Consider the following 144,179-nt stretch of genomic DNA (forward strand, 5'->3'; position numbering starts at 1 on the left):
ACTCTCTCCTGTTTTTATGAACCTATTGAAGCATTTGTTTAACTGGTCCTCAAGACATTTTTCTCCCTGCCCCTCTTCCAATATCTTATGTTTGGCCTTAAGAAAGTTCATGGTAAATCATCCTACCCTCAAGTCTGGGCATGCAAACACTGTAAACTAGATAGGGTATACAGGAATGACCTGTGAATAAAAATATTATCTAGACGAACTTCCTACACTCTGGACTTTTCTGTTCTTATGGTTCCTGGAAGACAGTGGGTTTATATCGTTCATTTCTTTATTCCAAAATCCAAGTGTTTGATGCGCATATTTGTTTTCCAGAAAAGCCATGACCTTTATACTTTGTTAAGAAGAAAAGGTCTTAAGGAAGAAGGGAAAAACAAGTATTGTGTGCTTAGCTCCAATAAACTCCATGCTTTGGATATCTATAGTGCAGTTTGTGTCTGACACTGATATTTGGGAGAGAGAAGTGCTTCTAGATGAGACTTCATCATCTCAGTCTTTCCACTAGTATTACTCAGACTACCACTTCATATTTCCTGGACAATATGTGTGATTACTTGGCATCTTTCTTTTCTTTTACGTCATTCATATTTTTTAGAAAATTTTATTGCTTTTTTTAACTGGCTGTTTTCTATACTTACATTTAAAATATTATTTCCTTTCCCAGTTTCTTCCCTAAAGAATCCTTCCTGTTCCATTTTCTAACTTCTATAACCAGTCTTTCTGTTCATTAACATTCCCTTGAACTGGGAGACAAATTAGGGAGGACCAAGGGCATCGTGATGGTGATCATTTTTGCCCAAAAAGGCCATCCTCTGCCACATATGGATTTGGAGTCATAGATCAGTCCATGCATGTTCTTTGTTTATTGGTCTGGTATGTGAAGGCTCTGGTTTATTGGCATTGTTGTTCTTATGGGGTTGAAAGCCCCCTCAGCTCTTCTAATCCTTTTTCAAAATTTACCAACCAGAGGTCCGTTTTCAGTGCACTGGCTTGCTACCAGCATTCACTTCAGTATTTGACATGCTGTATCTGTGTCTCTCAGTACATATCTATATCCAGTTCCTGGAAGAATGCACTTATTAGCTTTATAAATCTTATCTAGATTTGGTAGCTGATGTAAATAATTTTGGTGGCTTATATACTTATGTTGTTAAGTGGAATGTTAAAATGGATTCTCCCCACTAGGTCTAGAATGTAGAATTCACAAATGAAAATGCAAATAGACTCCCTCCTGCTTTTATGAACCTAAGGAAGTAGACATTTAACTGGTCCTCAAGCCATTCTTCTCCCCTCCCCATCATCTTGTAGATTACATTTGGATTAAGAAAGAATCATGGTAAAACATCCTAAAAACTCAAGTCGGGCCATGGGAACACTGGAAAATAGATAGAGTAGTACTGATATCAAATGGGAGTAGAGAAACAAATTCAATAGTCCATGTTGTCCTTTGCTTTCCTGATGTCTGGTAATTTTTTGATAAAAAAATGATTTGGGAATTCATCATTTGAAATAGGTACACAGTATTTACACTGTTGTACTCACTCTATAGCTGGGACCCCTTTGTGACCAAAATCATTTCAGAAAATTTAATTGGAAAACAGAATTTTTGATTTGACATTGAGGAACATTTACAAAGTCCCTTATCAAGGAATTTACATTAAGAAATTAAAATAAAATATTCATTAAATTAAAGGTCTGTAGAGAAAATACTGGCCTTTGGGAAAGAGAGAAAACCCAGAAAATTGAACTGTACGTCACAGGAATGAACCTGAAAATAAAAATATTATCTAGAAGTATCTCCTACACTCCATGTTCCTAAATCGTTTCTATCCCTGCCAAGACCCTGTCTAACTTTCTCCATTCAGAGCATGTAACCACTAGAGAAGCAGAGAGAAGTCTCTACTTTAGAGTGATGTACTGTGTACAGGTTTCCACTGTGTTACAGGAGCCATACCTGGTAAGGGCACCCTCGATTCTGTTCAATGTACAGAAAGGTATTCAGCATGTAGACCATGGTAATTTTCAGTGACATCATCATTAGGCCCTCCCTGAAAATTCTCTTATAACCTGGTGAGCCCTATCTCCTTCTGTTGCCATGACTGCAACTGACTCTCTGATTTTCCTTCAGTTCCTCTAGGGTTTAAATTTGGCATCTAATTCAGAGCCAATTTGAAAGTGAGAACAAAGAGGATGAAGAGATATGAAATGGGGAGAAGGAAGCTGGCCTTCTGTCTTGGTATACAAATACAAGGAAGAAATATGTGGTCCCTGGGAAAGCTTAGTGTGTCCTTGTTAGGTGTTGAGTTGTATCACTGAAGAGATAACCTTTATCTGCGCCTTCCACATAAGGGAATCAGGACCCGGGAACCTCTCTGAAGCATCTGGACTTCCTGTTCTTTTGCTTCCTGGAAGTCAGAGAGTTGATATCATTCATTTCTTTATTCCAAAAGTCAAGTGTTGTGAAGGGCACAGTTGTATCCCTGACAGGTCATGGACTTTATACTTTTTGTCAAAAAGAGATAGTTACTAAGGAAGATGGGATGGACAAGCATTGTGTCCTCAGCTCAGAGTAAACTCTTCAATGTTTTGGATATCTATAGTGCAGTTTCTGTTTGACACTTCTATCTGGGAGAGAGAAGTGCTCTAGTTCAGATTTCATCATTTCAGTCTTTCCACTAGTATTACTCTGACTATCATCTTAGATTTCCAAGTCAATGGGTATGATTAGTTGGCAGTTTTCTTTTCTATTATATCTTTCATTTTTTAGCAAATTTTATTTCTTTTCTTAACTGGATGTTTTTATATTTATATTTAAAATGTTATTTCCTTTCCCAGTTTCCTGCCCAAAAGATCCCTAACTGGTCCCTCTCCCCTTCTTCTATAACCTTCTTTACTACCCCTTGACATTACCTTGCACTTGGAGTCAAACCTAGGCTGGACCAAGGACATCTCCTTCCCTTGGTAATCACCAAGTCCATCCTCTTCCACATATGCTGTTGGACCCATAGCTCTGTCCATGTACATTCTTTGAATATTGGTCTAGTGTCAGAAAGCTCTGGTTCAATGGCATTGTTGTTCTTTTGGTGTTAAAGCCCCTTCAGCTCTCGTAATCTTTCCTGATAATCTACAAACAAGAAATCCATTTTCAGTTCACTGGTTTGCCACTAGCATTCACTTCTGTATTTGGCATAATCTAGCTGTGTCTCTCAGGAATTATCTATATCTGATTCCTGGCAGAATGCACTTCTTACCTTCATCAATCTTGTCTAGTTTTGGTGGCTGATGTATATATATGTACTTTTGGTCATTCCTACAGCTATGAGTTTAGCTGGAATTTTAACATGGATTCTACACATTTAGGTCAAATTGTAGAATCCACAAATGACAATGCCAAATAGACTCCATTCTCTTCTATTGAAACTACTGAAATTGAGGTTTCACTCCTCTCCCTGCCCAGGCTACTATATGTTATGTTTGCCCTTAATAACAAATCATGGTAAAATATCCAAAACCCTCAACTATGGCAATGAAACACAGGAAGGTAGATATTGCAAAACCGATATCAAATGAGACTAGAGAACTGAATTCTACAGTCCATGTGGTCCTTTCCTTTATTGATGACTGGTAATTTTTGGATAAAATATAGATATGGGAGAGTGTCATTTGAAGTACATACACAGTGTTTACACTGTTATACTTACTCTATAGTTGGGCCCTCTTTTTTGCCAAAATCATTGCCGGAAATGGAATTGGAAAACAGAATTTCTGAGTACACATTCAGGATTATTATAAAGTCCCCTATCGTGGAATGTACAATCAGAAAATATAATATAATATGCATTCTATTAAAGGACTATAGGGACAATCCTAGTGTTTGGGATACAGAGATATCTGAGAAAATTGAAATATAGGCCATAGGAATGGTCCTGGGAATAAAATTATTATCCGGAAGAATCTCCTCCACTCCAGGTTCCTAAATCTTTTCTACCAATGCCAAGCCCCTAACTATCTTTCTCCATTCAGACCATGTAACCAATAATGAAGCCAAGAGAATTATTTAGCTTTAGAGAGATATAGTATGTAAAGTTTTCCACTGTGTCACAGGAAACACTCCTGTAAAGTGCACCCTTGAATCTAGTCAATGTTAGTAAAGCAGTTCAGCAGGTAGTCCATGGCTTTTCTCAACGATATCATCATTAGGCCCTCCCTGAAAAAAATGTCCTGTATCCTGCAGAGCCCTAGCGTCCTCTGTGATATCACAAGTGTTGTTGTGACAGCAATTTAATCTCAGATTTTCCTTCAGTAACTCTAGGGTTAAGTAATTGGCCTCTTGTTCAGAATAAACAGCCATTTGTGGGGGTGGGGAAGAGCATGAATTGATCTGATAGGAGGAAAAGGAAGCTGCCCTTCTGTCTTGGTAATAAAAAAGGAAGAAATGTGTAGTCTATTGGAAAGCTCAGTGAGTCGTGGTTAGGGATTGAGTGGGTAGGCTGAAGAGATAGCCTTGTCCTGAGCCTTCCATATATGGGAATATGGAGCTGGGAGCCTCTGAGAATCATCTGGACTTCCCTGCTTGTTATGATTCCTGGATATCAGAGAGTTTATATCATTAATTTGTTTATCCTTAAGCCAAGTGTTAGGGAGTGAATAGTAGTTTACCTGTGAGCTCATGGCTCTTATTCTGTTTTTCACAAAAGAAAAAGGTCCTAAGTAAGAAAGGAAAGACAGGTATTAAGTCCTCAGCTCAGAGTAACCACCTCCATGATTTGGATTCCTTTAGTGCAGTTTGTGTCTGACACTGACCTAAGGATGAGGGAAGGACAATTATTGTGTCCCTGCTCACAGTAAATTCCATCATGTTCTGGATATCTGTAGTGCAGTTTGTGTTTGACACTGATATCTTGGAGATAGAAATGCTTCTAGTTGAGTCTTCATCATCTCAGTCTTTTCACTAGTATACTCTGACTATCATTCCTTGTCAGTGACTTTTCAGATTTCTCAGACAATAGGTATGCTTAGCTGGTCATGCTCCTTTCTATAGTTACTTTCTTTCTTTCTTTCTTTCTTTCTTTCTTTCTTTCTTTCTTTCTATTTTTACCAAATTTTATTCCTTATTATTAATTGGATATTTCTATATCTATATATTTCAAATGTTATTTCTTTTCCCAATTTCCTGCCCATAAGATCCCTATCCCCCTCATCCACTTGTTCTATTACTCCCCTTACTGCCCCTTTACATTCCATTGAACTGGGAGTCAAACCCAGGCAGAACAAATGGATTCTCATTTCATTGATGCTCAAGAAGGACATACTCTGCCACATATGCCATTTGAGCCATAGTTCTGTCCATGAACCATCTTTGAATATTGGTTTAGTACCAGAAAGCACTGGTTCATTGGCATTGTTGTTCTTATGTGTTTGAAAGCCCCTTCACCTATTGTAATACTTTCTGAAAATCTACCAACAAGAGGTCCATTTTCAGTTCACTTGATTGCCATTAGCACTCGCTTATGTATTTCACATGCTCTACTGTGTCCCTAAGTAAAGATCTATATCTGGTTCCTTTGAGAATGCATTTCTTAGCTTCATCAATGTTATCTAGGTGTGGTGGCTGATAAATTATATATATATATATATATAGGCTCCTACACTTATGACGTAAGGTTGAATTTTAACATGGATTCTGTGCAACTAGGTCAAGAATGTAAAATGCACAAGTGACAATGCCAAATAGGCTCCCTCCTGTTCTTATGAACTTATTGAAGTTGAGGATTCACTGGTCCTCAGCCATTCATTTCCCTGCCTATCCTCCTGCATCTTTTGTTTGGCCTTAAGAAAGAATCATGGTAAAAATCCTAAACCCTCAAATCTCTCTGGCAACACTTGAAGGTAGATACTGTAATTCTGATATTAAAAGGGACTAGAGAAATGAATTCTATACACCATGTGGTCCATTGCTTTACTGATGTCTGAAAGTTTTTGAATAAAATAAGGATTTGGGAGTTTATCATTTGAAGTAGGTACACAATATTTACACTGCTATACTCACTCTATAACTGGGCCCCTTTGTTGCCAAAATCATGGCAGAAAATGCAATTGGAAAGCAAAATTTTTGAGTACACTTTCACGAATATTTATAAAGTCCCCTAACAAGGACAGTACAATAAGAAAGTGAAATACAATATTTATTCACTTAAGGTCTGTAGAGAAAATACTGGTCTTTGGGAAACAGAGAAATCCAAGAGAATTTAACTGTATGTCACAGGAACGAACCTGGGAATAAAAATATTATCTAGAAGAATCTCCTCCTTTCCATGTTCCTAAATCGTTTCTATCCATGCCAAGCCCCTGAATAACTTTCTCCATTTAGAGCAGGTAACCACTAATGAAGCAAAAAGTCTTTAGCTTTAGAGAGATGTAGTACATAATTGTTTCCACTGTGTCACAGGAGAAACTCCTGGAAAGGGCACCTTTTAATCTGGTCAGTGGAAGGAAGTGCAGGTAGGCCATGACAGTTCTCAGTGACATCATCATTAGGCCCTCCCTTAAAAAATCTATTGTATCCTGGAAAGCCCTAGCTTCTTCCATGATATCACAAGTGTTGTGCTGAAAGCAACTGCTTCTTAGATATTCCTTTAATAACTTTAGTGTTTACTATTTGGCTTCTTTTGCAGAGGAAACAGCCATTTGGGAGTGAGAACAAGGAGGATGAAGAGACCAGAGATGGAGAGAAGGAAGCTCGCTTTGTCTTGGTATAAACAATGCTAGAAATATGTCGTCCATGGGAAAGTTCAGTGTTTCATGCGTAGGTGTTGATGGAGTTCACTGAAGAGATATCCTTGATCTGAGTCTTCCACATCTGAGAATCAGGAGGTGAGAGCCTCTCATCTGGTCTTCCCTGCTTGTTAAGGTTCCGGGAAATCAGAGAGTTTATATCATTTATTTCTTTTTCCAACGGCAGGTGTTGGGAAAGGGAGAGTTGTTTTCCTGAGAGCTCATCACTTTTATTCATTTTGCCCAGAAGAAATATGTCCTAAGGAAGAAGGTAAAGTCAAGTATTTTTTCCTCAGCTCAGAGTAAACTTCTCCATGCTTTGGATACCTATAGTGCAGTTTCTGTCTGACACTGATATCCGGGAGAGAGCAGAGCTTCTATTTGAGATATCACCATCTCAGTCTTTCCACTAGTATTACTCTGACTACCATTCCCTGAGAGTGACCATTTAGATTTCTGAGTGAATAGGTGTGATTAGCTGGCAATTCACTTTTCTTTTATTTCTTTATTTTTTTTTATTTTTATAACAAATTATATTGCTTTTTTTAATGGGATATTTCTATATTTACATTTCACATACTGTTTCCAATGCCAGTTTTCTGTCGGTTAGGTCCCTAACCTGCCTCCCTCCAATTATTCTATAATTCCTCTTACTGCCCCTTGACATTCTCTTGAAATGGCCCTCAAACCTAGGGAGGACAAAGGGCTTCTGCATCCATTGGTGTCCAAAAAGGCCATCCTCTGCTACCTGTGTATTTCGAACCATAGGTCTCTCCATGTACAGTCTTTTAATATTGGTTTAGTACCAGAAAGCTCTGGTTCATTGGCATTGTTGTTCTTGTGGGGCTAAAAGCCCCTTTGGCTTTTGTAATCCTTTCTCAAAATCTACCAACAAGAGGTCCGTTTTCAGGTCACTGGTTTGCCACTAATATTCACTCCTGTATTTACCATGTTTTATCTGTGTTTCTCAGGAAATATATATATATATATATATATATATATATATATATATATATATATATCCGGTTGCTGGCAGCATGTACTTCTTAGCTCAACAATCTTTTCTAGTTTTGGTGGCTGATATGTTTATCTATCTTTATCTATGTCTGTATCTGTGTCTGTATCTGTGTCTGTATCTCTATCTATCTATATCTCTCTCTCTCTCTCTAAATATATATATATATATATATATATATATATATATATATATATATGTGGCTCCTTCAGCTATGAAGTTAGACATGGATTCTGCACAACTAGGTCAAGAATGTAGGATTCACAAATGCCAAATAGATTTCCTCCTGTTCTTATGAACCTATTGAAGTTGAGGTTTCCCTGGACCTCAAGCCGTTCCTCTCCTGCCCATCCTCCTGAATCTTATATTTTCCTTGAAGAAAGAATAATGGTAAAATATCCAAAACCTGTAAGTCTAGCCCTGGGAAAACAGAAAGGTAGATATTACAGAACGGAAATCTAATGGAACTGCAGAACCCCATTCTATACTCCATGTTGTCCTTTGCTATACTGATGTCTGGTAATTTTTTGATAAAATAAGGATTTTTGTATTTATCATTTGTAGTGTGTACACAATATATACACTGTTTTATTCACTCTATATTTGGGCCCCATTCGTTTCCAAAATCATTGCAAAAAAAAATGAATTCGTAAACAGAATTTTTGAGTATACATTCAGGAATATATACATAAATTCCCCTATCAAGGAATGTACAATAAGAAAATGTAATACAGGTTTGGGGATGTAGGTCAGTGGTAGAGCCCTTGCCTAGCAAGCTCAAGGCCCTGGGTTAAGTCCCCATCTCCAAAAAAAAAAAAAAAAAAAAAAAAAAAAAAGAAAAAAAAGAAAAAAAGAAAAAAAAGAAAATGTAATACAATATTCACTCAATTCAATATCTCTAGGGAAAATACTGGCCATTGGGAAACAGAAGAAACCTAAGAAATTGAACTGTATGTCACAGGAATGGACCTGTCAATACAAATATTATCCAGAAGAATCTCCTCCACGCCATGTTCTTAGATCTTTTCTACCAATTGCAAGCCCCTGACTAAATTTGTCCATTTAGAGAAGGCAACTACTAATGAAGCTCAACGAAGTCTCTAATTTTAGAGTGACGTAGTAAGTAAATGTTTCCACAGTGTCACAGGAGACACTCCTGGAAAGAGCACCACCAAATCTGGTCAATGTAAAGACAGCTCTTCCGCAGTTAAGTCATGGCAGTTCTCAGTGACATCATCATTTGTCCCTCCCTGAAAAAATCTCTTGTAACCTGGAGAGCCCTCGTTTCTTCTGTGATGTCACAAGTGTTGTCGTGTCTGCATCTGCCTCTCAGATATTTCTTCAGTTCCTGTAGGGTTTACTAATTGGCCTATAATTCAGAATAATCAGCCTTTGGGAAGAAGAACAAAGAGGATGAAGAAATCAGAGATGGGGATAAGGAAGCTGGCCTTCTGTCTTGTTATAAAAAAAAAAAAGGGAAGAAATACCTGGTCCATGTGAAATCTACATGAGTCCCGGTAAGGACTGTGTGGGATAGCTGAAGAGATAGCCTGGACATGAGCCTTCCACATATGCAAATCTGGAGATCTGGAGCTGGGGTTCTCCCAGAATTATCTGGACTTCCCTGCCTGTTATGGTTCCTGGAATCAGAGAGTTCATATCAATAATTTCTTTATCCCAAAAGCCAAATGTTGGGAAGGGCGCTGTTTTCCTTAGAGCTCATCAATTTTATTCTTTTTGCCTAGTAGAAAAACATCCTAAGGAAGAAGGGAAAGGTAATTATTGTATCCTCAGCTCAGTGTAAACTCCTCCATGCTTTGGATTTCTACAGTGTGCATATTGTTTCTGACACTGATATATGGGAGAGAGAAATGCCTCTAGTTGAGAATTCATCATCTCAGTCTTTCAACTAGTATTACTCTGACTACCATACATTGACAGTGACTCTATATTTCTGAGTCTATAGGGGTGCTTAGCTGGCAGTTCTCTTTTCTATAATTTCTTTCATTTTAACATTTTTTTGCTTCTTAATTGGATACTTCTATATTTTCTTTAGAAATATTCAGTCCTTTTCCAGTTTCCTGTCCATAAGATCCCTAAGCAGTCAGCATTCTATTCTTCTATAACCACGCTTACTGCCCCTTGACATTCCCATAAACTGGGAGTTAAACATAGTGATGAAATCAAAGGTCTCCTCCTTCCTTTGGTGCCCAAAAAGGCTGTCCTCTACTACATATACAGTTAGAGACTTAGGTCTTTCCATATGCATTCTTTAAATATTAGTTTAGTACCTGAGATCTCTGGTTCCTTGGCATTGTTGTCCTTATGGTGTTGAACACCTATTCAGCTTTTGTAATCCTTTCTCAAAATCTACCAGCAAGAGGTCCGTTTTCAGTTCACTGGTTTGCCACTGGCTTTCATTTCTGTATTAGACCTCCTCTAGCTGTATCTCTCAGGGAAGATCTATATCCTGTTCCTGGATCCATGCACTTCTTAGCTTCAACAATATTATCTATTTTTGGTGGCTGATATATATATATATATATATATATATATATATATTCATTCCAATATAATATATACTACAATATAATATATAATATACAATATAGTATAATACATTATATATATATATATATATATATATATATATATATATATATATATATATATATACACACACACACACACATATATTTTGGTGGCTCATAAGGCCATGAGATTAGGGGGAATTTTAACATAGATTTTTTGGAACTACCTCAATTACTTAGAATCAAAAAATGACAATGTCAAATAGACTTCCTCCTGTTCTTATGAAACTAGTAATGTTGTGGTGTCCCTAGACCTCAAGCCATTGCTCTTCCTGCCCAACATCCTGAATCCTATGTTTTATCTGAAGAAAGAACCATGGTAAAACATCCAAAATCCTCAAGTCTGACCCTGGGATCAGCGGAAGGTAGATAATAGAGAACTGACATCTAATGGTATTACAGAACCACATTCTCTTGTCCATGTTGTCCTTTGCTTTACTGATGTCTGGTAATTTTTGGATAAAATTAAGATTTGAGTGTTTACCATTTGAAGTAGGTACAGAATATTTTCACTGCTATATTCACTCTACAGCTTGGCCTCCTTTGTTACCTCAATCACTCCTAACCCACAAGCATTCACTTCTGTATTTGACATGCTATAGCTGTGTATCTCAGGAAAGACCTATATTGGTTCCTAGCAGCATGCCCTTCTTAGGTTCATCAATATTATCTAATTTTGGTGGATGATATATCAATCTCTCTCTCTCTCTCTCTCTCTCTCTCTCTCTCTCTATCTATCTATCTATCTATCTCTATCTATCTATATCATCTATATCTTTCTATATCTGTATTTATTTCTATGTCTATCTATCATATGTTTCTCTCTCTCTGTCTCTCTCTCTCTCTGTCTCTCTCTCTCTCTCTCTCTCTCTCTCTCTCTCTCTATATATATATATATATATATATATATATATATATATATATTTATATATATATATTGCCCCTACCACTATGAGGGTAGGTGGAATTTTAATATGGATTCTGTGCAAGTAGGTCAAAAATGAGGAATCCACAAATTATAATGCCAAATAGACACACCACTGTTCTTATGAACCTATTGAAGCTGAGGTTTCACGGGACATCAAGCTATTTCTCTCACTGCCAATCCTCCTGAACCTTACGTTTGTCCTGAAGAAAGAATCATGGTAAACATCCAAATCCCTGTAGTCTGTGCCTGGAAACACAGGAAGGTATATATTAGAGAATTGATATCTAATGGGACCACAGAGCCACATTCTATAGCCCATGTTGTACTTTGCTTTACTGATCTCTGGTAATTTTTGGATTAATAAAAAGGATTTGGTAGTTTATCATTTGAAGTAGGTACTTAGTATTTACACTGTTATATTCACTCTTTACCTTAGCCTCTATTGTTTTCAAAATCATTTACAAATATTGAATTGGAAAACAGAATTTTTGAATACACATTCAAGAATATATATATATATATATATATATATATATATATATATATATATATATATATATTGCCCTATCAAGGAATGTACTGTAAGAAAATTCAGTACAGTACAGTAAGAAATACAATATTCGCTTAATAATCAGACTGTAGGGAAAATCCTGGACTTTGGGAAACAGTGAAAACCTAGGAAATTGAACTGAATGTCACAGGATTTGACTTTGGATTAGAATTATTATCCAAAAATCTCCTCCCTTCCATGATCCTAGATATTTTCTACCCATGACAAGACCCTAAGTTTCTCCATTCAAAGCATGTAAACACTAATGAAGCTAAGAGAAGTCTCTAGTTTTAGAGAGATGAATACATAAACGTTTCCACTGTTTCACAGGAGACACTCCTTGAAGGGGCACCCTCAAATCTGGCCATTAAAGAAAGAAGTTCAGCAGGTAGGCCATGGCAGTTCTCAGTGTCATCATCATTAGGCCCTCCCTGAAAAATCTTTTGTATCCTGGAAAGCACTAGTTTCTTCTGTGATGTCACAATTGTTGTCATCACAGCAACGGCCTAAGGGTTATTCCTTCTGTAACTCTAGGTTTACTAATTAGCCTCTCATTTAGTGTAAACAGCCATTTGGGAGGGAGAACAATAAGGATGAAGAGATCAGAGATGGGCAGAAGGAAGCTGGCCTTCTGTTTTGGTAAAAAAAAATGAAGAAATATCCGTCTGTGTGAAAGTTCAGAGAGTCCTTGGTAGGGCCTGAGTGGGTTCACTGAAGAGAAACCTTGGACTTAGCCTTTCACCTATCGGAATCAGGAGCTCGGAGCCTCTGAGAAGAATCTGGACTTCCCTGTTGTTATGGTACCTGGAAGTCAGACCATTTATAGCATTCGTTTATTTAATTCAAAAGGCAGGTGTTGGGAAGCATACAGTTGTTTTCCTGAGAGCTCATGCCTTTATTCTTTTTCCCCAGAAGAGAAAGGTGCTAAGGAAGAAGAGAGAGACAAGTATTGTGTCCTCAGCTCAGAGGAAATTCCTCCGTGCTTTGGATACCTATAGTGCAGTTTATGTCTCACACTGATATTGTGCTTCTAATTAAGACTTCATGATCTCAGTCTTTCCACTAGTATTACTCTGACTCCCATTCCCTGACGTTGACCCTTTAGAATTATGAGACAATTGGTGACATTACCTTGCAGTTTTCCTTTCTTTTATTTCTTTCATTGTTTTTTTTTAATTTTTTAGTAAATTTTATTGCTTTTTTAAAAACTGGATGTTTCTATATTTACATTTCAAAGGTTTTTTTTCGTTTCCCAGTGTCCATACAGTAAGACCCCTAACCTGTCCCCCTACCTTACTTGTATATCCTCCCTTACTGCACATTGACATTCCCTTGAACGGGGAGTCAAACCTAGTTGGGACCAAGGGCTTCTCCTTTAAGTGGTGCCCAACAAGGCCATCTTCTGCTACATGTGCAGTTGGACTCATAGGTCTATCCAAGTACAGTCTTTGATTATTTGTTTAGTACCAGAAAGCTCTGGTTTATTGACATAGTTGTTCTTATTGGATTGAAAGCACCTTCATCTTTTATTACCTTTCACAAAATCTACCAACATATGGTCAGTTTACAGTTAACTGGTTTGCCACTAAGATTCACTTCTGTATTTGACATGATCTAGCTGTGACTCTCAGGAAATTTCTATATCCGGTTCCCGGCAGCGTGTGATTCTTAGCTTCATCAATCTTATCTAGTTTTGGTTTCTGATTATACACACACACACACACACACACACACACACACACACACACACACACAAACACATTTGGTGGCTCCAAGAGGTATGATGTTAGGTGGAATTTTAACATGGATTCTGGGAAACTAGGTCAAGAATGTAGAATCCACAAATGACAGTGCCAAATAGACTCTCTCCTGTTCTTATGAAACTATTGAAGTTGAGTTTTCACTAGACCTCAAGCCATTCCTCTCCCTGCCCATCCTCCTGAATCTTATGTTTGGCCTGAAGAAAGAATCAGGGAAATATATCCAAAAACCTCAAGTGGGTCCCTGGGAACACAGGAATTTAGATATTAGATTACTGATATCTGATGGAACTACAGAACCACAGTCTATAGTCCATGCTGTCCTTTACTCTACTGATATTTGGAATTTTTGGAAAATATAAGGATTTGGGAGTTTATCATTTGAAGTAGGTAAACATATTTAAACTGTTGTATTCACTATAGCTGGGCCCACTGTGTTGCCAAAATCATTGCAAAAGATTTAATTGGAAAATAAAATTTTTGAGTACACATACCGGAATATATACAGATCCCCTATCATAGAATGTACAATAAGAAAATGTAATAAAATATTCAGTCAATTAAAGTTATGTAGTGCAAATACTGGCCTTTGGGAAATAGAGAAAACTAGGAAATAGCATGGTATGTCACAGGAATGGTACTGGGAATAAAATTATTATCCTTAAGAATCTCCTCCACTATTTGTGCCTAGATCATTTTTATCTCTGCCAGGTCCCCGCCTAACTTGCTCCATTCAGAGCATGTAACCAATAATGAACAAAGAGAAGTCTCTAGCTTTAGAGAGATGTAGTACTTAAAGGTTTCCACTGTGTCACATGAGACACTCCTGGAAAGGGCACCCTCAATTCTGGTCAATGTAAGGAAAGCTGTTTAGCAGGTAGGCTATGGAGTTCTCAGTGACACCATCATTAGGCCCTCCCTGAAAAATCTCTTCTATCCTGGAGAGTCCTAAGTTCTTCTGTGATGCCACAAGTTTTGGCATGACAGCAACTCTCGCGGATATACCTTCAGTACCTCTAGGGTTTACTATTTGGCCAATTATTCAGAATGAACAACAATTTATGAGGGAGAACATGGATGATGAAGAGATTAGAGATGGGGAGATGGAAGTTGGCCTTCTGCTTGGTATAAAAAAAATTTGTCATCCATGGGAAATCTCAGTGAGTCCTGGGTATTAGTTGAGTGGGTTCTGAAAGAGATAGCCTTGATCTGAGCTTTCCACATATGGGAATCAGGAGCAGGGAGCCTCTCAGAAGCATCTGGTCTTCCCTCTTTATAATTGTTCCTGAAGTCAGAGAGTTTATATCATTAACATCTTTATCCCAAAAGTCAGGTTATTTGAAGGGCACAGTTCTTCCTTAGAGCTCATGGCTTTTATTTGTTTTGCCCAGAAGTAAAAGGTCCCGATGAAGAAGGGAAAGACAAACATTTTTTCCTCAGCTCAGAGGAAACTCCTCGATGATTTGGATTCCTATATTTCAGTTTGTGTCTGACACTGATATTTGGGAGAGAGAAGTATGTCCGTGTACAGTCTTTGAAAGTTGGTTTAGAAACAGAAATCTCTGCTTCATTCACATTGTTGTTCTTATGGTATTGAAAGTCCTTTCAACTCTTGTAATCCTTTCTTAAAATCTACCATAAAGAGGGCCATTTACAGTTCACTTGTCTACCAGTACCATTCACTTCTGTATTTACAAGCTCTAGCTGTGTCTCTCAGGAAAGAATTATATCTTGTTCCTCTCCGTGGCACTTCTTTGCATTATCTAGATTTGGTGGCTGATCATTATATATATATATATATATATATATATATATATATATATATATATATATATACACAAACACACACACACACACACTTTTGCTGGCTCCTACAGCTATGAGGTTAGGTGGAATTTAACATGGATTCTGGGAATCTAGATCAAAGATGTTGGATCCACAAAGAACAATGCCAAATATACATGCTTATGGCATCAGGAAACCAATGAGGAGGAGGATTAAATGGACCTCACCCATTCCCCTCCATGCCCATCCTCCTGAATCTTATGTTTGGCCTGAAGAAATAATCATGTTTAAATATCCAAAATCTTCAAGTCTGTCCTTGGGAACACAGGAAGGTAGATATTAAAGAACTGATATCTAATATGGCTACAGATCCACATTCTATAATCCAGGTTTTCCTTTTCTTTACTGATGTCTAGTAATTTTTAGATAAAATAAGGATTTGGGAATTTATCATTTCAAGTAGTACACAGTATATACACTGGTATATTCATGCTATAACTGGGCCCCCTTGGTTGCCTAAATCATTGCAAAAATTGAATTAGAAAACAGAATACACATTGAGTACACATTCAAGAATATATATAAAGTTCCCTCGCAAGGAATATACAATGAAAAAATGTAATAATATATTCACCCAATTAATGGTCTGTAAGGAAAATACTAGCCTTTTGGAAACAGAGATAATGTAGAAAATGGGACTCTATGTCACAGGAATCAACCTGGGAAAAATTATTATCCAGAAGAATCTCCTCCACTCCATGATCCTAGATATTTCCTACCCATGTCAAGCCCCTTACTAACTTTCTCCATTCAGAACATGTAACCAATAATGAACCAAAGAGAAGTCTCTAGCTTTAGAGACATGTAGTATGTAAAGGTTTCCACTGTGTTACAGGAGACATCCTGGAAAGGTCGCCCTCAATTCTCTTCAATGTAAGGAAAGCTGTTTAGCAGGTAGGCCATTGCAGTTCTCAGTGACATCATCATTAGGCAATCCCTGAAAAATCTCTTGCACCCTGGAGAGCCCTAGCTTCTTCTGTGATGTCAAAAGTGTTGTTGTGTCTGCAAGTGCCTCTCAGATATTCCTTCAGTACCAATAATGTTTACTATTTGGCCACTAATTCAGAGTAAACAGACATTTGGATTGGAGAACACAGAGGATGACAAAGTCATAGATGGGGAGAAGGAAGCTTGAATTCTGTCTTGGTATAAAAAGAGGAAGAAAAACATGGTTTATGGGAAACTCAGTGGATCCTGGGTACTTATTGAGTGGTTTCACTAAAGAGATAGAATTGATCTGAGCATTCCACATATTTGAATTAGGAGCCAAGTGCCTCTCAGAAGCATCTGGACTTCCCTGCTTGTTATGGTTGCTGGAAGTCAGAGAGTTTATATCATTCATTTTTTTTTATTCCAAAAGCCAGTTGTTGGGAAGGGGTAAATTGTTTTTCTTAGAGCTCATAACTTTTATTTTGTTGCCCCGTAGTAAAACATCCTAAGGAAGAAGGGAAGGAAAAGTTTTGTATCCTCAGCTCAGTGTAAGCTCCTCCATGCTTTGGATTCCTAGAGTGCAGTTTGTGTCTGACATTGATATCTATGAGAAAGGATTGCTTCTAGTCGACGTTTCATCATCTTACTCTTTCCACTAGTATTATTCTGAGTCCCATTCCCTGACAGTGACTTTTTAGATTTCAATAGGTGTGATTAGCAGGTAGTTCTCATTGTATTATTTCTTTCATTTTTTTTAATTTTTTAACAAATTTTTTGCGTGTTTAATTGGATATTTCTTTTTTTTCTTTTCTTTTTTTCAGAGATGGTGACCAAATCAAGGGCTTTGAACTTGCTAGTCAAGTACTCTACCACTGAGCAAATCCCCAACCCCTCATGGATAATTATATATTTTCATTTCAAATGTAATGTCTTTATTCATTTTCATTTCCATATGATCCCTAAGCAGTCCCCATCCAATGCCTCTATAACCACATTTTTTGCCCCTTGACATTCTCATTAACTGGAAGTCAAACCTATGGATGACCAAGGGCTTCTCCTTCCTTTGGTGACCTACATGTCCATGCTCTGATACATATGCAGTTGGAGCCATAAATCTGTCCATGTACAATCTTTGAACATTGGTTTAGTACCAGAAAGCCCTGGTTTGTTGGCATCTTTGTTCTTATTGTTTTGAAAGCCCCTTCAGCCTTTATAATCCTTTCTCAAAATCTCCAACAAGAGTACCTTTTTCAGGTCACTGGTTTGTCACTGGCATTCACTTTTGTATTTGACATGCTCTAGCTGTGTCTCTCAGGAAAGATTTATATCCGGTCCCTGGAAGAATGCTCTTATTAGGTTCATCTATCTTTCTAGATTTCTCTCTCTCTCTCTCTCTCTCTCTCTCTCTCTCTCTCTCTCTCTCTCTTCTCTCTCTCTCTCTCCATATATATATAAATATATATATATATATATATATATATATATATATATATATTTACAGACTTTGGTGTCTTCTATAATTATGAGGTTACATGGAATTTTAATCTGGATTCTCTCAATTAGCTGAAGAATGCAGAATAAACAAATGACAGTGCAAAATAGACTCCCTCCAGTTCTTATGAACCTACTAAATTTGAGGTTTTCCTGGACCTCACTCATTCCTCCTCTCCTATCCCATCCTCCTGAAACTTTTGTTTGGCCTGAAGAAAAAATCGTGGTAAAACATCCAAAACCCTCAAGTCTGGCCGTAGGAACACAGGAAGCTAGATATTAGAAACTCATATCTAATGGGACGACAGAACCACATTCTATAGTCTATGTTGTCCTTTTCTTTACAGATGTCTGGTAATTTTTGGGAAAAATAAGGATTTAGGAATTTATCATTATAAGACAGTACACAATATTTACAGTGTTATATTCACTCTAAGGCTGGCCCCCCTTCGTTGCCAAAATCATTACAAAAATTGAATTGAAAAGCAGAATTTTAAGTTCACTTTCAGGAAATATATAAACTCCTATACCAAGGAATGTACAGTAAGAAAATGTAATAACAATTTTCATTTAATTAAAGGTCTGCACAGAAAATCCTGGCCTTTGGCAAATAGAGAGAACCTAGCAAATTGAACTGTGTGTCACAAGAATATACCTAGGAATAGAATTATTATCCAGAAGAATCTCCTCCTCTCCATGTTCCTAGAACATTTCTACATATGCCAAGCCCCTGACTAACTTTCTCCATTCAGAGCATCTAACCACTAATGAAGCAAAGAGAAGTTTCTACCTTTAGAGTGATGGAGTACGTAAAGGTTTTCACTGTGTCACAGGAGACACACATGTAAATGACACCCTCGAATCTGGTCAAAGTAAGGAAAGCTGTTCCCCAGGTAGGGTATGGCAGTTCTCAGTGACATCATCATTAGGCCCTCCCAGAAAAATGTGTTGTATCCTGGAGAGCCCTAACTTCTTCTGTGATGTCAAAAGTGTTGTTGAGTCTGCAACTGCCTTATCGATATTCTTTCAGTACCTCTAGGGGTTACTAATTTGCCTCCAATTCCGAGTAAACAGCCATTTGGGAAGGAGAACAAAGATGATGAAGAGATCAGACATGGGGAGAAGGAAGCTGGCCTTCTGTCTTGGTATAAAAAGAGGAAGAAATATGTCAACAATGGGAAACCTCAGTGAGTCCTGTGTAGGGGTTGAGTGGGTTTGCTGAAGAGATAGCCTTGTCCGAGCTTTCCCCATAAGGGAATGAGGAGATTGGAGCCTCTCAGAAGCATCTGTACTTCCCTGCTTGTTATGGTTCCTGGAAGTCAGAGACTTTATATCATTATTTTCTTACTTCCAAAAATCAGGTTTTGGGAAAAGCACAGTTGTTTTCCTGAAAGCTCATGGCTTTTATTCCTTTTGGCTCATGTTTGTAAAGATTTTACTCCTTAATAACTTGAACCCTTCAGGTCTGTAGGAAGGAAAATCACTTTTGTCACAGTGTTAGCGTCAGTTGCTCACAGATACTACTAGTAACACTACTCGCTGGGGACAGCACACATGATACTTGATCTTTGACCAACACTTAGTTTCCAAACATCATCCTTCATATTTTATCATTTACACATACTAGAAATCTTATTACTGTGTCTTCATATTCTTTGAGTTTTATCACTCTTCACTCCATCTATTATTACTATCTTTGTCTCAAGTGTTGTTTCTTGTTTACCGGGCAACAGTGTGCATCTACCGTGAGCTTCTTCTAACCACAAGTCCCTGCAAGGTGGTTTCCTTCTGTTCTCTTTTCTTCATCCCCTCCCCATCAATAGTAAAGAGTATGTTCAAGGATATTGCACCTTAGTTGTTGGTTACTTCCTATCTTGTCTTTCTTCCCGTGTTCACTCAGTTGAATTCATTAGTCTTTGAACACATCTGTTGCTTAGGGTGCTCTTTCCCAAGGGGTCTCTTTGCCTTATTCTTTTCCTTCATTTAGATCTCTGTTTAATGCTGTATTTTTAGTGAGGCATTCTGTGATCACACTTCACTAAAATGGTCTCTAACCTATTTTTCTATCCCTTTAGTCCATATTACTTTTCTTCAGATGCTTGTGACATGACAGTGCATCACATACTCCTGTCTCCTTTGCCACTAATATGTAAGAAATAGTTGGACTTGATTCCAAACACCTATATGCTGGACTGTTGTCTCTAAACACTAGAATACTACATGGAGCATAATAGGATTTTAACAATATTTGGAGAAGTATGAATGGATCGAAGAGAAAACCAATTGAAATTAAGTGATGTACAGAACTTTATTATTACTTGGATGCTTTTTCCTCAGAATTGCCTATTTTATATCCTAAAGTTATAAGCCTAGTTGCAAGTGCTTTTACATGAACTTTCCTATTAACTGTTTGTTTTCATTGTATTATTAAAGTTCTGTAGCTAGAAAGACAGTTCAGTCATTACAACCAAAACTTCAAGGTTCTCCTTCCCACTAGTTGCTAAAAAGTATTATGCACCCAATTCATACAATTTAATATTGCTGAGAGTTATGATAATTTTGTAACCTGTTTCTGTGCATATAGGGTAATTATAGTTTACCTGTCTAGGATACATGAAAGGTCTACAGTACACACGACCAGCCAGATTACCAAGCTGCCATGGAAAGAGCATAACTCTGCCTGACTTTCAGTTTTAACTCCACCATCGGTGGGTTTTTGTTTTGATGGTATGGACAACATTCTTTCTATAGCAGTTTCCTCATCTATTCAATGAACTCAATACCTTAAATTTACAAGATTACTATAAATTTATCTGTATTTGTTCATCTATAAGTAACTTAAAACCTGATGTGTTTGTATTTTCCATAAATGTAAATGTGAGCCCCTGCACAGGTAGAATATCAGCGGACCACAGCAGGCATTGTTCCATCTTGTTTTGATGCAGGGATTCTCTATTGTTTACCTCGGCTCTGCCAGACAAGCTGGCCTATAGGTGTCTAAGATTCTCCTATCTCACCCTGTCATCCAGTTGCTGGAGCACAGGGATTATAGATTAATGTTATAAAATCTTGCTTTTTGGTGGGTTCCTTGCACTCAAAATCAGATACTCACACTTGCACCTTAACCTCTCTGCTCACTGTGCTATCTCCCCAGTAAACCCACAAATAACCTTTATGTGTCTAGTAACTGCCCTTGACCCCCATGAGTCTTCAGACAAAAAAAGTGTTTGGGGGTACAGAGGAAAGAGAGGGTTGTGTAGCTCAGTATCAGAATACTTGCCTGTCTCAAATGAACTCCTGAGTTCAGTCCCCAATACTGAAAAACCAGGAGAAGTCAATCCTTAAGAGTTTAAGTAAGTCAGGATAGAAGTAAGTCAAGGAAAGATTTCTTTCTTTTCATGTGAACTTAAGGGAAAGGGGGTTTTGTTTGTTTTTTTATTTTTTAACATAGTTGACAAGCTGAGTTTTTAGTAAACATAGACTGTATTACTCTGAGGTTACTATTAATGCGTGCAATTTATATATCTAATATTGTGCATTACACTCTAACCTCAGAACCACTTTTTGTTTAATTTTTGTTTGATTAGGGAGGGGGAGTGTAAACAGATAAGGCCAGCTGTCTGTCTTTATTTATCTCCCCTCACGTACTGAGAAAATAGCAGTATTGAGAGTCAGAGGGAAAAACAGCAGCCATAATGCATGTACAAGCACAATTCTTTTCTTTGAGCATTCACATAAAAAAAATCTCCTTAACTGAAATCATTTATTTTGCTTTTAAGTTGTGTTAGAATTTTAGTCAACCACTTGCCAATACATTTACAACTTACTTTTAAAGAATTCTGCAGTTATTTCTCAACGTTCATATGTGTTGGTATCTGCATCACAACTGTGAGAGTGCCAGCAACTTGTCCTCATAGAAATGCTCAGGATGCCATTGTATGTGCCAGTGGTCCAAGTACTGATTGCTTAGAGTCAGGTCAGATGCCTTGAGAAAGAACATCCTGTTCAATTCAGAAGTCGTGACCTTCTTCTGGCTCTTTAGCCATGCTTAGGTGATGCCAAGTTCATTTACTTAGGAAGTTTGCATTAATAATTAAGATCTAATGGAGACAGATATAGTATGTACTCACAAAAGATAATGGTAAATTGGGTATGGCCGGCCACCACTCCCCTGCAATCCCAGCACTGAGGAGGCTGAAGCCATAGGTTGGTCGGTCATTCTGGGATGCATAAATGAAATCCTGTCCCGAAAACAAAAACTACTGCAGAGCAGCAATAAAAAACAATATTGAGCCATAAGCTTTCTACAATTATGAGGAGGCCATAGAGCGCGTGCTCTGGGTGTATTTTTATAGTAACTTGCCACTTACAAAGCTGTCTCAGTACCTGTGATATTTCTATGTTTTCGTATGTTTAAAGTCATAGAACAAAGAATGTGTTTTTCTTCCTTTTATTCATATACTCTTTTCCTATAGTTTTGTTACACTTGAAAAAAGAACAAAATTGTTTGAACTGGTTCTAGGATATTCACCAATCTCAAAAACCATTGCCCAGTAGTCACCTCAGCTTCTCCCGGTTTCTCAGCCACTAAAGAGGTTGAGCAAGTATTGTCTGCATAGCAGAAAGTGACTGTGAACCCACTGGTTAAGGTTTTATGAATATGCTGATGTGTAGTTGTACTGTGTGACAAAATGGTATGAACAGTTAACTTATTTGAATTGTGATATTGTTTTCCTTCATCTTTGAAATCTTCACAGAACCAGAATTTTGAAACAGATATACGTATGGAGTGCGAGCCACTGTTCAGTGCATTCCTGCATGACTTTGCTTCATCCAGTGCCTGTGCTGATACCGGGACACAAGAAGAGCCTTTCCTCTTCCAGTAAATGCTGCCTGGCAAATACTCTACGACTTTCTTCACAGTGACATTTCCAGCCCTTTACAGCACCCACAAAGGTAGGCTGAGGTCTCCCATCTGAGCCCTTACTACTGCAATCTGTTGTCCTGGACTCTGCCATCCCTGCTGCAGGTTCTGCTGAGGCTCCAGAACCTGGTCATCTCAGTTTAGCCTTGAATACAGTTTTAATCTCATTTCACTTAACAGTTATTATCAGTAAGACTTGCAGTCACTTTGTAAGAATTGTGATTCTGTTTCAATCCTGTCTGTTGCTCAATGGCTTTAACCTATGGGTGCCTTGGGTTTTTATTTAGTGGATTAGAATGTTTTTTTGTCGTTTTTGAGGTTTTTTTGTTGTTTTTTCTTGGGGGGATTGGGGAGGTTGAAATTTTCTTGTTTATTAATGAGGTTAAGAAATTGTTAGGTGCACAAGAATCCCTCTCGCAACCAAGTATATTTTTAATCATTTTCTTTGATGAACTTATAAGGATTGTTTACAGCCCATTTAACTGCAAATTGATTTCTCTGATCCCCCCAGTTTCTCATCTCCATGGCATCCTGCTATGACTTGCTACTGCTCTTATTTTGGGAATAGGAAAAAAAAAGCTCTTAAGTTTGGAACCACATGCAGACACTCCTTATGATTTTTCTACCTTTTCCAAGAACTGTCAAACAGTGATTTCCCATCCTTGCACTAAAATGCATTCGCTCTTTGTCTGCTGAGTAGAGAGCATCAGTCCACACCTTACACAGTGCAAACCGTTGTGACTAATGCAGATTAGTAAAGTGCTTTTTAAATACTCACATAAATTTTTCTCATTAACCTTTTCTATGTGGCTCTATTGGGAGATATATTCAGAAGTGCAAAACCACTGTTGGTCTAACATATATCTGATGCCATGTCAGATGAAGGCACTGTTAGTACCGTGATATTGGTGTCCCTGAACATTCACAGTATGACATAGGGTCTGTGCTAGGTTAGTATTGATAAATGTAGCCATTCCTGTTATGTGATAGAATTTAATTGAGTACCTCAGTGAAGGAAACACATCCCCACAACTTCCATAATTTTAGTTCTTGCTAAGGAATGCCAGCTGTCAGTACCTGTATGTACCATGATTTATAGAATTGACAGTTGATTTGGTAAAAGATGCTATATGGCTTCTTTCACTAAATTATCAAAACATCTGCCTCCCGTCATAGATATAAATGAGTGCTGGGATAGATTATACTACTAATATATTCATTAAGAAGTTGAAGTTGCTGGTAGGTGCTATTGACACAAAATACAGCACTCACCTCAGGAAATAAGAGATAGTTAATTCTTGAGGCAAACCTAAGTGCTAGTAGCCTGGGAGCACAGACTCAGGTTATAACCACTGGAGGTGATCACATAATATTTTACTTGATACAGAACACAGAAAAACATAAATCAGTGCATTTATCACATTTTTGATCAATCCAAGTAAGCAGACTACAGCAGAACAAGGGGAACTCTGTATAGATCTGGGATGTCTGATAACATGTTTACCTTTCAGATTGGTAAGGGCTGGTGCCCTGCTAAGCATACATTTTAGGGCTGTAGTGAATTTGGTGCCCAACCCCCATGTAAAGGCTGGGGAAGGCAGCAAACATCTATAACTCCAGCTATGGAGAGATAGACACTGTGACTTTCTTGCCAGTCATAATATGGTGTCATTGAGCTGCAGGTTAAATCAGAGACCTTGTCTCAAAAAGTAAAGTAGAGAATGCCTGGGAAGACACTGATGCCAATCTCTCCACACGCAGAGAACACATTTGACATATTTGGATAGTCACAGACGCGTTCAAACACATGAGTGAACAGTGAGTGACTTTCAAAGGGACAGTCTAAGGTAATGTGGTTAGGGTCTTCACACCATCTACATTCACCAATCTCAGCATTGAGACTCAGCCTTGAGGAACTTATGTTTACATAAAGACCTTTAACAACACAAAAGGATTACAAGTCCAAGGCCTGTCTTATTTACAGAGTGAGTTCAGGCCAACCTGGCAACCTATTAAGATCCTGTCTCAAAATAAGTAATATATATCTTACCTGTCATTCATGGAGCTCTGTGGTCAGTCCTTAGCACAATGTAAGAAGTTCAAAGAAGGTTGGAATGGACCAGCAAAATGGCTTCACGAGTAAAGGCGCCTGAAGCAAAACTTGACATCCTGAGTTCAGTACCTGAGCACCCATGGTAGAGAAAAAGAATTGACTGCATCAGGTTGTTTTCTGACCTCTGTGTTTGAACAGTTGGCTTATGAGGAAATGGATGCTTTGTCCCAAGTATCACTGGGGGCTGGGGAATGTGAACAGAAGTTTGAGCCAGCATAATTTATCTATAAATGAAGCAGTTCTGTACTAGTCAATATATATATATATATATATATATATATATATATATATATATATATATGTGTGTGTATATATATATATATATATATATTTCCTATTTAACTATAGTTTAATGTGGTACAGTTTTACATTGATATATTTGATGCATTGATGACTTATCTGCTACATATATATGTAAACTGATAGTAAATTATATTCTTTTCTCAAAAACAAAAATATCAGATTACATTATTCTTTCTTTACAGGGTACTAAGAGAAGTTTCCATATAACAGATTAAAAATTATAGAGCTTTGTTTAACTGTATATACTAAGAAATGGTTAAAGTAGTAAATTTCTGGAGGTGTAAATCCACATATTTTGGGGCTGGGGATTTAGCTCAGTGGTAGAGCGCTTACCTAGGAAGCACAAGGCCCTGGATTCGGTCCCCAGCTCCGAAAAAAAGAACAGAAAAAAAAATAAAACACATATTTTGAAAGGATTCTGTTATACTAGTTTGTGTAAGCAGTGACCAGTAAAACCCTAAGCACAAATCTCTCACACAGCCTGCTAGGCCACAATAAAAGATGACATTCAGACGACAGGCAGCTGAGAATGACCATGAAGGTCTGTTCCTCCTGCCATAACCACTCAAATTCTGGGATCACAGAAGTGAGTGACCCTGTCTGGCCCCTTATTTTTATTTTGTGATACCAGGCTTGTGCTCAGGGTTCTGAGTGTGGTGTGCCATGTGGTCACTGTGCCACGGGGCTCTTCCAGCCTCACCTTGCAGTGTAAGGGGAAGAAATTCTGCTTCCTTCCTCTTTTTCCCTTGACCCTATTTGTCTTGGCTATTTTTGACTTACACATAGGTATATCTTTTAAGTGGAGATAATAATACCTATATCTATTGACTTCATAGAATCATTGTAAGAAATGTCCTGAAATCATGGTATAGATTTTATAGGAGTGCTTTCTGCATGAATGCCCTGGAGAAAAAATGGAGTTCCCATTTATAAATTTTTTGGTCATATCCCTGAAGTTTTTAAAATATTTTAATATTTCTGCATATTGGATACATAAATAATTTTTGTACCAAAAAGTCTAGAACTTGGCAAGGCAAAATTTGACATTGAATTGTGATCAGGTTTCATGTCTTTTCTTCTTTTCTTCCTTCCTTCCTTCCTTCCTTCCTTCCTTCCTCCCTTTTTTTCTTTGTTTAAGATTGGGTCTCATGTTAGGCGGTATCAGTGCATCCCTTTAATCCCAGCAGAGGCAGTTAGATCTTTAAGTGTAAGTCCACCCTTGCCTATAGAGTGAATTCCGGAATAGCCAGAGTTACGCAGAAAAGCCCTGTCTTGAAGGAGAAAACAAAAAGCAGAACAGAAAAAACATAACAAAAAGTACAAGTCTCACATGTAAATTAAAAAAAGACAGGGCTAGGCCGCACATAATTCTGACTAGCTTAAAATTCATTATGTAGCAAGCTTGACTTTGAACTTCTGACTCCCGTCTTTCTGTTTCTCTCTTAAGTGCTGGGATTAGAGGAATGTGCAACAAAAACAACCAGTTTTATGTGGTGATGGACATCAAACTCAGGGCTTCAATTTGCTAGGCAGACGTCCTACCAGTTGAGCCATCGCCCCAGACCTAGTTAGGTTATTTTATTGGACAGTGTCCTAAAAAACAAAGTCTTCAGAAAAAATTACTGAGAAAAAAGGATCTAGTCAAAATTACTAATTATGTAGATATTGTTCTTTTGAGGCTGTTGCAAAAGAAACATTTGTGAGGAAAGAAGAGTAAAAGACCATGACATGACATTGTTTGACTCTGATGTGATTCTTTGAAAGAACTAGTCTGCCTGGGTTACCATAGTAACAGCACTGTACTAAGTGCACTTTCTAAACTGTTACAGTGGTTGTTTTTATTTTATGCTGCATGATTTGTTAAGATGGAGGTGTATGCATTAACTCTGCACTTAGAATCATTGCAGGTGAAGATTTAGGCAGCCTATTTAGGAAAATTAATCATGATAATATTTATTTGGCCTCTTTTGTTATATTAAAAAAGAAACATATTTGAAATAAGTTATTTGCTGTCATTGATTTTTGGAGACAAAAGAATTCAGCTGGCAGCCAAACTCTGTGTTCATAGATTCATATTTCATTCATGAACTCATTTGAAACAACTCCTACAAGTGTTTTTTTTTTTTTTTTTGAATTTTGAATTGGATAATGTGGGAATTATTTTAATTGGGTTCTGGTTTCCTTAAGCTTTCTTTGCTTTGCAAAGAAAGGTATTTGGGAAGTTTAGGATTAGAAAGATGTGACGTTATTGCTTCTAGCAAACTGTAAGGAGAGAGTATTTCATTAGATTGTATGGCATTTATAGCTTCTGAATTTTTTTTTTCAGAGCTGCGGACTGAAACCAGGACCTTGCGCTTGCTAGGCAAGCGCTCTACCACTGAGTTAAATCCCCAACCCCAACTTCTGACGTGTTGTAATATATATAAAATCCTAGTGGAATTAGAACATTACTCTTCACAGAAATAATAGGGATTGGTGGTGGGTGAGGGTGGGAGACTTACAGGTCTTGTTTCCTGAGACTTCTTAGGTCAAGGTAGGATTAGCTATTACATTTTTGAGGGAGACCCACTGTAGAGCTCACTCACATCCATGTTATTGGTGCCCAGTTCTTGACTGGGCCTCTTTGTGCACTCTGTAGGCTGATCCTCTCAGGGAGCTTTTTCTCGGCTCCAGTCTGGACCTCTGCAGAAGTAGCTGCTTCATTATTGTGAGTGAGCACATGTAGTCCTGAAGTGTTGCTTCTCTGGGGTTCAGCCAGTTGATCCTCTTTTGCTGTCCTGAAAAAGAGGGTTCTGGTCCACATTTTAATCTGCTTATATTATAATAGAAATGATAATTGTGGTTCTTCATTCTCTAAGGAATTTTATTTCTAATAACATTAAAAGATATATGTTCTATTAGCAAAAAAATTCAAAAGACATTGGGATAAATGTTCTCACTTTTGCCTTACTATTGAAAGTAGCTCAAAACATTAACTCTTTTGGAAGTTATTACATTCTGTTGTAATGACCTAACATGGGAACAAATTGATTTACAATCACTTTCAAAAAAATTGGCTAAAGACCTGTTGATACCAGGAAACCAAACTATAAATATACTGGGTATTTCCTAATTAGTAATTGCCATTTTCTGCTGTTATTATGCTGATTTTTTAAACATGTATAATTGTTTTTACATATAAATCATGTATACATAAATTATTTTTTATAATATTAATTATAGCTTTGAAAAATTTTAAACCTTTACATTCTTATTCACTGAAGACTTGTAAAAATTAACAACTGTGTTGACACCTAAATTCTGTTTTGATTCTTTTCTCACTTTGATTTTCTTAATTGTTTTTATAATAATAACAGCATTTCAACTGGATAGTTGTGGCACATACCTTTAATCCCCACACTTGGGAGGTAGAAGTATGCTGATCTTTGTGAGTTCAAGGCCTGGTCAGGATAATCAAGGCTATACAGAGAAAAACTATCTCAAAAAACAAACAAAACAAAACAAAACAACAGCAACAAAAAACCAGCATTTTAAATATAAGTTATATAGCTTTTGTAATACTCATACAAAATAGTTTAAAGATTGTAAAGTATCTACAATATTTTATTGTTCAGAAGTTGTAAGATTTTTGAGGCTTGAAGGAAGCAAAAGAGATTATTATTTGAATTTAACTTATACAACAATGTCTGATTGGAGAGAAAGTTGAGACTTGGAAGAATCCTAAATTTTCATTTTAATCTATACATATGACTTCATATTGATGCTATCAGTGAAAACCAATGAATTTATTACATTGACATATTTTAGCTGGAAAAGAAAAGGGAGAAGAAATGAGCAGGCAAATAGACAATAAGGCCTCATTTCTGCTATGTCGTACTTTGGGAGCAGACAAGACTATACATGAGTCTCTTCAAAGTGTTTTATACTTCCAAAGTAAGAATACTCATCAGCTGTTGTTGCCACATATAAATGCACCCAAAATTCTGTAACTTAAATAATTTACCTTGTTCTTGCTGGAAACTCTTTGGGTCAGCTGGAAACTCTCTGGAGTAGGTTGAACTCATCTAGTATATCTGTTTCTGCTCTGTTTTATCTGTGCTTACCTCTTTCCTGTCAATTGGGAGTGGGGCTGTTCTATGATTGTTAATTCTAGAGCCCCACCCCATGTCGCAAGCCTTGTCAAGGGAAGATCCTCGTGTGGTGCTGAGGAAAGCAAGTCCTATTGCACAAATGCTGTTAAAGCCTCTTTTCTTGCTGTCTAAGAAATCCCACAGAAGGTCCAAAGGAAGTCTGCCCTGTCTTACCCAAAAGCAATCACCAAACCCAGCATCACTGAGGCAAAGAACACTCTTGCCTTGGGAACGGGAAGCTGAAAGGAATATTTCAGCTGCAGCCTGATCTCTACATGGTAAACAATCCAAATTGACTCCTTAATTGGCAAAGGTCTTAACCATAATTTTGCAAAATAAACAGATTAGCAGTGTTTCAGTTCACTATTAGCAGAATATTGCAAGTTAAGTTAATGTCTGCTGGGTGATGTTGTCACTGCCAGTAAAGTTATAGGGTGATGAGCAGTTATTTTCAGGCAGTTGTTATTTTGAAAAATACATCTTCTATGTAGGTGTGGTAGTTCTTGCCTTTAATCCCAGCACTTAAGAGGCAGAGGCAGATACATCTATGAGATGGAGGCCATCAAGGTCTACAGAGTGAGTTTGACACAGAGAAACCCTGTCTCAAAAAACCAAAATATATATCTTTCGATCTAGTAAATCCCTTTCCATAACTAGAATAGGATGAGAACTTGGGTAAAGTTAAGACATGCTTATGGCATTCTACAGTAAGAAAATGAAAGCATGTAACATGTTTACCATAGATTTAGCAGCTCCAGGACATGAAACATCACATGGTAGCCTGACAAAGATAATGCCATCACCTGGAAGGAGTAGGCCAACCAGTCCTATTTGGCAAGTTTAAGAGAAAGAGAGGCCCTATCTCAGTGGGTAAATGAAGATGGATGTCCCTGAGGAAACACCGCTAACATTGTCTTCTGGCCTCTATGCCCACAGAAAAAGCACAAAAAAATACTGATGTGAAATGTGACATTTATGGACTGTGTCCATGGCTAGACACTATTGGAAGTATTTAACATGTTCTAATTAACTTTGCTCATAACAGCCATGAATAAGGAGAGCAGAGCTAGGCAGGGCTAATGGTGGCATTTTATTGACAAACATTGCAATTGCGGAAAAGTGATCATTATTCTTTCTGTGTTTGTAACTCCACTTACATCAGTAACAAAGAAATGAGGGTTTATGGCCAAGAAGTTAAGGAAAGGGAATTCCTAAAAGGAAACATTGGACTAGAGACCCTGGCTAGGCCAACCTGACAGATTCTTATTGAAGACAGATGTAGGTGCTCCAATGTATGTTGGGTTTGCACAGTCTAGACTTACTTAGCAAGATGCTTGTTAGGGCTAGGTGATATAGACCCCATGTACAAAGTACAAGAGCTATAACTGAGGCCTGGAGAGGTTAAAGAAACTTAGCTAAGCAAATCAAGGAGAGAGTCTTTGAGAGAGACATACACTTGACTTTTATTTTATAGGGAAGGGAACTAAAGCAGTGGTTAAGATATTTGCCCAAGCCCCCCAGTTAGGAAGAAGAAGAACCAAGGGTATGAATATGCATAAAAGATTGAACTTCAAAATCCACACTACCAAATGGATAACAGTGCTAGAATTCACTTCAAGGCCTTGTGATCATTTCTGTTGTACTAGTCTTCTTTCTAAGCTTGCCGAATGCCCTGAAAACTACCCAATGTCACAGTGTTAAAATTTAGGTAAACAAAACAGAAACAATCAGATAGGGTGTTGTGCTGTCATTCCATGTTACTGAGCTGTGTTTGAGAAAGCACAGAAGTACAGTGAGCAAGAACAATGCAAGCTGTGTTTATCAGAATATTCACCCATTTCCTGCTTCCTTGTCCTAATCACCACATCCACTGAAAACCAAGCCAGGAAATTTCCCATCCTACTAATGGCCACAGCATTGGTTCAGGCAGTGTGGAGTCAGCTCCAATATAAAAGTAAGTCCTTCCTCTGCCAGGGAATAAGTTATCTCTGAATTATAGGAAACAAAGACATTAATGCTATTTCAAGTGGGAAATGATTTAGCTAGTATGTTTAATTTGCCTAGCATTATGTTCTTTGTACATTTTTATTTATTTATTAATGTATATGTAATGGTGCTCTGTGTGTGCCGTTATGTGCATGTGATATGAGACGACAACTTTGTGCATTCTGTGTTCACCACCCTTTTATGTGGGGATAGAGATACATACATATGTGTGTGTATCTATATCTATCTCTATCTCTATCTCTCTTTCTATATCTATATCTATCTCTATCTCTATCTCTCTATATCTATCTATCTCTATCTCTATCTCTATCTATAAATATATACATATATATACATATATATACATATTATATATATATATATATATATATATATATATATTCTTCTGGAAGTGGATTTGCAGACAGTTGTGAGGTGCCATGTGAGTCCTAGAAATTAAACCCGGATCCTCAGGAGGAAAAGCAGATGCTCTTAATATCGAGCCATCTGTCCAGCACCAATAAAATACATTTTAAAGAATGTATTGAAAAAAATTAGGAAGTTGGCTATTATGCTACTAAATAAGACATGTCATCTATATATATCTTAGAATGTAGTGGACAAAAATGTGAACACATTGCACATACACATGTTGGGGATTTACAACAAAGCCTTGAGCATGCTAAGCATACCCTTATACTCAGCTACACCTTGGACTCTTCAGTAATACTCTGTATAGTATGCAGTATATGGTTTTCATTGAAACATTGAAAGAAAATTTGTTTCGTATAGTAAAATAGTGCTTCTGTTCTGTTTAGTGGAAAAGAAAAGAAAAATCTCGTCATCACCTAATATTTCATTGACACATAGCATTTGCATTTGTGTCAGGCAGCCTTCTCAGTTTTTGGTACATATTTTTTAGTGGTTTTGAAGGAGATCCTAGAGCATATCTTTTTAAAGGCATTTTTTTTTACCTGTTTACAAAAGAGGAATCAACACTTAACAAACAAAGTGAAATATTATAACTTACTCAACATATTTCATCTCTGGTACAGAAAGACTAAAGCAAAGAAAACTGATACAAAGTGTAGAAACTGCTGGGTGGAACTTCTTGTCCCTGACACTTATGCACACACTATTCTGTTTCCTATATCAACATCTTCACAGCTGGGGGTGGGGGCATAGCCCAGTAATCCCAGCACTTGAGAGCCTGAGTCAGGGAGATTTTGAGTTTGAGTACAGCAAAAGCTATACACTAAGACCCTGTCTCAAACACCTCCCCACCCAAGTCTTCCTCCTCAAACAAGCACTACTTAAAATATTCTAATTGTTTTTTTAATCTCCCGCCAAATTTTGCATTGACTAAAGAAAGGTTTCATTACCTCCCTCTTTCAATTTAACCAAGTCCTCTGCCAGAAAGAATTTTAAAGAAGCATTTGAGTCAAAAGCCTTCATGTGTCAAGAGTTGGAACATGGCCTTGGAAATATAGACAGATTGGGACTTGCTTACTTTGCTGCCTTATGAACTGTACTAACCTGAAAGAGGCACTCATTTAAATTATAGGTGTATAAATGTGAAATACCCTTCCTTTGCTACCGGTAAGATTTACCTTCTGTTTAAGACTCCTGTGTCTGAGTTTGGTTGGTTGAGCTCCGTTGTGTGACAGAAGCATGTAGAAAGCACAAGTGAAGTACTAGAGAATGTCTCTCTCTTCCTTTTAATATTTTTATGAATGTGAACATTGAGCTTGCATGTATGTCTGCACCATGTGTGAGCCTGATGTCCTTAGAGGTCAGAGGATGGTATGGAACCTTCTGGAACTGGAGTTTTAGGTAGTTGTGAACAACCATATGGATGCTGTGAATTAAACCTGAGTCCTCTGGAAGAACAGCCAGGCATCTCAAACCCTGATCCTGTCCCAAAAAGTAGATTTGTCTTGTTTTTAGCACCCTTCTGGAAAACTTCAGTAGATCAAAGGGTGCTTCAGTTCTCATCTGTCACTCTGCAGAGAAATTTGCAAGCACAGTTGCTAGATGATTAATTTGGAATTTTATTGTTTCCTTTGGAATTTCTTATTTCTTGATGAATTATCAGTTTATATTTTTAATCCACCCTTGGTTGAATTTCCTATTAGTTTTTTTAATTTGTTGAGTTCTTTACATATTAGGTAGAATTCATCTGGTAGTCATTAAAATCTGGTAGTTTTTATAAAAAAATATTACCCCAGACATGCAGCAGTGGCCCATGCCTTTAATCCCAGCACTAGGGAAGAAGGAGGTGTATCCCTGAGTTTCAGGTCAATCTGGTCTACAGAGAGTTCCAGGTTGGCCAGGGCTACACAAATAAGCTTCTGCTGCAACGTTTCCTCCTAACATGCTAACGTGGCCTAAGAGGGGCAAAGTTTAGTTTATCAATATTCCCTTGAATGAATGACACTTTACCAAGGCCTTGGTCTGAAGTTTTCTTTTCTTTTCTTTTCCTTACTCATCTTTTCTTTCCTTTTTTTTAAATCTCAGTCTTAACATTTTTATTGGTGTCCTTTTTTTTTTGTTTTATAGGTAAGTCCATGATCTATTTTGATTGAATTTCTATGTATGTTTTGAAATAGTCAAGGTTTCTGTTAGATCTATGACGGTAAGTTTTGAGTAACACTAGTGTTATTGCAAAGAGCTGTCTCTGCTCTATTGAATGTCTGCTTTGAAGATCAATTAGGCATTTTGAGGGCTGTGGGGCCCATTCTCAGACTCTTCCTTTGTGTTTCTTGTTTGCCAATACTGGAACTGCATATTAAATCACAATTTAGTAAACTGATTCCCTTGCCTTACTATTTGTTTCCAGGTTGTTTTGCCTCTCTTAATTTCTTTACATTCTTTTACTAATTTTAAAATTATATTGAACCCACTTATCACTTATATACTGCCTGCTTCTGCCTCGTAAGTGCTGGGATTAAAGACATGTGACACCACCTCTCATGGTTTTTTTCCCCTTAATTATTATTTTTTTAACTTAATTCACTTTACATCCTGCCCACTGCCCCCTCCTGGTCACTGACTCCCACATTCCTTCTCTGCATTCACCAATCCCTTCTCCTCTGACTAGATAGGGTTCCTCCTGGATATCCCCCGACCCTTACACATCAAGTCTCTAAAAGGCTAGGCATATCCACTGCCACTGAAACCAGACATGGCAGCCCAGTTAGAACATCTCCCACATGCAGGCAACAGCTTTTGGGAAACATCTACACAAAGTTGTTCATGACCCACATGAAGTCCAGGCTGCATTTGTTCAGGGAGGTCTAGGTCTAACCTGTGTATGTTCTTTCATTGGTGGTTCAGTCTCTGAGAGCCTCAAAGATCCAGGTGAGTTGCTTCTGTTGGTCTTTGAATGGTGTTCCAGTCCCCTCCTGGTCCCGAAATCCTTCCTTCAAATTCTTACTTAAGAGTCTTCAAGTTGTGCCTCCTGTTTGGCTGTGGGTACCTATATCTGTCTGTGTCAGCTGCTCGGAGGAGCCTCTCAGGGGACAGCCATGCTAGACTCCTTCTGCAAGCATAACAGAGCATCATTATTGGTGTTAGGGATTAGTGTTTGCCCATGGAATGCATCTCTAGTTGGGGCAGTTATTGGTTGGCCATTCTCTAAGTCTTTGATCCATCGCCTTTCCCTGCATTTCTTGAAGACAGGATAGATTTTGGGTCAAGTTTCATGAATGGGATGGTTTCTCTGTTGTTCCACCGAGGTTCCTGCCTTGGCTATAGGAGGTGTCCTTTTTGGGTACCATATCCCCAGTTCTGTGAGTTACAGCTAAGCATGCTCCCATTGATTATGTTCACCTCCCTTATCCCAGGTCTGTCTCATCTTGGAGTTGCCCTACCCTACCCCTCTCACTTGCAGACTTCCACTCATTCTCATGGCCATTTGGCCATCCCTTCTTTTCCTCCCCACACCTGGTCCTGAATTCCCCCCAATTCCCCTTCTCATCCCCTCTTCCACACAGTTCCTTCCCTCCATCTGACTCTAATGACATTTTTATTCCCCTTCTATGTGAGTTTCAAGCATTCTCAATTGTGTCTTCCTTCTTTTTTACCTTCCTTGGGTCTGTGGAATGTAGCATGAGCATCCTGTGTTTTATGGCTAATATCATTTATGAGTTAATACATACCAGGCATGTCTTTTTGGGATTGGGTTACATCACTCAAAATGATATTCTCCACCCATTTGCCTGCAAAATTCATGATGTCTTTTTTAAAATACTTGAATAGTATTCCATTCTGTAGATGTACCACGTCTTCTGTATCCATTCCTCAGCGGGAGGGTCATCTAGGTTCTTTTCAGCTTCTGAGTATCATGAATAAAATTGACCAAGTGTTTGTGGGATGGTGGAGCATCTTTAGAGCCTATGCTCAGGAGTGGTATAGCGATGTCTTGAGTTAATACTATTCCCAGTTTTCTGAGAAACCTCCAAATGGCACTCCCACCAGAAATGGTGGAATGTTCCCATTGCTCACATCCCCACCAGCTGAGTTTTTATTGATGTGAAGTTCAAGTCCAGATCTCACACAGGCTGAGTGTTGCTCTACCACAGAGCTGCTCCCTTAGCCTCTATGTATGGTTTAAAATTATTTCCCTCCATTATCGTAGAAATATTTTTAATGGTACTCCATACTTCTAGGACTCCCTTTTCACTTTAAATGAGAGAGGGGATCAGGGAAGCATCCTATGAGGTACAAAAGTGTCTAAATAGAATTGCTATTTCCCTTTTCCTCTTTTATTCTTAGGACTAGTTAGCCCTGTTCTATTTCCAATTGTGTAAGAGTACAAGTCTCCTGTAACCATAAGGTTGGGAAGTGAGAGAGTCTGGATTCCAACTCAGATCAAAACCAGTTATTGTTTTAACCTCCTGTCCCTAGGATTGTAGTATCTTTAACTGTGACTGAAAATGAGAATGGCTGCTTTACAAACTCCAAGATGAAGATGGTCATCACCTAAGGAGTACCATGCAGATTCATATGTGCACTAAAACTCACTGATGACCAGTGACTGAGTACCCATACTTCTGACAGATGAGAAAATTGTGTCCCGTAACTCATGAACACTGAGAATATGGTCAATCCAAGTGGATTTCATGAACTTAGCCGACCACACATCATAGATTTTGCACTGGGGCGTAGAAGCTGCTGGAAGTCATGAACTCATGACTGCTGGAGCTGTGCCCATTGCTCCTGCGTGTCATTGTGAGAATGTCATGCAGCATATAACTAGTCAGAATACAGGGTATATTTTCTTATGAGGTCATACACCTTTTACATTATTATATGTTGCAGATTTTCTATCAATTCATTTCTCAGAGAATAGTACTAATCTCATTTGGGAGTTTATCATTTGAAGTAGGTACACAATATTTACAGTTAAATTCACTCTATTGCTGGACCCACTTTTTGCCAAAATCAGTGCAAAATATAGAATTGGAAAACAGATTTTTTAATATCAAATTCAGGAATATATATAAAATCCCCTCTCAAGGAATGTTCAATTAGAAAATTAAATACACTACTCACTCAATTAAAGGTCTGTAGGGTAAATACAGGTCTTTGGGAAAAAAAGAAAACCTAGGAAATTGAACTGTATGTCACAGGAATGAACTTTGTAATAGAATTTTGATCCAAAAGAATCTCCTCCATTCTATGTTCATAGATGTTTTCTACCCATGCCAAGCCCCTATAAAACTTTCTCCATTCAGACATTGTAAACACTAATGCAGGAAAGAGAAGTCTCTAGGCTTAGAGAGATGTAGTATGTAAAGTTTTCCACTGTGTCACAGGAGACACTCCTGGAAAGGTGACTCTTGAATCTGGTCAATTTAAGGAAATCTGTTCAGCAGGTAGGCAATGGCAGATCTCAGTGACATCATCATTAGGCCCTCCTTGAAAAATCTCTTGTATCCTTGGAGAGCCCTAGCTTCTTCTGTGATGTCACAAGTGTTGTCTTGACACCAACTGCCTCTCAGATATTCCTTCCATACATCTATGGTTTAGTATTTGGCCTCTAATTCAAAGTAAAGAGCTATTTGGGAGGGACAACAAATAGTATGAAGAGATCAGAGATGTGGAGAAGGAAGCTGGCCTTCTGTCTTGGTATAAAAGAAAAGAAATATGTGTTTCTTGGGAAAACACCCTGGGCAGATGGCTTTAGTTCTTTTGTTCTATGGGTTAACCGAGCTCATGGAGAAGTTCCTGAACGTCTTAAAGAACTCAGGGCATATGGTAAAGTTTCTAGATGATCCTTTTTAGATTTTGATGGTCCTGCGGATTGAATGCCTGATGGTAAATATTTCCCAGAATGAGTGCTAGAGCCAGATTGATTTTTACATACTTTAGAAGACATGGAATTTTTCTGATATACTTGGGCTAATGGCACAAAGTCTACATGATTTGTTGTTGTTGTTGTTGTTGTTGTTGTTGTTGTTGTTGTTGTTGTGGACTTTCCCTCAGACCTTTGGAAGTAAAAAAAAAAAGATTTTCCATTTGTGAGGTCTAATTTGCAAAATGAGAAATCAGTTTGAGCATGGAGAACACTTTCTGGAGCCCTAGAGAGGTGTGAATAAATTCCCTGAAACCCTAGGGCAGATGGTGAAAATGCCTTTTTGATAGAAAGATGAGTTCTTGAGCATCTTGGGCCAATATTGAATATTCAGCATGTCCTTGTAAGGATTGGCAAATTTCCACAATTCCTTCATCATTTTCGGAAAATTCCAAGGCCCTTTGGACAGATGGAGAAGGTGTGGGACTCACGTGAGGAGTAGTTGTAGCTTTTTGTGTCTCTTTGGCAGCAGAAGATGACACAAGATCCCTTTTGCCAGAATGGGGATGGTTGAAACTCTCTTCCTTAGAGGAGAAACTTCTCAAGACTCCATCAGAAGGATCAAATCTTAACCCTTTGTTTCTAGAAACTGGATGCCTGTGGTCCACTTTGGTAAAGGGCTAATGTCGACTATTTCTCCCCAGAGTGGACATGTGAAATAAATCTACTTGGGTAGATGGGGATACTTTTAAAGCATGTTGTTCAGATGCAGTAAATCCTAAGACATCCTTCTCAGATGAGGAAGATCTTAATTTACCGTGTATATTTGAAGAAATACTGACTGTGATATCAGAATGGGGGGAAGGTATTAGAGCTACCTCTGAAGATGTGACCTCTCCTAGAGCATCCTGGACATTTTTGAGAGGTCTGAGAGCCTCATGCGCAGATAAGGATGTTCCTAGATATTGTTGTGTAATTGTGGATGTTCCAAGAACAATTTCTTCTGCTGGAGAAGTGAAAACAGACTTTCAAAAGAAGTGTCAGTTTCCCTAGCCTGCTTGATAGGCAAAACAGGTTCCAAGGCCCCTTCAGAAGATTATGTTAAATACAGAGCCTTTGAGATATTTGGCAGATGTTATGAGTCTGCTAGTGGGTATAAATAAGGAGTGGAAACCCTTTGTGCATATTTGGAAGAGTGGTTAGCATCTTCTGAAGTTGGGGAAAATGGTGATCTTGAGGAGCTAAGGAAGTTCCTATAGCCTCCTGTGAAGTTTCTGGAGGTCCTATGCATTCTTATACACAGAAGGAATCAAAGGAATCCCTTTCCTCCGATATTGAGGATGCTACAGATACTGGTGTTTGCAAATCATGTTCCCCTACTCCTCGTTCACATATGGTTGGATCCATAAATTTCTCTACAAATGGAATATATCCTAGAACATCTGTTGTACCTGTGTCACATCCACAAGCCATTTCTAAAGATGAGGATGTGGGTAGAACTCCTTTTGTAGATGTTTCTTGTCCCACAGTCGCTTTATGAGATAGAGTACTACTCAGAGAATCCTGCTCAGTTTTGGGAAATTCTAGCATCTCTGATGTATGTGTGGAAAATTTTGGAGCCTCCCCTTTCAGGACAGAATGGCCTAGAGTCCTGTGAGGAGGTAGGGGAGGTTTTATCTTCTCCACACATTGTATAAATATGGAGTCTGCATGTCTCATTGACTGTGTGTTGTGTTAAACTTGGCTCTTTTGGGCCTGATATGTCAGGAGGGTACTTTTTGGATGGTAGAGGATATTTGAATTATTCTCTGTTGTATAGGGACATTGGAAGTACTAGGGGAGATGGTGAGGGTGCTAGATCACATTTTTTATGTGCAGAAGGCACAAGAGTACCTTTGGTGGACTCAGAATTTTCTACCACATCTTGCGTGGGTGTGGAACTCTCAAGAGCCCCTTCTGAAACTGGCAATGGTCCTTGATCTAATGTTGTACATGCAGAATGGTTTGTCTCTGCTTGGGCTGGAATGTGTGTTATGAGGTTCACTTGGGGATTTGTGACTGTATTTTGTCCCCCTTCGACAATAAGTGATGATTTAAGCCCATTTATAATAGTGGAGGACTTTGAAGTTCCTCTTGGTTTAATAGGGAAGCTCTGAAATCCCCTTTGTCAGCAGAATCAGGTTTAAAACTCACTTTACCCGAAGCAGATTGCATAAGTCACTTTGGTGGATGTGGGGGACATCTTTGACTGTCTTTCTGTTTGGACATAGCTCTCTGGCTTGCTTTGGCAGCTCTCGACGGTATTAAAGTCTCCTGTGGAGAGGGTGCAGGTCTTAATCCATTTGTGGAATATGAAAATCACTCAGACTACCTTTAAGAGAAGAAGTTTTGCAACCGTCTTTGTCTGAAGGGGCCTGTTGGACCTCCCCTTGACCAGATTGGTCTTGTCCAACACACTTTCGAGGAGAATTGAAAAGATTGGAGACCTGCAGGATAGGGAATGAACATTCGAAAGTCCTTTGGAAACTCTGTGGGATAGAGAGCTGACCACCCAGAAGAGTGGGCAACATTGAGACCTCAGTGAAGGAGAGACTGCCCCTTCTGCCCACCTGGGCCCACATCCCTATTCCAAGAGGAAACTGCAGAATGTGTCTGGACACATGAATATAGGAGCAGTCAAGATGCAGGACCCTGCAGTCCAAACTGCATCTGGATCTGAATTGGTCCAAACAGCATCCTACAACCAAATTTCGTGTGGGGTGGGGAAGACTTAGACAATCACAGGGGTGGAAACCCCTGAGAACTCTGCCCATATTCCTGAGTCAAGAAAAAACCACCTAGCTCCATCTGGGCCTCCTGTGCATAGGGACCTAGTGAGGTAACCCAATCAGAGAAAAACACACATCGTATGCACTCATTAATAAGTGGCTATTAGCCCAAGTTCTCGAATTACCCTAGATGCACAGAACACATGAAACTCAAGAAGGATGACCAAAATGCAAATGCTTCACCCTTTTTTTAAAAGGGGAACAAGAATACTCTTGGCAGGGAATTGGGAGGAAAAGATTAAAACAGAGGCAGAAGGAACACCCATTCAGAGTCTGCCCCACATGTGGCCCATACATATACAGCCACCCAATTAGACAAGATGGATGAAGCAAAGAAGTGCAGGCCGACAGGAGTCAGATGTAGATCTCTCCTGAGAGACACAGCCAGAATACTGCAATTACAGAGGCGAATGCCAGTAGCAAACCACTGAACTGAGAATAGGAACCCCGTTGAAGAAATCAGAGAAAGACCTGGAAGAGCTTGAAGGGGATTGAGACACCATATAAACAACAATGTCAAGCAACCAGAGCTTCCAGGGACTAAGCCACTACCTAAAGACTATACATGAACTGACCCTGGACTCTGACCTCATAGGTAGCAATGAATATACTTGTAAGAGCACCAGTGGAAGGGTAAGCACTTTTTCCTGCTAAGACTGAACCCCGAGTTAATGTGATTGTTCGGGCGAGGCTGGCAATGGGGGAAGGGTGGAGAGGGGGACACCCTTAAAGAAGGGGAGAGGGAGGGATTAGTTGAATGTTGGCCCGGAAACCGGGAAAGAAAATAACACTCGAAATGTAAATATGAAATACTTAAGTTAATAAAAAAAAGTTATAAAAAATATATTGGTAGCAGAAGCAAAAGTTTCATACATCTTATATTTTTCCAAAGGAAATCTAGCTACACAGACTATGACAAACAATGTTTGTGCATCTTGAGTCTCTGCTGATCTTCAATTGCTGAGAGAACCACAGCATAGAACTTCTTTCTCCAGGCTACTGACAAAAGTCTAGCTGTTCTATTAGGTTATGACATTGCTGCTGTTTCCTGTTGTTATGACAACTCTACAGAATTGAACTAGAAGTGTATTCATGAAATGTTTGCTAATGGAACAGGCTGCCTATTCCAACTTGAGAACTGAAATTTTGCTTTCCAGACAACACAGATTGGAGTTGCTCGAATGAACATTCCTAACAGGGCCATCACCCCCACCCCCCAATGCCCCCCATCCTTTCTTTTATGTCTGGTGCCTGGAGGGCTACAGGGAGGTTAAAGCTTTTAAGAGTCATCATCAAATATTGATATTTGAAAAGAATAAAGTTTTAGTTTGAATAGTTATTAGGTGTGGGCTCTCCTTGGTATGTAATATCACTCAGGCATTTGACGTCTGCTGCATGGAAGGAGCCTGATGATCCCAAGTTAACAGCATAAAGACAGGTATTATCTGGTCCTGCATATATCAGTGTATATAAATTTTATCAAAGGGGTAATAAGCAGGAGGTTTGGGGTCTGGGAGGAGAGAGAAGGAAGATGGTTACTATGTGTATAGTGCATGGCATCTCAGCTCCATAAATTCAAAGAGATCTGGGTGAGAGAGGGATTGACAGGCATACACCAGAGATGCTGAGCACTATACCAAAAATGGTAAAGTGCCAAGTTTTGTGCTGTATATATTTTGATACCAAACCAAAACAAAGAAAACAAAAAACAAATAAAGAACTGTGAGTGTGCATAAAGATCTGCAGGAAGAACTTTGTCTGAGACTCTCAATATGCAACACTAAATAAATAATGTCAAATAAATGATGACCCACTCACTCATGGAGCTGGCCACCAAGTAATATGGGCAACAGTATTTTGAAACAGCATTGAATCCCACGGCAATGTTCATTGCACAATATTTGAAAAATATCTGCATGCTTTTTTTTTTCAGTGGGAACCAAGCTCTGGTTACATGTGTTCCTGCATTTGTGTGAACATTCAGCTTCATGAGGTCCAGGCTTACTGACCATTGTTTTCCTGTTGCAAGGACAGCACTGACAGCAGTGAATCAAATAAGCTGTTGTCCAGTCAATGAAGAAGGAAGTGAGGGACTAAATACCAATCAAAGAGTACACATGGAGCTATCCATGGCTTCAGCCTCATATATAGAAGAGGATGGCATTGTCCGGAATCTATAGGAGGAAAGGCCTTGGTCCTGTGAAGTCTGGTTTCCCTAGTGTAGGGAATGCCAGAGTGTTTAGGTGTGATGGGCAGGCAGGATTGGTATCAAACACACAGAAGATGGAGAGGGTCAACGGAAGAGAGAGGAACTAGGAAAGGGTATAACATTGGAAATGTAAATACCTAAAAAATCCAATTAAAAAGAAGGGAAAGCGGGAGAAAGGAAGAGGAGGCTAACCTCAAAGGAATGAGAGAGCTTCTAGATGCTGGTTTAAGTTAAAGATTCAAGAATCTTTGTTATGTATGAAAGGCAAGGTCAGTAGAGTATAGTGATTCATGTTTTTTTTTAAAAAGTTATTGAAATAATAATTTCATTTTCTTATATGAACACACAGAATCATTGGAAAGAAAAATAGACAGCTGGTTTTATTGGTTAAAGAATCATTGGCATATCTTCCAACATAGCTTAAACCGCTCTCAGAAATATTTTTATGGGATAAGACAGCAATAGACTGTATTGTGTCAGTGTTGGGATACAGGTATCTTCCATGTATTTTCAGTCACATACAAACATCCTTTTAAACTGTGAAAATATAAAATTATTAATTGATTGAATGATATCTAAGAATATAATTCCTTACACAAAGCAGTACTGTCTGTGTTTATGACTTACACAGTTAGAATAATATTAGGAGATGAATTGATTTAAAAATTGTTAAAAGTGCTATGGTATTGAGGTGCAATACAACATCTACAGTCTTACTGTCTGCGTGGAATACTGGCTCTCCATTATCTAATCTTAATGCAAATAAGAATGTAAACATACAAGTGCCTCTGAGAAAACACTCACTATAAAATATAAAATGCCCTTATACATTAATAAGAATATTATAAATATTTTAGATCTTCTAATAGGATATAAGGATGATCATTTTAGACTGGGTTCATATTGCCATACAATATATTTTATTTAAACTTATAGTTCACACGTGTGAAGTTTTGTTTGGTCAGAACTGTTTTCCCGCTAGCATGCTTTAATTTTCTACCTGACTTACTGCTTTAATTCTAATTGATAGATTTTTATTGCAACCTTCTAAGTTGCCAATTTTTGTCTGCTCTGTGGTAGCAAAAACTATTTGTGTGCGGGTGTATTTTCAAACATGTAGAGCCAAAATAAATCTGAATTGCAACAATAGCTGAAGTTTATAAGTTATATTTTGATATTAAACAGGCATAAAGAAACTATGTAGTTCATATATTTTTCCAAAATTTATTTGTAAATATTTTGAGATAAAAATGTAAAAGCATGTTATTTGAGAAAATGAGAATACCCAGTTGCTAAAATGCCAGAAAATATAAGATACTTATTCTGAATTACAAGGGAATGCAAAATCAAAATTAACAAGAGTAATTTGATGGGATGGCTATTGTGTATGCAATATTTCTATGCCACAGAATTATACCCTTACATTAGTAATCCTTGATACATTAAATAGGAAAATGACCAAACTGCATTTATTTCTTGTAGGACAGTTCAAAGCAACAAATGATATACTTTTAAATTCATTAAAACTTATTTTGCATTAGATAAATATCTCCTTTAATAAGAGTAGAATGACTTTTTTTAAAGTACTTTGGCTAGCTTGAGACATTCAAAAATGTATTTTGCTTTCTTTTTCTAAAAGCCAATACCAATGTACATGAAGAAAGTTCATCAGTAGTGAAAAAGATAATTGCTGCAGTTCTTCAATAATCATTTCCTTTGGTAAGTGGAATTTTATCCAGTTCTTTCAGTATTAATCTAAATATTGTCATTTCCACCAGTAGATGTAGAAGAAACCATGATATACCCAAATGAAATTCACTGCTAGAGTTAAATCTCATTAAAGTAAAACCATATCTGCAAGCTATAGGAACTTTTCCAAGCAATTCCAATTGACATTCTTACACAAATTATTTTTATAATAAGTATAGTAAACAAAATACACCCATATAAACAGTGATATCTTTGGAGTTAAGTTCAGATTAAATTCAAACTTTCTCTCTAGATATAGAGTCTTATTAATTAATCTATTATTACTTTGGAAAGAATAATAGAGAATATGGATTGTGTTAGGTAGCAGGCAGCAATCAAGCATCAACCTCTAATAGATAATCTAATAGGTAATAATCTAATAGATAATCTAATTGGTAATCTAATAGATATGAATTTCTTTTCTTCCATGAATGTTTAAACAAGAATCTTACCTTTTAATATTCCCAGTCTCTTGATTTGTTTCCAGATATCACAGATCCCATAATGATTGGATTAAAAAGTGTTCACTATGTCATGATAATACTTAGTCATGAAATTCCCTATTTGTTGCTACCTCTGAATAAGGAAGTTTGTATCAGATCATGCAAATTGACTCTACAGATATGTCATCCTTCTCTAATTAGGATTTGACACTTTTCTCCATATTACCATGTCTTAGCCAGAGTTTCTATTGCTGTTATGAAATATCATGACCAAAAGAAAAAAGAAAGTAGGGGAAGAAAATGTTTATTTTAGTTTACATTTTCTTTTCTTAAGTTTTATTTAATAGAATTTTACAAACCAGATTTCATCCCTCTCCCAGCCCGTACTCAGACTTTTCTACATCCCTTACCTACTACCCTCATCCCCATCTGAATGAAGCTGTCTCCCACTCCACCCCCAGTCTACCAGACCTCTCCACTCCCTGGGGACTCAAGTCTCTTGAAAGTTAAGTGCATCTTCTCTTGTTGTGTCCAGAACAGGCACTCCAGTCTTAAAGGCCTCATATTAGCTGGTGCATGATGCTGTATTGATGGCTCAGTGTCTGAAAAAAACACTGGGGTCCAGGTTAGTTAACACTGCTTGTCCTCCTACAGGGTTGCTCCCCTCCTCATCTTCCTCCAGCTTTTCCCTAGTTTGACCACAGGACTTAGCAGATTCTCTTCATTGGATGAGTGTAATTGTCTACATCTGACTCTTTCAGCTGCTTGTTGGGTCTTTCAGAAGGCAGTCATGTCAGGTCCGTTTTGTGAGCATGACAAAGCATTATTAATAGTGTCAGGCCTTGGGGGCCTCTACTTAATCTGGTTCCCAGATATGGTGTGTCACTGGAATTCCTTTTACTCAGGCTCTTCTCTGGTTTTGTCCCTGAAGTTCTTTCAGACAGGAACAAATATTTGTCAGAGTTTTGATTTGTGGATGGGAACCTTATCCCTCACTTGATACTCTCTCTTCCTCATGGAAGTAGCCTCTACAAGTTCCCTCTACCCACTCCTGGACATTTCACTGAGTCCTGATAGTCTCTTATCTCTCAGAACTCTGGAATATTCTAGAGTCACCCCTCACCTCCAACCTTTTAGCTCCTGAGTTTGCCTGTTCCCATACATTCTGCTGGACTCAGGGTTACAGTCCTACTCCCCACCAATAGCTGAGCATGTTCTCCTCTTTTCCTTACTGTCTCCTATCTCACCCAGGTCCCTCACTCTTCCCTCCTGTAGTTCATTTCTTCTCCCTCTCATGTGGAATAGAGATTCCTCACTTTGGCTGTTCAGCTTCTTAAACTTTTATTTTTCCTTTTATAAAATTGGATATTTTTTGTTTAATTTCAAATATTATTCAGTTTCCCAGTTATCCAGTCATAAGACTCCTATCCCTTCCACTACCAGTTCTTTTATAAAGGTGTTCCCTCTCACCAACCACTCCCTTTCCCATCACCCCCTGACATTCACCTACACTGGGGGTTCCAGCTTTGGTAGGCCTAAGAGCTTCTCCTCCCATTGTTGTCCAAGACCATTCTCTGCTACATATACATTCAGAGCCATAGTTTTGTCCATGTATAGTCTTTGAATATTGGTTAAGTAGCAGAAAGCTATGGGTCATTGGCATTGTTGTACTTATGGTCTTGAAAGCCCATTCAGTCCTGATAATCCTTTCTCCAAATTTACTAACAAGTGATTCATTTGCATTCCACTGGTTTGTCAATAACCTTCACTTCTGTAATTAGCATGCTCTACCTGGGTCTTTCAAGAAAGATCTATATCCGTTTTCTGGTAGCATGTACTTGTTAGCGTCATCAATCTTATGTAGTTTTGTGGCACATCTATGTATGTATGTATGTATGTATGTATGTATGTATGTATGTATGTATGTATGTATCTATCTATCTATCTATCTATCTATCTATCTATCTATCTCTACCTCTACCTCTACATCTATCTATCTATCTATCTATCTATCTATCTATCTATCTATCTATCTACCTACCTACCTATCTACCTATCTATCTATCTATCTATCTATCTATCTATCTATCTATCTATCTATCTATTATCTATCTATGTATGTATGTATCTATCTATCTATCTATCTATCTATCTATCGGTCTCTCTATCTATATATGTATATTTGGTGGCTTTTACAGATATGTTGTTAGGTGGAATTTTAGGATGATTTCTGTGCAACTGGGTCAAAATTGTAGAATCAGCAAAGGGTAATGCCATACAGACTCCCTCCTGTTATTATGAACCTACTGAAGTTGATGTTTCTCTGGACATCAAGCCATTCCTTTCCTGCCCATGCTCCTGAGTCTTGTGTTGGGCCTGAAGAAAAATCATGGTAAAACCTCCAAAACCCTAAGTCTGGCCCTGGGAACACAGGAAGGTAGATATTATAGAACTGATTTCTAATGGGACTAGAGATCCACATTCTATAGTCCATGATGTCCTTTGCTTTACTGACGTCTCATAATTCTTGGATAAAATAAGTATTTGGGACATTATCATTTCAAGTAGGTACACAATATTTACACTGTTACATTCACTCTATAGCCGGGCTTGCTTTTTTGCTAATTAATTGCAAGAAATGGAATTGCAAAACAGAATTTTTGAGTACACATTCAGGAATATATATATATATATATATATATATATATATATATATATATATGACTCCTATAAAGGAAAGTACAATAGGAAAATGAAATTCAATATTCAATCAATTAAAGGTCTGTTGGGAAAATACTGGCCTCTGAGAAACAGAGAAAACCTAGGAAATTGAAGTGTATGCCACAGGAATGGAATTGGGAATAGAATTATTATCCAGCATGAACTCCTCCACGCTATATTCCTAGATCTTATCTACCCAGGCCAAGTGCCTGATTAACTTTCTCCATTCAGAGCATGAAACCACTAATTAAGGAAAAAGAAGTCTCTAGCTTTAGAGAGATGGAGTACATAAGGGTTTCCCCTGTGTCACAGGAGACATACCTGGAAAAGGCAATCTGAAAACTGGTCAATGTAAGGAAAGCTATTTAGAGGTAGGCCATGCAGTTCTCAGTGATATCATCATTAGGCCCTCCCTGAAAAATCTCTTGTGTCCTTGATAACCATAGCTTCTTCTGTGATGTCACAATTGTTGTCGTGGCAGCAACGGCCTCTCAGATATTCCTTCAGTACCTCTTTGGTTTACTAATTGGCCTCTAGTTCAGAGTAAACAGCCATTTGGGAAGAACAAAGAGGATGAAAAGATCAGATATGGGGAGAACTAAGGAAGCTGGCCTTCTGTCTTGGTATAAAAAAAGGAATAAATATGTGGTCCTTGGTTCAGCTCAGTGAGTACTTGGTAAGTATTTAGTGGGATTGCTAAAAAGAGAGCTTTGATATGAACCTCCCAACTACAGGAATCAGGAGCTGGGAGCCTCTCAGAAGTATCTGGACTTCGCTGTGCTTATGGTTCCTGGAAATCGGACAGTTTATATCATTATGTTTTTTTATTCCAAAAGCCAAGAATTTGGAAGGGCACAGTTGTTTTCCTAAGAGCTCATGTTTTTTTACTCTCTTTGAAAAGAAAAAAGGATCCTAAGGAAAAAGGTAGAGACAGGTATGGTGTCCCTATCTCAGAGTATACTCCTCCATGTTTGGATATTTATGGTGCAGTCTGGGAAGCAGTAGTGTTATTACTAGAGACTTCATTATCTCAGTTCTTCCACTTTACTTTTCTGAGTCAATAGGTATGATAAGTTGTCAGCTTTCTCTTCTTTTGTTTCTTTAATTTTTCTTATGTCTAGCAATTTCTATTGCTTTTTTAACTTGATGTTTCTATATTTACATTTAATGTTATTTTGCTCCCCATTTTTCTGCCCATAAGATTTCTACCCGTATTCTTCCCCTACTTCTCTAACCCCCCTGACTGCGCCTTCACATTCCCTTGTACAGGGAGACAAACCTAGAGAGGACCAATAGGTTCTGCTTCCATTCGTGATGAACAATGCCATCCTCTGCCACATGTAGTTTGAGCCATAGATCTGTCTGTGTACATTCATTGAATATTGGTTTAGTACAGAAAGCTCTGGTTCATTGACATTGTTGTTCTTATGGGTTTGAAACCTCCTTCAGCCCTTGTAATCCTTTCTCAAAATCTGCCCATAAGAGGTCTCTTTCAGTACACTGGTTTGTCACTAGCATTCACTTCTGTAGTAGACATTATTTACCTGTGTCTTCAGGAAAGTCCATATCCGGTTGCTGGCAGAATGCACTTTTTAGCCACATCAATCTTATCTACTTTTGGTGGCTGATGTATGTATGTATATATTAAATAAGAATGTAATATATATGTGTATATATGTATATATAAGATCATTTTAATAGATAGCTAAGTTACAGCCTTGTCTTGTTATCAGGCATAAACATTATCTTGCAAACATGTGATCAAATACCCACGTGTTACCCCCTTTGATTTTGCTTTCCTAAAATTGCTTTCAACATTAAGGAACATAAGATTTTAAAATAATATTTGATACTCAAATTGTTCTTAGATTTTTCAGTAGACTCCTGGAGGAATGAAGGTATTGTTATTCTTCTTATAAACAGTTCAACAGGACAAGAACTCCTTACACAAAACTGAATGAGTAATAAAGGGAAACTCACTGGACATGGGAACACAGTAAGTTAGATAATGCGGAACTGATAGTCCATGTTGTCCTTTCCTTTACTGATGTCTGGTAACTTTAGGATAAAATAAGGATTTGATAGTATGTCATTTCAAGTAGGAACACAATATTTACAGTGCTATACTCATTCTATGACTAGGCAACATTTGTTGCAAAAATAATTGCAGAAAATGGAATTGGAAAACAATTTTTGAGTACAGATTCAGCAATATTTATACAGTCCTATATCGAGGAATGTACAATAAGAAAGTGAAATAAAATATTCATTCAGTTGAAGGCCTGAAGGGAAAATCCTGACCTTTGGGAAACAGAGAAAACTTACAAAATTGAACTGTATTTCACGAAATGTACCTGAGAATAAAATTATTATCCAGAAGAATCTCCTACACTCCATGTTACAAGATCTTTTCTACCCATTCTAAGCCCTTGACTAACTTTTTCCATTCAGAGCTTGTAACCACTAATAAAGCAATGACAAGTCTCTAGATTTAGAAATATGGAGTACATAAAGGTTTCCAATGAATCACAAGAGACATACCAGGAGAGGGCACCCTCAAATCTGGTCAATGTAAGGAAAGCTGTTTAGCAGGTAGGCCATGACAATTCCCAGTGACATAATCATTAGGTCCTGCCTAAAAAAATCTCTTGTAACCTGGAGAGCTTTATCTTCTTCTGTGATGTCACAAGTGTTGTCATGACTGCATCTAGCTTTCAGGTATTCCTTCAGTACCTCTAAGGTTCAGTAATTGGCACCTAATTCAGAGTAAACAGCCATTTGAGAGTGAAAACAAAGAGGATGAAGAGATCAGAAATTGGGAGAAGGAAGCTGCCTTTCTGTCTTGGTCTATAAGAAGAGGAAGAAATATGTGTGCTTGGGAAAGCTCAGTGACACCTTGGTAGGGGTTGAGTGGTATTGCTGAACAGATAGCATTGATGTGAGCCTTCCTCATATGGGAATCAGCAGCTGGGGTCCTCTCAGAAGCATCTGGACTTCTCTGTTCTTATGGTTCCTTGAAGTCAAAGAGTTTATATCATTCATTTCTATATTCCAAAAGCCAAGTGATGGGAAGGGCACAGTTGTTTTCCTGATGGCACATGGCCTTTATTCCTTTTGACAGGAAGTAAAAGGACCTAAGGAAGAAAGGAGGGACAAGTCTTGTGGCCCTAGCTCAGAGTAAACTCCTCCATGCTGCAGTTATCTATTCTGCAGGCTTTGTCTGGCACTGATATCTGCGAGAGAGAAGTGCTTGTAGTTGAAACTTCACCATCTCCGTCTTCCCATTATTATATCTCTGACTACCATTCCCTGACAATGACCCATTAGATTTCTGAGTAAACAGCTGTGCTTAGCTGGCAGTTTTATTTTCATTTAATTCTTATATTATTTTTTTTATTTTTTCAAATTTCATTTGTTTTTTAAACAAATAAATTTCTATATTTACATTTAAAATATTATTTACTCTAGGAGTTTCCTCCCATAAGATCCCTAACTTGTCCCTCTCCACTTATTCTATAAACCACCTTACTGTCCCTTCACATTTCCTTTAACTGCCAGTCAAACCCAGGGAGGACCAAGGCCTTCTACTTCCATAGGTGCCCAGCAAGGACATCATCTCTGCTACTTATGCATTTGGATGCATATGTCTGTCCAAGTACAGTCTTTGAATATTGGTTACCAGAAAGCTCTGGTTCATTGGCATTGTTGTTCTTATGGGGTTGAAATCTCCTTCAGCTCTTGTTATCCTGTCTCAGATTCTACCAACAAGAGGTCCATTTCAGTTCACTGGTTTTCCACTAGCATTCACTTCTTTATTTGACATGCTCTAGCTGTGTTCTCAGGACATATGTATATCTTTTTCCTGGAAGAATGAACTTCTTAGCTTCACCACACTTATCAAGTTTTGGTGTCTGATGTGTATATATATATATATATATATATATATATATATATATATATATATTCATATATAGATTGGTGCCTCACAGCTATTTGGTTAGGTCGTTAGTTGAAATGTTATCATGGATTCTGTGCATCTAGGTCAAGAATGTAAAATTTACAAATGACAATGTCAAATTGACTACCTCCTGTACTTATGAAGGTATTGAGGTTGAGGTTTCACTGTTACAGCCTGTCATCTCCCTGCCCATCCTCCTGTCATCTCCCTGCCCATCCTCCTGTTTCTTACATTTGTCCTTAAGAAAGAATCATGGCAACACATCTAAAACCTTCAAGTCTTGCCATGGGAACACAGGAAAATAGATAGTATAGTACAGATATCAAATGTGACTAGAGAAATGAAATGAATAGTCCATGTGGTCATCTGCTTTATTGAGGTCTGGTAATCTTTGGATAAAATAAGGATTTTGGAGTTTATCATTTGAAGTAGGTACACAGTATTTATACTTTTATACTCACTCTACTGGTAGGCCACCTTTGTTGCCAAAATCATAGCTGGAAGTGGAATTGGAAAACAGAATTTTTGAGTATACATTCAGAAATGAATATATATATATATTCCCCTCTCAAAGAATGTAGACAAAAAATTTATACAATATTCATTCAATTGAAGGTCTGTAGGGAAAATACTTGCCTTTGAGAAACAGAGAAAACCTAGGAAATTGAAGGGTATGTCACAGGAATGGACCTGGGAATACAATTTTTATCCAGAAGAATCCCCTCCACTCCATGTTCCTAGACCTTTTCCACCCATGCCAAGCCCCTAATTAACTTTCTCCATTCAGAGCACGTAACCACTAATGAAACAAATAGAAGTACTTAACTTTAGAGAGATATAGTATGTAAAGGTTTCCACTGTGTCACAGGAGACACTCATGGAAAGGACACACTCGAAATTGGTCAATGTAAGGAAAGCTGTTCAGCAGGTAGGCCATGGCATTTCTCAGTGACATCATCATTCGGACCTGCCTGAAAAATTCTTGTATCCTGGAGAGACCTAGCTTCTTCTGTGAAGTTTCTAGTGTTGTCCTGACAGCAACGGCCTCACGGTATTCCTTCAGTACCTCTAGGATTTTCTAATTGGCCCCTAATTCGGAGTAAAAAGCCATTTGAGAGGGAAAAGAAAGAGGGTAAAGAGAACAGAGAGGAGGAGAATGAGCTCGCCTTCTGTATTTGTATAAAAAAGGAAGAAATACTTGTTCCATTGGAAAGCTCAGTGAGTCCTGGTTAGGGGTTGACGTGGTTTGCTGAAGAGATAGCCTTTATCTGAGCCTTCAACATATGGGAATCTGTAGCTGAGAGCCTTCCAGAAGAATCTGGACATCCCTGCTTGTTATAGTTCCTGGAAGTCTGAGAGTTTATATCATTAATTTTGTTATTCCAAAGCCAAGTGTTGGAAAGGGCCCAGTTGTCTTTCTGAGAGCTCATGGCTTAGATTCTTTTTCACAGAAGAGAAAGGTGCTAAGGAAGAAGGGAAAGACAAGTATTTTTTTCCTCAGTTCAGTGTAAACTCCTCCATGATTTGGATTACCATAGAGCAGTTTGTGTCTGAGACTGTTATCTGGGAAAGAGAATTGCTTCAAACTTGGACTTCATCATCTCAGTCTTTTCACCAGTATTATTCTGACTACAATTCCCTGACAGGGACTCTTTAGATTTCTAAGTCAATAGGTCTGGTGAGCTGCCAATTTTTTTCTTTATTTCCCTTTTTTTTAATTTTTTTGCAAGTTTTATACCTTTTTTTTAATTTGATATTTCTATATTTAAATTAAAATGTTATTTCCTTTCCCAGGTTTCTGTCCATAAGATTCCTAACAGGCCCCCTTACCCATCTTCTATAATCCCCCTTATTGTGCCTGGGCATTCCCTTGAACTAGCAGTAAAAACTAGGGAGAACCAAGGGCTTCTCCTTCCACTGATGCCCAAGATCACCATCCTCTGCCACATATGCACTTGGAGCCATAGGTCGATCCAATCACAGTCTTCGAATATTGGTTTATTACCAGAAAGCTCTGGTTAGTTGGAATTGTAGTTCTAAGGGGCTGAAAGCCCATTCAGTGCTTGTAATTTTTTTTCAACATCTACAAACAAGAGGTCCATTTTCGGTTCTCTAGTTTGCCACTAGCATTCACTTCTGTATTTGTCATGCTCTAGCTGTGTCTCTCATTAAAGATATATATCCAGTTACTGGCAGCATGCTCTTCTTAGCTTCAACAATCTTATCTTGTTTTTGTGCCTGATATATCAATATATATCAATATCTATCTATCTATCTATCTATATCTATCTATCTATCTATCTATATATATATATATATATATCAATATATATATATATCAATATGGCTCCTACAACTATGAATTTTGATGGAATATTTACATGGATTCTGGATAAGTAGGTCAAAAATATGGATCCACATATGACAATGCCAAATAGACTCCATCGTGTTCTTATAACCTATTGAAGATAAGGTTTCACTGGATCTCAAGCCATTCCTCTCGATGCCCATCACCCAGAAATTGATGCTTGGCCTGAAGAAAGAATCATGGTAAAACATCCAAAACCCTCAAGTCTTTCCCTGGGAACACTTGGAGGTAGATATTAGAGAACTGATATCTAATAGAACTTCAGAACCACATTCTATACTCTATGTTCTCCTTTGCTTTACTGATGTCTGGTAATTTAAGGAGAAAATAAGGAATTGCGAGTTGATCATTTGAAGTAGGAACACAATTTTTCCACTCTTATATTCACTCTATAGCTGGGCCCCGTTTGTTGCCAAATTCATTGCAAATATATGGAATTGGAAAAATGTAATGCTTGAGTACACATGTAGAACATATATAATGTCCCCTATCAAAGTATGTACATTCAGTAAATATAGCAAAATATTTGCTCAATTAAAGGTCTGTAGAGAAAATACTGGCACCTGGGAAAATGAGAACACCTAGGAAATTGAACTTTATGTCACAGGATTGGACCTGGGAATAAAATTAATCTCCAGAAGAATATCCTTCTCTCTGTGTTCCTATATCTTTTCTACCCATCACAAGACCCTGACTAACTTTCTTCATTCAGAGCATGTAACCACTAGTGAAGCAGAGAGAAGTCTCCAGCTTTAAAGAGATGTAGCATATAAAGGTTTCCATTGTGTCACAGGAGACACTCCCAGAAAGGCCACCCTTGAATCTGGTCAATGTAAGAAAAGCTGTTCAGCAGGTAGACCATGGCAGTTCTCAATGACATCATCACTAGGCCCTCCCTGAAAAATCTCTTGTATCCTGGAGAGCCCTAGCTTCTTCTCTGATGTCAAAAGTGTCGTCTTGACAGCAACTGCCTCTTAGATATTCCTTCCATATATCTGTGGTTTACAAATCGGCCTCTAATTCAGAGTAAAGAGCCATTCGGTAGGGAGAACAAATAGGATGAAGAGATCAGATGGGGAGAAGGAAGCTGCCCTTTTTTCTTGGTACAAAAGAAAAGAAGAAATATGTGGTTCTTGGGAAAACACCATAAACATATGGCTTTAGTTCTTTTGTTCTCTGGGTTAATCGAGCTCTTGGAGAAGTTGCTGAAGATCCTGAATACCTTTTGGCAGATGGTAAAGTTTCTAGATAACACTTTTAAGATTTTGATGGTCCTGGGGATTGTATTGCTGATGGTAAATGTTTCCTAGGAATAGTGCTAGAGCCAGATTGATTTTTTGATGCTTTAGAAGACATGGAATTTTTCTGATATACTTGGGCTAATGGCAAAAGGTCTAAATGATTTTGTTTGATGTGGACTTTCCTTCAGAGCTTTGGAAATATAAAAAAAAAGTTTTTGTATATTTGAAGTCTAATTTTCACAATTACAAGTCACTTTGAGCATGGAGAACACTTATGGGAGCACTAGAGAGGGGTGAAGAAATTCCCTGAAACTCTAGGGCAGATGGTGAACATGCCTTTTTGGTAGAAGGAGGAGTTACTTGGGCATCTTGGGAAAATATGGAATGTCCAGCATGCCCTTTTAAGGATTGGCAACTTTCCAAACTTCCTTCATCATTTTTGGAAAATTCCATTGCTTTTTGGACAAATGTAGAAGGTGTGTGAATCACCTGAGGAGTGGTTGTAGCTTTTGTTGTCTCTTTGGCAGCAGAAGATGGGATGAAATCCCTTTTAGCAGAAGGGGGAAGGTTGAAACTGTCTTCCTTAGAGGAGCAATTTCTCAAGACTCCATCAGAAGGATCAAATCTTAACACTTTGTTTCTAGAAACTGGATGCCTGTGGTCCATTTTGGTAGAGGGAGAATGTCGACTATTTCTCCCCAGAGTGGACATGTCAAATAAATCTACTTGGGTAGATGGGGATAGTTGTAAAGCATTCTGTTCAGATGCAGTAGATCCTAAGACATCCTTCTAAGATGAGGAAGGTCTTAGCGTACCGTGTATATGTGTAGAAATCCTGACTGTGACATCAGAATGGGGTTAGGTATTAGAGCTACCTCTGAAGATGTGACTTCTCCTAGAGCATCATGGACAGATATGAGAGGACTGAGAGCCTCATGAGAAGATAAGGATGTTTCTAGATATTGTTATGTAATTGTGGGTATTCCAAGAAAAATGTCTTCTGCTGGAGAAGAGGAAACAGACTTTCATATAGAAGTGTCATGTTCCCGAGCCTGCTTGATAGGCAAAAGAGTTTCCAAGGCCCCTTTATGAAGATAAGGTAAAATCCAGAGCCTTTGAGGTATTTGGCAGACATTCTGGTTCTACTTATGGGGAAAAAGGACTGGCAACCCTTTGTGCATATTTGGAAGAGTGTGTAGCATCTTCTGTAGTTAGGGATGATGGCTGATATTGAGGAGAAAAGGAAGTTCCTATGGTTTCCTATGAAGATTGCGGAGGTCGTATGGATTCTTTTGCACAAATGGAATCCAAGCAATCTCTTTACTCAGATGTCGAGGATGCTTCAGACACTGGTGTTTGCATATCATGTGACCCCACTCCTCGTTCACATATGGTTGGATACTTAACCTTCTCTACTGATGGAATATGTCCTAGAACATCTTTTGAATATGTGTCACATCCACAAGGCCTTTCTAAAGATGTGGCTGTGGGTAGAACTCCTTTTGTAGATGTTTCTAGTCCCACAGTCTCTTTATGAGATAAAGTACCACTCAGAGAATCATGCTCAGTTTTGGGAAATTCTAGAATCTCTGATGTACATGTGGAAAATTTTGGAGCCTCTCCTTTCAGGACAGAATGACCTAGAGTGCCCTGAGGAGGTAGGGGATGTTTTATCTTCTCTGAACATTATATCAATATGGAGTCTGCATGGCTCATTGACTGTGTGTGGATAAACTTGGCTCTTTTGGGCCTGATGACAAGTCAGGAGGGACCTTTTCGGGGGTAGAGGATATTTGAATAATTCTCTGTTGTATAGGGACATAGGAAGTACTGGGGGAGATGGTGAGGGTGCTAGTTCACATTTTTTATGTGCAGAAGGCTCAAGAGTTCCTTGGGTGGTCTCAGAATTTTCTACCACACCCTGCATGGGTATGGAACTCTGAAGAGTCCCTTCTGAAAATGTCAATGGTCCTTGACCTAATGGTGTACGTGCAGAAAGTTTTTTCTCTACTTTGGATGGTATGTGAGTTATAAGGCTCACTTGGGGATTTGTGATTGCATTTTTCCCCCTTGGACCATAAGTAATGATTTAAGCTCATTTTTTTAATAGTGGAGGAATTTGAAGTTCCTCTTGATTTAATAGGGAAGATCTGAAATCCCCTTTGTCCGAAGAATCAGGTTTAAAACTCCCTTTACCCAAAGCAGATTGCATAAGTCACTTTGGTGGTGATCGGGGACATCTTTGACTGTATTTCTGATTGGACATAGCTCTCTGTCCTGCTTTGGTAGCTGTCGACGGTATTAAGGTTTCGTGTGGAGAGGGGGCAGGACTTAATCCATTTGTGGAACATGAGAAATCACTGAGATTACTTTTAAGAGAAGAAGTTTTGCAGCCCTCTTTGTCTGATGGGGTCTTCTCGAACACACTTTGGAGGTGAATTGGAAAGATTGGAGACCTGTATGATAGGGAATGAACATTTGAAACTCCTTTCAAAACGCTGTGGGACAGAGCGCTGATCACCCAGAAGGGTGGGCAATACTGAGACCTCAGGGAAGGAGAGACAGCCACTTCTGCCCAACTGTGCCCACATCCCTAGCCCAAAAGGAAACTGCATAGTGCATCTGGACACATGAATATAGGAGCAGTCAAGTTGCAGGAACCCTGCAGTCCAAACTGCACATAGATCTGAACTGGTCCAAACAGCATCCTACAACCAAATGGGAAGAATTAAACCATCAGAGGGGCGGAAACCCCTAAGAAATCTGATCATATTCCTGACTCATGAAAAAAATATCTAGCTCCATCTGGACCGCCTGTGCATAGGGACCTATGAGCAATAGGGGTAGGACATTTCTTGTTGTGGCTCTAATAGAGAGCTGAAAGTCAGTTCGTGGAACAACTTTAGGCCTGAAACCAGATGTGAATCCAACTTTTCTGTTCTACATGACCTGACTGGTGGACTCAGGACACGCAAAGGCAGAACTCCTCCTGGAACAGTCACTTCCAGTTTATAGCTGGCTCCTGAACCTCGTTGATCCCAGCCTAGAGCTCCCTACTCCTAGACACTGTAGGAGAGTGGGCAATAATGAGCCCAAAAGGCACAGAGACTGTCACTTCTGCCCACCATTACCCACATCTCTGGCACAAGACAAAACTGCATAGTGCCTCTGGACCCAGGAATATAGGAGGGGTACAATTGTAGGAGCACCATGTTCCAGACTGTGCCTGGATCTGAAGAGAATTGATCAAACAGCTCCCTCCACACAAATCCTGAGGGTGGGAAACTAGACCTTCAGAGGACCAGACACTCTTGGGAAAGCAGATGAGACTACTCTCTGCAGAGATTCCTAACTCAAGAGGAAAACACCTTGTGCCATCTTTGGCCCTCTCCCCACAGAGGGACCTAGGAGAAGTATGGGAAGTTCCTTCTGGTTCCTGCCAAAACGGAGAGATGAAAGCCAGTGGACAGGAGAAACTTCACGCATGAGAACAGAATAATCTGTTCCCATAACTTGTAAAACTAAAGAAAAAAAAAAGAAAAAAAACAGCTCTACAGCAGTCCTGACACCTGAGTCTATTGGACGGTCTAGCCACTGTCAGAAAGAGCGAGAAAAGCTAACTCCAGAGACAACCTGATGGCTAGAGGGAAGCACAGGAACACAAACAACAGAAATCAAGACTACCTGGGCTCATCAGAGCTGACATCTCCCACCAAAGCAAACACTGGATATCCAAACACACCAGAAAAGCAAGATCTAGATTAAACTTCATATTTTATCCAGACGATGGAGCATGTTAAGAAGGTCATAAATATCTCCCTTTAGAAAATACAGGACCACAGAAAATACAGAAGTAAACTTGTAGAATCCCAGAAAGAGGGAACAAAAAAACTACCTTAAAGAAGTACTGGAAAAATAGCAAAAAAAGGAGAAGGAAATGAACAAAACCATCCCGGAGTTAAAAAGGGAAATAGAAACAATAGAGAAAGCACAAAGAAAGACAACCATGGAAGTGGAAAACCTAGGAAAGAGACCAGGAGTCATAGATGTGAGAATCACCAACAGGATAAAAGAGACAGAAGACATAATCTAAGGAACAGAAGATCCAAAGAAATCGCTGACACAACTGTCAAAGATAATGTAAAATGAAAAAGAACCTAGCCCAAAATATACAGGACAAAATGAGAATATCAAACCTAAGGATAACAGGTATAGAAGAGAGTGAAGACTGCCAACATCAAGGGACAGTAATATCTTCAACAAAATTGTAGAATAAAACCTCCCTAATCTAAAGAAAGAGATGACCATGAACATACACAAAGCTGACAGAACTCCAAATAGATTGGACCAGAAAAGGAAATCCTCCCATCACATCATAGACAAAAAACCAAATGCAAAAAAAAAAACAAATAAAAATATTAAAAGCAATATGGGAAAAGATTAAGTAACATATAAAGGCAAACCTATCAGAATTACACCAGAATTCTCACCAGAGACTATGAAAGCCAGAAGATCCTGCACAGATGTCATACAGACACTAAGAGAACAAATAGGCCAGCCCAGGCTACTATACCCAGCAAAACTCTCAATTAACATAGGTGGAGAAACCAATATATTCTGTGACAAAACCAAATTTACACAATATCTTTCTATATATCCAGTCCTATAAAGGACACTATCTGGCAAACCCCAACACAAGGAGGCAAGTAAAATCATAGATACAGCAGGAAATTAATCTTTTCACAACAAAGAGAAGAAAGGCACACAAACATAAACTAACCTCCAATTATGAAAATAACAGAAAGTGACCTTTACTATTCTTTAATATCTCTCAACTTTACTGGACTCAATTCCCCACTAAAAATACTCAGATTGACAATATGGATATGTAATGAGGACCCTGCATTCTGCTGCCTACAGGAAACAAATTTCAGAGAAAAAGACAGACAGTTCCTCAGAGTAAAAGTCTGGAAAACAGCTTTCCAAGCAAATGGTCTGATGAAGCAATCTGGAATAGCCATTCTAATATCATATAAAATCGACTTTCTACAAAAAGTCATCAAAAAGCATAAGGAAGGTCACTTCATATTCATCAAAGGAAAGATCCACCAAGATGTACTCGAAATCATAAATATCTAAGCTCCAAATAAATGGCACCTCCATACATAAAAGAAACCTTACTAAAGATCAAAGAACATATTGCACGGCAAACAATAATAGCAAGAGATTTCAACACCCATTCTCATCACTGGACAGATCATGGAAACAGAAATTAAACAGACGTAGACAGACTAACAGAAGGTATAAACCAAATGGATTTAACAGATATTTAGAGAACATTCTATCCTAAAACAAAAGGATATACCTCCTTATCACCACCTCATGGCACTTTCTCCAACATTGATAATATAATTAGTCAAAAATCAGGCCTCAAAGGATACAGAAATATAAAAATAACCCACTGCATCCTATCTGACCAACATGGGCTAAGGCTGTTCTTCAATAACAATTAGGAAAGAACACCCATATAAATGGAAATTGAACAATGCTCTATTCAATGATAACTTGGTCAAGGAAGAATTAAATGAAGAAATTCAAGACTTCTTAGAATTCAATGAAAATGAAGGTACAATATACACTAACTCTTGGAACACAATGAAAGATGTGCCATGAGGAAAACTCATAGCTCTGAGTGCCTGCAGAAAGAAATAGGAGAGAGCATACATCAGCAGCTTGACAGCAAACCTAAAACTTCTAGAACAAAAGAAGCAAATACATGCAGGAGTAGTAGAAGGCAGGAAATTAATCAAACTCAGGGCTGAAATCAACCAAGTAGAAAAAAATGGACCATACATAGAATCAAAAGAACCAAAGCTGGTTATCTGAGAAAATCAACAGGATACAGTAACCCATAGCCAGACTAACCAGAGGATACAGAGAGTGTGTCCAAAATAACAAAATCAAATATTAAAAAGGGAGACATAACAGCAGAATCGGAGGAAATTAAAAAAAAATCATTGTACTACAAAAGCCTATGTTCAACAATACTTGAAAATCTGGAGAAAAAGGACAGTTTTCCAGACAAATACAAGGTACCAAAGCTAAAACAGGAAAAGATAAACCATTTAAACAACCCATAACTCTGAAAGGATTAAAAACAATCATCAAAATTCTCAAAACCAAAAAGAGTCCAGGATCAGATGGGTTTAGTGCAGAAATCCATCCAAAATTCACTGAAAATTTCATACCAATACTGTCAAAACTATTCCATAAAATTGAAACCGATGGAGTACTCCCAAAATGCTTTCATTAAAGCCACAATTACTCTTATAACTAAAACACAGAAAGACCAAACAAAGAAAGAAAACTTCAGACCAATTTCTCTTATCAATATCGACACAAAAATACTCAACAAAAATCTTGCAAACCTAGTCCTACAACACATTAAACAATCATCCGCTCTGATTAAGTAGGATTCATCCCAGGCTTGCAGGGATGTTTTAATACACAGAAAACCAACAATGTAATTCACTGCATAATCAAACTCAAAGATGAAAACCACATATACTTTCATTAGATGCTGAGAAAGATTTTGACAAAATTCAACATCCCTTCATAATAAAAGTCCTGGACAGTACAGGAATTTAAGGCCTATATGTAAACATATACAGCAAATCCATAGCTAACATTAAACTAAGAGGAGAGAAACTTAAAGCAATCACACTGAAATCATGGACTACACAAGGCTGCCCAATGTCTCACAACTTATTCAAAATAGTTCTAGATGACTTAGCCAGAGCAAGCAGACACTGAGGAGGTCAAAGGGTTATAGATTGGAAAGGAAAAGTCAAAATAATACTGTTTGTAGATGATATGATAGTATATTAGTTACCTAAAAAGTTCAAGAGAATTACTAAGCCTGATAAACAATTGCAGCAAAGTGGCGGAGTATAAATATAACTCTGAACGAAAGCTAAACAAGCAGAGAAAGAAACTAGGGATATGACACCCTTCACAATAGCCCCAAATAATATAAAATATCTCAGGGTAAATTTATCCAAGCAAGTAAAATATCTGTGTGGGAAGAACCTTAAATCTCTGAAGAAACTGAATAAGATTCTAGAAGATGGAAAGATCTCCCATGCTCATGGGCTGGTCGGATTAATACAGTAAAAATGGGTATTAAACCAAAGGCGATCTACAGATTCTTTCCAACTTACAATAAGATCCCAATCCAATTCTTCATAGATTTAGACAAAACAATTCACTAATTCATCTGGAATAACAAAAACACAGAATACCTAAAACTGTCCTCAACAATAAAAGGACTTCCTTGGGAATCACCATCCCTGAACTCAAGCAGTATTACAGAGCAACAGTGATAAAAACTGAATGGCATTGAGTCAGAATAAGAGAAATAAACCAGTGGAATAGAATTGAAGACCCAGATACGAACCCATACACCCATGATCATTTAATTTTTGAGAAACGAGCCAAAACCATTCAATGGAAAAAAGATAGCATTTCAGCAAGTGGTGCTGGTTCAACTTGGAGTCAGTATGTAGAAGGATGCAGATTGATCCATTTTTACTACCCTGTAGAAAGCTTAAGTCCAACTGGATCAAGAACCTCCACTTCAAACCAGATACACTCAAACCGATAGAAGAAAAAGTGGGGAAACATCTCGAACACATAGGCACTGGAGAAAATTTCATGAACAAAATACCAAAGGCTCATGTTCTTAGATGAAGAATCGACAAATGTGATCTTATAAAACTGCAAAGCTTCTGTAAGGGAGAGGACACTGTTGTTAGGACAAATGGCTACCAACAGATTGGAAAAAGATCTTTACCACTCCTATAACTGATAGAGGGATTTTATCCAAGATACACAAAGAACACATGAAGTAAGACTGCAGGAGACAAATAACCCTATTGAAAAATGGGGTTCAGGACAAAACAGAGAATTCACACCTGAAGAATATCGAATGACAGAGTAATACCTAAAGAAATATTCAATATATACAGTCATAAGGGAAATGCAAATCAAAACAACCCTGAGATTTTGCCTCACACCAGTGAGAATGGCTAAGATCAAAAACTCAGGTGACAGCAGATGCTGGCGAGGATGTGGAGAAAGAGGAACACTCCTCCATTATTGGTGGGATTGGAGACTGGTACAACCATTCTGGAAATCAGTCTGGAGGTTCCTCAGAAAGTTTGACATTGAACTACCTGAGAAACCAGCTGCACCTCTCTTGGGCATAAAAGATGCCCCAACATATAACAAAGACATGTGCTACACTATGTTCATAGCAGCCTTATTTATAATAGCCAGAAGCTGGAAAGAACCCAGATGCTCTTCAACAGAGGAATGGATACAGGATATATGGTACATCTACACAATGGAGTGTCATTAAGAGATACCATGTTAATAACAACAGGGAAAAGAAAAATTTACTGGCTCTTTATCTGATGTATGGATCATATCTGTGAGACACAAAATACCTTATTCTTTAGAAATAAAGTAATGCAATTATATATGCTATATATTTAAATTAATGCTTAAAATAATGGCACAGTAATTATCAAAAATTACTTGAAAAATACTAAACCCTCAAATCGTTGATGAAATAAAAATACAAATGACAGTGTTTGTATAGTGGTGCTGGAACAAAGAACCCTGGTATATGTTTGTTGGGTCAAAAATTTAATATAACTACTAAAGAAATTAATATAAAACTGAAAACTGAAATTATTTGTGATTCAATAGTACCACTGAAGGAATATATAACTGAAGGAATCTGTCTATTGCAGGTATAACTGCATGAATGTCTTTAACTTCTCGGTGGTCACAATATCCATGAATTGGAAAAATAAATTATATAGGCACTAGTCCTTTATTTAACCATCAATATAGCAAAATTATATCATTGGCATGGATATTGATGTAACTAGATATCATTGTGCCAGGTGAAAATTCAGAAGAATGAAGACAATTATCTAAATCTTATGAAAGTGGGAAACTGCTGTTTGTTTGACTCTGAAGCCTCTTCTATAGAAGGAAAGTCAGATGTCATGTTATAAACATGGTCACAGTTTTCTCATAGTTCACATGGTCATAGAGAGGATCCTAGTATTCCTGTTTTTCTAAATGGCCATGTTGTCAAACTGCCTTCCAATTCTTACTGTTTTTGTCCATACATTAATGCTTTTATGAGCTGTGATCAAAGAAATATATAGGTGTACTGTGCAGCAATTACTCTAGATCTGTGTAACTGTTATAAGTGCTAAGACCGTGAGAAGAAGAAAGCTGAGCATAAGGCTGGGGAAACATTGCAGAAAAGGAGAAGGCAGAACTTGAGGAGTGAGAGGATGCAATCGTGACATCTAGACATGACACGGTTATTGGATTTTTGGTCTCACTTCAGCTACAGTCATATGAACAAGTCTTGTAGACAATTAAGACAATTAGGAAAGATCCCAGCAGGCAGTACTCAGTGGACCAATGGAGTATAAAGAAAATAAAACAGGAAAATATAAAGAAAATGAAGCTGGAAAGGGAATGTATCCAGAGAGAGTAGAACCAAGTTAAGGATCGGTGTGATCAAGGTACATTGTATACATGTGTGAAGAATAAATAAAAATTCCAAAATAAGAAAACAGTTCTGAAAATGTATTAAGCATATTTATATTCTATGGAAGTCATTTTTTCCCTAAAAGTAGAATAGAGTATCCTAACTATTGTTAAGTTGCAGAAAATTAAGTGAAAAAACGTAGTTACATTGGTTCAGTGCATGCTGTCTGCATTATGGAAATAGCAAACTGAGGCTCATTAATCTGTACAGTTAACTTATATCACCTGTTCAAATTAAATAAAATGAAACACTGTGTAATGATCCTCCTAAACCAAACTGAACAATAGAAATTTAAATGCAAACCGAAAAATGCCCTGTTCTTAACCTCAACCATTTTACTCTTTGAAACTCTGAATACATATGAATATAAAAGTTCTAACCTGGTACACAGCATATATTATGGTGTCTTTGTGACTTACATGGAAAGACTTTTAGGGTTGCACATAGCCATTAATTATTGTCATTCATTTTTATTTTTTTTTTGGTTCTTTTTTTCGGAGCTGGGGACCGAACCCAGGGCCTTGCGCTTCCTAGGTAAGCGCTCTACCACTGAGCTAAATCCCCAGCCCTGTCATTCATTTTTAAAATCATAGGACAACAAGATCTAAAATCCAGGGGCTTTGGTCCTGACAGCCAGGGTTTGCCCTCTGTACATGATCACTTTATATTAATTAACTAAACTCTGTAAGGCAATTTGCTGACTCAAAAATTAAAGTGATTCATTGCTATGGTTATGGTAATGGTTTCATGAGAGAGTATATATAAATTTCTCATGACAAAATTTGCTTCCGGTTGTTTTTGGGCTATTGATGAGCTTAAACCTCTTCCTTCCCAACATAGCACTTATAAAAGATTATATTTCACAGCCGTTCCTATACACACTAAAGATAGGAAAAACTCTGAAAATAGTATGGTCTTTGTTTTATATCAAAAGAGTTCTTTTTTGATTTCATCATCTTCATAATCACCATCACCACCACCACCATCATCATCAACATCATCACCTTCATCATCTAATGTACATGAAATTGAATTTGGAATTTTGTTACACCAAAGAATGAAATGAGAAGTATTGTGCTTGAAGAAGAGATATTAATGAACACTAAGTCCTGTACAGTCATTTTAATTTTATAAAGATATTGCCAAAGTTGCTTCAGATGATTGATTGAAATGCTAGTGCCCTATACAACAGGGTTTGGGAATCCCTTAGTGAGAGAATGGTTTTTTTACAGCAAGGCCTTCATTATTAGACTTTGATTTAACCCATCTACCAAAGAAGTGAAATTGTCCCAGAAATAGAATAGTGCCTCTCCAGAAACAGCTTTTATCCACTAATACGCATCTACTTCAATTTCTTAATTGTCATGTTGATATGGGCTTAGGATACAATATGTTCTGATTCATAATGATATTTTAGCATTATTTGGATTAATTTTGAAAATTTCAAAGGAACATACCTATGCCATGATTGTATCCCATACAAGTTTTAATTTGATATTGAAGTGTTTCATGAAAACTGAAGTGTCGAAAATGTATATCTTCCAATTCAAAATTTGTAACATCCATCATGTGAAACTCCCACTGAACTTCACTGTATTGATGTCTCCGAAAGCATTTAAAGACTCTCCTAGTGCATTATTGCAACTCTACAGAAGCTTCACTCCCATTGTGGCAGTTCCAGATTGGCTGTAAACAAATCACTTTCTGTTCCTTGGAAAGGGTTTAAAATATTTTCATTAACTTTTGATATGAAACTAGTAAGGACTTTGAGAAAAGGGGGCAGACAGTCCCTAAAAGTATGTTTTTAAAGTTATTTTCTTAAAATTAGACTTTTTTGTGCAATATATTGAATTATGATTTCCCTACCCTCTATTCCCCCCTTCTTCTATCCTCTCCTTTCATCTGTATCTACATTCTTCTGACTCTCACTAGAAAAAAAAACAGTCATCTAAGGGATAAAAATAAAATGAAAGTTAATGAACTGGAGTCGAACAAAACAAGCAAACAGAAAAGAGCCAATGCAGGCTTCAAGAATCAGATACAGACACAGAGACACAGACTTCCATTCACACATCAGGAATTCCATGGAAACATAAAACCAGGAAAAATATATACACAAAACATACAGAGTAAAAATTAATAGATAAATAAACAAATAACAAAAGGAAAAAGACATTCTGAAATAAAAGTCCTAACAAGCATCTTCCAAAGATAATATTGAATTCCCTTAGTGCTTTATATGCAGTCTATCCTTGAAATTAGTTTGGTTACCCAGTGAGATTCCCTTGGAGAAAATAACTTTTCTTTTTCAAATGATAACCCATTGGAGATAAATTCCAGTTTAGAGATAAGCTGAGATGCAGGGCTTGGCTTCTTTCAAGCGCTTATTAATAGGCAAGGAGATCTGTGAGGTGCTGTCCTCTGAGCATGATACAGTTGTGGCACTCAGGGACTCACAATAGTTACATCTATCTGAACAGACCCTATACAATATTGACCCTGCCTATTCAAAGAAACTATGCACAGTGCTGGAGAATAGAAAATGATGAAGCCACGGGTGTCTTACCAGTTGTTAAGTGTATAGCTTCATGCCAATGTTCACAGAAGAGGCTCAGATTAAATCCAGGGGATCATGAAGCAAAAAAGATAAAAGACATGCATGTGCTATGGGGATTTGATTAAAGATGGTATGTTGGTTGGGGCAGATAGGAGATTGTGAGTGTAGAGGGCTTCCATACATGTGTTGTGCATGTATGGCATGTACCCACTAAGAACGGTTTGCCAGACATTCTTTCAAACCTGATGTATTTCTTTTTAAAATTGGGTCTCATTGTGTAGCTCAAATTGACCTAGAAATCCCAGTGTTCTTTCTACTGCTTCCCATGCTCTTGTAGCAGGTTTACTCTACATTGACAAAATTATAGAATATGTGTTAATCTTCTGTTTATGAAGTTTGATTAAATAATGCAATATTCTGTCATGTGTTTTTCATTTAACAATATATCTTGAATACATGTGAAGGGGGAATTTCTTCATGGAAAATCATGCATTTAATAAATGGTAGCATACTCATTTGTTTAAATAATAACCTAAAGTGGCATTCAGATTATTTTAATTTTCATTAACTAAAGTTTGCTACAGAAAATCAGCATAGACACTGATTCAGTTACTGTACTCAGTGGTGATTATTTACATTTTATTTTGTACAAATTACAAAACACGTTGTTGGAATGATGTCAAGGCTGTTAAGTAATGTAATACTTGTATAAATACTTCCAAATTGCCATCTCAGAAGACAATAATTAATACATATTACCATCAATTTTATATGAAAGAACCCATAGTATACCATTCAAATTTAAATGATACATACATTTTAAAACGGTATCAGTCTCTGACTTCTGTTAGTTGTTGAATTAGGGGAAGGATTGAAGAAGTTGAAGTAGAGGGCAACCTCTATAGGAAGACCAGCAATCTCAACTACTTCAGACCACTGATATCTCTGAGACACTGAGCCACCAACCAGGCAGCAAACACAAGCAGGTCTGATCCCCTGACACATGTATAGCTGAGGACAGCCTGGTCTGGCCTAATCCTTGAGAGACTTGAGGCCACAGGGATTATGGTGCCTGGCAGGATCTGGGGAACATCCTCTTGGAGTTAGGGAAGGAAGAGATGGAATGGGATGAGGGATTGTTTGAGGGGACATGACACAATGGCAGGAATGTTAATAAATAAAATAATTTTTATAATAGTTTTAGTCATAAATTCATATGCTCATTTCTTTTTAACATCTACATTGCAATTCAATCGTGAAGTTTAGAGTTTATGCTTACTGAACTGTTAAGTGTTAATCCTTAATTGACTCTTTATGCTATTTCCGAATTTTCACCATTCTTATTGCTTTGCATTGTGTTTGCATATGTAGAATGCTAACTATTCATTATTTGTGCAGAAAATACATTCATGATTTTTTTTTATTTTAATGATCTGTTATGTGTGAACGTCTATGTATAGACTTGTGCACATGAACACAGGCACCTGGGGAGACCAGAAGATGTCAGATCCCTTGGAGCTGCTTTTACAGCTGTTTGCAAGTGGCTTCATGGATGTCAGAAACTGAACATGTTTGCTCTAAAGAGTAGTAAGTGCTCTTAACTACTAAGCTAATACTACAATACTTATTCCATAATATACTCAGCCTATTTATAATTTTCTCATGTATTTCAGGGTATCTCTGAACTTGAGACATCTTGCCACATTCTAGGTGCTGAGACTACATTCAGGCATTAATTTTTCCAGCTTTCTTTCCTTTATCATACTAAGATGTGTTGGATTAAATATGTTAATATTATGCAGTAAATCCTCCAAATGTTTACTTATAGAACCTTGGCTTAGTGTCTGTTTCTTTCCTCTTCAATGACTATATTAATTTTATAGTTTGCAGTTCTCTTTTTCTTTACACAATTGATCTGATGTGTTTTTCTTTCATATAGAATGAAGTAAAATCCTTTTAGTTTTTCTTTGAATAGTTAATGTACTAAGAAAATGTGTTGAATTTCCCAGTTTGAGGCCAATACAATACATTGTTTCTTTAAAATGTTCCTAGAGTTTTGTTTTTTTTCTCTTTCTTATTATTATTTTTCTCATTAGTCTCACTATTAATAGTCTGTGTAAGCTTTTATGTATTCTGGTCATGTAATGAATATGGAACTCTTCCAAACATATATGTGTAGGTATCAAATTTAGGTTCTTGGTTTTTCATGGCATAAAATTTTATCTGCTCAGCCACCTCATTGGAACACACTATAAAACATTAAGGTGACATATAGCTCCAGGCTGCTTTTATATATACAATGTTTTCATCATATTGGTTTTAAGAAATATTTTGATTATTCTAATATATTTTTCCATATCCAGGTGGTAAATCTAGTATGCTTATTTTAATATTTAGGTAATAATTTAATCATAATTATTATGCATTTGATACCTAGCTAATATGAAATTATCTTAGATACAATTGAATAAATGAAATTAGTTACCTACAGCATGATGCTTGGTACATAATGTTGTTCATTATTACTATTCAATTGCAGAAAACAGAAAATATTTCATTGTCCCAATCCTGATGCCAGTTTTATACAGTATGACACCTACAAATTACATGTGACTTTTAATCATTTAAAAGGAGTTAGGATTATATTGTTAAATGATATTTTCACAACATCAAGTCAATAGATATTTTGCTTCAATTAATTAAATGTGCTGTAGCAGGAAAAAGTTTAATTTCCTTTTGTTACATTAAGACCAAATTTAACTTTTCCATTCTTCTGCCTATCAGAAAGTCACCATTCATATACAGGAAGATATGCCAAGCACAATCATATTTTTAGTATAACATGTAATTACAATCATCATTCTTGTCAGTTTCAAGTGATTGTTCACATCATGCCTGTAAAACACAATGATCAACATGGCAGGATAACCATAAGGGCAGTGCAGTGGCAAAAATAGCTTGGTGATAGACAACAGCTCTCTAATATTGCTTAAGTTCTGTTCAATGAACATGAATGGTACTGGTAATTTAGCCAGAAATATAAGGGTATTGAAGCTGTGATTATGGGGGAGAATGTACAGACCCTTATTTACTTAAGCCAGTATCATACCTAACAACAATGAAAGCCATGTGTCCTTATATACAGGATTAATTACAGTCTTTGCAACAAAGATCCTAGTAAAAATCCCAGCCATTCAAAATGCAGGATAGAAATTTCAAGTGAAGTCTCAGTGTCTCTATCTACAAAATGTCACTTGATTCAAGGCTGAGGAACATTACAGAAAAGGTGACGAAAAGTTTGTAATAGAATAAAGTTTACTATGAGATGGTGTCTCAAAGTACCATCAGAAATTTAACATAACTTCTCACTAAAATGACTGCGTAAACAACAGCTAAGGAAGAGAGGGCATGGGGAAGAATTAAAGTTTAGTTTTCTTTCTGTTTCATCTTCTTCTTCCTCCTCCTCCTCTTCTTCTCCTTCTCCCTCCTCTCCTCTCCTCTCTGTCCTTGTCTCTTTCTGTCTCTCTCTGTCTCTCTCTCTGTCTCTCTCTCTGTCTCTCTCTGTCTCTGTCTCTCTCTCTGTCTCTCTGTCTCTCTTTCTCTCTCTCTCTCTCTCTCTCTCCCCCCTTGTTGGCTATTTCCTGTTTACATTTCAAATGTTATTCCCTGTCCAAATTTTCAGTCCACAAGCCCCTTAACCCTCCCCCTACTCTTCTGTAAGGGAGTTCACATTCCCACCCATGGCTTCCCCACACCTCCCCACATCCCCCTACACTGGGGTTCCAACCTTGGCAGTAACAAGATTTTCTCATACATTTTTCCCAGCAAGGCCATACTCTGATATATATGCAGTTGGAAACATGGGTCAGTCCATGTATAGTCTTTCTCTTGTGGTTTGGTCCCTGGAAGTTCTGGTTGGTGGGCATTATTATTATTATGGGGTTGCAAATCGCTTCAGTTCTTTAAATCCTTTCTCTAATTCCTCCAACATGGTTCTGGTTCTTGTTTCAGTGGTTTACTGTATGCATTTGCCTCTGTATTTGACATATTCTTGTTGTGTCTCTCAGGAGGGATCAATATCCAGTCATTGTCAGTCTGCACTTCTTAACTTCATCCATCTTATCTAGTTTTTGTGTCTTCACATATATGGGCTACATGTGGGCCAGGCTCTGAATGGCAGGTACTTCAGTCTCTGTTATAAACTTTGCCTCCTTATCCCCTCCTATTAGTATTTTGTTTCCCCTTTTAAAGAAAGAGTGAAGCATCTGCATTTTACTCATTCTTCTTGAGTTTCATGTGGTCCAGACATTGCAGGATGGTTATTTCAAGCTTTTTGGCTAATATCTGCTTATCAATGAATGCATATCAAGTGTGTTTTTCTGTGATTGAGTAACATCACACATGATGATATTTTCTGGTTCATTTTATTTGACTATGAATTTCATAAAGTCATTGTTTTGATAGCTGAGTAATATTCCATTGTGTAGATGTGCCAGATTTCTGTATCCATTCCTCTGTTGAAGGGCATCTGGGTTCTTTCCAGCTTCTGGTATTATAAGTAAGGATGCTATGATCAGAGTCGAATATATTTCTCTGTTGTATTTTGGACCATCTTTTGCATATATGCCCAAGAGAGGTATAGTTGGGTCGTCAGGTCATGGAATGTCCAATTTTCTGAAGGTCATTCATACTGATTTTTAGAAGGGATGTTCAAGTCTGCAATCCCACCAACAATGGAGGAGTGTTCCTCTTTCCCAACATATTCAACAGCATCAGAAGAGATTTATATCTTAGCCATTCGGACAGGTGTGAGGTGGAATCTCAGATTTGTTTTGACTTGAATTTCCCTGATGACTAAGGATGTTGAATACTTATTTAGGTTTTTTTTTTTTTTTTTTTTTTTTTTTTTTTTTTTTTTTTGCCGTATGATAACCTTCAGCTGAGAATGTTTTGTAACTCACTGTGCCCCATTTTTAATAGGGTACTTTTGCTTTCTAGATTTCAACTTCTTAATTTCTTTGTATATTTTGGATACTACCCATTATCAGACATAGGATTGGTAAAAATATTTTCCCAATCTGTTGGTTGCAGTTTTGTCCGAATGACAGTGTCTTTTGCCTTACAGAAGCTTTGCTGTTTCATGAAGTCCTATTTGTCAATTCTTAATCTTAGAGCATAAGTCATTGGTATTTTGTTCAGGAAATTTTCTCCAGAGCCCATGTGTTCAAGATTCTTCACAACTTTTTCACCTTTCATTTGAGTGTATCTGGTTTGATGTGTAGGTCTTTGATTCACTTGGACTTAACCTTTGTACATGGTCATAAGAATGGGATAATTTGCCTTCTTCTACATTCTGGCTTCCAGTTGAACCATCACTATTTTTGGAAAATGCGATGTTTCTTTTCTTGGATGGTTTTGTCTCCTTTGCCAAAGATCAACTTATAGGTGTGTGGGTTGATTTCTGGGTCTTCAATTATATTCCACTTGTCCATCTGTCTGTCTCTGTACCAACACCATGCAGTTTTTAATAACTGATGCTCTGTAATACTGCTTGAGTTCTGGGATGTTGATTTCCCCAGAAGTTCTTTTAATGTTGAGGATAGTTTTCACTATCATGGATTTTTCTTAATCCATATGAATTTGCACATTGCTCTTTCTATCTCTATTAATGTATTGAGTTGGAATTTTGATGGACATGGCATTGAATGTGTACATTGCTTTTGGACAAATGGTCATCTTTACTATATTAATACTGTCAATCCATGAGCATATAATCTCTTTCTATCTTCTGAGACCTTCTTCAATTTCTTTCTGCAGATACTAGAACTTCTTGTCATATAGATCATTCAATTGCTTGGTTAAACTCACACCAAGATATTTTATATTATTTGGGACTATTGTGAAGTGTGTGATTTAATTATTTTCTTTCTTAGCCTGTATATGGATACATTGAGGAGAGGAAGGCTCCTGGTATGTTTGAGTTAATTTTATACCCTGACACTTTTCAGAAGTTGTTTATCATGTTGATATCTTCCCTTCCAATTTTTATCTCTTTGAACCCCTTTTGCTGTCTGGTTGGTCTGGCTATGACATGGAGAACTGTATTGAATAATTAGGGAGAGAGTGGGCAGCCTTGTCTAGTCCCTGATTTTAGTGAGATTGCTTCAAGTTTCTCTCCATTTTGTTTGATCTTTGTTAGAGGTTTGCTGTATATTTCTTTCACTATGTTGACATTTGGGCCTTCATTCCTGATCTCTCCACGACTTTTATCCTGAATTGTTGTTGAATTTTGTCAAATGCTTTCTCCGCTTCTAATGAAATGATCATGTGTCCTTATCTTTGAGTTTGTTTACATGTTGGGTCACATTAATGGTTTTCTGTATATTAAAATATCCCTGCATCCCTGATCATGACGGATGAATGTTTTGATGCTAATTAGATTTGGTTTGCAAGAATTTTATTGAGTATTTTTGCATCAATATTCATAAGGGAAATTGGTCTCAATTTCTCTTTCTTTAGTCTTTGTGTGGTTTAGGTATAAGAGTAATTGTGGCTTCACAGAAGCAATTTGAAAGTGTTCTGTTTCAATTTTGTGGACTAGTTCGGACAGTATTTTTATGAGGTCTTCTATGAAGGTTTAATAAAATGCTGCACTGAACCCATCTGGAACTGGGATCTTTTTGTTTGGGAGACCTTTAATAACTGCTTTTATTTATTTAGTATTTATGGGGTTGTTTAGATGGTTTATTTGTTCCTGATTTAACGTTGGTACCTGGTATCTGTCTAGAAAATTGTCCATTGGCTCCATATTTTCCAGTTTTATTGAATATAGGCTTTTATAGTGGAATATCTTGATTTTTGCAATTTCTTCAAATTCTGTTGTTATGTCTCCCTTTTCATTTCTGATTTTGTTAATTTGGACACACTGTGAGCTCTGGTTAGTCTGGCTAAGGGCTTATATATTTTGTTGTTTTATCTCAAAGAAACAGCTTCTGGTGTTGTTGATTCTTTGTAAGTCCATTTTGTTTCTACTTGGTTGATTCTAGCCCTGAGTTTGATTATTTCCTGCTTTCTACCCCTCTTGGGTTTACTTATTTCTTTTTGTTCTAGAGCTTTTAGGTGTGCTGACAAGCGACTGATATATGCTCTCTTCTGCTTCTTCTACCAAGCACTCAGAAATATGTTTTCCTCTTAGCACTGCTTTCATTGTGTCACATATATTTGGAAATGTTGTATCTTCATTTTTGTTAAGTTCTCTTTAATTTCTTTATTTCTTCCTTGACCAAGTTGTCATAGAGTAGAGGATTATTAAACTTCCATGTATACATGAGCTTTCTGACATTATTGTCATTGTTGAGACCAGTCTTAGTGTGTGGTGATCTTATAGAATGCATGGGATTATTTCTACCTTCCTGTATATATTGAGGCCTGTTTAGTGACCGATTATATGGTTAATTTTGGAGAAGGATCCATGAGGTTCTGAGAAGAATGGATATCCTTTATTTGTAGGATGGAATGTTCTATAAATATCTGTTAAACCCATTTGGTCTATAACTTCTGTTAGTTTCTCTACATCTCTGTTGAAATTCTGTTTCCATGATCTCTCCAGTGATGAGATGAGGTGTTGAAATCTCCTACTATTATCATTTGCAGTGCAATGAATGCTGTGAGCTTTAGTAAGGTTTCTTTTATGAATGCAGCTGCCCTTTCATTTAGAGCATAGATACATACGATAAGAGTTCATCTTGATAGGTTTTTCCTCTGATGAATGTGAAGTCATCATCCTGTTTATTCTCCTTAGGATGCCATGTCATTCCTTATATTTTTTAAACACTTTTGGTTGAAAGTCAATTTTATTTGACATTAGAATCCAACTTCAACTTGTGTCTTCAGGCAATTTCCTTGGAAATGTGGTTTCCAGCCATGTACTTTGAGGTAGCTTCCTTCTTTGTCTCTGTGGTGTGTTTCCTGCCTACAGCAAAATGCTCGATATTGTTTATGTATCCATTCTGTGAGTCTGTGCCTTTTCATTGGGGAATTGAGCCCATTGATGTGTAGAGAAATTTATTTTTCTAGTTAGAGGTAGAATTATCTTTGTATGTCCCTCTTTTCATTTTCTTGCAAGGAAACTATATTCTTGTTTTCGGTATGATGTATTTTCTCTCCTTGTGCTGGAGTTTTCCATTTATTATCTTTTGTAGGCCTGGATTTGCTGAAAGAGATTTCATAAATTTGGTTTTGTCATGGAATATCTTGTTTTCTCTGTCTTACTGAGAAAGTTTTACTGGATACAATAACCTTTTCTGGCAATTGTGCTGTCTTAGGTTCTATTTGACATCTGTCCAGGATATTCACAGTTTCATAGTCTCTGGTGAGAAATCTGGTGTAATTCTTATAGGTCTGACTATATATATATATATATCACTTGGACCTTTTTCCCTTAGTGCTTTTAATATTCTTTCTTTGTTTTGCACATTTGGTGTTTTGACTATTATGTGAGGGGAGGAATTTCTCTTCTGCTCCAATCAATTTGGAATTCTGTGTGCTGGGCATCACTTTCTATAGGTCAGGGAAGTTTTCTTTTTTAATTTTGTTGAGGATATTTGCTGGCCCCTTATGTTGGGAGTCATCTCTTTCTTCTATACCTATTAACCTCAGGTTTGAAATGTTCATTTTGTCCTGGATTTCCTGTATGTTTTGGGCCAGGAACTTTTTGCTTTTACATTATTTTCCTCAGTTGTGTCGATGATTTCTATGGTATTTCCTGCCCCTGAGATTCCTCTTCTATATCTTGTATTCTGTTGATTCTTGTATCTCCGGCTCCTTGTCTCTCCCTTTGTTTTTCTATCTCCATCTTTGTCAACTTTTTACTTTCTTTATTATTTCTATTTCTATTTTCAAGTCGTCCACCTGTTTGGTCATGTTTCCTGTAATTCTTTCATGGATGTTTGTGTTTCCTATCAAAGGGCTTCTACTTGTTCACTTGTGTTTTCCTGCATTTTTCTAAGGGAATTCTTTAGGTTTCTTTCAAAATCTTCCATCATTATCAACAAATGTGATTTGAAATCTAAATTTTGCTCTTCTGGTGAGTTTAAATATCCAATGTTTTCTTTGGTGGGATAACTGTGCTCTGCTGATGCCAAGTAGTATTGGTTTTGTTTCTTATGTTTCTAAGATTGCACGTAGGCATTGGGTTGTCTCTGGTGTTCTGAACGCATGAGTGTAGGAAGCTCTCTCCCCTATAGGATTTGGGTACAGGGAACTGTTTAGCCATTCCGTGCAGTCCTCGCTGCAGACCAGAACTGTGGGTACTGATGGCTGACTGTTCCTATATCCCAGTGTCCAGAAGCACTGTTCAACTTCTCCTTGCATCAGGGATGTGGGCTGAGGTGCGCAGATGTGTCAATCTCTCCTGCAGACTCAAGATTTCCCGCTAATCATTTTATTGCACATATTTAAATGTAAATAAAACATTCTGGTTCTTGAGTTGATTTTCTGGAAATTTAACTAGGAGAGGAAAGGCCTCACTCTCTAACTAGAGAGCTACCTATACAAATTGAGAAACTACTAATGAAAAGGAAGATTCTTTAAAAATATTTCAAATTTAAAAGAGTATTCCTTTTCTGTGTTAGCTGTGGGAAGGTTGTTTACTTGTTTTTGTTTTGATTGTTTGTTTTAATTTAATATGGAGAAATATTTACAGTACATCAAAATAAGTGTGAAATGCATCACAATAGAATCCTCTGCATTCCAGCAATTTTCTACAAGAGCAGAGTCCACTGAGATGCAAAGTATGTACAACAGACGTCCTGCTTCATAATTGTCAGAGCTTTAAGTCCGTCTCCTGTTCTCTACACTTAGATTTTTACAAATTTTGCATGAATGGGTGCAGATCTAATCTAATAGATCTAATAAGCAAGTTTACCTGATTATGTTTCCTGCCCCCATGAGAAACTATGTATTGCTTTGCTTTTTTGTTGTTGTTGTTTGGGGAGCTGTTTTTTTTTTATTATCCCCAATAGAAAATTAATCTAATGATGAATTAGTGAATAGAAACGAAAATTATGTACGATGATGAGAATTTCCCCAAAACAGAGTGTCCATAAAGGTAAATTGGAAATGTGTGTGGGTAGGCATGCACACATGCTCATGACCCATGTAGCTGACAAGCATTCAACACCATATCAACTTAAGTGATTTGGGAAATTAACTTATTTCACACACAAGCAAACTCATTGGTAATACATTGTTTTCTCATCCATGTCTTTAAGTGACCAAATGGTGAAATGGGATGTAAACAAATACTGTTACCCTGCATTGTTGTTTATACTAACATTTTAATTCATTTACAATCTCCATGTGCTCTATCTCTCCTCTGTTTCTCCGTGTCTGTGTTTCTGCATGAATATATAGGCACACATGTGTATGTGGAATACATGTGAGTGTGTGTGCATGTGTGTGTGTGTGTGTGTGTGCGTGTGTGTGTGTGTGTGTGTGTGTCTGATATGGTATTTGTAAACATAGGTAACATGTGTTTTTCTAACTTGGAAATATAGAAATTCACATTTGATTTGTGGATCAACCATGCGACTGATCTACTCACATATCTCTGAAATCCCATTAACCAAGTGAATAGAGAGAGAACCTAATAGGCTGGTGGTATCTCCTATTCTACTCTTGTCAGGAAAAAGTAATTTTTGGCAAGAAAACCCAAACTTCTGCAAAGACATATACACCCTACAAAACAGGAAAGGTTATGTCATTTGAAGGGAAAAGATATCAGACTGCAGAATCCCTAAGGAGCCAAAGTAAGCTAAACACTGGAGCTTCTCATTACATGAGAGCTCCTGGATTGGTAAGGATGGTAAACATAATGATAAGAACTTTGCAGTCCATACTCAGTCTCCATATAAGGCTACAATGTGAACAAGGTGAAAAGTAGTCACCACCACAGTGTTAACAGCTAATTTACAAGTTACAGTGTGAAAAACAGAATGTAACTGTAGAAAGCAGAGAGGGTGGTGTCTGAAAACAGACAAGGCTGTGCTGGAATTGAACAGTTTTCCATGTAAGTAACCAAGCAAGCACACAGCAGCTGCCTGATGCAAAAGTGAGCAAAGAGGAATGAACTGTATAGATACTATGTGTACAGAAATACAGGAAATTTGGTCGAACTCTAAGATGTTGAGATGAAAGGATAGGAAGAAATTTTTATAAGGCCAGGAACCATGTCTTGCTCTTTGAATACTCACATTGAAGAGACTGAGGGAGAGGAATAAGGAGTTTCATGTTAGCCTGGAATACATATCAAGACAACACTTCTTTTTTCTCTCTTTTTTTTAATTTAAATCAATAGTCTGATTGATAGAATATCATGAACAATATTAAGAAAACAGTAATTTAATGCCTATGCAGTGATACTTTCACTAAGAAAACATGTTCTATAAAGAGACAGAAACTATTAAGTTACAGATAACAGCTGCCATATTGAAGGATCCAGCATGAAGGGTTATGGTCCTGTTTGGTTGATCCTTCTTCTCTTTCATGGCTCAGATGTGTCTCTGACCCTGTCATTATTATGCAGACATCTAGATGTTCCCTGACTTTAAATTTATGTATGTAAGCCAGTAAAAATTAATTCATCAGATGATTATTTGATTTATCTTTGTCTTCAAAAAGAAGAGTCTTGAGGGTATGATAATATTATTGTGTGGGTTTGAATATTCATAATAGCAGTCATAGAATAATCGGGGCCCAACACACACACAGGGTGGTTGGAGAGACTATACCTGTGGCAACACTAAAGCATAGCAATGTGTGGGTTGATATGTTCTTCTGCATAACATTGATGACTAGTTAATGATAAGAATGGGTAAAAAAATGAGATGCAGTCAATGTTTTCTTTTCCTTAATTTGAATGAGTGCTTATACAGCATGTGAAACTGAACTCAGACCCATGGTAAACCTTCTGTCTGAGCTTCATTAGTGCCAGGACTACAAGTTTGCACCATCTTTAAATATTTGGACACTTGGCTCAATGCTTAGACACTTTGGAAAATCCCCTGGTGTTAAGAGAGAAAGTATTAGATATGAAAATCTGTGAGAATAAATCACTTCTAAGCTTTGATTTTTGTAACTACAGAAAAAGACTTTGACTCTGATGTAACTGAGTGTCTAAAAGTATTAAAAAATCAATATGTCTCATCTGCAAGAATCCTTCTAATGGCTTACTGCTCTGTCTTCCAGGAGATGAGTGTCAATTGTGTCGATTTCTCTTTGTGGGAGGAAAAGGGTTTGTCTGTCAAATGCTTTGCAATTGCCATGAACTTTGAGGTTCCTGGAGAATGCTTCTTCCTGTTCACCCTCATTTGCTCTCATAGCCTTTGCTACCTACACAAGTCCATCTCTACACACCCCCATGGACTCCTTTCTGGTGAATATATGTATCCTGGAAATTTGTTACACTGCCTCTGTCATACCCAAGATATTTAGAGCCTTGTAAGTGAGATCTAAGGAATCTCTCCAGAGCGATGTGCGACACAGATGTTTTTCTTCACACTTTTTGGTACAACTAAGTGTTGCCTATTGGCAGCCTTGGCCTTTGGCCACTGTATGGCCCCGCTTCACTCTGCAACCCAAATGAGTCGTGAGGTATGTACCCTTTTGGCAATTTTTTCATGGGGAATAGGTTGCCTAGTAGGGTTGGGACGAAAGTACTTGAGGCCCAAATCTAACCACCCACAAGGAGTTGATAAACTCTTGGTCATCTTCCATACCACAGTGACATCCATGCTGACCCTCATCATCTCTAGCTTAAGGAACCTTGAAGTCAAGGCAGCACTGAGAAGAACTCTGGGTCTGAAGAAAGTTCTGATAATAAATAGGTAATTAAGGATCCCAAAGTGCTCTTTTAAAAAGGTTCAAAATCTCTGAAAGAAAGAAAACAAAACAATTGTGCTCTTTCTGGGTGTCTTGAAACAAGCTTTTAAAAACATTAATTTGTTTTAGAGTGTTCTCTTTATTCACCACCATGCTTAATTGCAAACAAGTGTAAAGTATGCTTGCTGCTAAATTACTTTAGTAGATTAGTCCAGTACTTAAACACGTTTTCATCGGGCAGAGTTTAAACCACATGCTATGTCTCAGTGGCCTTGAAAATTCTCTTTATCAATCCTCAGCTCTTTGGAAATTTTCGAGAAATTGTTTATAAATGATCTCAGCTTATTATGCTACAATTCCATATTCCTCAGTACATGTAAATTCATTGTATTGGACTGGAACTGGTAAGAAGATCTCAGGACAGTGAATTGTTAGCCTCTTCTTTGTGTACCATTTGGTCAGTATATACTTCAGTTCTGGGCACCCAGGGCCTATGATTTTGGAACAGGAGTTGTCTTTCCTCCACTTTTTGATTTCTAATAGTGCGGTGAAAAAGAATTTCAGCCAGGTGATTCTCAACATCAATATCATAGTTTCAGATAAACACACACACACACACACACACACACACACACACAAACACACGTAGAAACACACATGTACACACACACATATGAACACTCACATGTACAAACACACACACACACACACACACACACACACACACACACACACACACACACACCCAAGCATACATGCACACATTATACAGGAATTGAAGTGGGTTTACAAGTGACAGAATACAAATATATAAGTCAGGTAGTGTAACATCATTAGATTCAGGTTGCTATTCAGCAAGAAAATAAAATAACATAAAATTATAATCTTGAGTCTTTATGACTATAATGAAATAAAAATAAAATTCCATTTAAGTGTGCTGAAAATATTGAAGACATTAAAAAAATTACCATGACACTAAAACTACAGTATTGTTTTAGGCATGAGTCACCCAAAGAGAGAGACAGTAATTACATTCTCCTTGGACTCCTTGTTCTGAGTCTACTTACATGCAGTAAGGACCATTCGTGTCAAAATATTGGTAAAAGAATGACCGAGATGCTGAAAACAAATCTTAAAGTTTTGAAGAGACACACAGTCTTTCCATAGACTTTATGTAATTCTCCTATTACTTCTATTTTAAAATACAAAAGAAAAATACATTAAAATATTTTAACTACTAAAGGAAAATAATTTCATTGCTCCATAATTGGGTGTTGTTAAGATGATAGGAATCCTCCTAATGCTTAACTGCGATAAGCAAAGCAAGAAACACTTTTTGGAATCTGGGTCAAGTACATATAATCTCCACCTAAAAGAGAAAAACCACTGATTAAATCCAAATTCAGAGACATTCTTGCAAAGTAATTATTTATCTTCAAAGATGTGGTCACAGAAGATGAAAATAGTAATGAATTATCACAGAAAAGAATGATGTAAGATATGTAATAACTAAATGTCAACTAGATTTCTTGAGTGGATAAAGGCTTAGAAAGTGTGCTCTTCTAGAAAAATTGTTGTACTGATTTGGCCAACTTACTGTGTTACTTGTAACATTTTTTTTCAATTTTTTGATTTTTGAGAAATAGTCATTAGATTGATTAAAGTATATAAAATTCAGGAAGTAGGTTTCGATACAAATCCATACTGTTTCCTGTCAATTAAATTCGATTTTCCTGTATAGTTTGACTTCTGCTTTATTTTTTGTATTTATTTTATTAATTTATTTGTATCTTAAATGCTTTCCTCCTTCCTGTTTTCCACCACAGAGTCCCTTACATTAAACACCATCCCTTTCTGACTTCTTCTTTAAAACGACAAAACAACATTAGTTATAAGGCATGTTTAGTACCTGAATAGCTGTTCATTTGACCATGCATTGGAAAATCTACAACATTGATAGTGCAGACATCAGGATATAGCTTCAAAAATGATCTTCAAAAATTAAATATTCTGCACTTATCTTCTATCTGCTATCAGTTTCACAAAAGTAGAAGAATCCAATAACAAAAATATCCTTGTAATGTACATAGAGAAAATTGATCAGACAAGAAATAAAACAGAGAGCGACCTTCCTGGATTCAACACAAGAGAGCCTTAGTTCCTATAGTGTATTCTGCATGTATTTATAGAGTTTATGGGCTAATACCTGGAAATGAACTCCTACAAAAACCAACAACAAACTAACCACAAACTGCAATATTTATGAAAGCCAATAAATAGGAGAAAAGTATTATTTTCAGCTATATAAGAGAATATTAATATTTATTAATTTGTTTATTAATAAAATTTTAATTTCATTACTGCAAATTTTTATTGCAAATTTTTAAATAAATAGATTTTAAGTGACTCATGTGATCATTAACTTTATTGCCTTTGATTGCAATATAGATCAATAAAGTGTTTATTTGACTGTGATCATCACTATTAATATTCATGAAAATCAAATTATTTCAACCAGGAACTGCTCTTCTGTTTTTATACTTTTTGTTGGACATATGTAAGAGTTTTACCTTCCTGTTCACGTGTGCAACACATGCATGCCAAGTGTTCAGGAGGTTGAAGAGGGTGTGAGACTCTGTGACGCTGAAATTGCAGCCATTTGTGTGGTGTCACTCGGGAGCTGGTGATCGGCCTCGGGTTTCTGGAAGAAAAGATAATGGTATTAATCACCGGATAATTTCTTCATTTTCAGCAAACGCCATTTTTTTTGTTAAAAATAGTGCCTAAACTGTCCAGTTTTCTCAAATGTGATAATTTAAAATTAAACACCCACCCACCTGCTTCTTATCTATATATATATATACACACACATACACACACACAGACACATGCACAACTGCTCTTACCTTCAAGTAGACTTAATTACACACACATACATACACACACACACCTGCTTCTTTCCTTCAAGAAGACTTAGTTATTTTAATAGTTATTTGTTTATTTATTCACTTTACATGCTGCACACTGCCCCCCTCTAGTTCACCCCTCACCAATCCTTCCCCAGCACGTTCTCCTCTGAGCAGGAATGGACCCCACTGGTATTTACTCCCATTGCACATCTAGTCTCTATGTTCACATCATCTGCTACTGAGGACAGACACAGCAGCCTAGATGGATAGGGGTGGGGAGGTAGAGGTCATATCCAGAAAGAAGCAGAGAGCTGGAGTAAGAGATGCTCATGAATCAATACGTGTTTCCTTAGCTGAAAATCAGCCTCAGTGAAATGGATCTGAAGAAGCCATCTCCTGTAGCCGGAGAGCAAACCAAATGGAATGATAGAGACATCTACTTTTGACCCAAAAATTGTACTGACCACAAGAAATGAAAGGGCTGTGTATAGAACAGAGAGTGAAGAATGATCAACCAAAGGTTAGTGCAGATTCAGACCCACCTCATGGATGAGCACCAATCCCTGACACTATTAGTGACACTCTGTTATTCTTGGAGAAAGGAGTGTAGCATGGCTTCCCTCTGAGAGACTCCATTAAGCTGCTGACTCAGACAGAAGCAGACATACACTAGTCAAACCAGGGGTGGAGCTTGGTGACTCTGATGGAAGAACAGAATGAGAAGGATTATGGCCTCTAAGGTCATAGCACTCCACAGGCTTTGTCTTCATGTGTGTACCGAACAACTAGAATTGGGCTTTCCCAAAATATGTTGTCTATAGATGGGACATCTGTGTCTTTAAAATGCATTTATTTATTTACTCACTTTTCATCCCATTATCGGTACTCCATCTTCATGGGATACCAACACATATTGTTGTGGGAACCCGTAAAACGACAAAATTACACATTTCCTACCTATGTCGTGGGGGGTTAGGTTCAGTTCATGTTCACTCTCTGGTTTGTGGTTCAGTCTTTGGCAAACTTCAAGAGTCCCCGTGACTTGACACTATTGGTCATCCTGTGAAGTCCATCATATCATCTTGGCCTCATTTCTTCACCTGTTTTTTTTTTTTTCAAAAGACTCCCCAAGCTCCAGTTAATGTTTGGTGGCGAATCTTTACACTTGTTTCTCTCAGCTGTTGGGTGGAGTCATTCAGAGAACAGTTATGCTAGGAATCTGTCTGCAAGCATGATAGAGTATCTACTACTGTCAGAGATTGGTTCTTGCCCATGGGGTAGATCTCAATCTGTGCTAACCATTGGTTGGACCTTCCATGTCTGCTCTATCTATCTTTGTCTATGGAGGTCTTGTAGGCTGTGTTCATTTTAGATTGAAGATTTTTTGGGTGGGTTTTTTTCCTTGCCACATTACTGGGATTCATGCCTGGCGACATCCGTGGCCAATTAAGGATCTGTATCACCACTGCTTGAGTCAACCCAATAGACACCCTGGAGCCTTGCCTTTCCCAGGTCTCTGGCACTTCCTAGAGATGCACACCCCACACTTGTGATTTCCATTCTCTTTTCCCTGCTTTCCCTATACCTAATATCTCCAATCCCCACTCCCTTCCCTAATTCCCCTCTCATTCAGTTTCCTCCCTCCCTCTATCCTCCTCAATATGTATTCTTCTAAATGCATGTTAAAGTCAAAGTTTAGGAATAAACACTGAGGAAGTATAGGAAGTATTTCATAAGTAATTGTGGTTGATGTTTTGGCAAGATATGAACATATTAAATTTTACAGATGTCAAAATTACTACATATAATTTTAGAAGAGACACTGTCTTCATTATATTCAACATGAAGGAAAACCATTTATATATTCTTTTAAGATATACTAGGGAATCTATTAAATTAGGTACACACATCACACAACTTTATTACTTTTAAAGCTCTCTTTATTGCAAATATTTAAACAATGAAAAGTACAATGGCTTAAACTCATGTGAGTGTACTTTGTTTCAAAGTTATAGTTTAGATATACAGGTTGATGACAACAGTCATCTCAGACTCACAGGGGAGTTCTCTATTACCTTACCTGTCTTCTTTCGTTTATTCCTGATGAAGACTCATCTCATTTACAGCCCCTACTGTGAGAAATGGATCAGAAAATGCTTGAGAGTCTACAACCCAGGATCCATCTATAGGAAAGAAGAAAAAGAAGATCTCCAAATAGTAAACACAGTCAAAACTTTCTTATAGATCTTAACACTTGAAAAAAATGCAAAGAGAAAACCCATTTCCTAGGATATTACAATATACAGGAAATGGTAGCTGTAGGAAGAATTACCAGGGGATTTTAATCTTCTGCACCTAAGAATGAAATTGCCTACATGAAGGTGAAGATTTATTTCTTTGGCAAGAAAGTCAGTTTGTCTCTTGACGGTTGTACCGTCTGTCCATCACTAGAGCAACAGCCATGCTTTATGAATGTGAACAGAAAAACACATACCAGTTTTCTCTTCTTCAAAGAATTTCAAAAAGAATCTGTAAGATAATATATAATGACCCAGAGATGAAATATGGGAATTTAAATTAGCCAGCATAAATATGTTGTTAAAATTTTCTGCCTTCTATTAATAATTTTAACTTTTCCTGCTATGAATAAAAAGACGGTTATGTAATGTCTACCAATCCCCAAAGCCTGAAACATTGTGGAAAAGTGTCTTATTTCTCCCTAACTGGTCTTTGGTCACCATAATTTTCATTCCCCATCTAAATTCTCTGTTTCTCAAGTTCATAAGAGGACTATGTGAGGATGTCACTCTCATGTAGAAGACCAAGGAACTCTTTGTAATTGCATGCATTTGCTCTTAGGAGCATGCAAATAAATCTTTCAATTCCAAGAACAAAAACATGGCCGTCCAATTGGACCCACATGATACAAAATCTTTCTTTTTGCTGACAATGAACTTTAGCAAACTGGTAACAATGCAGATAACAATATAATGGAATAATCCTGTAATAATAATTATTATTAATAATAATAATGGAATAATCCCTTCGAGGGATCACAGAATAAGGATAGTAAATGTTGAGATGTGTTTTTCAAGTGATATTGTATCCAAGCAAGCAAGTTTCAATAGGACAGACTCCTCACACATGAAAATCATGCAACCTGTCATGACTTCACAGAGAGAGTTGAGAACCAGAGTGGTCTTTTAGCATAAGAGAAAGATTCGCCAACCTTCTAAAAAGATAAGCAATCCAGACAGTCTGTTTGAGGATGGTTAGCTTGTGCATGACGAACACAGACAAACACACACACACACACACACACACACACACACACATATGTACACACACTCAGATACACAGAGACACACACAAAGAGACATACACAGTTAGACAAACAGACATACACACAGAGACACAGACAGAACGACACAAACACACAGACACACATACACATACACAAACACACAGACACACACTCGCATACACACAGAGAGACACATAAACACATACAGACACACAAACAGACACATACACACATACACACACATATACAAAAACACAGACACAGATGACAACCAATATACAGATACACACACACACACAAACACACATACACATACACACACACACACACACACACACACACACACACACAAACATGCCCTCATCTCTTGTCTCCTTCCTCGAATGTCCAGGTGCACAACAGGTGTGAAAGGATTGAGTGGAACCAGGAACCAGTCAGTCAGCAGAATATTGTTCTGCCTGCAAATTAATTTTGGTGTCTTCCAAGGATTTCAGCGTCACAGCTCTGTTAGAAGGTATTCAGCAACACGCTATGGTTGTGTGCATATATTTTACTCAGGGTGAAAAGGGCTAAACGAACCTTGGAGAGCAGGAAGGGGTTTTCGTGTGCATTTACATCAGTTGCAGGTTTAAGGTACCAGGAAGTTCTCCTTTGCTATATCTTTATTTTTTTTTAAACTTTTTACATGTCATATTTATTCTTTTACCTTTTCCATGCTTACTCCATGCCTTCTCCCCTTCCATGTTTATTCTTTCAGCTGCATGACTGACTCCCTCACCTATATACATTTATATAAACATTAAAAGCTACAATCCACATGTGAGAGAGAACATGCAGTATGTCTATCTTAGCCCCACTACATCGATATAATCTAGTTCTATCCATTTTCCTGAAATTTTCATAAATAAGCAAATAAATTCCTTTCTGTAAATGTACTATATTCATTGTTCATTTATCCTTTGAGGAATACTAGGCTGGTTTCATTTTCTTGGTATTGTGAATAGAGCAGTAATAATCATGGACACACAACTATCTCTCCGTTAGGATGAAGAATGTTAGATTATGGACCTCTAGCACTTCTAGCTACCCCTTTCCTTTCCCCCCAAAATCAGGGCATCCTATTGTATAGTACCTTGGGACAAAGACCTGAATGGTTCCTGCTATGACAGAGCACTTCTGCCTCAATGTATGTGGAGGGAAGTGAGTCAAGTTCTTTGCCCTTGCAACTGCAAAGATGAGTTTACTTTCCCAGCTAATAGCTGCCTCCATGCCCACTGTTCTTGGGACACTAGTATACAAGGTTTGTGTGGGTATACAAGAATTACTAAATTGTTTTCCCAAGTTGCATACTAGTTCAAATTCCCAGCAGCAATACATAGTGATTACAGTTTCTACACTCTCACTAACCTCTGTGTTCTATTGTTTATTGTAGAAGAACTAGAAATGGCGTCTCAGTATGGCTTCGCTTTGCATTTCCTATGGCTCAGGATCCTGCATACCTTTTCATGTGCTTAGTGAGCATCTAATGGCTATAGAATAATGGTTGTATTTACCTAATTTTCATTGTTGCTATATCTTTATAATCTCTGTCCCAGCATCGGTCTGTTGTTCAGGAATCTCCATTTTACCTCCTCAGAAATCGACTCCACGGAATGTGTCTCATCATTAACCCTGACGTCCTACTTGCTCAATTTCAAAGGATTGCAGGTTCGTACTCTCCATTCTCCGTCAGATTAAGTCCTCAGGAACATGACCCTCTATTCACCATGATTAACCAGTGCTTCCATCGAGGTTCCACGTTAACCCGTATGTCCCCTATTTCTGGCTGGTTCTCTCTGCACCGTGCTATCCCTCCATCTTCCCGCTGACCCTCCACTCCTGTCCTCAGTCGCCCTTACTCACTCACAGAATCTGTTCCAGTTTTTCTTTCACATTGATCGATGCACTTCCCCACATGGGCCTTCTGCTTTCCTTTGTCCTCTATGCATTTGTGGATTGTAGATAGAATATGATTTATCTCACAGCCAATACCATGCATAGGTAAACGCCTGCCATGTTTGTGTCTAGGTCTCAGTTCCCTCTTGGCTGATTTTTTTTGTTTCATCTATTTTCTCTTAATCTTCATGATTTCATGCCTCGATCACTATGATGTAATTCCCCCACCCCTATAATGTCATGCCCCACTCCCATGATGTCAAGCCTTAGCCCCTTGCTAGAATGTTTGTTTATATTCACTAAGTAACATTCGGAATGCTGCCCTGTCACCGCACTCCTCCAGGCTCCCACCATTTACAGTCCCTCCTCCTATCCTCTCCCCTTATACTCTTATTGAGTAGAGGACCCCTCTGAATGCATCCCCTCCCCTGGAACATCAAGTCTCTGCAGGACTAGATTCATCGTCTCCTACCAGCTCTTGAAAACGCAGCCCGGGTAGGTGAATAGGATCCACAGACTGTGACTTTCATCATTGTCCATTGATGGGGCACCCTGTTCATTACTGATTTTGTTATTTGGATGCTCTCTCTCCTAGTACATTATCTGTCTTTGGGTTTGTCTGTCTAGTTGATTTTCCCAAGGAACCAGCTATTGTTTTTTTGATCCTTGTATTCTCCTTGTTTCTGATGGATCACTTTCACCCTGAGTCTGATCATTTCTTGCTCTCTTCTCCTTTAATATGTATTTGCTTCTTCTTATTCTAGAGCTTTCAAGTGTGCTGGGAAGTTGTTAGTGTGCGGTCTCTCTGGTTTCTTTATGAAAGCGCTCTGTGCTGCATGTGCACATTACTCTTAGCACTGCTTTTCTTTCGTCCCTTAAGTTTGGAGACGTGTGTCTAATTTTCATTGAATTGTAGGAACGCTTTTTAATTTTTTTCTTGTCTTCTCTAAACCAGTGGTTCTTAAGTAGAGTGCTGTATAATTCCGTGTGCTTATAGACTTTTTCTTATTGTTGAAGTCCATGGCGATCTGAGAAGATCCAATGGTTAGCGCAGTCTTTCTGTATCTGCTGTGCCTTGTTTAGCGAGGGAGAACATGGTCAGTTTAGGATAAGGTTCCATGAGGTACTGAAAAGAGAGTGTGTACTTTTTTGTTCTTGTGAATTATTCTGTAGATATCAGTGAGGTCAATTTATTTGAAACAAATGTTAATTACAACATTAATTAATTAATTAATTGATTTATTTATTTATTTTTAGTTTCTGTCTCAATGACCTTCCCTTGGAGTGCGGGACATTGATGTCCCCCACTATTAATTTGTGAGGTTAGATGTGATATTTAAGCTTCAGCAATATTTCTCTCACCAATGTTGCTGCTTTTGTCTTTGGCATATAGACATCCAGAATTGAGATGCCATTTTGGTGGATTTTTCCTCTGATGCATATGAAGTGTCCTTCCCCATCTCTTTTGATTACTTTTGGTTGAAAGTCTGATTTGGTGGATGTTAGAATGGCTACATCATCATGTTTCTTATGTCTATTTGTTTGGAACACCTTTTCCAACCACTTAGTCTGAGGTTGTATCTATCTCGGTTGCTGGATTGTGTTTCTTGAGTTCAACAGAAGGATGGATCCTGTTTTTAAATCCATTGTGTTAGCCTGTATACTTTTCCTGTTGAGCAGAGGACATTAATGCTTAAAGGTATTAATGAGAAGTCATATTTAGTTCATGCTATTTTGATGTTGCTGGAGCAGGGTTTTTTTTTGCTTGCATGTGTGTTGGTTTTTGTTTTTTCGATTGTGATGTTTGAGTGTGTATGTCAGTATTAGATCTGTAGGGTGCATGGTTTTTTTCTTTGCATGTTGTTTTTTGGGGGGGCGCTGTTAGAGTATGCATGTGAATATGAGATCCCTTCTGCAGGTTATGCTGTGCAATTATTAATTTCTAGTGGGAGGGAGGGATGGTTCAATTTCTTAAAATCCATCAATATAATCTACTACATAATGAAACTGAAAGAAAAAAAATCACATGATAATCTCATTAGATGCTGAAAAAGCTTGCAAAAATGTTACAACCCTACTTCATGTTAAAAGCTTGAGAGCGATCAGGGATACTAGTCCTATGCAGAAACATAATAGAAGCCATGGACAACAGGTCAGTACCCAACATCAACCTAAAAGGAAAGAAACATAAAGCAATTCCATTAAAGTCAAGGACAATGTAAGGCTGCCCAATCTCCCTACACAGCATAGTATTTGAAATTCTACCCAGGGTAAAAGCATGGTTCAAATTTGTTTCTGACATGGAGTGTGGGCAAGGCCTGTGAAGGAGGAATGGCAAACAGCATGAGAACTCCTGGGGAATGGCCCACTCTTCAGCACAGCCTCGTTGGACTTTGGTAATTTATGAACCCAACAAGGACTTCATGCAGAGTGTCTCTCGGTTGTTGCACTCATATCTCTCTTAATCTAAGAAGTGCATGAAAATCCTCATGGAGCTTCCCACCACTCAGAGGGCAGCGCCATTGGCATTTGCAATAAGAGTGATCAAGGTCTTTTAGGGATTGCTTCTGGGGCAGATCAGGGCTTCCATCATTTCCCGAGAAATGTAGAATGGTCAGTGATGACCACCAGCCTTAAAAAGCATTTGGAAAAATGAAATTGTTTGTGATGCTGGCTAAGATGTTTTCACTATTGAATCTCATGTAAAAAAATTATGGAGCAATTTGAAGTTCGGAAAGGCTGGGAACTTTTAAGGTCAGGGATCAAGAACAATGGGTGGCACAGGCTAATGGTGTGACTGTCACAAAGGCTGGACTGTTCATGACTGGTTTCTGACCCAGTTTTACCCTCAGCTTCCTGATAGGATTTAATAAGGATTGCCAATCACAGATGTGCATTCTGATCATAAAGCAGATTCTGATCATAAAGACATTTTTATACAGATGTTTAGATTTATGTTTTATTTAAATATTCTTATGAGGCTACTTTTAAAGATAAATAATACAATACTTAACAATTACTCTGTAAATTCATATTGCTGCCTACAGTTAAGGCAAACCAACTGAAAACGTACTTTAGTTACTCTTTGTTACTCTATAACAATTGCTTACTTAAGAAGTTATGTTTGGGGGGAGGGTGGCAATGGGGGGAGGGTTGGGAGGGGACACCCATAAGGAAGGAAAGGGGGGAGGGGGATGTTTGCCCGGAAACCAAAGAATTATTATTAAGTATTAAATAAATTTAAAAAAAAGAAGTTATGTTTACCTTGGGAGTAATTTGTTTTCTCTACATGTATTATGTAATACTAGTTCTCATACAGTATTGGGTATCACTTTTTTCAGCATCAAGCAAGAGAAAAAAACTAGTTTATGATCACATTTTTAATTTTTCATGGCTTGAAAAACTTCACTAGGATATCAAAGCTACTTGTTGTGGTTTGCCCTGAAGTTATCTGTATTTGATGCTAATTCCACTGCCCTAAGGATAGCTGCCTAGTCCTGTACTCAGAACTCAGGTGACTTCACCAGAACCACCTCTTCATTGAATTTGTAAAGTACAGTTCAGTGGCAGGAGCAGGACAGAAGGAAACCTGTCATTGGAAGAGAACAAAGGATGGGTGGGAGAGATGTTTGAAGGGAGAAGATGAGACTAGAGGAAAAAGGAGAGACAGGAAGAGGAGAGGGTGATAAGCCATGGAAGGTGAAGTCAAGATTCTGCTCTGTCCATTTACATGTTGTTATTAATGTTCCTAAGGGAAGGATGGTAAAGTGCTTTGTATGTTTAAGTGAGCAATTATATCTTATCAATTCGGTCAAAATTATTGTGTTGTGTGTTCTTTTACGTGAGAGTTTGAGGATAGGAAAGTGTGTGGCAGCAAGAGACACTGGGCAGCCAAAGAGTGGGGATCTGTTTTCTCAAAGATATCTACCAGATATCATGGGACAATATGGTGCCAGTGCTAGTGGGGTAAAAGACAACTCTACTTTTTTCTTTTCTCTTTTTACAACAACAGATGGTGAACCAAGGTGATGATCAAGAATCCATTAGCAATCCTTAGAGTTGAGCGAAAGTTTTATTTTCTAAGTAAGAGGACACCGGCTCCATGTTAAGTCATGTGGTAACTTAAGGGCGGAAAATCAAACAAAGAAATGGAGAAGCTGCCTGGGCTGACATGCTGTCGGTCCCCTGCTGTGTAATAAGTAAGTGCAGGTCAGAGAGTTAAGAGATTAAAGCTGCTTTTTAAAGAAAGTTGTTTAGTAATTCTTTCAGGATACTCATATTCTTTTTAAGGTGGGTTCCATGTAAATTTTGGGTTGAAATCCTAGCAACACAAGTACTTCTTTATTACAGGTATTATTAAAAAGTGATAAAAGTTGGTTTTAGAAAGAAGAGTGTAGAGACATTTTCTGAATCAGGAGGGGTTTTCATCCATGATTTGAAACTTAGATAAGGAAAAATTAGTCACTACCTCCGAGTTGAGAGTTGTGATAAATGTCTGTAACACCAGGCAGAGTGATTGCAGGAATATATTGTAGAAGTTACTAAAGTTAAAGAAAAATATGTGGCTCCGGGTAGAGAGCTTTACAGAGGGATATATTTTGGGCTAAAGCCCTGAGTTTTAAGTTGCATATTTATTTTAGAATTGCTAGAAGGTGTTTAAGTTTGTTTTAAGGAGAGTAAAGTGATTACCTGAATCACGTGGTGATTTTCATCTATGGTTTGAAACTTAGTTAGGGAAAAATTGGTCACTAGCTTCAAGTAGCATGTTGTAGTAAATGTCTGTAACACCGGGAAGTGAATGCAGACATATATTGTAGAAGTTATTGAGGGTAAAGAAAAATCTGTAACTCCAGGTAGAATGCTTAAACAGAGTGAGATATTTTGGGCAAAGTCCTGATTTGATGTGTTGCTTATTGATATTAGAATTGATATAAGGTATTTAGTTTGTTTTATGAATTACCCTACTAAAGACCATATTGCTTGTTGATGCCAGCTAGCTAGGGTTTGTGGTAACTTTTGATATTTACAACAATAGGAAGCTCATATTCTCTTAACGGTGGCTCCACGGGAACTTTGTGTTAATTTCATAATATCACAGACTACAAAAGCCTATCTGGCTCATTGTTTACCTTACTTACTTTTTAAAGATTATTTCATCTTCATGATGGGTGTGACTTTGAGTTTTTCCATTATATTATTATTCTGGAAGAGAGCGCAAGATACAAGATTTTCTGGTTTCAGACTAAGGAACACAGTATTTTGGGAGAAAGATTTTGTCTTTGTCTTCTTAAAAAGTGTGATTAGGCTCTGGAAATCTCACAAAGTCATACTGATCAGATTTGATAGAGGTAGACTGCATGAAAAAATTTATTCTGGAGAATCAATCAAAAAGATAGCTCGATTCTAAACCTTGTCTTGAGAGTTGTATTTTGCAGAGTTTACCTACTTGGAATCCTGGTCTCAAGGACTTTTAGCTGGGTACAGTCAGGACTCATCAGCTACAGCCTTTGATTCATTCTTCATACCCCCACCCCCAAGGATATATCAATGTCAATGTCTAGCTAAAAGAACTTATGGAGGAGTCAGCGCCCCAATTCCCTGGACTTTGGGAGGGCTAAAAGTTGTTATTCTAAAGTAGTTTTAATGAGGAATTTAGAAATTGTTATAATTTAACAGGGAGGAATTAGCTAGAGTGAATTGTGCAGTCATAATCTCATTTGGTAACTAAGCTTAAATCATTGTTTTGGTATAGAATTTATCTGTCAAAAATGTTTAAGAGTACAAGGTTTAGTGCCAGTCCTTCTACTGTTGTCATTGCAAACTTCTGAGTTGATTACAACTGTGAGTTAAGGTTCAAATAAAGTCATGGCTCTGAGTTTGTAAGAGTATTTTCAAGATAAAATTTAGGAAATGGAGACAAAAGTCCAGATAGTCTTATATAGATAGATGGGTTTTAAAAATGTCAGAAATCCACAAAATTTGAGATTTAAAGTTATATATATTTTGTTGAGACATATATGTTCCTAACAGTTCCCCTTGGTGGATTTAATGAAGAATTTGAACATCTCTACCTCCAGATGAGGAAATGCTTTGTGGCTTGGCAGCCATTGGAAAAAATGCCTGTTTCATCTGCTGACAAAACACTATCCAGGAAAGGACAAATTATGCAGAATAGTTGACTGATAAACCCTGCCAAGACAGGGTGATGAGCCCTGAAAAATATGCAATTCAAGAGTCTCTCAGTTGATTTTAGGCCAGAAGACGGAAGACTTCGCTTACCTGTTGCAAACTGGGGACTGTGCTAGTGGAGATTTGTCTCCACAACCTGTCAGTTCTAGATGCATTTTTAGGCTTCTTATGTGTATAGATATATTGTTTTTCTGAAATTTCTGGTGGGGTTGAAGTCTTATTATAGTCTCATAACTTACCAGGTTGTATAACTCTGAATATACATATTTTATTGGATAGTTATCAGATGGTATAAAAGGTAGCCAAGATATAATGTAGATTTTAAGGCTTTCTTAAGCTGGAGTGAAGAACTAAATGTTCTGTCTAACTGATATGGTGATGGACTGGGTTTTGAGTATATCATATGCTTTATAAATTGGAGAATGGTAATAATTGCACTCAATTTATGTATAAGTGAAAAAGCTTTTTAACTGGACAAAAAGCGGGAAATGTTGTGGTTTGCCATGAAGTTATCTGTATTTAGTGCTAATTTCACTGCCCCAAGGACAGCTGCCTAGTCATGTACTCAGAACTCAGGTGACTTCACCAGACCAACTACTCATTGAATTTGTAAAGTACAGGTGAGGGGCAGGTACAGGATAGAAGGAGATCTTTCATTGGAGGAGAAGGAAGGATGGGCAGGATAGAAGTTAGAAGGGAGAGGAGGAGTTAGAGGGAAAAGGAGAGACAGGAAGGGTAGAGGGTGAGAAGCCATGGCAGGTGACCTTGAGATTCTGCTCTGTCCATTTACAGGTTGTTATTAATGTTCCTAAGGGATGGATGATACCGGCCGGGCTTTGTATGTTTAAGTGGGCAATTATATCTTATCAATTTATTCAAATATTAATGTGTTGTGTGTTCTATTATGAGGGGGTTTGAGTGGAGGAATGGGTGTGAAAGAAATAGATACTGGGCTGCTAAGGAATGGGGATGGGTTTCAGCCAAGATATCTAGCATATAACGTGAGACACCATGGTGCCAGAACTAGCAGCTAAAAAGCAACTTTACTTTATCATTTTTGTATTTTTACAACAACACATTCACTTCTATATTTGACATGCTGTAGATGTGTCTCTCAAGAAAGATCTATGTCCTGTTCTTGGCAGTATGCACTTCTTAGCTTCATGAATCTTATGTCGTTTTGGTGGCTGTGATATCTATATCTATATCTATATCTATATCTATCTCTATCTCTATCTCTATCTCTATCTCTATCTCTATCTCTATCTCTATCTCTATCTCTATCTCTATCTCTATATCTATATCTATATCTATACCTATCTATACTATATCTATATCTATATCTATATCTGTACCTATACCTATACCTATACATACATATATATATATATATATCCTTTTGGTGTCTCCTACAGCTATGAGGTTATGTGGAATTTTAACATGGATTCTGTGCAACAAGGTCAAGAATTGAGAATCCACAAATTACAATGCCAAATAGACTACCTCCTGTTCTTATAAAACTATTGAAGTTGAGGTTTCACTGGTCCTCAATCCATTCCTCTCAAAGCACATCCTCTTGAATCTTATGTTCTCCTTAAGAAATAATTACTGCAAACCGTTCAAAACCTGAAACTCTGGACCTGGGAACACAGGAATGTAGATATTAGGGGTCTGATATATTATGCGACTACAGAACCACATTCTATATTCCATGTTGACATTTGCTTTACTGATGTCTGTTAATATTTCGATTAAATGAGGATTTGGGGGTTTATCATATGAAGTACATACACAATATTTACACTGTTATACTCACTCTAAAGCTTGGCCCACTTTGTTGCCAAAATCATTGCAAACTTTGAATTGGGAAACAGATTTTTGAGGACAAATTCAGGAATATATATATATATATATATATATATATATATATATATATATATATTCCCCTATTAAGGAATGTACAATAAGAAAATATAATAAAATATTCACTCAATTAAAGGTCTGTAAGGAGAATGCTACTGGTATTTGGGAAACAGAGAACAGCTAGGAAATTGGATTGAATGTCACAAGAGTGGTCCAGGGAATAAAATTATTAACCTGAAGAATTTCCTCAACTCCATGTTACTAGATCTTTTCTAACCATGCCAAGCCTCTGAATAACTTTCACCATTCAGAGCATGAAACCATTAATGAAGCAAAGAGAAGCCTGTAGCTGTAGAGAGATGTAACATGTAAAGGTTTCCACTGTGTCACAGAGACACTGTGGGAAAGGGCACCCTTGAATCTGGTCAATGTAAGGAAATCTGTTCAGCTGGTAGGCCATGGCAGATCTCAGTGACATCATCATTAGAAACTCCATGAAAAATCTTGTAACCTGGAGATCCCAATCTTCTTATGTGATGTCACAAGTGTTGTGCTGACAGCAACTGACTCTTGGATATTACTTCAGTACCTCTAGGGTTTCCTAATTGGCTTTCAATTCAGAATAAAGAGCTATTAGGGAGGGAGAAAAAAGAGGATGAAGAGATCAGAGATGGGGCGAAGGAAATTGACCTTCTCTCTTGATATAAAAAAGGGAAGTAATACTTGGTCCCCGGGAAAGCTCCATGATTCCTGGGTAGGGTTTGGGTGGGTTCGTTGAAGAAATAGCCTTGTTCTGGGCCTTCCACATATGGGAATCAGGAGGTGGGAGCCTCTCCGAAGTATCTGGATTCCTGCTTGTTATGGTTCCTAGAAGTCAGAGACTTTATATCATTAATTTCTTTATCCCAAAAGCCAAGTTTTGGTAAGGACACAATTGTTTTCCTGAGAGCTCATGACTTTTATTCTTTTTTCCCAGAAAAAAAAAGTCTCAGCAGAGAAGGGTAAACCAAGTATTGTGTCAGAGTATACTCCTCCATGCTTTGGATTCTTATATTGCAGTTTGTGTCTGACACTGATATCTGGGAGATAGAATTGCTTCTAGTTGAGCCTTCATCATCATAGTCTTTTCACTAGTAGTAATCTGAGTACCATTTCCGGACAGTGAACCTTTAGATTGCTGAGTCAATAGGTGTGATTAGGTGGCAGATTTCTTTTCTTTAATTTCTTTATTTTTTAGCAAATTTTATTCCTTTTTTCAATTGGATATATCTATATTTACAATTCAAATGTTATTTCCTTTCCCAATTTCCTGCCCGTAAGATCCCTAACCTGTCCCTCTCCCCATTTCTACAACGTCTCTTACGGGTCCTTGACATTCCCTTGAAATGGGAGTCAAGCCCAGGGAGGATGAAGGGCTTCTCCTTCCGTTGATGCACAATAAGACCATCCTTTGCTACTTATGCAGTTAGAGCCCTAGGTCTGTACATTTACACTTTGAATATTTGTTTAGACCCAGAAAGCTCTGATTCATTGGCATTTTTGTTCTTATAATCCTTTCTCAAAATATACCAACAAGAGGTCTGTTTTCAGTTCACTAGTTTGCCACTAGTGTTCACTTCTCTACTTGTCAGATTCTTCCTGTGTCTCTCAGGGAAGATCTATATCAGCTTCCTTGCAGAATGCACTGCTTAGCTTTATCAACTTTATCTGGTTTTGGTGGCTGCTAAGTATACATTTGGTGGCTCGTACAGCTGGTTAGGTGCAATTTTTACATGGATTCTGCACAACTAGGTCAAGTTTGTAGCATCCACAAATGACAATGCCCAAAAGACTCCACCCTGTTAATATGAACCTATTGGTTTGTGGTTTTACTGGACCTGAAGCCATTCCTCTCACTGTCCATCCTCCTAAATCTTATGTTTGGCCTGAAGAAAGAATCATGGTAGAACGTCAAAAACCCTCAAGTCAGGGACTGGGAACACAGGAAGGTAGATATTTGAGAACTAATAACTAATGGGACTACAGAAACGCATTCTATACTCCATGGTGTCTTTTGCATTACTGATGTCTGGTAATTTTAGGATAAAATAAGGATTAGGGAGTTTATCCTTTGAAGTATGTACATAATATTTAAACTATTATACTCTATAGCTGAGCCCCTTTGTTGCAAAAATCATTTCAAAAATTGGAATTGGAAAACAGAAGTTTTGAGTATACATTCAGGAATATATTTATAAAGTCCCCTATCAAGGAAAGTAAAATAGGAAAATGTAATATGAAATTCATTCAGTTAAAGGTCTATAGGAAAAATACTGACCTGTGGAAAACAGAGAAAACCTAGGAAATTGAACTGTATATCAGAGGAATGGAATTGGGAATAAAATGATTATCCAGAAGAATCTCCTTCACCCCATGTTCCTAGATCTTTTCTCTGCATGACCAGTGTGGTACTCAGCTATTAAAATGAATGACTGCATGAAATTCATAGGCAAATGGATGGAATTAGAAAATATCCCCCTGAGTGATCACAGAAAAAACACACATGTTATGCAGTAAATCACAAGTGGATATTAACTCAAATGCTCGAATTACCCAAGATGCACAGACCAGAGTAATCTGAAGAAAGATTACCGAAATGTGGATGCTTCACTCCTTCTTTAATAGGGGAACAAGAATACCCATATTAGGGCACAGGGTGGCAAAGTTTAGAGAAGAGACTGAAGGAACAATCATTGAGAGCCTGACCCACATGGAGCCCATACATATACAGCCACCAAACTAGATAAGATGGATGAAGCAGCAAAGAAGTGCAGGCCGACAGAAACGAGATGTAGAGCTCTACTGAGAGACAAAGCCAGAATATGGCAAATACTTAGGAAAATGCCAGCAGCAAACCACTGAACTAAGAAAGGGATCCCAGCAGAAGGAATCAGAGAAAGGCCTGAAAGAGCTGAAGGTGTTTGAGACCCCATATGAAAAAACATGCAAACCAACCAGAGCTTCCAGAGACTAAGCTACTACCCAAAGGCTATACATGAACTAACCCTTGTCTCCAAAATCATAGGAATCACTGACTGCCTTTTAGGGGCACCAGTGGAAGGGGAAGTCTTTGGTCTTCCCAAGACTGAACCCACAGTGAATGGCATTGTTGGGGGGAGGACAGTAATGTGGGGGTGGATCGGGAGAGGAACACCCCTCTAGAAGGGGAGTGGGAGGGGCTAGGAAAATATTAACGTGGAAAACTAGAAAGGGAATAACATTTGTAATGTAAATAAGAATTACCCAAATTAATAAAGATTGAAGAAAAAAAATAAACTCTTTCTGGAAGAGGAAAATGTATGATTTTCCATTCAGGATCTGTGGGAAGAATTCTTTACAACTGGGCAAATACGGAATATCCCTATAGAATATTGGAAACATTTGGTTATTTCCAGAAAGTCTTGGGTGGGTATGAACATCTTGGGGAAAAATGGGAGATCCGAATTCTCCATGTTTAGATAGGGAAGGATGTTGGGAACCTGGAATGTGTGGGGAAATTATCTGTCCCAGTTTGTCAGTAGAAGAGTCAGCAGAAGTTGGCCCAGGCACAGTGTGATCTTCGTTGAATCTTTCACTGTTCTATCCAGTACTGTGTGTTGTAGATGTTGCAGGCACTCTGGTTACCAACTCATCAAAGTCGATATGTTTTCAAACCCAGTAGACATAACCCACTTTTTTTTTTCATCTTCCCAAGAATGGGCACTAAATGTGAGGCCACTCTTTTTCTGGTAGCAGGATGTAAAGAAGATGTTCTTATATCCCTGGTCAGTGGGTTACTCAGTGATCTGCTATACTTTGTCAGTGGATTACTCATGCCCTTAGGAACCCTCAGAGGAAGTGGAACTGTCCATTTCTTCTTCTTTGTCAGTTCCCTTCTGGGGTCTAGGGCCCTCTTATTGACTGAAGCCTTTATATGATCTTTGAGTTTCTACAGCTTTTCTTTAACACGAGCTTCAGGTTTTTTTGAATCTCTGGTCGTCATAGGGTTTTGTGCATCTTAACTTGTGCTGAGTCCTTCTAAGTAGTCCCAGAGGGGCAATGCCGCTCGGGTCTCTGCTGTTCAATTGCTTTCCCCATTGGGGTAGGAAGTTATAATCCGGTTAGGGGACACTGAAGATGGTCTCAGGTGGAGGAGACTGGGAACTATTAAAGGGCTTACGCCATTGGATTCCGGTGTTATAATCCACTTGGCGGACACTGAATGGGCTTCCAGGCTATGGAGGCTGGGATTCCTTCAACTGATTCCCCTGTTGCACTCCGGTGTAATCATCATCTTGGGGGACACTGAAGGGGTTCCCAGGCCGTGGAGGCTGGGACATGGGCGGTGCATGGTCAGAGGGTAAAGTCCGGAGTGAGGCTCGCTGGCCTCTCTCCACAGTTTAGTCCGTTTAGTCGTTAAGGAAATTGAACAAGAAATGGCAAATTGGCTACTACCACATGAAGGTGCAGTGAATGTACTTGCCAGTGGTGAGTCATGGTGAGCATCAATTAAGCTGTATCCTTTGAGTATGGCTCTCTCTTCCGAGAAATGTGGACACGTCCTGAACGGGAAGCAGGCCGAACTCGAGTGACCATTGATCTCGAGAAACAAGCAAAGCTCGAGAGGGGCTGTCCTCGAGACTGCACCGGCCAGTCAGGAGCTCCCTCTCTTGTCAGTTCTGCTTGTAGTAGCAGGGCAATCATCCAAGCTTTCTGAATGAGGAGGAACCCTGTAGACTCTCCTCCTTTGAGTTCAGAATGCTACCTCCTCTTGTGCCCACTGTCAGGGTCCATAACAAGGGATTCCTGAAGGAGCAACATGATTCTAAATGGCAAGGGATGCTTAGGAGACTGTGCTGTCAAGAGCCTCTTCCACCAGCATTGGTGCACTGATTTGTCTTGGAAACTCATAACCGAATGGGAAAGGCTGATCCAGACTCTTGATCCTCAGTGACTGCAGGGACTAGAAAATCACTGGTGGATGGCTTTAGGGAATAAACATGTGATAGGATTTGAATAGAGCATGGAATGCGTGGGATTGATATTAGAATTCTATGTGAGTTCCAGGTGTTACTGTGATGCTCCTGCGTTGATGTCTCACTATTTTTTCTTGTTCTAAAGCTCTTAATATTCTTTCCATGATGATAGTTTTGAAATATTGAGTATGCTACACAATGGAATGTATATTCTCTAGTCACATATATTGAAATTCTAAATGTCTCTTGATATCCTACACAGTTGCCTGGCTAGAAATCCTGGGATGCTTTCAGTACTGGTAAGTTGATTGAACAAAAACCGTTTTTATTACAAGATTTACTTGTAAATAATTATTTTGTTGACCCCCAATTAGATTGCACAATTGTCTCCTGCCTTTTACAGACATATCTATAACCACCCTTGCTTGGAGAAATGAGTTAAGTGTTATGCTTTCTATGAATGAAGAGGAAGATCTAAGGCTACACTCCTCAGAGAAACAAGAAATCAGGAACTGTAGGAAGAAATATACATCTAGGTAACAATAAATGTTCAAAGCTAACCTGTGCAGTAAAATAATGTATGGCAAATACCACTCCTTTATTGTTAGTATTATTAACCATTGTATTTCTTTACATTTCAAATATTATCCCCACTCCAGTCCCCCTCAATAAGCCCCACCACCACATATTCCTCCTCATTTTCTTTAAGAGGGTGCATACACAACCCCCCAATAATTCTTTCCTCACCCCTCTCGAATCGCTCTTCTCTGGGATATCAAGCATCCAAAGGACCAAGTTCTTCCCCTTCCACTGGTGTGAGATGAGGCCGTTCTCTGCTACATATGTATGTATGATCAATGGTTGGTGGTTAGGTCCAAGGGTGCCCTGAGGGGTCTTGTTAATTGATATTGTTATATCTTTTATTACAATCACCTTCAGCTCCCTCAGCCCTTCCCCTACATCTTCCATTGGGATCTGAAGGTTCAGTTCAATGGTTGGCTGTGAATATCTGCATCTGTATCAGTCAGGTTCTGCCAGAGCCTCTCAGAGGACAGCCATACCAGACTCCAGTTTGCAAGCACATATCAGCATCAGCAACAACAGTGTCCGGTTTGGTGTCTGCAGATCTCTGGATGGCCTTTCTTTCAGCCTCTGCACCATATTTACCACTTTATTTCAACTAGACAGGGATAACTCTGAATAATAAGAGATGGGTGAGTGGTCACATTCTTGCACTGGGGGCCATGTCTATCTACTGGAGGTGGTGTCTTCAGTATTAATTTCACTGTTGTTGTTGATGTTGGCCAATGTCATCACTGTTGGCTCCAGGGAACCTGTCACATCCCTAGTATTGGGTCATCCTAGATGTTACCACCATCCTCAACTGTTCCTTCTTTCTATACTCATTCTCCTGGTCCTCTGTGCTTCTCTCCTGTCCCTTCCCACATCTTATCCTGCTCTCCTATTTTTCTATTTCACTCCCCTCTCCCACACAGGGTCCTTCCTCTGTCTGACTCCCATGATAATTTTCTTCCCCCTTCTAATTGCGATTGAAGCAGTTCCTCTTTGCCTTTTCTTGTTAAGTTTCAGAGTGTATATGAGTTTATTGTGGATATTCTGAGCTCTTGGGCTAATTTCCACTTACCAGTGAGTGCATGACATGTGCATTTATTTGTGTTTGGGTTACTTCACTCAGGATGATATTTTCTAGTTTAATCCATTTGCCTATGAATTTCATGTACTCATTCTTTTTAATAGCTAAGTACCACACCATTGTGTAAATGTACCACATTATATGAATCTGTTCCTCTTTTGAGGGACATCTGGTTTCTTTCCAGCTTCTGTCAGTTATAAATAAGGCTGCTATGGACATAGTGGAGTATGTGTCCTTGTTATATGTTTTGGGTATATGCCATCGAATGGTACAGCTGGGTCATCAGGTAGTAAATACTATGTTCAATTTTCTGAGGAACCTCCAGACTGGTTTCCAGAGTTTTATGAGCTTGCAATTTCAACAGTGACAGAGGGTTCCTTTCTCTCCACATCCTTGGCAGAGTCTGTTGTCACCTGACTTTTTTGTCTTAGCCATTCTGCCTGGTTTGAGGTAGAATCTCAGGATTGTTTTGATTGGCTTTTTCCCCACGAATAAGGATGTTGAACATTTCTTTAGGTGCTTTTCAGCCATTCAGTATTCATCAGTTTAGAATTTTTGTTTAGAAGTGTAGCCCACTATTAAATAGTGTTATTTGATTCTCTGGAGTATAGCTTATTGAGATTTTTGTATATATTGGATATTAGCGCTCCATTGGATATATGATTGGTAAAGATCTTTTCCCAATCTGTTAGTTCCTGTATGGAAGTAATGACAGTGTCCATTGCCTTACAAAAACTTTGAAATTTTATGAAGTTCCATTTTTCAATTTTTGATCTTAGAACAAAAGCCTTTGATGTTCTATTCAGGAAATTTCTCCCAGTACCAATGTGTTCAAGGCTTTTCCCTGCTTTTTCATCAGTTAGTTTCAGTGTATTTGGTTTTATTTGGAGGTCTTTTTTCATTTTTTTTATTTACTTGAGTATTTCTTATTTACATTTCGAGTGTTATTCCCTTTCCTGGTTTCCGGGCAAACATCCCCCTAGTCCCTTCCCCACCACTTCTTTATGGGTGTTCCCATTTTCATCCTCCCCCCATTGCTGCCCTTCCCCCAACAATCCTGTTTACTGGGGGTTCAGTCTTAGCAGGACCAAGGGCTTCCTGTTCCACTGGTGATCTTTATGTGGAGGACTTTAATCCACTTTAACTCGAACTTTGTACAAGGAGATAGTAATGTATTGATTTGCATTCTTCTACATTCTGCCCTTCAGGTGAAACAGCAGAATTTTTTTTTAAAAATGCTATCTTTTTTTCCACTGAATGGATTTAGATCCTTTATCAATTTTCAAGTGGCCATAGCTGTGTGAGTTCATTTCTGCATCTTCAATTCTATTCCATTGATCTACCTGCCTGACTCAGTACCAATACAATAGAGTTTTTCATCACCATTGCTCTGTAATACAACTTGAGCTCAGGGATGGTGATTTCCCCAAAATACTTTTATTTTTGAGAATAGTTTTCTTTATTCTCGGATTTATTTTATTCCAAATAAATTTGCAAACTGTCTTTTTTATGTCTGTGAAGAATTCAGTTGGAATATTGATGGGGATTGCATTGAATCTGTAGGTTGCTTTTGGCAAAATGCCATTTTTACAATATTAATCCTGTCAATACACGAACATGGGAGAACTTTCTAATTTCAGAGATCTTCAATTTATTTCTTCAGAGACATGTGTTCTTATCATATATATATATATATATATATATATATATATATATATATATATATATTTCACTTGCTGGGTTAGAGTCACACTGAGGTATTTATATGTTTTGACTATTGTCAAGTGTGTCATTTCTGTAATTTCTTTCTCAGCCGGATTCTCATTTGAGTAGAGGAAGGCTACTTATTTGTTTGAATCAATTTTATACTCTGTCACTTTGCTAAAGTTGTTTATCAGGCTTAGAAATTCACTGGTGGAAATTTTGTGGCCACTTAAATATACTACCACATCATCTGCATATAATGACATTTTGAATACTTCCTTTGCAATACGTATCTTTTTACCTACATTTGTTTTCTAATTACTCTGGCTAGGACTTCAAATACTATATTGAAAAGGTAGGGTATCCTTGTCTAGTTGCTGATTTTAGTGGGATTGCATTGAGTTTCTCTCCCTTTAGTTTGATGTTGGCTACGGTTTGCTGTATATTGCTTTTACTGAGTTCAGTATGGTCCTTGAATTTCTGATAATTCCAAGTCTTAACATGAAGTGGTAGGTTCTGTAAAATGCTTTCTCAGCATCTAATGAGATGATTGTTTTGTTTTCTTTGAATTAGTTTTTATACTGGGATCATGCTGATTAGTTTTCAGGTTCTGAATATTGAACCATCTCTGTATCACCAGAATGAAGCCTACTTGATCATGGTGGATCATTGTTTTGATGTGTTCTTGGATTTGGCTAGCAAGAAATTTACTGAGAATTTTTGCAGGGATATTCATGAATAAATTGGTCTGAAATTCTCTTTCATTGTTGAGTCTTTGTTTGATTTACTTATAAGCATAACTGTGGCATCAGAGAAGGAACTGTGTAGTGTTCCTTCTATTTCTAATTTGTGGAATAGTTTGGAGAATATTGGTTTTAGGAATTCTTGGAACGTCTTAGAGAATTCTGTACTAAACCTTTCTGCTTGGGATCTTTTGGTTGGGAGACATTTAATGACTGCTTCTACTACTTTACGAGTTATGGGAGTATTTAGATGCTTTATCTGATCCTGATTCAACTTTGCAACCTTGTATCTGAATAGAAAATTATCCATTTAACCCTTACTTTCCCGTTTTGTTAAGTATAGGATTTTATTGTAGGATCTGATAATTTTTTCGCGTTTCCTCATTTTCTATGGCTATATCTCTATTTCACTTCGGATTTTGTTATTTTTAAATTGAATACTAAGGATTTACCTATCTTCTGGAGTTTTCAGAGAAGCAGCTCATGGTTTTGTTGATTCTTTACATAATTCCTTTTGTTTCTACTTGGTTGTTTTCAGTCCTGAATTCGATTATTTCCTGCTGTCTAGTCCTCTTGGTGTATTTGGATTTTTATTGGTTCTGAGATTTCAGGTGTTCTGTCAAGTACTAAGTACTAGTGTATCATAGCTCCTATTTCTCTGTGGAGGCTATAAGAGCTATGAGTTTTCCTCTTAGCATTGCTTTTTTGTGTTCCCAAGTTGTACCTTCATTGTCATTAAATTCTAAAAACATCTTTAATTTTTTTCTTTATTTCTTCCTTGAACAAGTTCTCATCAAGTAAATCATTCTTCAGCTAACATGCATATGTGGGTCTTTAGTTATTCTTGTTGTTATTGAAGACCAATCTTAGTCTGTAGTAATCTCATAGGATGCATGGGATTAATTCAATCTTCTTGTATCTGTTGAGGCCTGTTTTGTGATGAATCATATTGTCAGTTTTGGAGAAGGTACCATGAAGGACTGGGAAGAAAGTGTCACGATCCATAACAGGACAAGCTAATAACTAGCAGGTGCTCATCCTGAGAGAGACATCTTCGGATTATTTTATAATCCACAACTGGTTTGCCCTTATTAAGCAAGACTGTAAGGGATTCATTTTGGGAATGTATCCTTCTATTAAAATGCTATTCCTTTTGTTTTTTGGGTTTTTTTGTTGTTTTTTTTTATTATTTTCTTTCTCTTTTTTTTTTCAGAGCTGGGAACCGAACCCAGGGTCTTGCACTTGCTAGTCAAGCGCTCTACCACTGAGCTAAATCCCCAAACCCTTTTTCTTTTATTATTAATTTGAATATTTCTTATATACATTTCGAGTGTTATTCCCTTTCCCAGTTTCCGGACAAACATCCCCCTAATCCCTCCCCCTCCCCTACTTTATGGGTGTTCCCCTCCCCATCCTACCCCCATTGCCGACGTCCCCCCAACAATCTAGTTCACTGGGGGTTCATTCTCAGCAGGACCCAGGGCTTCCCCTTCCACTGGTGCTCTTACTAGGATATTCATTGCTATCTATGAGGTCAGAGTCCAGGCTCAGTCCATGTACAGTCTTTAGGTAGTGGCTTAGTCCCTGGAAGCTCTGGATATTTGGCATTGTTGTACATATGGGGTCTCGAGCCCCTTCAAGCTCTTTCAGTTCTTTCTCAGATTCCTTCAACGTAGGTCCTATTCTCAGTTCAGTGGTTTGCTGCTGGCATTCGCCTCTCTATTTGTGTTATTCTGGCTGTCTCTCTCAGGAGCGATCTACAACCGGCTTCTGTCGGCCTGCACTTCTTTGATTCATCCATCTTGTCTAATTGGATGGCTGTATATGTATTGACCACATGTGGGGCAGATTCTGAATGGGTGTTCCTTCTGTGTCTGTTTTAATCTTTGGTTCTCTATTCCCTGCCAAGGGTATTCTTGTTCTCCTTTTAAAGAAGGAGTGAAGCATTCACATTTTGATCATCTGTCTTGGGTTTCTTTTGTTCTAGGCATCTAAGGTAATTCAAGCATTTTGGCTAATAGCCACTTATCAAGGAGTGCATACCATGTGTGTTTTTCTGTGATTGGGTTACTTCACATTGGATGATATTTTCCAGTTCCAATCATTTGCCTACGAATTTCATAAACTCATTGTTTTTGATAGCTGAGCAATATTCCATTGTGTAGATGTACCACATTTTCTGTATCCATTCCTCTGTTGAAGGGCCTCTGGGTTCTTTCCAGGTTCTGGCTATTATAAATAAGGCTGCCATGAACATAGTGGAGCACGTGTCTTTTTTATATGTTGGGGCATCTTTTGGGTCTATGCCCAAGAGAGGTATAGCTGGATCCTCAGGCAGTTCAATGTCCAATTTTCTGAGGAACCTCCAGACTGATTTCCAGAATGATTTGACCAGTCTGCAATCCCACCAACAATGGAGGAGTGTTCCTCTTTATCCACATCCTCACCAGCATCTGCTGTCACCTGAGTTTTTGATCTTAGTCATTCTCACTGGTGTAAGGTGAAATCTCAGGGTTGTTTTGATATTCATTTCCCTTATGACTAAAGATGTTGTATACTTCTTTTGGTGTTTCCCAGCCATTCGGCATTCCTCAGCTGTGAATTCTTTTTTTAGCTCTGAACCCTATTTTTTAATAGGGTTATTTGTCTCCTTGCGGTCCAACTTTTTGAGTTCTTTGTATATTTTGGATATAAGACCTCTATCTGTTCTAGGATTGGTAAAGATCTTTTACCAATCTGTTGGTTGCCATTTTGTCCTAACCACAGTGTCCTTTGCCTTACAGAAGAATTGCAGGTTTATGAGATCCCATTTGTCAATTCTTGATCTTAGAGCATAAGTCATTGGTGTTTTGTTCAGGAAATTTTTTCCAGTGCCATGTGTTTGAGATGCTGCCTTAGTATTTCTTCTATTAGTTTGAGTGTATGTGGTTTGATGTGGAGGTTCTTTATTCACTTGGACTTAAGTTTTGTACAGGGAGATAAGTATGGATCGATCTGCATTCTTCTCCATGTTGACCTCCAGTTGAACCAACACCATTTGCTGAAAATGCTATCTTTTTTCCATTGGATGGTTTGTTGTCCTTTGTCAAAAATCAAGTGCCCATAGGTGTTTGCGCTCATTTCTGGGTCTTCAATTCTGTTCCATTGGTCTATCTGTCTGTCTCTGTACCAATACCATGCAGTTTTTACCACTATTGCTCTGTAATACTGCCTGAGTTCGGGGATAGTGATTCCCCCTGAAGTCCTTTTATTGTTGAGTATAGTTTTAGCAATCCTGGGTATTTTGTTATTCCGAATGAATTTGCAAAGTGTTCTGCCTAACTCTTTGAAGCTTTGGATTGGTATTTTGAATGGATTGCATTGAATCTGTAGATCGCTTTTCGTTAAAGGGCCATTTTTACTATATTAATCCTGCCAATCCATGAGCACGGGAGATCTTTCCATCTTCTGAGGTCTTCTTCAATTTCTTTCTTCAGAGTCTTGAAGTTCTTATGGTACAGATCTTTTACTTGCTTGGTTAAAATCACACCGAGGTACTTTATATTATTTGGGTCTTATTATTAGACATATATAACAATCATTGAGTAATAGTTCACCCTTTTGGAGCAGATCTGTGCAGGCCTACGAAGTTTTTCTGTCCCGTAGTGATGCTATACAGAAAAATAAATGAATTCGTTAGTCTTAATAACGATCATACAATAATTCCTAAAATTATATCAATGGTTATTAAGCTCTTTTATAATGGATCTGCTAGAAGTCTCTTTCTAATAGTGAGAATTGCTGTGATAACTCTGCCAGTCTCCCGGGTGTCACCAGTTAATTGTTCTGAGATAGTAAACAGACTTTCTCCTACTCAGAACAGATTCGTAGTAGTTGCAATACAGTTATCAAGAGTTATAAAAAAGAGAACACATGATTTGTTACAGGTGCAAGGACAGATGATAAGATATTGACTGGGTTTATCTGTAAACCCTATGAACTATAGCTTTAGACTTTCAGTGAACCTGTAGAGCTGACACTGGTGATGAATGTTTAGCCAGATAATTATTCCTGATGGATATTCATGTAAAAATTGTCACTTGTAAATTATATTTCAATGTATGCTTTGATCTTTCATATTAACTTATGATGAACATTGCAACATGGGATCATATATTCTGAAATATGTTTAAGTGCTGAGGAGAAAGAGAAGGCACACAGAAGGACTAAGAGAGAAGGACTGAACTGGAAGGACAGAGACCGATGGACAGAGCTGGAGAGGGGCTGAGTTGAAATGTCAGCTTTGAGCTAAGGAGAACTGATCTTAGCCCAAAAAGATCTGGGCTAAGAAGTAATGTAGAGAGGAATAACTTAGAGACTATATGTAACATAAGAGGGCAATCTGCAGAATGCAGAGGAGAAGAGGAAAAGAGAAGAAGCTGGAAAGACTAGAAGGTGCAGGCATGTTTCTCCTTACCATGGGACAGAACAGGTCATTTCTTTATAGCAACGCAGGCTTACTCTTATTATTAGGAGCAAGCCTTTTCTCTTACTAACTTGGGATTAATTCACTTAGCATTAAAAGGGTAAAAGCGATTTCTTTCTCTATATAATAAAGGTTGGAGCTCATCTTTTTGCACTGGTGCTTGGTCTTTTGGTCCATATGTATATATAAGTAAGGACATCTGTGTAAGTATGTAATTACAAGAATGCATGCATGTGTGTGTGTGTAAGAGTGTAATTGTGAGAATGCGTGTAAGCTGACCCAACTGATCTGAGTGGAAATGTATCAATACACGTTTATGGAATCCAGGTGTATAATTATATGTTTATGCTTATTTGGCTATGTAAAATACTGACATCATTTGTGATTCAAAGATACTAACAATTTGAGGACAACTACCTTTATTAATAGTTAAACTACTCCTTGAAGAAATTTTAATGGATAATATCAAAATATGTTTATAGGAATAGTACATCAAATACTTCTGTTAATAGTTAAAATCAGGAAATGCTTCTGATATTTATGCATTTTGGTATTTGATTATGGAAGAAACTGTATGATCTTAGATTTTGTAATAATGTTTACAAATCATTTATTCTTAATGTTTGTTGACAGAAGGAAGTTATCAATGAATACATATATACAGTATGCCACACATTTCTAATATATATAGAGCATAATAAATATATAATTTAATAACTAAAGGTGAACAACCGTGTACAAAAGCAAGATATATCATTGAGTCTACCTACAATTGGAATTAAGAGATGATTCTTGCTTCGGTGTATTACTTTCTAGACATCTAATGAGATAAAATTAGTGTGGAAAAAGCTAAAACTGCAATTAGTATGCTAAATCTAGTATACTTATATAAACGTTGCTTTTGAAAAAGTATATAGTACATATTTTCAAGGTTAAATATACAGCATATACAAAAATTCGCTTTGTTCATAAATTATCAATAACACTCAAGCAACTTTATCAGGTCATATTACATTAGATTTATCAAATATACATATGTATGTATACACAAACAGGAACACACACACACAACCACACAATGCATCTAAAAATTAAAAAAATCAGAAAATAATAAAGTTATTCAGACAAAACTAATGAAAAGGATGAACTAAATTTCCAATAAAATGTCCTATCAAAAGTATACTTTCTAGCATATAAAACTTTGTATCATGATTTTAAGAAAAATAAGTATGGGACCAATATATGTAATCAGATACCAGTTGGACTTATCATTCAGAAATAGAGTGGAAATTGAAATGAAGTGGGGAGAATATTAAGTAACAGGCTTTATCTATACTTTTTCAATTATACAAAAAAATCTGAGAAACAGTGAAATGACACAACATGTAAAATTGCTTTCTATTTATCATTGATATCTAAGTTTAGTCTTGATAATCTATATAATAGACAGAGAGAACTAAATCTCACAAGTTGTTTCCTGATTTAAATACAATTTTCTTGGCTTGTGAATATACCCAGGACCAGTCAATACAATGAACATGGATAGATGCTGTGTTACAAGTAAAAGACATTTTGTTTAATTATTCGGTATGAATTTATTTTGTAGCATTTCTTTCCAGGTTTCTCTTGGGTATTTTTTAAATCCTCAACTTGGTGATGTCGTGCTTAAATTTAACGGAACATGGCTGAATATGACAATATAGTAGAAGTGTATCCTTGGGGCAGAGAATACCTTTGGGTTCAACCTGGTTATAATGAAATGGTCGTCACTGTTTGCAAAACCAAACAGCAGGTAAGAAACTGTGGCTTCAGGCATGGGGCGTTTTTTTTTTTTTTTTTTTTTTTTGAGCTGGGGACAGAACCCAAGGCCTGGCACTCACTAGGCAAGCGTTCTCCCGCTGAGCTAAATCTCCAACCCCAGGTACAGGGCTCTTTATGAGATTTCACTTTGTAATGTTGGAAGAATTGTTCCATTATATCATGAGATTGGGCAGTGAGAAGGCCTTTTATTTATTCCTGTAATGAAAGCAAATATTGTTATTTTCAGTTCCCTCATTGAGCTTGCTAGGTGAGTAGATCAATCAGGAACTCGGGATGAGGGATTTAGGTGTGCAAAATATTATGTTGGTATTGGATTTCTCCTAGGTACTTCTAGGGAACTGACTTCATAAGATTTTGAATATAATCAAACAAGACCTTGTTAAAGATGAAGAAAGCACTGGGTGTGGTGGCTCAGGCCTTTAATCTTAGCACTGGGGAGGAGAAGAAGACAGATCTCTGAGTTTGAGTACAGCTTGGTTTACAGACAGAGAAAGAGAGAGAGAGAGAGAGAGAGAGAGAGAGAGAGAGAGAGAGAGAGAGAGAAGAAACACTGTCTCAAAAATGTTCAAGAATAAGTTCTGTGTTAAACATAGAAAAATTTCTCATTATATTTTAGTAAGATGTTAATAATTCTTTCTTAATTCTAATGCAATGTCTTAGCTATAAAATACTGTGAAGGCACTGAAAATGTAAGAAAAGATGTTTTCCATCACTATTTCCCTTAAACTATATGCTGAATTTGTATTAAATAAACCTATGTAAATACACTTTGAAGGCTTTCTGTGATTAGCTAAAGGGCTTTTACATTGTTAATTAATAGTGGATTTCAGGCCAGGCTTGAAAGGTCATGACTAAGGTGTAGAAGCATATTAAGCATACAAAATCGATATAAAATGTTGCATAATAAAGAATGAAAACCTTTAATTTGTTTTCCTCTAATGTAAACAGCTTCTTTTTGTTGGAATGAAGATGAGATGATTTGAATTAATTTTGTGAGAAATACCACCTGCACTCAGAAGATAAGAAACAGAGAAAGATAAGCAAAACATATGCTAAGGAACAAAGAACGGGGAGAGAGTATTCTATGGAATATATAGAACAATAAATTTGACCAGTCTATTACTGGTTAGCTGGGGACTTCATTACGCATTCAGTGTATTTAAAAATGTTTTCTTTTTCTTCTTAAATTTGTATGGTTGCTCTGAAAACTCTGGGTTTTGTGTTAAGATCTTTTCATATTTAATGATAGTTTTGAAATATTAGCGTTATAATCAAAAGCCGTCCTTTGTACATACTTTTTAAGCAACAACAAAGAGAAGTGTCTGCATGGGTTTTATGAAGAAAGTTACAACGATAAATATGAATCTATTTTTCTGATATATACCTTCTCTTCATGTACCAGTCTTGCTAATGAATCCTTAGCAGATAGGAATGCATAGTAACCATCTTAGTAGGGTTTCAGGATTTTATTGGATCTTGTTTGACGTGTGCATTTCTATTCAAATCCTATCTCTTTTCTAAGTCTCTTAATTTAACTGGAGACATTTTAAAAAATTCCTAGTCAGTTATTATTCATATAACCGGTCTTTGGTGTTATTGAATTTTATAACAGTAACTTTTTAATGTTCTTTATTTTGAAGGTAAATTTAATATATATTATATATAACCAATATATATATAAGTTATATATATATATATATATATATATATATATATATATATAACCAAAATATTTTATAAAAAGATTACAGTTTTAGTGGAAATATCACTTAGTGATGGACAATTTTATAAGCATTCTTTAAAGTATCGAATATTCTACATTTTTAATTAGTATAAAATATTATAAACAGCTCATCCTTTATTAAGTTTAACGTACACTGCTCTAGTTAATATAACCATAAATATGTTAGTTATTTTTATCTTTGAAAATTTTTTCTTAGTTTGTCAGTAATTAATCTTGACTTTTCTATCTGAATTTTCTCATCGTTATTCACAAAGAAATCTATTACTGTTTTATTGAGAATAGTAAGGAATGTTCATTGATACGTAGATACATAAGAATGTGACAATATACACAATGGTATTTCATTCAGCCCTAGGAAAATTAAACTATGATGGTTTCAGGAAAATAGATGTAACTAGAAAATATACCGATTAAGGTAACAAAGACTCAGAAAGGCCAATACCATGTGTTCTTTCTCATATAGATCAAAGAATATACTTTTAATATACTTGAATTTATGTAAAGCAGTGGGTGGGTTGAGTTCGTTTACCTGAAATAGGTTGCAGAGATTAGAAAGTAAGATTTTATCAGTGTGCTATGGAAGATATTGAACATGTGGGATGTGAATGTAGAAGTAAGAATAATGAAGAGAGATTAGTATAAGTTGTGAGGTATATAGGGTAGGTCGGAACAAAGAACTGAGGAAGAGGTTGAATGTGTACACAAGTAACATAAGGCAACCTGTTACTTTATAGGTTAGGTTAAAATAAATATTAAAATTTAAAACTAATACCATAATGTTAAATGCTATATACATCATGTTTGAGGAAAAATGCCAGCAAGTGATATCAAAATGAAAACAGTATACTTATCTTATTTGATCTTAGTCATATTATCCATAATTATTTGGTGAAAAATCATTTGTCTGCCAAATTTATGGTACCACTTAAAAAATTGCCTGTGATATAATAATTCCTTATGATAGTAGAGAATTTTTATTATTAGATCAATTTTTAAAATCTGTGATTTGCTCTATGTTTTTAAGTTTCTTTTTACATAATTTGCTCCTCCTGACATTCACTCGTACTAAATTATAATTTTCAATGTTAGCATACTACTATAAAAATATGATTCAGCAGGGTAGTTGAAATTGCTCAATAATAAGTCATATTATCCCTGAACTACAAGACATCCTCCACAAAGCTCATAGATACAAAGAAGATAAACAAGAAGAATGGCCCAAGTGCATATGATTTAGTCTCACTTAGAATGGGGATTAAAAGGGTCTAGGAGGCAGATTGAGGGAAGGAACTAGGTGGTAGATGGAAGGAAGAGGAGAATGGATCCTGTGTGGGAAGGGACAGGAGGTATGTATGATCCGATAGTCAGGAGAAGTAAAGGAAATCTTGTAATTTTAGAGATGAGGAGGTGGGAGAAACCTCCAGGAAGAGAAAGAGACCTGGGATAATGGAGGTACCCATGAATCAATGGGGTGACCTAAGCTGTGACTTACAGTGGTGATATGGAACATTTAGAGGCCAACTCCTGAAGCCCGGAAGGACACCAGTGGAGACATAAAGACACATATACACTCACAAAACTTTCTACGCAAATTTTTTCAAGACTAAAAGAAATTCAGTAGTGCATTTTCAGGTCCATGTTGTCCTTTGCTTTACTGATGGTTGGTGATTTATGTATAAAATAAGGATTTGGAAGATTATCATTTGAAGTAAGTATACAATATTTGTATTGTTATATTCACGCTTTAGCTGGGCCCACTTTGTTGCCAATAACATTGCAAAAAATAAAATTGGAAAACAGAATTTTTGAGTACACATTCAGCAATATATATATATATATATATATATATATATATATTCCTCTTTCAAGAATGTACAATAATAAAATGTAATACAATATTCATTCAACTAAACGTCTGGAGGGAAAATATTGGACTTTGGGAAAAAGAGAAAACCTAGGAACTTGAACTGTATGTCACAGGAATGGACCTTGGAATGGAATTATTATCCAGAAGAATCTCCTCCACCCCATGTTTCTAGATCTTTTTTACCCATGCCAAGCCAGTGACCAGCATTCTCTATTCCGAACATGTAAGTACTAATGAGCAAAGAGACGTATCTAGCTTTAGAGATATATAGTATGTAAAGTTTTCCAGTATGTCACAGGAGACACTCTTGGAAAGGACACCCTCAAATCTGGTCAATGTAAGCTGTTCAACAGTTAGACCATGGCAATTCTCAGTGAAATCTTCACTAGGCCCACCCTGATATTTCTCTTGTATCCTGGAGAGCCCTAGCTTTTCTGTGATGTCATTAGTGTCATGGTGACAACAACTGCCTTTTTGATATTCTTTGAGGAACTCTAGGGTTAACTCATTGACCTCTTATTCCGGCTAAACAGTGAATTTGGAGGGAGATAAAAGAGAAGGAAGTTGGCCTTCTGTCTTTGTATAAAAAAAGGAAGAAATAAGTGGTCCATGGGAAAGCTCGGTGTGTCTTGGGTAGGGATTGAGATGGTTTGCTGAAGAGATAGCCTTGATGTGAGCCTTCCACACATGGGAATCAGGAGCTATGATCTTCTCAGAATCATCTGGACTTACCTTCTTGATATGGTTCCCGGAAGTCACAGAGTTTATATAATCAACTTCTTCATTCCAAATTCCAGTTGTTTGGAAGGGCACAGTTTTTATCCTCAGAGCTCATGGCTTTTATTCTTTTTGCCCTGAAGAAAAAGGTCCAAAGAAACAATGGAAAGATAAGTATTGTGTCCTCAGCTCAGTGTAAACTTCTCCATGCTTTGGATATCTATAGTGCAATTTGTGTCTGACACTGATATCTGGGAGAGAAGAGCTTCTAGTTGAGACTTCATCATCTCAGTCTTTGCACTAGTTTTACTCTGACTACCACTTCAGATTTATGAGTCAATTTGTGTGACTACTTGAAACTTTTTCTTTCTTTTAAAAGTTTCATTTTTTTTCATTTTTTAGCAATTTTATTGCTTTTTTTAACTGGATGTTTCTATATTTACATTTCAAATATAATTTCCTTTCCCAGTTTCCTGCCTATAAGATCCTTACCCATTCCCATTTCTTCTTCTCTAACCAGCCTTTCTCCTGCATGACATTCCCTTGAACTGAAAGATATACAAGGAAGGACAAGGATTTCTCTTTCCAATGCTTCCCAAAAAGGCCATAGTCAGCCACATACGCATTTGGAGCCATAGCTCAGTCCATGTACTTTCTTTGAATATTGTTATAGTACGAGAAAGCTCTGGTTCATTGGCATTGTTGTTCTTAAGGGGTTGAAAGTACCTTCAGCTCTTCTAATCCTTTTTCAAAGTTTACGAAGAACAGTTCCGTTTTCAGTTTACTGGTTTGCTACTAGCATTCACTTCTGTATTTGACATACTGTATTTGTGTCTCTCAGGTAATATCTTTTTCTGGTTCCTGGCAAAATGCACTTCTTAACTTCATCAAACTTATCTAGTTTTGTTGGCTGATGTATACATATGGTTTTGGTGGCTCCTACACCTATGTGGTTAAGAGAAATGTTAACATAGATTCTGCCCAACTATGTCAAGAATGTAGAATTCACAAATGACAATTTGAAATAGACTTCATCCTGTTTTTATGAACCTATTGAAGTAGACGTTTAACTGCTCCGCAAGACATGTTTCTCGCTGCCCATTATCCAGTATCTTAGTTTTGGCCTGAAGAAAGAATCATGGTAAAACATCCTAAAACCTCAAATCTGGCCATGGGAACACTGGAAGCTACGTATTGTAGTCCTGATATCAAATGGGACAAGAAACCGAATTCAAAAGTCCATCTTGTCCTTTGCTTTCCTGATGTCTGGTAATTTTTTAATAAAATAAGGATTTGGGAGTTTATCATTTGAAGTACATACACAGTATTTACACCGTTATGCTCACTCTATAGCTAGGCTCACTTGTGACCAAAATCATTGAAGAAAATGGAATTTCTAAACAAAATTTATGAGTACACATTGAGGAATATTTACAAAGTCTCTTATCAAGGAATTTACAATAAGAAATTGAAATACAATATTCATTCTACTGAAGGTCTGTAGGGAAAATACTGACATTTGGGAAATGGAGAAACCCTAGAATATTGAACTGTATGTCACAAGAATGAACCTGTGACATACAGAATAAAAATATTATCTAGAAAAATCTCCTAATTTCCATGATCCTAAATCTTTTTTACCCATGCCAAGCTCCTTAATATCTTTCTGCATTCAGAGCATGTAACTACTAGTGAAGCAGAGAGAAGTCTCTAGCTTTAGAGAGATGGAGTACATAAAGGTTTCCACTGTGTCACAGGAGACATACCTGGAAGTCCAAACTCGAATCTGGTCAATTTAAGGAAAGCTGTTCAGCATGTCGTCCATGGCACTTCTCAGTGACATCATCATTAGGCCCTCCCTGAAAACATTCTCATAACCTGGAGAGGCCTAGCTTCTTCTGTGATGTCACAAGTGTTGTTGTGACTGCAACTGCCTCTCAAATATTCCTTCAGCACTCCTAGGTTTTACTAATTGGCCTGTAATTCAGAGTAAACAGCCATTTGAGAGGGAGAACAAAGAGCATGAAGAGATCAGAGATGGGGAGAAGGAAGCTGGTCTTCTGACTTGGTCTAAAAAAAGGAAGAAATATGTGGTCCTTGGGAAAGCTCAGTGAGACATTTATAGGGGTTGAGTGCTATCGCTGAAGAGATAGCCTTGGTCTGAGCCTCCCACATAAGGGAATACGGAGTTGGGAGACCCTCAGAAGCATCCAGTTCTTATGGTTCCTGGAGAGTTTATATCATTCATTTCTTACTTCCAAAAGCCAAGTGTTGTGAAGGGCACTGCTGTTTTCCTGGGAGCTCAAGACCTTTACTCTTTTTGTCAAGAAGAAAAGGTCCTAAGGAAGAAGTGAAAAACAAGTATTGTGTCCCCAGCTCTGAGTAAACTCCTCCATGTTTTGGATTTCTATAGTGTAGTTTGTTTCTGACACTGATATTTGGAAGAAAGAAGTGCTTCTATTTGAGACATCATCATCTCAGTCTCTCCACTAGTATTACTCTATCACTTCAGATTTCTGCGTCAATATGTGTGATTACTTAGCAGCTTTCTTTTCCTTTATATCATTCTTATTTTTATTTTTTAGCAAAATTTATTGATTTTTTATTTGGATGTCTCTATATTTACATTTAAAATATTATTTCCTTTTCTAGTTTTCTGCCCATAAGATCCCTAACCGTTCCAATTCTTTCTTCTCTAAACAGTCTTTCTGCTGCATGACATTCCCTTAAACTGGGTGACAAGCTAGGGAGGGCAAGGGTTTCTCTTTCTAATGTCGCTCAAAAACTCATCTTCTGCCACATATGCATTTGGAGCCATAAGTTCAATGTACTTTCTTTGTATATTCGTCTAGTATGAGAAAGTGGTGGTTCATTGGCATTGTTGTTCCTATGGGGTTGAAAGCACCTTCAGTTCTTCTAATCTTTTTTTCAAAATTTACCAACAAGTGGTCCATTTTCAGTTCACTAGTTTGCTACTTCCAATCACTTCTGTACTTGACATGCTGTATCTGTGTCTCTTAGGAAATATCTATATCCAGTTCCTGGTAGAATGTACTTCTTACCTTAATCAATCTTATCTAGTTTTGTTGGCTCATGTATACATATATACTTTTTGTGGATCCTACACTTATGTAGTTAAGAAAATTGTTAACATGGATTCTGCCCAACTATTTCAAGAATGGAGAATTCACAAATGACATTTTATAAAAGACTCCCTCCTGTTTTTATAATCTATTGAAGTAGATCTTTAACTGGTCCTCAAGCCATTCTTCTCCCTGCACATCATCCAGTATCTTACTTTTGGCCTTCGCAACACTGGAAGCTAGATAGTATAGTACTGATATCAAATGGCACAAGAAACCTAACTCAATAGTCCATGATGTCCTTTGCTTTCCTGATGTCTGGTAATTTTTCAATAAAATAAAAATTTGGGAGTTTACCATTTGAAGTAGGTACACAATATTTACACTGTTATACTCACTCTTTAGCTGGGCCCCCTTTGTGACTAAAATCATTGCAGAAAATGGAATTGGAAAACAGAACTTTTGAGTACACTTTGAGGAATATTTACGAAGTCCCCTATCAATGAATTTTCAATAAGACATTGAAAGACAATATTCATACATTTAAATGTCTGTAGGGAAAATACTGGCCTTTGGGAAACAGAGAAAACCTAGAATATTGAACTGAGTCACAGGAATGAACCTGGGAATATAAATATTATCTAGAAGAATCTATTACACTTCATGTTCTGAAATCTTTCCTACCCGTGCCAAGGCCCTGACTAACTTTCTCCATTCAGAGCATGTAACCACTAATGAGGAAAAGAGAAGTCTCTAGATTTAGAGAGATTGAGTACGTACAGGTTTCCTCTGTGTCAAAGGAGACAGACCTGGAAAGGGCACCCTTGAACCTTGTCAATGCAATGAAAGCTGTTCAGGATGTAGTCCATGTCAATTTTCAGTGACATCACCATTAGGCCCTCCCTGAAAACTCTCTTGTAACCTGGAGATCCCTAGCTTCTTCTGTGATGTCACAACTGTGGTCCTGACTGAAACTTCCTCTCAGATATTCCTTCAGTAACTCTCAGGTTTACTAATTGGACCCTAATTTAGAGAAAATTGGAGAGTTATTACAAAGTGGATGATGAGATTGGAAATGGGGGGAAGGAAACTGACCTTCTCTCTTGGTATAAAAAACAAGGAAGAAATATGTGGTCCTTTGGAAAGCTCAGTGAGTCCTTGGTAGGTGTTGAGTGATACCGCTGAAGAGATAGCCTTGATCTGAGCCTTCCACACAAGGGAATCAGGAGCTGGGAGACTCTCAGAAGCATCTGGACGTCCCTGTTTTTATGGTTCCTGGATGTCAGAGAGTTTATATCATTCATTTCTTTATTCCAAAACCAAGTGTTATGAAGGGCACAGTTGATTTCCTGAGAGCTCATGACCTTTACCCTTTTTGTCAAGAAGAAAAGGGCCTAAGGCAGAAGGCAAAAACAAGTATTGTGTCCCTAACAAAAGTTAAACTCCTTACTGCTTTGGATTCCTATAGTGCACTTTCTGTCTGACACTGATATCTGGGAGAGAGAAGTGCTTCTAGTTGAGACCTCATCATCTCAGTCTTTATCCAAGTATTAACCTGACTACCACTTCAGATTTCTGAGTCAATATGTGAGATTAATTGGCAGCTTTCTTTTCTTTGATATCATTCATGTTTTTTTAATTTTTTAACAATTTTTTCTTTAAATACATGTTTCTATATGTACATTTAAAATATTATTTCCTTTCCCAGTTTCCTTCCCATAAGATCCCTATCTATTCCATTTCCTTCTTCTCTTACCAGCCATTCTCCCACATGACATTCCCTTGAACTGGGAGACAAACTGTGGAGGACAAGTGCTTTTCTTTCCAATGTTTCCCAAAAAGGCCATCCCCTACCACATATGCATTTGGAGCCATAGGTCAGTCCATGTAGTTCTTTTGTATGTTTGTCTAGTATGAGAAAGTTTTGGTTCATTGGCGAAAGCAGCCTCAGCTCCTCTATACGTTTTCAAAATTTACGAACAAGAGGTCCATTTTCAGTTCGCTCGTTTACTACTAGCATTCACTTATGTATTTGACATGCTGTATCTGTGTCTCTCAAGAAATATTTATATCCGGTTTGTGGCAGAGTGCACTTCTTACCTTCATCAATCTTATCTAGTTTTTTTTGGCTGATGTACACATATATACTTTTGGTGGATCCTACACCTATATGGTGAATTGGAATGTTAACATTGATTCTACCCAACTATGTCAAGAACGTAGAACTGACAAATGACCATTCCAAAAATACTCCTTCCTGTTTTTATAAACCTATTGAAGTAGATGTTAAACTGGTCCTCAAGCCATTCTTCTCCCTGCCCATCACACCATATCTTTTGTTTGGCCTTAAGATGGAATCCTGTTAAAACATCCTAAAACCTCAAGTCTGGCCATGGGAACACTGGAAGCTCGATGGTGTTGTACTGATATCAAATGGGACAAGAAATCAAATTCAATAGTCCATGTTGTCCTTTGCTTTTCTGATGTCTGGTAATTTTTCAATAAAATAAGGATTTGGGAGTTTATCATTTGAAGTAGGTACACAGTATTTACACTGTTATACTCACTCTATACCTGGGCCCCTTTGTGACCAAAATCAATGCAGAGAATGGAATTGGAAAACAAAATTTTTGAGTACACATTGAGGAATATTTAAAAAATCCACTCTCATGCCCACCCTCGACCAGCAAGGAAGATATGACCAATGAAGACCTTCTTCATGCAGTTTTCTTTTTTTTTTTTTTTTTTTCGGAGCTGGGGACCGAACCCAGGGCCTTGTGCTTGCTAGGCAAGCGCTCTACCACTGAGCCAAATCCCCAACCTTCTTCATGCAGTTTTACTCAGAAACCTTGATACAATCTTCTGACCCCATGGAACCCCTGGAGCACACTTAAATAGCCAGGGCTGGCCAATCCCAGCAAGCTACGTGAGTCATGCACATAGGCTGTCACTATGTGGAAGCTAGCAGGCCAGGCAGGCATAGCCAAATAAGGACTTGCTTACTACAAGGAGCGCGCACTGTTGGGAGGCTGGAAGGCAGAAACCAGTGCCATCTTTGAGGCATGACACATCGCAGCCACCTACATTTCCCCCTTTTTGTTTAATTAATAAAGCAGGCAAAGGCACTGCTGAGCATGGCGACTCCCCCAACCCCCTCTCTTAGTAACATCTGTTCATTAAACCAGTCTTAGGAAACCTCGTCTCCCACAAGGTTCCGTGCCTTAGGTAGAAGGGAGGTTTCCAAACACTGGGCAGGGTCACTCACACCTACTCAGGCATGAGGTACAACAAGGTCTTCTGAATGACCTTAAACCAGGCTTGAGGGGACTGTCTGGCTTCAATGGCTGCGAAAACCTGTACCACCATAACCTTGTGCCACCTCTAAATAAACCTCATTCTACAGAGACACTACAGGCACACTAGTGTGACCGTCACCAAGAGTCCAGCTGGGGTTCCCATACCAGCCCACTCCCTCAGATGATACATAGCAGCAGCAATCCAAGATGACAATTCCGTAGCCAGTCTAGCATCTGCAAGTGTGGAAGTTCACGGTCACGATGGATACATGTAGCTGATCCACTAAGAACTCGAATTCTCCTGTCCAATTGCCTAGAAGAACACTTGACAACTTTTTAGACAAATTAGAGGTGTTGGCTTAAAAGTCAAGACGTATGGGCCTGAGTCTCAGGAACACCGATAGTATACCACACTGGGGTTCCATTTGGACCAGCGTTTGGGTCACAGCGAAAAGTGTCAGCAACAGCAGGATCTTCATTCTTGTTGCACATCCTGGTTAACATTTCAGGGACCCACAATGGATCCTGCTGGTCCTGACGAAAAACACAAACAGACCCTCTTCCCAATGCAAACACGGGATCTGGCCCATGCCATAAGCCAGTGATTACGTCTTTCCACTTCTCATAACCTTTCAACGTGCCCTCCCTACACTGAGGTCGGACAGCAGCAGAAAGGCCATCATCATCCAAAATTAAAAAAAAATTAAGAGTAAAAAGGGCTAATAATATCTGTTCCTTGGGGGTTCTACCATGCCTCTTCCCCCTTTTTGTTTGATTATGCATTCCTTCAAGGTACTATGTTCTTGCTCAACAATACCTTGAAGTTAAGTTGTGGATTATAAGGCTGGCCATGGCTCAACTGCACATCCACCTGTTTATAAAAGGATTTGAAAAATTTGTCAGTTTATGCTGGGCCATTATCAGTTTTTAAGTGTTGAGGCTTTCCCCAAGCAGCCCAGGCTTATAGGCAGTGTCCAATATCATTGCGTGCATTTTCTCCACTCATACGGGTAGCATGAATGACTCCTCAACAAGTATCCACTGAAACATGAATGTATTTTAGAGTCCCAAATCCAGATATGTAGTTGCATCCATTTGCCAAAATTTTTAGGGGCAAGGGGCCTCTAGGATTAACCCCTACACTAGGGGGATGGTGAAAGTGATACACTGTTGACATCCTAAAACTATCTGTCCAGCATCTGCTCAAGACAGATGAAAATTCTGGTCAAAGATTTTAGTAGGCACATGAAATTGTTGATGAAACTGTTGGGTTTGATCCAATGATGAGCTTAAGAAGATCAACTCCATTCTGGTACATCTATCCTCAAGATCATTTCACTCACTGCGAGGAACAGGCAAACCTATATGAGCTCTAATATGTTGGACAAAAAACTTGTGACCTCTTTTACAGATCAATTAATGAACTTCCCTCAGAAGCTGGTATACTGTGCTGCTAATTTTAATAGGGCAAGCCATTTCTAATATCTTGATTGCATTAACAAATATGATGAATCAGAGAGCAAATTAGAAAGAAAGGAATTATTTTGAGTTCAATTATTTTTGGAGAGCCGGGTTGATATTGACACAAAATTAGCTCTTGTTGGTTAATCACATAAGCTCCACAGACATTTTTGGATCCATCTGTTAAAATGTTTGGTGCCCCCTGTATAGGAACACTGGAGGTAACCTTAGAAAGATCACTGGATGTTCATTAAAGAAGGATAGCAACGAGTATTTTGGATAATGATTATCTATCTCTCCATGGAATCCATAGTATTATATAGCCCAATCATCCACAGTGCCACACAAGACCTTCATCTTGTGACCTGTATAGGGCACTACGATCGAGGTTGGGGAAACACCAAAAAATTGTGCGCATTGTTGGATCCCATTCAGGGCTAATCGTGCAAATGCTGTAGGATAATACTCTTCTGATCTACCTGGAGAAGCCTTGGGATAAGCCCAAAGCAGAGGACCATCTTGCCACAACAATCCTGTGGGCTGCATGTAGGTGGCTAGAATGCATAGCACAATGTCTGTACCCTCCTTCCATCGATGTAAAATTGTGCCTTGTAATCCTTTTTCAACCTTCTTTAAAGCTTCCTTTACTTCATCAGTGAATTGTCTAGGAGAATCCAAGGCAGAATTATACATTGGTTTTAATTCATAATTTGGTAATTTTAAATGACATCTGACCCAATTAATATCTCCTACTAATTTTTGAAGATCATTATGAGTTTTAAGATTATCTTTTCTCAATTCAACCTTCTATGTGATAATGGTATAAGGACTTAATTTTGCTCTTAAATAATTTAAAAGATTGCCCTTTTGTACCTTTTCTGGGGGACTAATCAATTCCCTACCTCCTAGCAATTTAACTTAATTTCCATACGCTAAATCTAAAACCTCTTCATTCTTTGCAGTTAAAAGGATTTCATCAGTAAAATGGATGAATCTCAGCACAGGAAACCTCTGTCTTATTGGGTCGATGGCGTTGCCCACAAAATGTTGACACATAGAAGGGATATTGGCCATACGCTGTAGTAAAACTACCCATTCATATCGTTGATAAGGTTCTTCATGATTGCATGATGGAACAGTAAAAGCAAATCTTTCACTATCCCTTGCACAAAGAGATATGGAGAAAAAAGAATCTTTTATATCAATCAGTACAACAGGCCAACAGTCTGGCAGAGAGTATAAAAGAGGAAGCCCACATTGCACTGGGCCCTTGATTTGCATCTGTTGATTAATAACTTGTAAATCATGCAGCAGTCTTCATTTCCCTGACTTCTTTTTAATCACAAATATTGGGATATTCCAAGGTAATACTTATGGTTTTATATGCTTTGTAGCCAGCTTTAGCTGTGGCAAGCTTCTCAGAAGAAAGCAGTCCCTGAGGTACCCAAACCAGCTCCTCTGTTTTCCAGGTAATGGGAACCATTCCTCAGCGGCCCCAAGGAAAAACCCAGGTCCTGATTACTTTCTCTCTGTTGGGCAGTTATATGGCTAGTCCTACCCTGCAGGTATTTCCCTATTCCTTAACCCGGAAAATAGCCCATATGGTTCATAATCTTTTGTGAAGTTTCAGAATACACAGTGGTAAATTTGAAACCCATATCTTTCAGCAAATCTCTCCCCCAAATGGAAATGGTCAAAACCAACACATAGGGTTGCATAACTCCAGAATGCCCTTCCTGATCTCTCCAACTCAATTGTCTTGCACTCATATCAGGAGCTCTTGGATAACTGAGACCTTGTAATGTTTGAGATAAGGCCTGTACTGGCCATCCAGAGGGCCAATCCCTCTTAGATATTATACTTCTATCGGCCCCTGTATCCAACAGTCCTAGGATCCTTTTACCATCTACCCTTAGCTCCATAACTGGGCATTGGTTTAAACCCAAGGCTAAAAATGTAATGTCGGAGCCTGTGGAACTAAAATCATTCTCTCCCCTCTCTTTAGAATGGGCTACAACCCTTTCATGAAGGCTAGGAAAAGTAATAGTTGGACTACTCTGTCCACAGGGAAAATGGCAGTAATCCCTATCGGTGATTCTACAATGATCTTGACTACCCCGGTATAGTCTGGGTCAATAACTCCTGGATGGACATGTAGTCCTCTTAAAGCTGTAGATGATCTCCCTATAAGTAACCCTACTTTGCCAGGTTCAAGGGGTCCGTTAAAATCCGTTTCTATCAACTGGAACCGCATCCAAGGTGTTAGTATAAGTCTGGGAGTAGAGCAGAGGTCCAGTCCTGTGGAGCCCTTAGTGACTCTCCTTGGCCCCTCGGATGGCAAAGGAACAGCCATCGCTTGTGACTCTGTTCTACATCCTGATTCTCAACTGGCCCATATACTTGTGGGCCCTGGGGTCATGGACCCTTCTGTCCATTTTTTGGACATGCTCCAGCAAAATCCGAGCTAAGAGGCTGCCCATTGATGTCTTTTCCTGAGTGGCACTCATGAGCCCAATGGTTCCCCTTTTTTCACTTGGGGCACAGCCCTTGTTGTCTTGGGCGTTGTCCACTTCCTGTACTGAATAGTCTTATCCTTTCCTGACATTGCCTTTTTAGGCACTCCTGTTGACCACACTTAACACACACTCCTGAGCTTCCTCCTTTTCTCTGCGTCATCTGCATAACAGCAGTCACAAGTACAGCATTAGTCAAAGGTCCCCCTATTTCTCTACAGACCTTCATCCAAGCCTCAAGGCCCTTGTTCTTGTAAGGAGTGATAGCGGATCGACATTCCTTTGTGCACTGTTCATAGTCCAACTGTTTAATCAGGGGCATAGCAGTATCGGGGTCTCCAAAGAGTCTCCCTGCTGCTTCCACTAATCGCGCTACAAAGTCAGAGAATGCTCCATAGGTTCGTGAAGGGCCTTGGTGAGGTTTCCACTCACTTCTCGCTTATTAGGTAAGGATTTTCATGCCTTTGTTGAAACTTCATTAATCTGCTGGTAAACCTGTCGTGGATACAATGTCTGAGTATTGGCAAAGCGTCCCTGACCCAGCAACATATCTCTATCCCAGTCAGCCTGGCCTCCCCCTGCTGCAAACTTGGTGGCAGCGTGTTCATTAGCAAACTCAATAAGAAAAGCTTTCCTGTCCAAATACTGTCCCAGACTAAGACAGGCCCAAGCAAGGTTAGTCCAATCACTAGGAGTCATAAAAAAATATGTGTGCTATGGTAACATGAGCTATGGTAAATGAGGCCATAATCCCATATTCCTAACTAATTCCGCCAGGGACTTGATCACCTTGAAGTCTAAAGACTCGTGATACTTTTGTTGTTTAACATCCACCTAAACAGGATAGGGCAGAAGTAGTTCTGTGCGGACTGCCTTCCACACTTCTGGGCAGAAAGTAGGCCCCTAGATTCTACTTCCCCCTTCTACAGGATTAAATGGAGGAGGAACAGATGGGTGTCGTCCTCGGGGCTAAACCTCCGTTTTACACTTACTTCCCCCTTCCCTATGCTTTGACCTTAAAGTCTATCTTTTCACTTCTCCTATTAATTCCTGTAACTCATCCTCCATCTCTTTGCCTGTATCTGATCTTTCCGTATCCGTTTCTTTCTTACTTCTTGCTTTTCAGATCTTTATTCCTGGAGCATTTCAAGAGCCACATGTTCCTTTTCTAAGGCTTCCTGACAGCACCTCTGATTATCCAAGCAACAACACAGTAGACGCCAAACTTGGCGAACTCCTGGTTTTAAGATACATTGGGACCATTCAAGGTCTAAGTCCTCGCCTAGCTTGTCCCAACAAGCAACAGAAAGATTACCCAAGACTGTGAACCAGGGTGCAATGATATTATATTCACTCAGAAAACTCTCTATGGTGCTCCTTTTCAACTTCAACTTTCTTGATATAAACAGCTCCAGAAGAGCCAGAAAAGTTGGGTGGATTGTGAATTTCCCATCACAGCAATAGGCAAAAATGATTCCTAAATGAAAAAGGAGGTTTATAAGCAGCCACAAAATAAGAAGGATGAAAAAGTCCATCAACAACAAGGCTGCCTGTTTTTTCCTTCGGTTCACTACTACTGCGAACTTTCTTGCTCACTAACCTGAAACTTTATAGCCGCTAATTTCCCATGGTCCTCATTGTCCCACCTTACCTTGGGAACTTTTCCACCTCTGCCCTGTCTGCGAGAAGTTCTGATCTCCATCCCTGTAGGGCCCACTTGTCACGCCCGACCTCGACCAGCAAGGAAGACAGGAACAGTGAAGATATTCTTCAAGCAGTTTTACTCAGGAACCTTGATACAATCTTCTGACACAGGAAATGCACCACATTTAAATAGCTAGTACTAGCCAATACTAGCAAGCCACATGGGGACAGCAGATAGGATGTACTAAGCATAAGTTACCAGGCCAAGCAGGAACAGCCAAATAAGGACTTGTTTTTCTCAAGGACTTGTTTTCTCAATGAGTAGAAGAGGGAAACTGGACTTTTTTTTCTCAATGAGGAGATGGCTGAAACCATACTTGTTTTTCACAAGAAGCAGAAGGCGGAAACCGGTGTGATTCCCAGGAGCGGGACCTTGCCACTTCCTACATGGAAGAAGCTGCTTACCTGAGAGGAGCTGGGAAACAGTCAGCAAGAATTTGATATTGGTCCACCACCTGATCCCTTGCTGAGAACAAAGTCCCCTCTTCACAGCCTGAAAACTGGGTAAGCAGGCATAGCTAACAAGCCAATACAGTTGTGTAAACGTTTGTCCATATACAGGGTATAAAGGGAGAGCATTTCATTTCATTGACTAAGTTGAATATAAACCCTGTCCACTATATTCTTATCACATGCAAGGAAACTTTGGTGGATTTTGTCTATCCTGGGGTCCTCAAAGATCACTTCGGACTCTCAATGCCATTTCATCCATGAATTGACCCTTAAGATAACTGAGGGAGTCAGAGAAAGCCACAGACAAGAATATTCTACATTGTAGAGATCAAGGCCTTCTCATAAGAAACACTTCCTTGTAGCTGTGAATTCAGCAGAGAAGCAAATTGCAACCAGTGCTTGATAAGGCAGCTGATATCTGGTAAACAGGCTCGTTGACTAACTATTCTATTGGAGAAAGAAAGCATCAAATGTTAGCATGAGATAAAAAAAAAGACTTAAAACTGAGTCAGAACTCTGATATGTAGCAGTAAGTGTTCCCAGTGAGGGTCACAAATAACATGAAGGGTATTTGTTTGAGCAAGAGTTACCAGATCTGCTGTAGCCTCAGATTTCATATTTACTTGAAAATCTGTCACAGCAAACTATATTGATATCATACACTAGTCCAGAGAGACCATATGCAAAAGTATATAATTCCTTCTGAAATACAGTGTTGAAAATACTGCACATCACACATTTGTATGTGAGGCTAAAATTAATGTTCTACATAGATGAAAGCATTCACTCAATCATTATCTTAGTAACTTGTTTTGTTTTTGTTTTTGTTTTTGTTTTTTTTGGTCTTTCGTTTGGAAAATGGCTGAATATTCTTCAGTTCCACACATGAACTCAACTGACTCTTCCTCAGACTGTATACATAGTGGACATCTGAGTAGAAATTGACATTTTTAGCCAGGTGGGTCTCCCCATGGACCTTTTTGGGCATGAATAAGCATGCATAGATATTTTAGCTAAGGGATTCATGTAGTAGCCTAAATATTACAGGTTCCTTCTGCTGTAAATAATAATCTTTTACACAAGTGAGGGAAGGTGTATCGAAGGCTGTGTATCAAACGTTGTAGTTATTAGACCATCTGTAGATGATAATATATCAAGATGAATCCCTTAGGATTACACACATTGATCTAGAAATACCCACACGATTCCAATCCAGGACAAGCAATCACTTGGCTTGGAAATTTACAGAAATATAATTCTGTGCAGCTATGTGGAGTATTAATAGATTATGAGAAACCACCTAAAAAGCAAATGCATATGTACAAGATGCTATTCAAAAATTATCCAGAGGCAGTTTGGCAACCTATATTCAGCACAAAGAGATTGATTCTTCACTTCATAGATTCTGATCAGATCAAAAAAGATTCTCCTTGCTGCTTCCACTAAACGGGCTACAAAGTCAGAGAATGGCTCCATAGGTCCTTGAAGGATCTTGGTGAGTATTGAGAAAACTATATGAGAACTCACTTGTGTATCAAATGACTGTACAGCTAGGTAGTCACAGCAATCATGACATTCTGAAGCATAGCCGAAAGTTGCCAACGATGTACGGAGTGCATTTAGCTGATGAGGTCTTACCCTGAAACTCAAATTTCCAAAATACCAGTTAGGCTTTAATTATATAACAGTAAATACTTAATGAGTTTTGGGGCAAAATTCTAATCTAAAGACTCCAAAAATTATTTATCAATCAGTTCTTAATCCCCATGGAGAGATTAATGGTAGATATAATGAATTTAATCTGTACCCCAGAGGTATAAATGATTGCTGCACTTTGAAGTGATTTGTTATGTTAAAGAGACATGCAAAACAAAGGATGTCATGCTATCTTTGACCACATTTGTTCTCTAACATGTAGCACGAGTTACTGTGGAATGACCTAGACACACACATACACATATCCTACAATTAATTTACTTGCTCTGTGCTGTGTGTTGTATGCTGGATTTATTCAAGTTAGGAAGTATATATTACACAAGTAATTTAAACCCAATATCAATTAAAAGAATTCAGAATTCCTATTGTGAATGCTATCATAGATGAGTTAATCCAGATCAAAAAGGAAAAATGAGTTACATATTCACTTTAATCTGAATGTTAATTCTCTAAACTGTGTATTTGTATGATCAGATTAGTGTAAGTGTCTAGTGAACCAGACTGTCCATATTTTGACAAGTGGAAACCTAATGGAGTAGAAAGACATTTTTTAAAAATTTTTATCAATTAACTAAATATTTGCTATAGTTAAAAGGGCAGAAGATAAATTATTGAATGGGTTTATCCATGTGAAATTCGAATAATAAGTAAGTCACAACAATTTTGGATTTCAACTTTCAGTAAACCTATGTTGCAAATAATGACTGTATAGTCATTAAGGAGAAAGATGTGAACATCTCTGTTGGAAACATACATATATTGTAACTATTAGAAGTGTAAAATAATCATGTATTTGTTTACATTTCAAAGTCATTTCCCAAACAGGTCTTTCTTTCTTGAGTTCCCCAAGCCTTTCCGATGCTCTTTTTTTCTACAATGGTCCTCCTCCATCTACATGCCCACTTCCACTTTAGACATCTACCATCCCCCTTCTCTGGGATATGACGTTTCTACACGACCAATTGCCTTCCTTTCCAGAGATCGCAGATGAGACAGTTGTCTTCTCCATATGCTTTGCTATCTATATAGCAGTATCCATGTACTGGCCAAGTATACATTCATTGGTAAATTTCCTGAGACTCTGAAGGGGAAACTTAATTGATAATGTTGTTTTTCATAATGGTTTCCAATCCCCTTAAGATCCTTTTGGCATTCGACTAACTCATCTTATGTAGCTGTCAGTTTCTGTCAAATGTTTAGCTGTATCAGCATCTGTCTCAGTCAGGTGATGGCAGAGCCCCTCAGAGGACAGACATATTAGGGTCTTATCTGCAAGCACATCTTGACATCAGGAATAGTTCGAGGATTTAAGGTCTGTGGATGAAATGATTCTTTTGGTAGGGTAGATTCTGAAGGGCCTTACTTCATTCTCTGCTCTTTCTTTTTTTTTAATTTTTTTAGGCCTTGTATATTTATAAGTTAAAAATGTTGAGCTTCGGCTGGGGATTTAGCTCAGTGGTAGAGCGCTTACCTAGGAAGCACAAGGCCCTGGGTTCGGTCCCCAGCTCCGAAAAAAAGAACCAAAAAAAAATGTTGAGCTTCATGAGCAGCACCATAGCTTCACTAGGTTCATGAATAGATATAATAGGCAGTCTCTAGTGGTTCTATCTCTTGGCTGCATGTTATTTAAACTATTATCATCCCAGTAGGTGTATGGGAGCCTTTTGCATTCCTGATATCTGGGACTTTACTGGGGATACCCAAGTTCACCACCCACCATTGATGATTATTTTTATTTATTCCACTTTTCCTCTAGATTTCTCTCTTGTCTCTTTTCATTGTTGCTACCCCCCCCATTTTGTCCATCCTTCTCTACCTCTAGCTAGGTCCCTCCTTCCCTCTGCCTTCTAAGTTTGTTGCAAGCATCCACAATTGGATTTCTTTCATGTTACCCTCCATGTGATAAAGGATTTGAATAGTGGGTATTCTGACTTTGTGGCTAACATCCAATTGTCCCTAAGTACATCCCATGATATGACCTTTTCGATCTCTGATACTTCACTATTTTCCAGTTCCTTCCCTTTGTGTACAGTGTTCTTGGTGTCCTCATTTTTAATACCTGAGTTGTGTTCCTTTGTTTTATTATAGCACATGTTTTCTATTTATTCCTCAGTGGAGATGACATATATCATGATTGGTTCCAGCATTTGATTAATATGAGTAAGCCTGCTTTGAACATGTTCAAGCACATGTCCTTGTTATATGTGGATCAAGTGTGGGTATATGTGTTGAAGTGAGTGGTAAAGCTGGGTCTTCAGGTAAAGCTAGTTGCAATTATCTCTGAACCTCCACCTTGATATCAAAAGTGTCTCTACAGCTACTAATCCCCCCAGCAGTGGAGGAGTGTTCCACTTTGTCTACATCTTAGCCCATCCTGCTACTGCATCAGTTTTTTATCTTAGTCATTCTGATTTGTGTAATGTAGAATCTCTGGTTCATTTTGATTTGCTTTTTTCTCATAACTATGGATGTTGAACTTTTCTTGATAAGTTTCTCAGCTATTGAGTTACATCATTTGAGAATTCTTGGTTTAGCTCTCTAACCCCTTTTAAAAGTTTGGATATTTGGTTGTCTGAGGAAGTAAGGAAGGGAGTGTCAATGTGGAGGGGACAACCAATAAAAAACGGGAGTGGGAGAGGTTAGGGGTGATGGACAGGAACCCAGGAAAGATAAAAATATTTGAAGTACAAATGAGAAATATCTTATTTAATGAAAATGAAAAAAAGATTATACTTTCACTTCTGAAATCTTAGTGTTGAGTAAATACAGCTTTTGAGATTTTAAAACATTTATTTCCTATGTAAATTAAAATTGTATGTGCACATGGAATACAAGTGCTCAGTACTATATTATCTAGTTATGAAGCCTGAGAATTAAACTTATATGTTCTATAACTGTCTTTTAGAATATTTTTAGGAACTTATTTTAATTATTTCTAAACCTATTTGAGCCTGACACTTTTTTATTGACTATGTCCAATTGTTTTTAGAAAGATACAGAAAAGATACTTAATCTTTTCACAAACATTGTCACATATATTTCAGCACTGACTCAATACGAATTAGGGTGGATATTATAAGATATTATTAACCTACTGTTTTCATATAAGCAAATTCTATACCTATTCTTTTATTGGATCTTTTTACTTGTTTTAGTAGGAAATATCAAAATATACATTTGCATCCCAGTATCATTTACTTGAAAATATTAATTTCATTGATTGTAATATGGCCCAGATGCAGTGGAAAATGGGAGAAATGTGAGGACTGCTGAGAAGTGTATGGTCTCCTCTTTGTTAAGCTTGGCATATATCAAAATCAGAGAGGTAGAGTGACTGATGCTGATATGTAAAAATGAAGTATAACAAATGGTGTATGTATTGTGAAAATGATAAGCAGTCTTCATATTTAAGATTTTTAATATTTAAATGGAAATTATTTTAGATTCCTTTATATGGATGTCCTTCTGAGGAGATTATTGGGTCTTAGTATCCAATGCCCAGAAATATGATACCCTGATCTGCTTATTATTTTAAATTAATTACAACTGGAGTAGCTAAATGCTGGAAGAAGATTTGTCCAGTATACTCCTGTCTGTTTAAAGATTGGATATTCAAGGGGCTGGGGATTTAGCTCAGTGGTAGAGCGCTTACCTAGGAAGCGCAAGGCCCTGGGTTCGGTCCCCAGCTCCGAAAAAAAAAGAACCAAAAAAAAAAAGATTGGATATTCAAAAGATGAAAAGAGTTATCTTTGGTTACTTTATTGAATTTTCTTTAATGAAATGAATGTTTTCAAAAAGAAATATTAAAGAATATAGCCATACTTGAACAGATTTTTGTCACAGGTTATTGTTAGTGTTCTCACTCTGTGTAATTTCACTATAGAGTCATGCAATATTGTTTAGTATATTTGTGATACTCATCCCATTAAATCATCCACTAATCTTCAGCATGTTCAAACTGATAACATCCAAATGTAACCTGTACCAAAATTCCACTTTATTTCCTTTTCTGCCCTATTACACTTTGATGTCATTTTTTTCTAGCATCAGCCATGGATTTATAAATAAACCTGCTTATGTAGTTTATTCAGAATCACTTGTAAATATTCTTCAACAACTTTCATTCAATGTGAAAGTTCAGGTCTTTCACAATTTTTGTTTAAAATTGCATGAAGCACTTCTCTGCAGGAGGTCTTCTCCAAGCTCTGCTTTCTCTTCCAGAAGTGTTCTTCCTATGCTTCATGTCACATAGACAGCTTTCAGTATTAAGTCTGAGTAGAACTAGAACTTTGTAACAACTTTGTTTTTCTTGTGTAAAGTTTCAATGGAACAAACTGTTGGTGGAAAATTTATTGGCGAAAATAGATCATTTTATAATCTCTTTTAAAGAGCAATTATAAAATGGTTGACGTTGAAAATAGCACTGAAAACACGGAAGGGGTAGTGATCACATTTGTGACAGAGAAATAATAGTTACCTGTATGAGAGCAATGTTAGTAAAGATAAAAAATGATGGATCATGATTAATTTTCATGATAGCACATGAGGATCTCTAAGAGACTTAAATATAGTGACAAGGTTTTAGGTAGAATGCAGAGCAGTGTGGAAAGTAGCTGAAGATTTGCAAATAGAGAGAATGTATGATGTTAGGCCTTTAAGTAACAAAGACGAAATGATGGGAGAATTAGACAGATTAATGTAAAGGAACCTAATTATTTCATCTCTGTTAATTATCTGAGGGGAAGCGTCAAATAATCATTTTATTTTAAAATTATGGCTGATAAATATTCCTTTAGGTATTAAGATAGGAACATAATTCACATTAAAATTTTGCTTCATATAAGAAGATATTTTTACTTTTTAATAATTATTTCATGATTTATGATTCTGAGTATGTGACATTAGTCTACTTATCATTTGTGATCTTTCATGTATGTAAATATGTATGTATGTATCTATCTATTACACTGATCTATCACATATAGCAATCAATTTGTTATATTTTCTAACTCACATAGGTCCTTTAGTATCCTGAAATTATATCACATGATGTAAAAGCTAATTAGTTAGGTCTCATGCTAAAACACATATACAGTCACATTACCAAACTAAATCTTTGTGTTTTATGAAATAGATGAAGAAAATTGATAGTATAAATATTAATTACCTAGCTTGAATCTATTTTCTGAACTGTAACTTTAAATGAATCAAAATTTATGAAAAAGCTTTTAAAATTCTTGAGTACTAATGTATATATGTGAAAAGTTTCATAAAATTAGAAAGTAGAGTACATTTTTATGTTACATAAATATATATATATAAACACATATACACATACATACACTATATATATATACACATACATATATATGTGTGTGTCCACCTACACATATATACATATATACATATAAAAACATATATACATATGTTCTTACGTACACATACACAATTAGACACACACACACACATATATATATAAACAAATATAAATATGTCCTTATATACACATACACATATACAAATGTATGCACATATACATATATACATACATACATTCTTTTACAAACCAAAAACTGCGTTTGAAAGAATTTGCCTAGGCATAATGTATATGGTTTTCCCAAATAAGAGAAAAATGATGTTATTGTCAAATGAATCTGTTTGAGTATTCATTTCTGCTTTTTTAACATGATGATGGTTCTACAAATCTGACTTTTGGTACTTGGAGATTATATGTACTACTCTAATTCATTCATGCTCTTCATCCACAAATAAGTGATTACTTATTATGTTTCCAGTACAATGTCTAGAAAATAGGTTTATATCTTCCTGGTTGCTGGCGCTGCAGAGGCCGTGGGCAGCACCCCACGAGGGAACTTGAGCCTTGGGACTACAGGTAAGACCAACTTTTCTGCTGCAAGAAAGCTGCCTGGTGAGCTCGGGACACACGGAGGCAGAATTCCTCTAGGACCGGGCACGTCCTGTGTTTACCGGAAGTCCCACACCCGCGGATCCCGGCCTGTAGCAGGTCTCGGCTCCCAGACCCCGTGAGAAAGAGACCCAACCGCTTGGTCAGGTGGGCACTCCTGAGGCTGCAGAGCGGAAGAGACCAACATCACTGCTCACCCCTGCCCACATCCCTGGCCCAAGAGGAAACTGTATAAGGCCTCTGGGAGGGCCCAGGAGCGGCAGGACCCCTGCCTGAGACACCACCAGAACCTGAAGGAAACAGACCGGATAAACAGTTCACTGCACCCAAATCCTGTGGGAGGGAGAGCTAAACTTTCAGAGAGGCAGACAAGCCTGGGAAACCAGAAGAGACTGTTATCTAAACAAACATCTCCGACGCCAGAGGAAAACACCAATGGCCATCTGGAACCCTGGTGCACTGAAGCTCCCGGAAGGGGCGGCGCATATCTTCCAGGTTGCTGCCTCTGCAGAGAGCCCGTGGGCAGAACCCCACAAGCGAACTTGAGCCTCGGGACCACAGGTAAAACCAACTTGTACGCTGCAAGAAAGCTGCCTGGTGAACTCAAGACACAGGCCCACAGGAACAGCTGAAGACCTGTACAGAGGAAAAACTACACACACGAAAGCAGAACACTCTGTCCCCATAACTGACTGAAAGAGAGGAAAACAGGTCTACAGCACTCCTGACACACAGGCTTATAGGACAGTCTAGCCACTGTCAGAAATAGCAGAACAAAGTAACACTAGAGATAATCTGATGGCGAGAGGCAAGCGCAGGAACCCAAGCAACAGAAACCAAGACTACATGGCATCATCGGAGCCCAATTCTCCCACCAAAACAAACATGGAATATCCAAACACACCAGAAAAGCAAGATCTAGTTTCAAAATCATATTTGATCATGATGCTGGAGGACTTCAAGAAAGATGTGAAGAACTACCTTAGGGAAACACAGGAAAACATTAGTAAACAAGTAGAAGCCTACAGAAAGGAATCGCAAAAATCCCTGAAAGAATCGCGAAAATCCCTGAAAGAATTCCAGGAAAACACAATCAAACAGTTGAAGGAATTAAAAATGGAAATAGAAGCAATCAAGAAAGAACACATGGAAACAACCCTGGATATAGAACACCAAAAGAAGAGACAAGGAGCTGTAGATACAAGCTTCAGCAACAGAATACAAGAGATGGAAGAGAGAATCTCAGGAGCAGAAGATTCCATAGAAATCATTGACTCAACTGTCAAAGATAATGTAAAGAGGAAAAAGCTACTGGTCCAAAACATACAGGAAATCCAGAACTCAATGAGAAGATGAAACCTAAGGATAATAGGTAGAGAAGAGAGTGAAGACTCCCAGCTCAAAGGACCAGTAAATATCTTCAACAAAATCATAGAAGAAAATTTCCCTAACCTAAAAAATGAGATACCCATAGACATACAAGAAGCCTACAGAACTCCAAATAGATTGGACCAGAAAAGAAATACCTCCCGTTAAATAATTGTCAAAACACCAAACGCACAAAATAAAGAGAGATTATTAAAAGCAGTAAGGGAAAAAGGTCAAGTAACATATAAAGGCAGACCTATCAGAATGACACCAGACTTCTCGCCAGAAACTATGAAGGCCAGAAGATCCTGGACTGATGTCATACAGACCCTAAGAGAACACAAATGCCAGGCCAGGTTACTGTATCCTGCAAAACTTTCAATTAACATAGATGGAGAAACCAAGATATTCCATGACAAAACCAAATTTGCACAATATCTTTCTACAAATCCAGCACTACAAAGGATAATAAATGGTAAAGCCCAACATAAGGAGGCAAGCTATACCCTAGAAGAAGCAAGAAAATAATCGTCTTGGCAACAAAACAAAGAGAATGAAAGCACACAAACATAACCTCACATCCAAATATGAATATAACGGGAAGCAATAATCACTATTCCTTAATATCTCTCAACATCAATGGCCTCAACTCCCCAATTAAAAGAAATAGATTAACAAAATGGATATGCAACAAGGACCCTGCATTCTGCTGCCTACAGGAAACACACCTCAGAGACAAAGACAGACACTACCTCAGAGTGAAAGGCTGGAAAACAACTTTCCAAGCAAATGGTCAGAAGAAGCAAGCTGGAGTAGCAATTCTAATATCAAATAAAATCAATTTCCAACTAAAAGTCATCAAAAAAGATAAGGAAGGACACTTCATATTCATCAAAGGAAAAATCAACCAAGATGAACTCTCAATCCTAAATATCTATGCCCCAAATACAAGGGCACCTACATACGTAAAAGAAACCGTACTAAAGCTCAAAACACACATTGCACCTCACACAATAATAGTGGGAGATTTCAACACCCCACTCTCATCAATGGACAGATCATGGAAACAGAAATTAAATAGTGATGTAGACAGACTAAGAGAAGTCATGAGCCAAATGGACTTAACGGATATTTATAGAACATTCTATCCTAAAGCAAAAGGATATACCTTCTTCTCAGCTCCTCATGGTACTTTCTCCAAAATTGACCATATAATTGGTCAAAAAACGGGCCTCAACAGGTACAGAAAGATAGAAATAATCCCATGCGTGTTATCGGACCACCACGGCCTAAAACTGGTCTTCAATAAGGGAAAAATGCCCACATATACGTGGAAATTGAACAATGCTCTACTCAATGATAACCTGGTCAAGGAAGAAATAAAGAAAGAAATTAACAACTTTTTAGAATTTAATGAAAATGAAGGTACAACATACCCAAAATTATGGGACACAATGAAAGCTGTGCTAAGAGGAAAACTCATAGCGCTGAGTGACTGCAGAAAGAAACAGGAAAGAGCATATGTCCGCAGCTTGACAGCACACCTACAAGCTCTAGAACAAAAAAAAAGCAAATACACCCAGGAGGAGTAGAAGGCAGGAAATAATCAAACTCAGAGCTGAAATCAACCATGTAGAAACAAAAAGGACCATAGAAAGAATCAACAGAACCAAAAGTTGGTTCTTTGAGAAAATCAACAAGATAGATAAACCCTTAGCCAGACTAATGAGAGGACACAGAGAGTGTGTCCAAATTAACAAAATCAGAAATGAAAAGGGAGACATAACTACAGATTCAGAGGAAATACAAAAAATCATCAGATCTTACTATAAAAACCTATATTCAACAAAACTTGAAAATCTTCAGGAAATGGACAATTTCCTAGACAAATACCAGGCACTGAAGTTAAATCAGGAACAGATAAACCAGTTAAACAACCCCATAACTCCTAAGGAAATAGAAGCAGTCATTAAAGGTCTCACAACCAAAAAGAACCCAGGTCCAGACGGGTTTAGTGCAGAATTATATCAAAACGTAATAGAAGACCTCATACCAATTTTATCCAAACTATTCCACAAAATTGAAACAGATGGATCACTACCGAATACCTTCTACGAAGCCACAATTACTCTTATACCTAAACCGCACAAAGACATAACAAAGAAAGAGAACTTCAGACCAATTTCCCTTATGAATATCAACGCAAAAATACTCAATAAAATTGTGGCAAACCGAATTCAAGAGCACATCAAAACAATCATCCACCATGATCAAGTAGGCTTCATGCCAGGCATTCAGGGATGGTTTAATATACGGAAAACCATCAACGTGATCCATTATATGTACAAACTGAAAGAACAGAACCACATGATCATTTCATTAGATGCTGAGAAAGCATTTGACAAAATTCAACACCCCTTCATGATAAATGTCCTGGAAAGAATAGGAACTCAAGGCCCATACCTAAACATAGTAAAAACCATATACTGCAAACCAGTTGCTAACATTAAACTAAATGGAGAGAAACTTGAAGCAATCTCACTAAAATCATGGACTAGACATGGCTGCCCACTCTCTCCCTACTTATTCAATATAGTTCTTGAAGTTCTAGCCAGACCAAAAAGACAACAAAAGGAGATCAAGGGGATACAGATAGGAAAAGAAGAGGTCAACATATCACTATTTGCAGATGATATGATAGTATATTTAAGTGATCCCAAAATTTCCACCAGAGAACTACTAAAGCTGATAAACAACTTCAGCAAAGTGCCTGGGTATAAAATTAACTCAAATAAATCAGTTGCCTTCCTCTATACAGAAGAGAAACAAGCCGAAAGAAATTAGGGAAACGACACAATTCATAATAGATCCAAATAATATAAAGTAAATTGGTGTGACTTTAACAAAAGCAAGTAAAAGATCTGTACAATAAGAACTTCAAGACACTGAGGAAAGAAATTGAAGAAGACCTCAGAAGATGGAAAGATCTTGCATGCTCATGGATTGGCAGGATTAATATAGTAAAAATGGCCGTTTACCAATAGCAATCTACAGATTCAATGCAATCCCCATCAAAATACCAATCCAATTCTTCAAAGAGTTAGACAGAACAATTTGCAAATTCATCTGGAATAACAAAAAACCCAGGATAGCTAAAGCTATCCTCAACAATAAAAGGACTTCAGGGGGAATCACTATCCCTGAACTCAGGCAGTATTACAGAGCAATAGTGATAAAAACTGCATGGTATTGGTACAGAGACAGACAGATAGACCAATGGAATAGAATTGAAGACACAGAAATGAACCCACACACCTATGGTCGCTTGATTTTTGACAAAGGAACCAAAACCGTACAATGGAAAAAAGATAGCATTTTCAGCAAATGGTGCTGGTTCAACTGGAGGGCAACGTGTAGAAGAATGCAGGTCGATCCATGCTTATCACCCTGTACAAAGCTTAAGTCCAAGTGGATCAAGGACCTCCACATCAAACCAGACACACTCAAACTAATAGAAGAAAAACTAGGGAAGCATCTGGAACACATGGGCACTGGAAAAAATTTCCTGAACAAAACACCAATGGCTTATGCTCTAAGATCAAGAATCGACAAATGGGATCTCATAAAACTGCAAAGCTTCTGTAAGGCAAAGGACACTGTGGTTAGGACAAAACGGCAACCAACAGATTGGGAAAAGATCTTTACCAATCCTACAACAGATAGAGGCCTTATATCCAAAATGTACAAAGAATTCAAGAAGTTAGACCGCAGGGAAACAAATAACCCTATTAAAAAATGGGGTTCAGAGCTAAACAAAGAATTCACAGCTGAGGAATGCCGAATGGCTGAGAAACACCTAAAGAAATGTTCAACATCTTTAGTCATAAGGGAAATGCAAATCAAAACAACCCTGAGATTTCACCTCACACCAGTGAGAATGGCTAAGATCAAAAACTCAGGTGACAGCAGATGCTGGTGAGGATGTGGAGAAAGAGGAACACTCCTCCATTGTTGGTGGGATTGCAGACTGTTAAAACCATTCTGGAAATCAGTCTGGAGGTTCCTCAGAAAATTGGACATTGAACTGCCTGAGGATCCAGCTATACCTCTCTTGGGCATATACCCAAAAGATGCCTCAACATATAAAAGAGACACGTGCTCCACTATGTTCATCGCAGCCTTATTTATAATAGCCAGAAACTGGAAAGAACCCAGATGCCCTTCAACAGAGGAATGGATACAGAAAATGTGGTACATCTACACAATGGAATACTAATCAGCTATCAAAAACAACGAGTTTATGAAATTCGTAGGCAAATGGTTGGAACTGGAAAACATCATCCTGAGTGACCTAACCCAATCACAGAAAGACATACATGGTATGCACTCATTGATAAGTGGCTATTAGCCCAAATGCTTGAATTACCCTAGATCCCTAGAACAAACGAAACTCAAGACGGATGATCAAAATGTGAATGCTTCATTCCTTCTTTAAATGAGGAAAAAGAATACCCATGGCAGGGAAGGGAGAGGCAAAGATTAAAACAGAGACTGAAGGAACACCCGTTCAGAGCCTGCCCCACATGTGGCCCATACATATTCAGCCACCCACTTAGACAAGATGTATGAAGCAAAGAAGTGAAGACCGACAGGAGCCGGATGTAGATCGCTCCTGAGAGACACAGCCAGAATACACCAAATACAGAGGCGAATGCCAGCAGCAAACCACTGAACTGAGAATAGGTCCCCGGTTGAAGGAATCATTGAAAGAACTGGAAGAGCTTGAAGGGGCTCGAGTTCCCATATGTACAACAATGTCCCCCGTTGAAGGAATCAGAGAAAGAACTGGAAAAGCTTGAAGGGGCTCGAGACCCCAAAAGTACAACAATGTCAAGCAAAGACCTTCCAGGGACTAAGCCACTACCTAAAGACTATACATGGACTGACCCTGGGCTCCAACCTCATAGGTAGCAATGAATAGGTAGTAAGAGCACCAGTGGAAGGGGAAGCCCTGGGTCCTGCTAAGACTGAACCCCCATTTAACTAGACTATGGGGGGAGGGCGGAAATGGGGGGAGGGTTGGGAGGGGAACACCCATAAGGAAGGGGAGGGGGGAGGGGGATGTTTACCCGGAAACCAGGAAAGGGAATAACACTCGAAATGTATGTAAGAAATACTCAAGTTAAAAAAAATAGGTTTATAAAAAATATGTAGTTTCTGCTTTCCTTCAAGGGCTTCACAATCTAGTAATGATATAATCAAATATCATTATTTATTAAGACTATATTCTACATTAAGTATTTCCTCACATTCTATCATTTTGCTCCTCTAAAATTGATTTAGGTATCAGTACACTTCATTTTTTAAATACAAGAAAGAAAAGTGTGAAAAAGTCCCCTGTAAAATCAGGAGTACTGGAGTTAAAATTCAAGTTCACATAATATATTGCTCAAAATCATTTTTAAAAATGTATTATACTTGCTCTTGAGTCACCAAGTTCAATAATTTTATTAGTAAAACATAAACCAAAATAAAACCCAAGGGAAATATATTATTAATATACAATTACAAACTGTTTTCCCTCACTTATTACCTTTCATATCTTTACATTTAACATAGAACTAGAAAAAAAAATAAAAACTCTACCACAGATTCCCAACCACCATGGGATAATTGTAAGGAACGGATGGAATTTTATAAATGACAATTTAAATAAAACTGTGAGTTTGTGACCCTGCTGGTAGATGCTTGAAAATACATGTATATTTAGGTTGAGTTTCTACAATATAAACCGGACTAATCCCTACAACTAGATGGCATGTGCATTTTGCCAAACAGGATAGGAAAATTAGAAAACGAGCTCCATATCTTAAACACATTATTTTATAAACTTGCTAGAAAACATTGTATTGATAGTTATCATCTTGACCAAAATCACCGTCAGGCTAGCCCATTCAAAAACAAATTGTTATCACCTTTTGTTAATTAGCTCTATTTTTTTATACAAGGTTAAGAAAAATAATTGCTATTGAGGAAGTTGTTAAGGGTTTCCAGTACCATTGCAGCTCATAGGTTGTAAGTGTTTTTAAATTTTTATATTGGAAACATGGTCAAAGCATCTACACAGTCTTGAATTTTCTTACCTGATCACATATTGGATTACCTGTTTCAACATTAGTAGCAATAACTGTAAAGGATTTGGATAGTCTCAATCCCTCTGAAGACAAAATGATGTACAGGATTACTCAGCTACAGTAATGTATTTGTAGCAGCAGCAAACGTTTCAAACATCTTATATTTTCCAAGGGAACGTTGGCTACACAGACTACGGTAAACAAATAAAGCAGCAGCCACAATGTTTGTGGATCTTCAGTCTCTGCTGATTTCAATTCCCTGAGAGAAGCACAGCATAGAACTTCTCCCTTTCTATGCTACTTATAGAAGCCTGGCTGTTGTACTAGGTTGTGCCACTGCTGCTGTTTCCTGTTTATTATGGCAACTCTACAAAATTGAACT

At 37.8% G+C, this 144,179-nt stretch overlaps 1 long non-coding RNA gene across 1 annotated transcript; it reads left to right on the forward strand.

The window, feature by feature from the left end:
- The first annotated feature begins 9,095 nt into the window (after positions 1–9,095).
- Positions 9,096–112,957, forward strand: LOC134484347 (uncharacterized). Its single transcript, XR_015647415.1, has 9 exons — positions 9,096–9,312; positions 12,195–12,252; positions 22,648–22,846; positions 44,321–44,400; positions 88,084–88,154; positions 101,691–101,727; positions 101,803–101,964; positions 111,614–111,786; positions 112,764–112,957. It is a non-coding gene; the product is annotated as an uncharacterized LOC134484347 (long non-coding RNA).
- Positions 112,958–144,179: the final 31,222 nt, after the last annotated feature.

The sequence above is a fragment of the Rattus norvegicus genome, chromosome Y (genome assembly GCF_021556685.1).
Source record: "Rattus norvegicus strain SHRSP/BbbUtx chromosome Y, alternate assembly SHRSP_T2T, whole genome shotgun sequence".
Lineage (NCBI taxonomy): Eukaryota > Metazoa > Chordata > Mammalia > Rodentia > Muridae > Rattus > Rattus norvegicus.